Source organism: Saimiri boliviensis, chromosome 5 (assembly GCF_048565385.1).
Source record: "Saimiri boliviensis isolate mSaiBol1 chromosome 5, mSaiBol1.pri, whole genome shotgun sequence".
Lineage (NCBI taxonomy): Eukaryota > Metazoa > Chordata > Mammalia > Primates > Cebidae > Saimiri > Saimiri boliviensis.
In genome coordinates, this window is record NC_133453.1 from 46,363,673 (window position 1) to 46,507,851 (window position 144,179).

Consider the following 144,179-nt stretch of genomic DNA (forward strand, 5'->3'; position numbering starts at 1 on the left):
AAGTTCATTAGTGCTCTTTCTGAGATACTTGGCATTTGGGACGTTTTTAACTTATAAATGCTAAAATAGCAATTGTTTTAAAATTGTATTCTGATCATGTAAAATCAAAAGGAGAAAAAACAACAAATACTACAAAGTTCACCAATTTTGTAAACAACTGCAATTTCTTTAAGCTTGTGAGTTGTTTAAATTTTTAAGAAGTATTTACTAATGATCATGGCTTTATGAAGACTAATTCAAATAAAAATATAAATAAATGAAAATATAAAAGAGGTATAGCTCAAGGTAAAAACCTACAGCCTCAAAAAAAAAAATCCCAAAAATATACTTTTAGATAATTTGAATTTTAGTTATTTAGAGATTTAGAACTCAAACCACAAAGGTACCTGAGTAAAGATAATTTCAAAATTCTCCACAGACTATTAAAATGGAACTCCTTTAGAAAGTTTAAATCCATCATTTAGTTTCAAGGCTATGCATAATTTTTAAATAGAGTCATGTTTAACTAGAAAAGGATTTCTGAGCTCTAGCTATTGGTCCCTAGTCTCATTTAGGAGAGCTGAAATTGGAATCACAGAAGACACAGATTTGATGCTGTAAATGAGGCAGATTCACCTGAGAGTTAAATAGTAGTGACCATGCATATCTCTAGGATAAGTATTTCATTCCCTATAGCAACTCAGTATCTGGGCAGCTGCTTTGGAAGATTGTTCAAAGATAATAGGTACAAATAAATTACATGTTTAAGTGAAGCAATAGTTACAATTTCTACCTCCTAAATATTTCTCTACCACATTTTCTCTTTCAGTTACCAAATCCTATAATTCTACCCTTTATTATTTCTATTCTCAATTGATTCCCAAGTGTGTGTGTGTGTGTGTGTGTGTGTGTGTGTGTGTACATCTCCTATGTTAAAACCATCCTACATTGTTGTCTTTGTTGATGTCAATAGAATCTGGATTTATGTCTATTTACATCCACCTAGTAATATACATAGATATAGCTGGCAAGTAAGCAAGTTTCATCAGCATTTACAACTCCTCCCCATGGCTCACATTACCACCTGACCTCTGGCTCCTGTCAGATCCCTGGTGCCATTAGATTCTCATAGGAGCACAGACCCTGTTATGAACTATGCATGCAAGGGATCTAAGTTGTATATTCCTTATGAGAATCTAATGCCTGATGATCTGTCACTGTCCCCCATCACTCCCAAATCAATTGTTTAATTGAAGAAAATCAAGTTCAGGGCTCCCACTGATTCTACATTATGGTAAGTTGTATATTTATTTCATTTTATGTTATAATGTAGTAATAACAGAAATTAACTGTACAATAAATGTCATGTGCTTGAATCATCCTCAGACCATCCCTTGTGCCCCACCAGACCACGGAAAAAATGTCTTCCATAAAATTGATCCCTGGGGATCATTGCTTCAGTATACCCAGATAGATAGATAGGTGATTGATTGATTGATAGGTAGAATAGGTATTGCTTGTTATGTGTCCGGTATATCATCTATTTTCCCTAACTGAGTAAGAGAGCAAAAATGCATATACATTCTTCACTATTACATAAAACAGTCACACACAAGTAACTCGTACTGAATACATTGATGATTGCTGAATCCTGCCGAGTCCTGGAGATAAAAGAATAGCTATATCCATTGATACACTACTAAAGCATGTGAATTAGTACTTTACCCCTGAAAATCACTTAGCTCATATGTCTAAAATGGATTAGAAATGTGTACTCATTTTGGCCTAGTAATTACCGTTTGAGAGTCTATACAAACAACATCAACAACAACTACTACTACTGCTTCACACAGGTGAAGCTGTTGAAAATCCTTCATTTTCCTTTAAACTTATGAACTTAAGTGCAACCATACTTTCTTTTCATCTTTTCTAGCGTAATAACAAAGGCATCTCTGCTCATTTCTAAGCTTAATTATTTATTTTGTATAAAATTTTCTTCTGAAAAATGCACAATGAGGTCATTTCATTGTTCCATGGGTTTATTGGTTTTCCACCCTCTCTTCTACGCTCACTCACTTAAGTTAATGTCTAAATAAATAAAAACAAAAAACAGGAATAACAAAAAACCCTCCAAGATTTATGACAATTAATGATTATCTTTCTTCTACCTTTTGAAATCATTTTTTGGAAAAAAGTTTCGTATAATTGTTGTCTTTATTTCCCTCATCAGCTACTCTTTCCTCAGTCTATTTTCTAGAAAATCTGTGATTCCCTCAATCCACTGTACACAAGATTATTAATGTCCTGAATATTACCAAACAATACCAGCAATAATAAAATAGCTAGTGCTCATTCCTCTTAGGCTATATGATTATATACAAGATCTGCCTTAGTACACAGTCCATATCAACACTGTGTACTAGAAGTAGTAGGATAACTTCTAAGATAATTTTTGTGACTTATATTTAACTTTTGAATGTCATTTGTATTTTACTCATCTGGAAAGTCCAACAAAATTAGGCATTCTTCTTTATGAAATCCTAAAAGACAGTAAACAAGAATACTCTTATTAGTTGCAAAGACAAATATTCAAGGATTAAAATGGTAGTAAGCACTAGGAATTACCCATTCTAACTCCGTTCCCTCTTGCCCAGCCACATGATAGAAAGCTTAAGGCTCTGTGCATCTTGTTCCACTAGACAAATGCCCCGTTAGCTTTACTTTAGTTAAAATAAATAAGCAATCCAAGAATCTTTAAGGTCATAAATATTATAATATCTAATTTGAGAGACAGCGAGAGAGAGAGAGAGAGAGAGAGAGAGAGAGAGAGAGAGCGAGCGTGAGCACAAGAGCAAGGACAAGAGAGAGAGAAAAATAAGTTATCTTCTAGGATGTATAGTAGACCTCACTTTATGAGACATTTAAAGCACAACCTCCCCACTGCTTGTCTTGGGTCTCATCCCTCAGAATGGGGAGAAAGGAAATGTTCCATCTTTCATTACCTAGAAATGTAGACAGTCCAAGGATTAAGGGTTCAGCTGTTGCTCAGGGTGTCAAACTTAATAAATCTGTATATCCTTCTGGCTGAATTGTTGTAGGTGCTTATTTTCTCTCCCGAATGCATTTTGCTTGCTAATTCAAACTCTTCTTGCTTTGTGGAAAACCACAGTTGTAAGGCAAGGCAGTTTCAGAGGCAGGGCATTACTTTAAACTTGAAGCCGAAGATTTCCACGCTAAGAACTGCATGAAGATGTTAATTTAGATTAGCAAAAATCAGGAATTTTTGTGGCAGTGGATTCTAAAGGATCCCAATCTAGAAGAGAACCTAGTTTTTAATTCATTTTGCATTTGCCAGAAATCCTGAATTCAGTATTTGAGCAATGTTGATATTTCTGTCTACTAGTTGCCTAAAGGTTTTCAAATGTGTGAGAATCACAGTCAGGATTCTGGTAGAAACCAGATGAGTCTTTGAGTATTTTAACCCCATTTTGACCAATATTATTTTCTCCAACTATTTTTTACTTGTTTATAAATTTTACATGACATTTTAAATTTTAAGGTTGAGATTGAAGAATATCCTAGGCCTATTCTGTAATTCTCTCTAAAAGAATTATAAAGCTTTGCCTGTATAAATACGATTTTTTTTTCTTTTTAGTGAAAATGGCTAAAAATATTTTTAATTACCTAAAATACTGTTATTTAACTGATGTTTCTTCATTTTATTCTAAATGCCTTTATGTCATGTAAAATGTCATTGAGATTTATTAGGCCATAATTTAAAACTTTTTTATTTTATAATATCCTAATGAGTAAAATTTTGGACATTTGGTTGTTTTTAACTTATTTTCATTTGAAGTATCTCATAACATTAATATATTGCTGAGACTAAATTAGAAAATAAAATAAACATAATTTATCTTCAATAATGAAAGGATTATTATAACATTTATAAATTACTTTAAATACAGAAACTTGCTAAAAAGTGGAAATTTTAAAACTAACAACCTATGAAAATTCAATAACTGGAAATAATTTCTACCAGTTAGTCATATTTACCAAATTATCTTTGACCCAATTACTCATCATCAAATTGTTTTTGACCAGACTTCCTGCAGCTGTTCAAGTCAGTCTCTGCACCTGTGCTTTGAATTTTAGAATTTTTTGCTTACTCAGAAACTTCTATCATTATCTTCTTTCTCCATTAGGACTGAGGAAAACATCCCAATATTGAGAAAGAGGAGTAAAAAAAAATATATAGTGTACAACATATACGAGTTACACATATATTTAATGCTAACTTAGATGTTACATTCACTGATGGCCAAATCTCCCATGAGGGGATGAATGAAGGGAATCAAGTTCTAGAAAATTTTATATTTGTTTGTTTTATTATTTCTTAATTGTTTTCATATGTTTTTTTCTCTGCTGGTGGAATACTATTTTGTTCTGGTTTTTACTTTACTTAATTTGTTGTCTATGTTTATAAAGTTCATGCTTACCCTTTTGGGTTTCCACTGTGAAAAGTCTGTAAGACACTAGGGATGGATAAAGAAAACACCTTTACGAACTAATGTAAACAGATGTTAGGCCGGGCGCGGTGGCTCAAGCCTGTAATCCCAGCACTTTGGGAGGCCGAGGCGGGTGGATCACGAGGTCCAGAGATCGAGACCATCCTGGTCAACATAGTGAAACCCCGTCTCTACTAAAAATACAAAACATTAGCTGGGCATGGTGGCGCTTGCCTGTAATCCCAGCTACTCAGGAGGCTGAGGCAGGAGAATTGCTTGAACCCAGGAGGCAGAGGTTGTGGTGAGCCGAGATCGTGCCATTGCACTCCAGCCTGGGTAACAAGAGCGACACTCTGTTTCAAAAACAAAAAAAAACAGATGTTATCTTCCAATTCTGTGTCATTATTTTGAATTTGTATTTATACATATAAATGCCTGTTGAATATTATGATTTTAAATAATCTTCTCTGCCATGTGTTATATAAATGACTGTTGTACAGTACTTCTGCCAAATATTCAAATTTCAGATTTTGTTCTTACTTTTCTCTTCCAATTAATGTACAGTACATGCTACTGTTTTTCTAGCCCTTGATTTCATGACTCCCTAGCTGTAGCCTGATTCCCCTTTCTCTCATATGAAGTTCTCAAAAGGTATGCATATGTGTCCAAGTCTAAATTTTCAACTGTCAATCTATCCTTATCTGTTTGAAAGCTGGCTCCCATCTTTAATGCTTATTTAATATTCTAAACAAAAGGTAACTAATGCTTTTAAATTGCTAACATTTATGTATACTTCATTTTTTCCCCTCTCTGAACATTTTGCAAAGATTTTATTCTCATTAAAATTCTCTACTATGTCTTGTTTCATTTTTCTCTCTTTGTGAGTTTCTGGTCTCAGAAATCCACTTAGTATTGTTTCCGCTGTAGATCCTCCCTGACATTTTGCTTTTCTCAGGTACACTCACCTTTCCTTCTCTACTTACTTTAAAAAGTGTTTCTTTATCAGGGATCATTAACCTTTGAAGCATGACTCAAGGAATCTCAAAATCATTTGTAAAATACTTTTCATAAACATATTTCAAGAGAGATGATCAAAAATATAAAATTTTATGTGTATCTCACAAGGTCAATAATCATTGTCTTAAAAGCTCTTCTTGGAGATTAAAACTACCTTTTACAATTTAAATACTAACTATAAGATAGAAGAAGCTTATAATTTACATCTTTACTTTAGGGTATATAAAACTAAAGCTTGGATATGCCTTGAACATACGCAATTACTTAAATCTCACTAGACTTAAAACTGAATTCATCACCTCTTAACTAAGACTTTTGATAACTCCGACGTAACATTGTAAGAGTATCAGCTACACCAATGCTCAAATAAAAGATCAAGTGTTTCTCTACATTAATTTTTGCATTCCCAGCTTTGTATTACCAACGGGTGTGCCCTTTGTGCATACATATCAAAAAGCTCCTTTTGTACAAAAATTAGTGGTGTTTCAGCGCCCCAGCAATTAATCCAAAAAAGGAAATTAGGAAGACATGACTTACATGCAAAAACATACAGAAGAATTAATGCTTATAAATAAATTCAATCCTTTAGATATATACCCAGTCATGGGATAGTTGGGTCAAATATTTCTGGTTCTATCTCCTGGAGGAAATACCACACTGTCTTCCGCAATGATTGAACTAATTTAGACTTCCACAAACAGCATAAAAGCGTTCTTATTTCTCCACATTCTCTCCAGCATCTGTTGTTTTCTGACTTTTTAATGATTGCCATTCTAACTGGCATGTGATAGTATCTCATTGTGGATTTGATTTGCATTTCTCTAATGACCAGTGATGATGAGCTTTCTTTCATGTTTGTTGCCCAGATAAATGTCTTCTTTTTAAATATGTCTGTTCACATCCTCTGCCCACTTTTCGATTGCCTTTTTTTTTTTTGTAAATCTTTTTAAGTTCCTTATAAACTCTGGATATTATACCTTTGTCATATGGAAAGATTGCAAAATATTTCTCCCATTCTGCAGGTTGCCTGTTCACTCTGATGATAGTTTCTTTTGCTGTGCAGAAGCTCTTTGGTTTAATTAGATTCCATTTGCCAATTTTGCCTTTTGTTGCAATTGCTTTTGGTGTTTCAGTCATGAAGTCTTTGCCCATGCCTATGTCCTGAATGGCATTGACTAGGTTTTCTTCTAGGGTTTTTATGTTTTTAAGTTTTACATTTAAGTCTTTAATCTATCTTGAGTTAATTTTTGTATAAGGTTTAAGGAAGAGATCCAGTTTTAGCTTTCTGTATATGACTAGTCGGTTTTCCCAGCACTATTTATTAAATAGGGAATCCTTTCCCCATTGTTTTTTTTTTTTTTTTTTTTTTTTTTTTTCAGGTCTGTAGAAGATCAGATGGTTGTAGATATGTGGTGTTTTTCTGAGGCCTCTGTTCTGTTCTATTGGTCTATGTATCTGTTTTGGTACCAGTACCAAGGGTGTATACCTGATTATAAATGATTATATTATAAAGACACAGGCACATGTATGTTTACTGCAGCATTATATACAGTAGCAAAGACTTGGAACCAACCCAAATGCCCATCAATGATAGACTGGATAAAGAAAATGTGGCACATATGTACCATAGAATACTATGCAGGCATAAAAAAAGTATGAGTTCATGTCCTTTGCAGGGAGATGGATGAAGCTGGAAACCATCATCCTCAGAAAACTGACACAGGAACACAAAAGCAAATAACGCATATTCTCACTCATAAGTGACAGCTGAACATTGAGAACACATGGACACAGAGGAGAGCATCATACACTAGAGACTGTTGCAGGGTCGGGGGGAAGGGGAGGGAGAGCATTAGGACAAACACCTAACACATGCTGGACTTAAAACTTAGATGAAGGGTTGATGGGTGCAGCAGACCACCATGGCACATGTATACCAATGGAACAAGCCTGCACATTCGGCACATGTACACCAATGGAACAAACCTGGACATTCTGCACAGGTATCCCAAAACTTAAAGTATATTAAAAAAAATAAAATGAAATAAATTTAAACCAGGAGGTGAAAGACACAGAAAACTACAAAGCATTGCTGAAAGAAACTTAAGACCAAAATACATGGTAGGACAGCACATGTTTATGAATTTGAAGATCTAATAGCAAGGACTTGAAACCAACCCAAATGTCCATCACTGATATTAGAGCAAATATCAGTAAGATGGCTACACTTCCCAAAGAAATCTATAGATTCAATGGCACAACATTCAAGATCGAAAACTTAACCATATTCCAAGCCTTATTACTATTTCCATCTTTTACATTTATAATTCTTCAGTATCAAATAATTCCATATATTATATTCTTTGATGCCTCTGACCTTGGTGACAATGATTCTTTTTGAATTTTCTCCTTTTCCTTTGTTAATATCAATCAGTTCCACTTGTCCACTAAGAATCTGCTCCTTCCTCGTCTCCTGTCTCTCTGAAATGTTTGGGTCTTCCTTTTGTTATTCCTATAATCCTTATGTTAACTGTACTATTGCATTTTATACATTATGTTGAAATTATATTTTTATATTTTTTTCCCGGAGGCAATAAGATTCTAACTTGTAGAGTTTGTTTTAATCAATGCGATACTCCAAACATCTAGCCCTTATTTCCTCAAATTTATTTGTTGAAAGATCTTCTTTATTATCCTGAGTTTACATTTATTTTTCATGGTTTTATGTCTTATATACTTTTCTATCTTATATTGATTATTTATTGACTTTCACTTCATATTTTGTTTCCAGTGACTAAATTTATTTTTATTCTTCACGTTTTTGGACAATATATACTTATTTTATTGTACTTTAAGTTCTGGGGTACATGTGTAGAATGTGCAGGTTTGTTACATATGTATACACGTGCCATATTGGCTTACTGCATCCATTCCCCCTGTCATTTACATTAGATATTTTTCCTGTTATCCTGCTCCAATCCCCCCACCCCCCGCTATCCCTCCCATAGCCCAGAGAAAAGAGGAAGGATCTAAAATTGACACCCTAACATCACAATGAAAATAACTAGAGGAGCAAGATCAAACAAATTCAAAAGCTAGCAGAAGACAAGATATAATTAAGATCAGAGCAGAACTGAAGGAGATAGAGATATTAAAAAAAAAATTCAGAAAAATCAATGAAGCCAGAAGCTAGTTTTTTGAAAAGATCAATAAAATAGATAGACCACTAGCCAGACAAATAAGGAACAAAAGAAAAAAGGATTAAATAGATGCAATAGAAAAAGATAAAGGGAATATCACCACCCATCCCATGGAAATACAAACTACCATCAGAGAATGCTATAAACACCTCTATGCAAATACACCAGTAAAGCTAGAAGAAACGGGTAAATTTCTGGATACTTACACCCTCCCAAGACTAAACCAGGAAGAATTTGAGTCCCTGAATAGACCAATAACAAGGTCTGAACTAGAGGCAGCAATTAATAAAAAAAAAAAAAAAAGAAAAAAAAGAAAAAAAGTCCAGGACTAGACGGGTTCACAGTCGAATTCTACCAGAGGTACAAAGAGGAGCTGGTACCATTTAGCTTCTGAAATTGTTCCAAACAATACAAAAAGAGGTAATCCTCCCTAACTCATTTTATGAGACCAAAATCACCCTGATACCAAAACCTGGCAGAGACACACTAAAAAGGAAAATTCCAGGCCAATATCCATGATGAACATTGATGCAAAAATCCTCAATAAAATATTGGCAAACCGAATCCAACAGCACATCAAAAAGCTTATCTATGACAATCAAGTCGGCTTCATCCTGGGGATGCAAAGCTGGTTCAACATACACAAATCTATAAATGTAATCCATCACATAAACAAAACCAAAGACAAAAAACACATGATTATCTCAATAGATGAAGAGAAGGCCTTTGACAAAATCCAGCAGCCCTTTATGGTAAAAACTCTCAATAAACTAGATATTTATGGAATGTGTCTCAAAATAATAAAAGCTATATATGACAAACCCATAGCCAATTTTATACTGAATGGGCAAAAGCTGGCAGCATTCCCTTTGAAAACTGGCACAAGGATGCCCTCCCCCACCACTCCTATTCAACATAGATTGGAAGTTCTGTCCAGGGCAATCAGGTAAAACAAACAAACAAAAACTAAAGGATATTCAGTTAGAAAAAGAGGAAGTCAAATTGTCTGTATTTGCAGACAACATGATTGTATATTTAGAAGACCCCATTGACTCAGCCCAAAATCTCCTTAAGCTGATAAGCAGCTTCAGCAAAGTCTCAGGATACAAAATCAATGTGCAAAAAGTACAAGCATACCTATACACCTAAGACAAACAGAGAGCCAAATCATGAGTGAATTCCCATTCACAATTGGTACAAAGAGAATAAAATACCGAGGAACACAACTAACAAGGGATATGAAGGACCTCTTCAAGGAAAACTACAAATCACTGCTCAAGGAAATAAGAGAGGACACAAACAGATGAATAAATATTCCATACTCACGGTTAAGAAGAACCAGTGACTAATTGTTTTTTAATTTCAATATCCCAGAGTATACGTATTGTTTAAAATAGAAAATCACATTGAGATCACAAACTGAAACTTACCCAGCATTGCAAACCTGCCTATTTCTTTTCCCAGAGGAGAACAGGAGAGCTTCCTCTTTTATTAAACACAAGATTACGTCTCCTATTAGCATTATCAGGCTGCAAAAGCAGTAGTTCTTGGGCCTTATTATATTATCTATCTTTTTTTTTTTTTTAGTAAAATCAGGAAAATAGGACAAAAATTTCTGCTTCAGGTTTCCTAACAGTTGGTCTTAGCCCCAAAATTCCTCACAAGATACCACTTTTGCATCTATTATAATGACTTTCTCAGTTCTGACCGCATAGATGATGTATAATAAGACATTACAATAAAGCAATTGCTTTGTATTTTTTCAGCTAGTTTTAAAACCAACATGATATCCAAGTTATAAAATAGAAGTTATTTCATAAATATCAATGAGTCTTTATATAGTTATATATTCTTCTATTAAATCAAGTTATTTAATAGAAGAATATATCAGATAAAGTTATCATTATTAATAATAATATATAAAACAAGAGATGGTTATCTTTTGACCTAGCAAGGAATATATACACATTTTTATATACCCTATAATTATCAGGATGGATGAATAAAACAGCTGCTGTGAGCCTGAAAATGTCAAGACTCTTAGTACTTAAATCTGAAAACTCTACAGAACTGCTAGTGCCTCAGCTTTGACATTAAAAAAAAATCAATTTAGGATAATTTAGAACATTTTATGCTTTGTACACGATTTATAATTATATATTTACGTAATAAGTTTGTCAGATTCTCTAAGGAACAATCAGGTACTTCAGGTTACAGGCCAGGGAAAAGGTGTTAGAGAATAGAAAAGAGAATTTTAAAAAAATGTATTTTCTAAGCCATCAACCCTTCCTGACAAAAATAATACATTAAGCTGAATAGTTTTGAATATGAAACTACTAGTTTTGGTGTCATGCTAGAATTCATTCCCTCTGCACCACCCGCCCCCACCTCAGAGCGTATGTCAAGGTTTTTAAAAATACAGCATATGAACATATATTCAAATATATATATGTATGTGTGTGTGTGTGTGTATATATATATATGTGTGTGTGTGCATATAAGTTATAACATATATTTAGTTATATGATAACTAAAGTAAAGCCAATTAAGGATTAAGAGAAATGCTTGAATTTAAGATTTTGGTAATCATTCAAAAATAAAGCATTGTTCTTGGGAGACATGTTCCAGAATGTTTTGAACTAAGTATGGGTGTAGCATAAGGCACTAGTTGTAGCAGGACTGTGTCAAAGGAAGGTTTTTTTTTAACTTACCTTCTTTCATGCCACACCATTCTTGGGCTATTTTTTCATTTGTCACTCTCTTTTCCCTTGTACAGTACATACTCAGAGCAAGCATCTTAATTTCAAAGTGGGACATTCTTACTGCTGTGCCATATAAATCCTTTCCTTTTTATAGACACAGAACTATCCTGGAGAGGCCAGCAGTGACAGAATAGGAGTTCTATATTTCTGTTCAACTTCCATACTCTGTCTATCTCATAATATCCTTCTCTATATCATAGGCTTACCTCTTCAAAGACCTTTCAAAGTAACACAGTATTAAACTGATAGAACATTCTATGCTAATTCAGAAAGGATGACTAGATGTAGGTATTTCACTCTTGCATTCAGAAACATAATTAGCATGTTAACAGGACATTTGATTTTTTCCTAGCAGTTAATATATGGGTGATATACCTTGGCAGAATCAGCCAGGTTTGGGGGTTTGTCCTTAGGTATTCTGGTATATTTTTACAAATTTTGTTCTATTAACATAACTTGGGATAAGCTTGGTCTCAGACTATCTCAAACACACATTTATATTTACAACATAATTAAAATCCAATTTTAAATTGAAATATAAATAACTGACAAGTTGGCTACAGGGCAAATTTGCTTTATTAATACTTATTTTTCTTCTTATACTTTTTGTGATGTGTACTTAAAACATACAGAAAAGAAAAGAGAATAGTTTAATAAGTACCTGTATCCAACATCAACAAGATTGAGCAACTGTTAATATTTGGCTACATTCAATCCACCTATTCATGTTTTTACTGAAGTCTTTTAAAACAAATTACAATTACAAAACATATCAGACATAAAGAAATCAGTTGGCATGTGTACAAAATAAATTGTTAAACTAATGTAACCGTTAGGTCATTTTCAGACTTAACAAAATAAATAATTCCCTAATTATCTAAAACCTGTTTCTGGTCACATTTACCCAGTTATTCACCAAATGCCTTTTGTGCTGATTTCTATGAAATTTGTATTCATCAAGAACCATACATTACATTTGGTTATTTTGTCTCTTAAATAGCTTTAATCCAAAGCACAACACTCATACAAACAAAGACTTATAAGCCACACACATACCCTTTATTTTCTCTGTGGTATTGTCTTCTTGAAGAGCTCCTATAATGCTGCAACTTCTGAAATTGAGTGTTGTCACATTAATTGTTTATTCTTCCTCTGAATTACTGTAACAAGGACATTAGATCTAATAGATTAAATGGATTTAGGTCAAAGAATTTTTTGCAAAAGTACTTCACATGTGGTGCTATGAAATTCTTGTTGGAAAAGACTTGGATTAGGGTTGAGGGATAATAAGATTGAACACTGAGTAGGATGATGAAGGTTGGCTCCATCCATTGTAGACAACAAGAAATTCATAAAGTGATAGTTTAGTATAACATAAATAGGAGTTATCTTGACAATCTTTCAGCTAATTGTTTTATCATCAGTTATTGTCTGAATCAATGATTACAATTACAAAATTGTAATTTTCTAAATCTATTATTTTTTCTAACTTTAATTGCCGCTCTCTTGTTAAAATTATCTTTCTCTGACCAACTAGAATTATACATTTCTTACTCTAGAACTATGTCAATGCCTACGTTCTTCTCTTTAAGCAGTTTTAGAAAGTATTTGTTGTTATAGTTACTTAAAACTGTGGCACATAAAATTTTATTTACCTATTTGTTCTCTTGATTTTGCTTTTTTGAATATCATTCTGTATTAATGGACTTTTGCATGTGAAATGTGTTTTCATTAATAACAGTCTTTCTTTTATGTGCTATTCAACTTAACTTACCTTTTGTCAGTAGACGCAACTTCAAACTGGCTTCTTTGTCCTTTTGATACAGCTCAATTTTTTCCTGGTTTTCTGGTACAACAGAATGTTCAGACTTACATTGTAACCCCCTACTTTAAATTTGGAATCAAACATTCCCCCAAGTAGCTCTAATACCGTTAAGATGCAAATGATAATTGGAGGCCATATTCTAGCAAATAGAGGTACACATTGCTACTAAAGTGCATTGCTTCTGGCGTTCTTTAGGAACTGTGACCAGAAAAGAAAAAAATATATACACACACACACACACACACACACACATATATATATATATATATATATATATATATATATAAACATATATACATAAACATTTATATATTTGTATGTAATATTAATTCTTACACTAAAAATAACCATTCTCAATTATAATTTATTTTATATTAAATATAATTTCTTAGTACTTTTACACCTTTAGACACAGTCACTACTGACTTTTTAGGAGTTCATATTAAATAATCTCAGTGTCAATTATTAACTCTAGTATAACAATTGTTGATTAAGCATCTTTAAAACAAAAGCTTTAACTGTTAAGATTACTGACAAAGCCAGTTTTTGTATGTTAGTCCCTTAAGACACTTCTTAATAAAACTGTACAATTTGGTTTGCATTAATTCCCTCACTATTCTTTTCCTACTCAGTTTGAAAGGTGAATGATAAGGACAGAATTTTTTTGTTGTTGTTGTGGTTTCATTTTATTTTTGTTTTTGATATTTATTTATTTATTTATTTATTGCACTTTAGGTTCTGGGGTACATGTGCAGATCATGCACGATTGTTGCATAGGTACATACATGACAATGTGGTTTGCTCCCTCCATTCCTCATCACCTATATCTGGCATTTATCCCCATGTTATCCCTCCCCAACCTTCCCACCACCCACTGGCCCTCTCCTGCCCCACCCAACAGATCCCAGTGTGTGATGCTCCCCTCTGTGTGTCTATGTGTTCTCATTGTTCAACACCCACCTATGAGCAACAACATGCAGTGTTTGATTTTCTGTTCTTGTGTCAGTTTGCTGAGAATGATAACTTCCAGATTCATCCATGTCCCTACAAAGGACACATACATTGTTTTTTATGGCTGCATAGTATTAAATGGTGTATATGTGTCACATTTTCCTTGTCCAGTTTATCATTGATGGGCATTTGGGTGCCACAATGAACATACATGTGCATGTGTCTTTATAATAGAACAATTCATAATCCTTTGGGTATATACCCAGTAATGGGATTTCTGGGTCAAATAGAACTTCTATTGCTAGGTCCTTGAGGAAGCACCACACTGTCTTCCACAATGGTTGAACTAATTTACACTCCCAACAACAGTGTAAAAGTGTTCCTGTTTCTCCACATCTGCTCCAGCATCTGTTGTCTCCAGATTTTTTAATGAACATCATTCTAACTGGTGAGAGATGGTATCTCAATGTGGTTTTGTTTTGCATTTCTCTAATAACCAGTGTTGATGAGCATTTTTTCATATGTGTGTTGGCTTTATATCTGTCTTCTTTTGAAAACTGTCTGTTCTATCCTTCATCCACTTTTGAATAGGTTTGTTTGTTTGTTTTCTTATAAATCTGTATTAGTTCTTTGTAGATGCTGCATATTAGCCCTTTGTCAGATGGGTAGATTGCAAAAATTTTTTCCCATTCTCTTGGTTGCTAGTTGACTCTAATGATTGTTTCTTTTTTCTTTTGCTGTACAGAAGATCTGGAGTTGAACTAGATCTCATTTGTCCATTTCAGCTTTTGTTGCCAATGCCTTTGATGTTATTAGTCATGAAGTCCAGGCCTATGCCTATGTCCTGAATGGCTTTGCCTAGGTTTTCTTCTAGTGTTTTTTATGGTGCTAGGTCTTATGTTTAAGTCTTTAATCCATTTGGAGTTAATTTTATTGTAAGGTGTCAGGAAGGTATCACAATTGAGAGAGCTGAAAGAGCTAGAGAAGCAAGATTGAAAAAAACTCAAAAGCTAGCAGAAGACAAGAAATAACTAAGATCAGAGTTGAACTGAAGGAGATAGAGACACACAAAAAACCCTTCAAAAAAACCAATAAATCCAGGAGATTTTTTTTGAAAAGATCAACAAAACAGACAGACCACTAGCCCGATTAATAAAAAAGAAAAGGGAGAAGAATCAAATAGATGCAATAAAAAAAAAAAGGGATATCACCACAGATTCCACAGAAATATCAACTACGATCAGAGATTACTACAAACAGCTCGATGCACATAAACGAGTAGACCTGGAAGAAATGGATAAATTCCTGGACACTTACACCCTCCCAAACCTAAACCAGGAAGAAGTTGAAACCTTGTTCAGACCAGTAACAAGGGCTGAAGTTAAGGAAGGAATTAATAGCCTACCAACCAAGTAAAGTCCAGGTCTAGACAGGTTTACAGTTGAATTCTACCAGATGTACAAAGAAGAGCTGGTACCATTCCTTCTGATACTATTCCAAACAATCAAAAGAGAGGGAATTCTTTCCAAATCATTTTATGAGACAAACATCATTCTGATACCAAAACCTGGCAGAGACTCAACGAAAAAAGAAACATCAGGCCAATAACCATGATGAACATAGATGCAAAAATCCATAGATGCAAAAAAATAAAATACTGGCAAACTGATTGCAACAACACATCAAAAAGCTTATCTATCATGATCAAGTAGGCTTGATCCCAGGGACACAAGGCTAGTTCAACATACACAAGTCTATAAATGTAATCCACCACATAAACAGAACCAAAGACAAAAAACACAGGATTATCTCAATAGATGATGAGAAGGCCTTCAATAAAATTCAACAACTCTTTATGCTAAACACTCTCTATAAACTAGGTGTTGAAGGAACATATCTCAAAATAATAAAAGCTATTTATGACAAACCTACAGCCAGTGTCATACTGAATGGGCAAAAACTGGAAGCATTCCCTTTGAAATCTGGCACTAGACAAGGAGGCCCTCTCTCACCACTCCTATTCAATACAGTATTGGAAGTTCTAGCTAGAGCAATCAGGCAAGAAAAAGAAATAAAGGATATTCAATTAGGAAAGGAGGAAATCAAATTGGCTCTATTTGTAGACAACATGATTGTATATTTACAAGACCTCATCGTCTCAGACCAAATCTTTTTAAACTGATAAGCAACTTCAGCAAAGTCTCAGGATACAAAATCAAAGTGCAGAAATCACAAGCATTCCTATAAACCAGTAACAGACAGAGAGCCATATCAAGAGCAAACTCCCATTCACAATTGCTACAAATAAAACAAAATGCCTAGGGATAAAACTAACAAAGGATGTAAAGGACATCGTCAAGGAGAACTACAAACCACTGCTCAAGGAAATAAGAGAGGGCACAAACAGATGGAGAAACATTCCATGCTCATGATTAGGAAGAATGAATATGAAAATGGCCATACTGTCCAAAGTCATTCATAGATTCAATGCTATCCCCATCAAGCTACCAATATCCCTTTTCACAGAACTGAAAAAGCTACCTTAAACTTCATACAGAACCAAAAGGTTTCTACAGAACCAAAAGATTGCTGCATAGCCAAGAAAATTCTAAGCAAAAAGAATAAAGCCTGAGACGTCAAACTACCTGACTTCAAACTATACTACAAGCCTACAGTAATCAAAACAGCATGGTACTGGTATCAAAACAGAGATATAGACCAATGGAACAGAACAGAGACCTTGAAAGTAACGCCACACATCTACAGCCATCTGATCTTTGACAAGCCTGACAAAAAAAAGCAGTGGGGAAAGGGTTCCCTATTTAACAAATGGTGTTGGGAAAACTGGCTAGTCATGTCCAGAAAGCAGAAATTGGACCCCTTCCTGACAGCTTACACTAAATTTAGCTCCAGATGGAATAAAGACTTAAACATAAGACCTAACACCATAAAAACACTAGAAGAAAACCTTGGCAAAACCATTCAGGACATAGGCATAGGCAAGAACTTCATGACTAAAACACCAAAAGCATTGGCAACAAAAGCCAAAACAGAAAAATGAGACCTAATTAAACTCCAGAGCTTCTGTACAGCAAAATAAACAATCATTAGAGTAAACTAGCAACCAAGAGGATGGGAAAAAATTTTTACGATCTACTTATCTGACAAAGGGCTAATATCCAGAATCTACAAAGAACAAAAACAGATTTACAAGAAAAAAAACGAACAAACCCATTCAAAAGTGGGCAAAGGATATGAACAGACACTTTACAAAAGAAGACATATATGAGGCCAACAAACATATGAAAAAATGCTTGTCATCACTGGTCATTAAAGAAATGCAAAACAAAACCACATTGAGATACCATCTCACGCCAGTTAGAATGACATTCATTAAAAAATCTGGAGACAACAGATGCTGGAGAAGATGTGGAGAAACAGGAACTTTTTTTTTCTCTTCTTTTTTTTAATTGCATTTTAGGTTTGGGGGTACATGTGAAGAACATGCAAGATTGTTGCATAGGTACACACATGGCAGTGTGATTTGCTGCCTTCCTCCCCTTCACTTATATCTGACATTTCTCCCCATGCTATCTCGCCCCACCTCCCCACCCCCGTCCCTCCCCCATTTCCCCCCAACAGACCCCAGGGTGTAGTGCTCCTCTCCCTGTGTCCACATGTTCTCATTGTTCAACACCCACCTATGAGTGAGAACATGAGGTGTTTGATTTTCTGCTCTTGTGTCAGTTTGCTGAGAATGATAGTTTCCAGATTCCATGTCCCTACAAAGGACACGAACTCATCATTTTTGATGACTGCATAATATTCCATGGTGTATATGTACCACATTTTCCCTGTCCAGTCTATCATCGATGGGCATTTGGGTTGATTCTAGGTCTTTGCTAGTGTAAACTGTGCTGCAATGAACATTAGTGTGCACGTGTCCTTACAGTAGAATGATTTATAATCCTTTGGATATATACCCAGTAATGGGATTGCTGGGTCAAATGGAATTTCCATTTCTAGGTCCTTGAGGAAGTGCCACACTGTCTTCCACAATGGTTGAACTAATTTACACTCCCAACAACAGGTTGGGGATGGATAACATGGGGAGAAATGCCAGATATAGGTGATGGGGGGATGAAGGCAGCAAACCACCTTGCCATGTATGTATCTATGCAACAGTTCTGCATGATCTGCACATGTACCCCAGAACCTAAAGTACAATAAAAAAAGAGACAGAGAGACAGAGACAGAGACAGAGGCAGAGACAAGGAGAGAGAGAGAGAGAGAGAGAGATGGGATGGGAGAGATTGAAAGAGGGTGGAGGGAAGAATAGGAGTAAGGAATATATAGAAATTTGGGGTACTATTTCTACCAGTTTCTGGACATCTGAGATGCCCAAATTAAAAAATAAATGTTAAAAGTTAGTCACTGAGCCGATTTCATGCTGGGCAGTAAAAAGTGAACAGAGAACAAGTATTACTCTTACATTTGAAGAAGTGGAAAATAAGTGGTGAAAAATTGTGACATAAGGGGGATGAAGAAGAATTTCATTACCAGCTTAGGTGCAGAGACTTTGCAGGGATGAGAACACTAAGAAGAAACATCAGCAACAGAGGCAGTTGGGAAGTAATGCTTTTATGAAATTTTGTCAGTAGCAAACAATAAATATGAGGAGGTATGTGCAAAAAAGAAGATGACTATCCTGACAAGTACATGTAATGCAAAAATGCAGGCTGAGGAAAACGATAATTTTTCTCAGTGAGTTGAAGTCTTGTACTATGTACATATGGACATTAGCTGGTGATCTTTGCAGTATTATATTTATTATAAACATATTAGAATGCAGCAACTGGCAAGAGCTAGAGAAAAATGGGGTTATAGAAGTATATATGTTCCCAGAGGATCAACATATATCCTGGGCTTACACTAGGCTCCCTGGTGGTATTACTAATTGTTGCTCTGTTGTCTTAATAATAAAAGCTCTTGAATTTATTCTCCCTCATTGCTGTCACATAATGGAACCTTGTTAAATTTCTTCTGGTACCAAGCTTTCCAGATTTTCAAGTTGCTCCTCACATTTTGGAAATTGAACCTTTTTTCCCATCTCTATGACATTCCACGGTATAGAAACACTTTACAGGACTCATTTGTCAGGTTGTAAATTATCACTTTGACTATTAAGGCTTCAGTATCAAAACCTAAGTTACTAACTACAAATTGGATGGGCTCACTCTAGGGCCACATGTGAAAAATTACTAGCTTTGACTTAATTTTATTTTCTCTATTTCTATTACATTTTAGAGAATGCTAGCTACTCTCTCACAATATTTAGACAGCAAGGCTTCACAGAATATTTAAAGTATATAAAGACTTCATTAAAAGACTCATCTAGCAGTTGACATCATTACATTTTTTTTTTTTTTTTGCATTTCCTTTGTGTAAAACCCCAAATTTCCTACTTTTAAATCTCTTAGTTTATCAAGCACTTTATTTTGATTCTAATGCCTGGTATTGATGCTTGGTATTTTACATATCTGATAAAACAGACTTTAAACCAACAAAGATCAAAGGAGACAAGGAAAGGCATTACATAACAGTAAAGGGATCAACATAACAAGAAGAGCTAACCACCGTAAATGCATATTCACCCAATACAGGACCACCAAGATTCATAAAGCAAGTTCTTAGAGGCCTACAAAGAGACTTAGACTCCCACGCAATAATAGTGGGAGAATTTACCACCCCACTGTCAATATTACACAGATCAATGAGACAGAAAATTAACTAAGCTATTCATGACTTGAACTCCACTCTGGACCAAGCAGATCTAATACATGTTTACAGAACTCTCCGCCCCAAGTCAACAGAATATACATTTTCTAATGACCACATCACACTTATTCTAAAATTGACCACCTAACTGTAAGTGAAACACTCCTCCGCAAATGCAAAAGAACTAAATCATAACAAACAGTCTCTTAGACCACAGTGCAATCAAATTAGAACTCAGGATTAAGAAATTCACTCAAAACTGCACAACTACATGGAAAGGGAGCAACCTGCTACTAAATGACTACTGAGTAAATAATGAAATTAAGGCAGAAATAAATAAGTTCTTTGAAACTGATGAGAAAAAAGACATAGCATACCAGAATCTCTGGGACACAGCTAAAGCACTGTTGAGAGGGAAATTTACAGCACATAGGACAAAGTGGGAAAGATCTAAAATTGACACCCTAACATCACAATTAAAAGAACTAGAGAAGGCTGGGTGTGGTGGCTCATGCCCATAATCTCAGCACTTGGGGAGTCCGAGGTGGGTGAATCAGGAGGTCAGGAGATTGAGACCATCCTGGCCAACACGGTCAAACCCTATCTCTACTAAAAATACAGAAGTTAGCTGGATGTTGTGGCACACACTTGTAGTTCCAGCTACTCAGGAGGCTGAGACAGGAGAATCACTTGAACACGGGACTTGGAGTTTGCAGTGATCTGAGGTCACACCACTGCACTCCAGTTTAGGTGACAGAGCAAGACTCCATCTCAATAAAAAAAAAAAAAAAAAAAGAAAGAAAAACAAAAAAAATTAGAGAAGCAAGAGCAAACAAATTCAAAAGCTAACAGAAGACAAGAAATAACTAAGATCAGAACAGAACTGAAGAAGATAAGAGATGCTAAAAACCCTTCAAAAAAATCAATGAATCCAGGAGCTAGTTTTTTGAAAAGATTAACAAAATATATAGACGACTAGCCAGATTAATAAAGAAGAGAGAATAATCAAATAGACACAATAAAAAATGATAAAAGGGGTATCACCCTCTTCTTATCATGTCCTCATGGCCTTTTTTGTGTGCATGTACATCCCTGGTACCTCTTCCCCTTTATAAGGACACTGACCGTATTGGTCAGGATCTATGCCTTCTGACCTCATTAACCTTAATCACTTACTCAAAGAGCCTGTCACCAAATGCAGTCAAAATAAAGGTTAGGGGTTCAACATAAAAATTTTATGAGGTGGAAACACAATTCAGTCTATATAACAAGTATTAAATGTTACTAACGTTTGATATAGAACATTTTGTGCCAATGATTAACTGAAGTATAAAGGCCAAAGTGGAAAACTGATTTTATGTTCAAGTGAATAAAAGTTACATTTATTGTACATCTCTATAGGTCTGAGAATATATGCATTGTGGAACCATTTGTGTTTCCTCCGCCCAGAACCTAACTACAGCATGGAGATGGCCACTTCAAGCTATAACCAAAGCTTTGATAGATGGCCGCTATTGCCATCTAAACTATGCTGTTTTCCAAGATTTCATAATGCCTGAATTGTAAGCAATCAAATCACATAAATGTTAAGTCAGCCACTTTTTATCTGGCTCCAAAATATAACATTATGCCTAAAGTTACCTGCCAAGGTTGAATAAATGACTGAGCACTTGTTGGTCAGCCTACACTGTGCAGTCAAGGGTGACACTGGATAGGACTACGCTATCTAATTGCAATTGATCTCTTGAGGGAAATAAAGTATATGCATTAATATACTTTTAAAGGAGACCATATTTTACATTTTTTAATACTTTTTTTAAATAGATAATTTTGAAAGGAATTACATTAACAAAACCTTTCGTATGGCAGTGAATTTAAAAATCTATTATTTGATTAAAATTATCAGAAAATATTAAGAATCTCTGTTCTTCTAAGTAATATCAAGGATTTATAAAATGTAATTATCCAAGAATAGCATAGAATTTGGCTGTGCTAAGATGAATGTATGTGTACATATGCACATACATACACACACTATATAATCTTATGACAAAAAGAACAGTTAATTTTAAGATTCTTTATTTTTCTCAATTAAATAATGAAGTCCATGATTAAGTTTTCTGTACATCAGGTTTGACATGCTATAATCTGCTCAACTGTATCCTTAAGTAATTCTAAGGCAGTCTTCTTTATGCCTCACATATTAAAAGAGCTCGTTTACCTTCTTTGTTCTCCATGATTTTTTATTGTGCTTCCCATTTAGTCTTATCGGTTTTGAACACTTGGTTCATTTCCATCTCTATCTTTTTCTATTCCAATTATTTTAAACAAAACAGACATTGGTCTTTGTCTGCTTAGTTTGACCCTTGACATAGTTAAATATCATGTCTGAAAATTTCCGTTTGGCAGTTTGAGTGTTTCAAAGAACAGCCACTGCTCCATTGTGAAAAGCAGAGAAGCTAATGAGAGGCCAAATGCCGATAACTGTTAGCATGCAAAAGGCAATTCTTCTGGATGCAATGTTAATCTTCTAAATCTGTGTTTTGTCTTTAGTTCAATTTTTCATAATATGTTCATGCTAAGATGCTTTTGTCTTGACAAAGGTCTTCCTCTTGTCTCCTTTTCATTTCTGAAGAGTCACCTCAGATTTCAAGAGAGGTTACTTATTGATGCTCCACCATTGCTGACACATTTAGTTAAAAAGAGAATTTGATTTGCTATATTTCCTGTGTGTCTGGGGGACCTTTCTGGATTATTGTGCACATTACATGCCAGACAAAATCTTGTCAGAATGCCATAGACAATTTACTGATTAGTATACCAAAGCTATTATTTTCCAGAGCATGTTCTATTTACAGAAAGAGTGTTAAGAAAAACTCCCCGTAGGTACTTATTTGAAATATGTCTCTCTGACTTAATGTGTGTGCCTTCTTTAGAATATTTCATGGAAAAACAAAACATCTGTGATTAATATCTGTATCTCTTAAATGACGTTTCTAACATGTTATTTGAACTGTATATGTTCAGAAAATATTTGAGAATATTTTCTAGCGTAAACACAAATATAGCAATCGGATTATTATTCAGCTGAATTGAATAATATTATTGTATCTCAACATATTTTAATAATAAAAAGTACCTGAATTTTGAGTGATATTTTAATGTAGACAGTTTGGAAAATTCTATTTAAACAGGCAGTACTTCTGACCTGTTGTTTTCTTTCGTGCAGAAGAAGGCTATTAGTAAAACACTCTCAGCCTCAGTCTACATCTTTTCTTAAATCCATTTTAGGAAAGGTGCTGTGGCTTGTCTGTTTTGTAAATGTGGCTAGGGAAGGGCAAGCACACTAGGTCTGGCTCTGTCCTTATGGTTCTTAAATTCTGTCTATTCACAGAAAAGCACATTTGGCTCTGTTGTCCCAGGAATAAATAGGTCTGTACTTTGGTAGATGGGCATCTGCCCTAGCCTGGCATGCTGTTCCAGGCAGCTCTGTTAGCAGACTAACCTGGTTTTCTCATCAAGATCTACTTTCACCTTAGCCCTTTTATTTTATTATTTTATCAACAATAAAAGGGCTGTGTTAGCTTCATGTGGCTTGGTGCTTATTTCTCAATTGGTTAAGTATGAAGACTAATGATTTGGACTGTATTTGATGGAATTTGCTAAAAATAGACTACAATTATACATCTATATTTTAATATAGATCTACCAAATTTCAAAAAATATAAATATAGATAAATTTTATAATCCCGTCAGTAGATTTTTGGGGTGTTTGTTTTTGAGATAGTATTTTGCTCCGTTGCTGAGGCTGGAGTGTGGTAGTGCAATCAAGGCTCATGTATTCTTGACCTCCGGGGCTTGAGTGACCCTCTAATATCAGCCTCCTGAGTAGCTGGGACTAAAGGTGTGCACCAACAAACCCAGCTAATTTTTGTATTTTTTATATAAACAGGGTCTCATTGTGTTGCCCTGGCTGGTTTCAAACTGCAGGATTCAAGTGACCTACCTTCCTTGGCCTCTCAAAGTGCTGGGAATACGTGTATGAACCACCTCACCTGGCCCATTATTAGATCTTCCTAGATATTGTGTTGATACTTTTACTAACAAGTGGTATTCATTTTCTTAGGCCATGCTTAAAAGCATTTTTAAATGCTTTTTTTTAAAAAAAAAAACAGTGTGCTTGGTGATAGAAAGGAATATTGAAACCTCTGACTCAAGTTGTGGATTTCTCGATTTCTCCTTCCTGTTGTATCAGTTTTTGTTCACGTGTTGTGAATCTCTTCAATTTGGTGCATAAGCATTTAGAATTGTTATATGATCATAAAAATTGCCCCTAAGAATTTCCCTTTTAACATTAGATAATATGTTTTGGCTTTTCTGTCCCATACATTCTTGTGGGATTCTTTTTTCTTTAGGCTTGGGTAGTTTTCTTATACACTTGCACTGATGAATACTCAGGTAAAGACTCAAGAGATACCATCTGGAGATTTCTGGATCTTTCTCTCTATGACGATCTCTTCTCCCAATACTCTACACATTCTGGCCAATTTATTCTTTATAAACTCTCAAATCCATCTCGCTAACTTTGTGAGTTTTCCAAGCTCCACTTGGGTTTTCCCACCTTACTCTCCCGAGGAAGTAAGCTGGAGCAATCATATGGCTTACTTGATTTCTGTCTTTTAATTCAGTGATTATTGTCACATATTACCTAATCTAATTGCGAAAATCATTGCTTGGATAATGGGGAAAATAAGCACTTTCTAACTCAGAATTTGTGAGAAAGCAGACTAAGAACTATTATTAATAATACTTAATTTAGAAATAAAATGTATGTTTTTGGATAACAGAGTATATATAGTGTGCTTCTGGCAAATAATCTGGGAATTTTGTTCTGCATTAGGCAACATTTTCTGTTTGTGGTGTTTATAAATCAGCTGAATTACAGATGAAAACAATTATCAATATTGGTTAAGGTAACACTAGATGCTCTAACAGATAAAAATCCATCTCAAAGGCTTAATTAAAATGAATTCATTTCTTACCCACAACACAATTCAATGCAGCTCTATATAAGGTGAAATAGGAAGTCAGTCTTTTTCTGTCTTGGAGCTGTAATTTGAAGCTTTCAAGAAGAAGGAGTGAAAGGAGAAAGAAATGGTGAGCAATGCGCAGTAAGTGGCTCTTTAACCACAATAGTATAAAAGAAACAACACATTTACTCACAATCTATTGTTAAAAACATAGTTATATACAAAACACCCATAATAAAAAAAAAATGTAGCATGCTTTCAGAATTGGTGTTTATAAGTTACCAGACTACTTAACTAAAAGTCTTTGTGTATAGACATAGGTCTTCAGTTATCCATGCTATATACCTAAAAGTTAAATATCCAGGTCATCTGGAAGTTGTATGTTTAAATTAATAAGAAACTGCTGTTGGTGTACAGGAATGCTTGTGATTTCTGCATATTGATTTTGTATCCTGAGACTTTGCTGAAGTTGCTTATCAGTTTAAATAGAACAAAGATAGAAAATTAGAAAGTCATCTTTTTCTCTGTATTATCTTTCTGGATCACTACAGTCTCCTTTCAATCTTATATCACATGGACAGCTTGAATCAATAATCTGATTATCTTTGATAAATACTTGCCCTTCTGGCGTGGTAGCTCACACTTGTAATCCCAGCACTTTGGGAGGCTAAGATGGGCGGGTCATGGGGTCAGGAGTTTGAGATTAGCCTGGCCAATATGTTGAAACCCCGTCTCTAGTAAAAATACAAACAAAACGAAACAAAACAAACCTGGACACGTTGGTGTGCACCAGTAGTCCCAGCTACTCGGGAGGCTGAGGCAGAAGAATCTCTTGAATCCGCGAAGTGGAGGTTACAGTGAGCCAAGATCATGCTACTGTACTCCAGCTTGGGCAACAGAGAGAGACTCCATCTCAAATAATAATAATAATAATAATAATAATAATAATAATAATAAAAATAAATACTTTCTCTTTTACTTGGACCATCTCCCTATATTTCATTATTTAACCAATTCTGAATACATGTTGAGTCTTTTTCCCATTACATTTCCTTGTACTTCAAATGTGAGTATAACTATAATTTCATCAATCTGAGTTATAGTGTAAGCATATCTTAAATTTTTTGTAAATATATTTTGGAGAGACTGACCAATGCATGACTATCCAATATAAATTTTTGTGTTTCTAAAGTCTGTGCTTTTTAAAATTGAATAGTCGTTCTTAATTTGTTTCAATACTTTTCTGCACATGAATATGTTTCGTTAACAATGATGATGATATCTATAGCAGTTCCATTGATAAGGCCATCAACTTTTTGCTTTGCTGAATGTCCACTTACTTAAGGATAACTGGAAACCAGTTGACAGCATCTTTATGAACACCGTGACACTTCCTTCATGGTAATCTATCCTGAAACTCCAGTTGACTCAATCCTGCCTTTGTCTTCTCAGTTTAGCAAGACAACTATGTTCCCCTGGGATTCCCATTCCTTGTGACATGTGATAAATTATGTCTCTAAGAAGCAAAGGTGAACGTAGTTTCCTTCCACTCAGAATTGTAATGTGGTGCTGCCTTTAACCAATGTATAAAAGTAGTATTTCAAAATATATTTTTCAAGATCAAATACCTAAATATAAAATGACTCCTTTGTTTGACACTTAATTAGATTAAGAAACTCAAAGCAAATGAAAGGGTTAAAATGTCTAACTTCCACTTGATATTTATTTCAGTATTATTAACACAGGGCAAAGTTCTCTCCTATTTAAAATCTTTATGAACAGGAGGTCAAAAGTGCTTGGATATCAATAGGTAAAAAAAAAAAAAAAAAAAAAAAAAAAAAAAAAAACCTTTCCAAAGTGCTTTATAAATACCTTTTTTGGGGGGTGGGGAATACAAGGTGTTTTTTATGTTGCCACAACCTACTTGCAATATAGGTTGTAAATAAATTTAAATAGATTAATAAATAGATTATTTGTAGTAACATCTTTTGTTGCAGAGCCAAAAGTTTATGTATCTGGAAAAAATAAATTAGTAATGTTATTGCAAACTTTTCATTTAAAGCTAAGAACTGATTTTCCCATTGATAATAATATAGAAAAATAACAAAAGTTAATAAAAGGGCTCAAAGGAAAGAGAATGCATCAGAATTGCATTTTATGATTAAATCATACATGGATAATAGCAACTTACTTTTTTACAACAGAGAAAAGTCACCACTGAAAGGTATGTATTTTCCTTTCATGAGAATAGACCTTACTTTGCATAGTCCTATACATTTTATTTATTTTTTCTTCTGTTTTCTTCCACTGCATTCCTGATACTACCTTCAAGAACAATTCTTTACTGAAATAACAATCTACAATATTTTAATGTTTTTTGAAAGCTGGCACATGGAGTTATCCACTCATAACTAAATGCACATACTGTAGACAAAAAATCCATTAAGAAAATTTGGAACCAGTTTTTCTATTGAAATTCACAGCATGAGACAAAGCAGAGCTAAAAAAGAAAAAAAAAAATGTTACCACCATTATAGGATTGAACTTAATGGGAAGCTAGGGTATTGCCCTGACAATGACAACCACAGTAATCAATTCAGTTTGTGTTTTTGCCCAGAATAAATCATTATAATGTTACACTAAAACACATTTTGTGTTGTGTTTTAAGAATTCAGAGAATTTTATTTTCAGAGTAATATAAAATCATAGACTCTAAAGGAAGTTGACTGCTCCTAAAAAAAATATGCATATCAAGATGAAATCACAGACAGCTTTCTAAATTTCAAAAGAAAACATAAATAAATAAGACAAATCATTTGGAATGATAGCAGCAATGGAATAAATCGTGTGAATGATAAATTTCTGGAAAAATTGTCTAATTCTAACTAAATGTGTCTATACAGTAAGAGAGCCACTGAATATTAATTTAGAAATTCAGCATTTCAAAATTTCTGTTATCATTAATGTCATTGGTACATATTACTGATTCACAATCTTTAAACTAGGGTTACCTCTATACAAAATCTCTTAGATATTTAGACTCAGAATTTAAGTAAATTCAGCTATAACAACTATTTAGATAGATGAATAATAGTTTAAGAACTGCTATTTATTATGTACATATAATGTACCATTCAGTTATGTACTATTAAAATTGCTTGCTGAGCATGGTAGTGGTGATAGATATTGTTGATTTCTGTGCTGTGAATACTCTCCTATGATGTCTACTTTAAAGTTACCAATAAAATGTCACTGAACAGGAGCTGGAAAAATGCCTATGTTTGGCTTTTGAAAGCCACTGTGAACTGCTTCCTGAACAAAAATATATCTGTTGGGAAGATATTCTGTAACATTTTGAAATAATGGTTATCATTCTTTCTTACAAATATTGGAAATTGTGCTGTTAAGTATCAGTGCATTCACCAATTGCGTGCGTCTAGAAGAGAAAGGATTGAAACTACATTTATTTCTCCCTACAAACCTAAAATCTGCATATATACACACTCATACATGCCCACATATAATCTTAAGATTGTATTTTTACATAGATGGAGAAAGTCTCTGATAATATTCTAGCAGTTGTTATACGTATATTTATATTAGTCCTTTTCTTCTTCACTTATTTAATTATACGGACTCATTGAAAGCAAGCAAGAAACAACTACAATTCATTGATTCTTACTGACGTTTACACCAAATTTTTTAATTGTGCTATGTAAGTTTTTAAGCAATAGTTCCCAAACAGGAGTTTAAACTGAAAATTTTAAATTATTCAAGATATGTGATGCAGTGGTATATGGCTTTCTCTGTATTGCTCCATTTCTCAAATATTTGATTTTTGTGGATAATTATTAAGTCTCCTCTGTTATATAAATATGACTACTGCTTTTTATGAAACCAATTGAGCAAGTATAATTGCTTTCAAACCTCATTCACATTTAAATAGGAATAAATTTATATCTATTAGCCTATATTTTACTGTCATCACAGAATATCATTTATAACTCACCTATAAGACAACTTTGCTGAGTGCTGCTTCTATATACAATTCACTAATGCATAAGTTACAAATTAAAACTTACTAAAGTGTTTTGGAGTCCAGATTAAGACTCTGAAATCTGTAGAGCAGTGGGGAACAAAGGTTGATTCACCAAATCTGAATTTTCTTTGGTAATCCCTTTCATATATTTAAAAAATTATGTCTTTTAGGCTGGGTACAATGGCTCATGGCTGTAGTCCCAGAACTTTAAGAGGCCAAAGCAGGAGGATCACTTGAGGTTAGAAGTTCGAAACAATACTGGTCAACGTGGCAAAACCTGGTCTCTACTAAAAATACAAAAATTGGTTGGGCATGGTGCCAAGACTTCACCACTACACTCCAACCTGGGTGACAGAGCAAGACTCTGTCTCAAAAAAAAAAAAAAAAAAAAAAAAAAAAAAAAGAGTTTTGTTTTGACTACAAGGAAGATTTTCAGATTTTACAATTCTACCATTTATTTTGGCTTTAAAATTCTAATAGAAGAAAAGCAATCAATATATTTCAAATCTTTGTACTCTATAAGCAAGCTATTTAATGAAGTTACTTTGGTAACTGATTAATTGAAGAGGTTCAGTACTTACAATATTCCTGATAAATTTTATCTTTGGAAATGCTATGCCCAGTTTATTTAGGAGAATGCCTCTCTTAAAAAAGTGGTCGTTAGTTGAGAGAGACTAGCTTCTCGTAATTCTGGGTCTATGCTTCAGGAAAGAAGGAAAACATTGCTAGCCAGTCATATCCCATGCATGCCAAACTCACTCACAATGATGTTTACTCAAACGTGCTCCTAATAATATTATTCTCCTTACAACACACTGTTATTGCTCATCCCTTGAAAAGGAGTTATAATAGACCTGCAGCTTCTTGTTGGCTTAGTGTAATGTTTCCGAAAATGTGCTCCACAGAATTAACCTGAAACATTTAATAAGAATCACATAAAGTAAAACAATGATCAAATAAATTCTAGAAACATATAGTTGTATCAGTTTGTTTTCATACTGCTTATAAAGACATACCCAAGGGTAGATATTTTATAAAAGAGGTTTAATTAACACACAGTTCAGCATGGCTGGTAAGGCCTCAGTAAACTTACAATCATGGCAGATGGCACCTCTTCACAGGGAATCTGGAGAAAGAATGAGAGTAGACCAAAGGGGAAGGTCTGTTATAAAATTATCAGATCTCATGACAACTTACTCATCACAAGAAGAGCAGCATGGAGTCAACTGGCTCATGATTAAATTACCTCCCACCAGGGCCTTCCCAAGACATGTGGGGAGTATGGGAATTACAATTCAAGATGAGATTTGGATGGGGACAGAGACCAACCATATCATTCTGCCTCTGGCCTCTCCCAAATCTCATGTCCTCACATATCAATAATGTTGCCTTCTCAACAGCCCCCAAAGCCTTAACTTGTTCCCGTATTATCCAAAAGGGCAAGTCTAAAGTCTCATCTCAGACAAATCCCTTTCACCTATGAGCCTATAGAATCAAAAGCAAGTTAAGTACTTCCTAGATACAATGGGGGTACAAGCATTGGATATATACACATGATCTAAATGGGAGAAATTGGCCAAATGGGTTAAGGCCCCATGCAAATCCAAAATCCAACAAGGCAGTCAAATCTTGTGGCTTCAAAATGATCTCCTTTGACTCTATGTCTCACATCCAGGGCACGCTGATGCAAGAGGTAGGCCCCCACAATCTTGGGCACTTTTACCCCTGTGGCTTTGTGGGTACAGCTCCCCCTCCCAGCTTCCTTCGTGGTCTAGCATTGAGTGTCTGTGGCTTTTCCAGGTGCAAAGCACAATCTCTTGGTAGATCGACTGTTCAGGGGTCTGGAGGACAGTGGGCCTCTTCTAACACCACCACTAGACAGTGTCCCAGTGGGGACTCAGTATTGGGACTCCAACACCAAATTTCCTTTCCACACTGCTTTAGCAGAGCTTCTCCATGAGGGCACTGCTCCTACAGCACACTTCTGCCTGAGCATCCAGGCATTTCTAGACAGTTCTTGGCTTCTGTGCACCACAGGCTCAACACCATGTGGAAGTTGCCAAGGCTTCGGGCTTCACCCTCTGAAGCCACAACCTGAGCCATACCTTAGCCCCATTTAGCCATGGCTGGGATGCAGGCACCAGGTCTGAAGCCTGCACAAAGCAGAAAGGCCCTGGGCCTGAAGCATTTTTTTCTCCTAGGCCTCCTAGTTTGTGATAGAAATTATTTTCTATCAAATTGTCATACTGCAGATTTTTCAAATCTTTTATTCTCTGCTTCCTCTTCAATGTTTCATCACTTAGAAATTTCTTCCACCAGATACCATAAATCATCTCTCTCAAGTTCAACATTGTGCAGTTCTCTGGGCAAGGGCAAAATGCCACCAGTTTGCATAGCAAGGGTGACCTTTACTCCAGTTCTAATAAATTCCTCTTCTCCATCTGATACCACGTAAGCCTGGACTTCATTGTCTATATCACTATCAGTATTTTGGTCAAAGCCATTCGGCAAGTCTCTAGGAAGTAAGTTTCAAACTTCCCACATTTTCCTGGCTTCTTCTGAGCCCTCTAAACTGTTCCAACCTCTGTCTGTTACCCAATTTTAAAGTTGCTTCCACGTTTTCAGGTATCTTTATAGCATTACTCTACTCTCTGTGGTACTAATTCACCGTTATTAGTCTGTTGTCATGCTGCTAATACAGGCATACCTGAGACTGGGTAATTTATAAAGGAAAGGGGTTTAAGTGACTCACAGTTCAGTATGGCTGGAAACTTACAGTCATGGCAGAAGGCACCTCTTCACAGGGAGCAGGAGACAGAATAAGCTCTGAGTGAAGGAGGAAACCCCTTATAATCCATCAGATCTTATGAGAAAGGTCTCACTATCATGAAACCAGCATGAAGGTAAGCAGCCCCATGATTAATTTACCTCCAACTGGGCCCCTCTCATGTACCTGGGGATCATAGAAACTACGTACAATTCAAAATGAGATTTGGGTGGGGACCCAGCCAAACCAAATCGATTAGCTGAATAGAAGTTAAATGTTTTCTTAATTACATTTACTTCTCTATATAGAATATCTTCAAAAATATTGTGTTCTCTAGAAAACATACTAGGAAACTCTGCCATAGAAATGTTTGAAGGAGGTGAATGCAAAATCCTACTCCTAGGAATGGAACAAAAACACTTTGGGTCTCCTCTTTCCAGAAGAGAATGAATCAAAATAAACCTAGATGATATTGGAATGCAAATATACCACATTCTAATTATTCATTCTTTCATTCATGACAGCTCCATCCCTGAGCAAGCAAAGCCAAGCCCCTTTAACATATTTATTTACCCAGCTTATTGTTCACAGTTGAATCTAGGACACAGACTAATTTTCTGAGCTGAACTTTCACCTCCCTCTGCCTTGCTTTTCAAGGCTTTGCCTTATGTGCTGCTTTCTCTGCCTCTTGAAAATGCCACTGGTTAGAAACCTCACTATTTGATGTTTCTTATACATGAAATATTGTGTATACCGGGGTTAGATAACACAGAAAATATACTGTAAGTAGTAAGAAGCAGGTTTTCAGATAAGAAAAAGAAGTTACAACTAAGTAAAGATAGAAGATTAGAATGAATACTGCTGTGTTGCATTAGAATTGTGGAGGTATTGGTTGGGGAGAAAAAGAAAACGGTTAATAAAAATCCACCCACTCCCATTAAAAACAAATACAAAGCAAACACAGCACTCCAAATGTCTAGCAATATGAACTAGACATCCTATGTAATCATTTTCAATTATTATAAAATTAACTTTAAATATCTTTAATATTTTTTCTTGGCTTGTTTTTTTCTTTCTTTTTTCTGATATTTTGTTCTCGTGGTCCTCTCTTTATTACAGACACACACACACACACACACACACACACACGTTCACATACATACACAAACACATGAACACACATTTATGCCTATCTTTGGACTCCATCAAAAACAAAATAAAACAATTGAACAGGATATTATGTAAACTATAATTTAAGAACACATACTAGAAATCAAAATATTCTTGAATTTGTATACTTAAAAAGTTTGTGCATCTGTGAATATTGACCTAGACACATTAACTGCAAGATGGGTTCTATCAAAATTGCCAGAAAGTAAAGATAAAGTAGTGTTTAGGGCTTTCAGACTAAAGTACCATGTTTACTAAGAAAAAAACAAAAGAAATTTTTTCAGACTTCTTTATTCAAAAAGGAACTAAAATAATTTGTGAGCCAAGGACTTTATATCTTCACTGTCCTCTAAGAAATAGGTCTATAGAAAGCTTTTAATTCTTGCAAAAATATAAAAAAAAAATTCTTGCACTCTGAATTCTCCTGAGAAATTTACTAGAAAATGAACTTCTTCAAACTAATTGATGACCCTAGGAATGTTAGCAAAATGTTTAAAAATTTAATTTTTACTAAAATATAATTATTTTTATATATATGTATTCACAAGCATTTATCTATATATTTTTACATAAACCAATATTTATATATTTAATTATATATCAAAGTTTAAAAATGAAGAAAAAGGTGATCATCAATTTGTAATTGATATACACATTGACAAGGTATAAATAATATAACTAAACATGTGGAAGAAGAAGAGTGGGGAAAGTGAAAAGTAAAACGAAAGTATAAATTTTCTAACTTCTAATCTAGAACAATAAAAGCACTACACAAAGATAACAAACCACATGAAGGAAAACAATGACTATAACAGAAGGATTGAAATTATAACAAAAAATGGCATGACAGAATTAAAATCAAACATATGTAAATAAATGTGGATGAGATTGCCACATATTAACATAAAACACCACAAATTGGCTCACAAAGCAAAATTTATTTCCATAAGGTATTCAACATGCATATCTAAAGCAAAGTGAGTCTGAAATACTAAAATAAAAGGGATAAAAAATATAGACTATCAAAGATAAATAATACAAGTAAGAATGCTTTACTGTTCTTTTTCCAAAGAAGGCAGAATTTGGCCAGGTGCGGTGGCTCATGCCTGTAATCCCAGCATTTTGGGAGGCCAAGGTGGGTGGATCATTTGAGATCAAGAGTTCTAGACTAGCCTGGCCAACATAGTGAAACCCCTTCTCTACTAAAAATACAAAAATTAGCCTGGTGTGATGGCACATGCCTGTAATCCCATCTATTCTGGAGGCTGAGACAGGACTATTAGTTAAGCCTGGTAGGCAGAGGTTTCAGTGAGCCGAGATTGTGCCACTGTACTCCAGTCTGGGTGACAGAGTGAGACCCTGCCTTAAATAAATAAATAAATAAATTAATTAATTAATTAATTCCGAATTCAGTCCCAAAATATTAATGATGGCAATAAAGAACTTTAAATACTTAAAATCAGGTTCACAGAAAACATGTAACACTTAGGACTATCTATACAATATATCAAAAACTAAATCAACTTTATAAACCAAAATTTTGGGATTGGTGCCAAAATAAATGTGATTTTGGCCATTAAGAGTAATGACCAAAACCTGTATATATGAGAAGCAAGGAGAAGTAGAATGATATCTACTTGTAGAGAAGACATTAACATGCCAATATCAGTCCAAGAAAATAGGGGGTAAAAAGCAAGAAAATATTAATGAAAAGATCTAAACAGTATTATAAGAAGATCATGTATTTTAAAGGTATGCTAGCATTTAAGAAGAAATATTGGATAAGCTAATATTATCTCAGCTGCATGTTTCACAGAAATTGACAATATATGAGAACATAAAGAAAACAGTAAATTCCATGAAGTATGAATAATGCAACCAATATTTAGAGCACAATGCAGTAAATTTTTAATGAGATAAATAGTAATAAATTAAACTACTTAAATAAAATGAATACATTTCCCTAAAAATCCAATTTATCAAAATCAACACAGGAAGAAATAGAAGACAGCCTATATCTAATTAAAAAAAACCGTTAATTCTTTATCAAATTCCCCCCCCTCCAAAAAAGAAAAAAACAGCTTCAAATGATTTGGCAAATTCCATCAAATTTGAGAAAAAAAGGCAGCTTCAATTTATACAAAATATTTTAGGATACAAAGTCACATAATTGCCTAACATGTATTATAAAGATAATATAACCTTAAAAAATCTAGCAGTCACTGCAAAAATAAATAAATAAATAAATAAAATAAGAACTCTAAACCAATGTCTCTTATGAATATAGACAGTACAATCCTTGTAATAATAGCAAATATATTCAATAATACATAAAAGTATATGTTATGACTGAAAGGGTTTTTTTTCCAGTGGTAAATGGTTGAATTAATATTTAAAAATAAACCAAAACAATTCACAGTACTGATAGGATAGCTGAGGGGCCATGTTATTGTTTCCGTAAATGCAGAGAAAGCATTTGAAAACACTTAAAAACATTTACCACCTATTAATGATTAAAATTGTCAGGATAGTAGGAATGGTGGGAATCATCCTCAACTAGTAAAGAGCATCTATGAAAATTCCAGGAACAATAACACACTTAATGGTGAAGGACTAAATTATTTTTCCCTGAGTTTACATACAAGCCAGTGATGCCCATTTTCACTACTACTCTGCAATATTGTACTAAATAACAGAATACAATAGAACTTTATAGTTCTATTGCATGGAGTGCAAAAGAAACTGCCTTTCTTTATAGCTTCAGTTTTCTCAATAAAGTAGAAATCCAGATATCGCTTGAAAAAGTGTGAATTCAGTGTATTAGAGGTTTGAAAAAAAAAAGGAAAAAGTACAAAATGTAATCTATCCATATGAATAAATGAATAAATAGGGGAAGTACCATAGCATAGCATGCCTGGTTGCTTAAGAGCCCAGTGTTAATCGTGGTAATGGTATGACATTGCCCAATAGTGTGGCTGAGAATTTTTCTCCAGATGCACAGTGATCAGAAATAGTTTCTACTTCAAAGGTATGTTCTCTTTAATACCTTATTTAAATATATTTGTCATGCTATCTTTGAAACTGAAATTATTTTTGAAATGGTTATTAGTTTTACGCTGCTTTAAAATACCTCCAGTCAAAATTAATGGGAAGATAATGCACAACTGATTGTCTTTTAAGAAGCAGACACCCAGCTGGGCGCGGTGACTCAGGTCTGTAATCCCAACACTTTGGGAGACCAAGGCAGGTGGATCACTTGAGTTCAGGAGTTCAAGACCAGCCTGGTCAACACAGTGAAACACCGTCTCTACTAAAAATACAAAAAAGTAGCTGGGCGCAGTGGCGGGCACCTGTAATTCCAGCTTATTGGGAGGCTGAGGCAGGAGAATTGCTTGAACCCAGGAGGCAGTGGTGGCAATGAGCTGAGATTGGGCAACTGCACTCCAGTTTGGGCAACAAAGTGAGACTCTGACTCAAAATCAAACAAAGAAAAAAAGAAGTAGATACCAAAATTTAGCAACATCCATAGAATTAAGCATAAATTCTAACTTTAACCAAGCAGGGAACCACTAAACAGAATTGATTTTCTGTGAATTGTATGGATAAAGTGTTTTCATATATTTCTCTTTAAATCATTTATCTGAAATATAAATACAAATTGTCATGAAAGAGATTACATATTGTATAGGAATACTATATTAGCATATAAATAATTTATATTTAGTATTTTAAATATCAGGAATGAATCATTCTGGCTAGTCCAAAGATATACTTAGGAATCTTTATGACTTGAACACAAATGGAGATGCTTTCATTATTCTGGCAACATTGTCAGCATATTGCTTTAAAACAGGTTAATGTTATGGAAAAAAAAAAAACGCATTAAAAGACCTTTTTAATTCAGGCCTGTTTCCGAGAAGTAGTGGTAATGTTATTTATGGTTTAATAATTATAAATAAATTCATATTAATTTAATTTTTGCATGTGAAATCATGTTTTACTGGAAAGTTAGGAAGTTACAGCATGAACCACCATCTATAAAATATACAGATTGAAAGTCCATGCCACAGAATATCAAATAAAAATAACAATATCAGAAGATAGTATAGTCTAAAAAAATCATCTAATACATTTTGCTTCCTATAAACTAATGTCTTCAAATTCTTGGCAACGTAAATTGATTTAGAAAATTGTGCTTCATACTGTATAGAATGACCTAGATCATAAAGTAGAGAAACAGAGTGAGATCACACTTCAGTAGACTCATTAAAATCAAAATAATGATAAATTGTACATGCCTTTCAAGTAAGTGCTGCTCAGCAAAATCAGCCATAATTTGTTAATTACAGCTAATTTTTAAATTAAATTTGTAATTTAAGCCTCTTCTAAATAAATATTCTAGGTGGAATTGTCTTTCTCTGTTACTCCTTTTTCTTTATATCAAGTACTAGAATTTTTTATTTAATCTTGAAGCAGAAGTACCCCCACAAATGACACTGAGTATGTCCAGACACAGAGTACAAAGCAAAGTTCTTTGTTTTCATTGAGTGGATTTTAACCTATCTGGCGTATTTTATTACACAATAATCTAGAGTTTCAATGAGGTCTCTTTGAAACAGATTTGGATTATAAAGCATGTGAGACATGTCAAACTTCTTTCAAAAGTGGAAACCCAGTCTTGTCAACTATCGAGGACCTTGCTAAACAAAAGAAAACATAAATAGGCATGAATATGATAAAATAGGATAAAGTAATGAAAAGGAAATGGGAATAAGGAAGCCAAGGTTCAGGCAAGCAAAATAAGACTGGAGCCTTCATTAACAGGTGAATGCAGTTTCCATGCTTGTCTAAGAATTGACCCCAAGGCATAGTGTGATTATTCCCCTATCTGCAAAGGTGATGACCACCACTGTTCATGAAAATAATGTCTCCTTGAAAAGGTATCTTATACTGTCAAGAGACTTGGAAGTGTCCTTATAGACTGTTCCAGCAGTTTGCAGTCAGTAATGACAGCTTATTTTCTCAATTGTTTCTGTAGGCTTTTAAAAAAATCCTACTTAACATTTCTGAGGAAAGGGTATAAAAATAATACTTCTGGGCTTCTCACAAAATATGTTTCATAATAATTGACTAATTTGAAATACAGGAATGCATTTTCTAAAAGTTTGCCCTGTTGCAATCTTTAGCTGGTATTTTTATCTGTTGGTAATGTATAAATTTGCAAAAATTATACAAATCGCTCAATTATTGGATATAATCTCCTTGTGGCTAAAATATTAGACTGTACTTTTGATTTTTTTTTTGCCTGATTAGTAATTAGTAGAAATAGCAAAAAGAATAAAACATTTTCAGACAGTACATAGAACTTTAATTTTGTTCTGTATATGTCTAGAAATTGGTTGGTATAATTTTCATCTCAAGTTTTACCTTGGAGTTATTAATGTTGGGTTTTAGGGAAAAAATTAAGAAAAAAAGGGATAGGAGTTCAGCACTCTCATTTGGAAGTCCATTCTATCAGTCAGTAAACCTTGGTGATGAAAACACAAACACAACAATTGATCAATAAAAATGTCTGTTTGAAACAGGTCATTGAAGTGACAGACATTTGTACTAAGGACATACTAAGCATAGATTTATTCTACTAATAAAAGACTAATCTCAATGTTGGTAGGATAAATGTTTATTAACATTAAAGCAACTATTATTTTGAAACAACTTTACAAAAATAACTGCATTCAGAAAACAATGGGATAATTTAAACAAATTTTCTATTACTTTGGAGGGCATTTTTTGTAATTTTAATAATATATGTACACATATATAGATGTACATAATATGTGTACATGCATAGTATATATTACGTTATTATTAACTATTAAAATATAATTATTTATATTATTTATTATAATATAGTGTTATAGAATGTATATGATATATTTTATTATTTATTATAACTAATAAATATCATTTAATATATACAGTTACTTTATTAGCATATGAGACTTAAAATTAAAATAATCTGTACTTGTGTATCAATATTCAAAAGAAACATACATTTCTGGCCGGGTGCGGTGGCTCAAGCCTGTAATCCCAGCACTTTGGGAGGCCGAGGCGGGTGGATCATGAGGTCAAGAGATCGAGACCATCCTGGTCAGCATGGTGAAACCCCATCTCTACTAAAAATATAAAAAATTAGCTGGGCGTGGTGGCGCATGCCTGTAATCCCAGCTACTCAGGAGGCTGAGGCAGGAGAATTGCCTGAACCCAGGAGGCGGAGGTTGCGGCGAGCCGAGATCGCGCCATTGCACTCCAGCCTGGGTAACAAGAGCGAAACTCCGTCTCAAAAAAAAAAAAAAAAAAAAAAAAAAAGAAAGAAAAAAAAAAGAAACATACATTTCTGCCTTTATGCTAAAAAATACTGTAATGATACATCTGACTTGTTTTGTGCTAAACCGTACCAGGGCCACACAAAAATAAACTCAGCTGCTTACACTAGGAAATACCTCCTCTTAGAAGAGAGGACTGAAAAGTACCTAGAGAGTTAAATTATAAAGACTAAAAGCTTAATCATTGAGACTCACTTCAAACCCTCACCTTGCTTTGCCCACCATTTGAAGCCATTATATTTTAACCAACTGAACCTGATCATGTCCTATCTTGCAAAGCCCATATTAAAGTCACCCAGCCTCGGCCCTCAATCTAGTTTGTAATTTTTGATGTTTATATATTTTCACCAGAAGTACGTTGGTTACTCTTGGAAGTTTGATTTTCCATATGAATTTTAAAATTCGAATGAGAAGTTCTATGAAAAGATAAAATTAATAAAATTTTGATTGAAATAGAATGTAGTGATTAATTAGGGACATATATAATATGAATCTTCTCATTTATACTTACAGGATTTAGAGGGTCTAGCAATTTATTTTAGATTTCTTGAACACTTTTCTACAAAATTATTTTTAAGTACTATATATTTTTATGGTACTATAAATGTATGTTTAAAATATTTCCTCTGTTGTTTTTATACAATTGTCCATTGGTATTTTGATATTGGTTTTACAGTAAAACATCTGGATCAGTTATAATAAAATGGAATATTTGTCTTTTAGAGGATTATCTTATAAGTAGCTTACAACTGAATTTTTGTCAGTTTGAAAATGTGTTGTCTTTTACTTAAGAGATTTATATTTTAATATTCACTGTTATTGAAATATTTGGACATGTTTATACATTTAATTTTGTGTTATTAGTCCTGATTTGCTAGGCTTATTGATTGATCACATTATTTTCTCACTCGATTGTTTTCCTGTGCTATAATTGAAAATATGTTTTTCATTTTTCATTTCAGACTTAACATTTATAACTAAATAAATTTCTTAAAATCAAAAATCTTTATAATTGTTTTAAATATTATAATTTCAGTTGACCCTGAACAACATGGGTTTAAACTTCACTGGTCCACTTACACATGTATTTACTTCTACCTCTGCCACCCTGAGAAAATAAAAGCAACCTTTCTCTTCCTTATCCTCCTCCTCAGACTATGCAAAGATGGTAAGGATGAAAAGCTTTATGATGAACTAGTTCTAATTAATATCTATTTTTTTCTTATAATTTTCTTAATGTCATTTTCTTTTCTTTAGCTTTACTTTATTGTAAGAATACGGTATGTCATTCATATGACATACAAAATGTCTGTTAATTGACTGTTTATGTAATCAGCAAGGCTCTGATCAACAGTAGGCTATTAATAGTTAAGTTTTTATGGAGTCAAAAGTTAGACATGGATTTTTGACATTGTAGGAGTTGAGCTTCCCTAACCTGTGAATTGTTCAAATGTCAAGTGTAACTTAGTATGCTCTAAATCCAGCTATCTTTTCTCATCTCAGTGAGTATGCTGAATTTGTCAAGCTATATGCTGCTATTTTACTTAATTTACTAAATCTACATTATTTTAGTAACCTGATAGAATTTGTTTTAGATTCTAGCACATTTATATTATTTCTTTGTTCATCTTTTCTTCTCACATCTTACACTTTCTTTTGTTTCCCTTTCCTTAAGTATAAAACATAATATTTTTAGCAAAAATAATTTTAAATAGTCTCAGTCTTTTGTTCCTGAAAATATTTTAATTCCATTTAACATTTGAAATCTATTTTCATGGGCTTACATTTTCAAAGTTTTAGACAATTTTTATGACATTCTGATTGTATTATTTCATAGTCTTAGAGCTTTCATTGTAGCTATTGAGGAGGTAAAAAGCTATTTGATGTTTCTTTTATGTAATCAGTTTTATTCTTTCTGGTCCTTTAAAATGTATCTAGGCACATATTTTTAAAACCTTACTCTGTCGAGATTAATTTGGCTCTGCATAATTTGTAATTCATATTTCATATAAATTCTGGAAATATCATCCTTTCTCATCTTGTCTGTATCTTAATTTTTTCTGAAGTCTCCCTCTGAAAATTCAATTAGCAGATAAACCTTTTGTCTTTATCATCATCTTTTAACTTTTCTTTTACCAACTTAATTGCAGTGCAAGCTGAGATATGTATTATTTGTTTGTTCCAAGAAGAAAAATAGAATTCATAGGCATCTACTAATACATGACACAATTTTCTATCTTGGTCTAGGTAAAACTGAAATTGTAGGTCATTATTGAAGATCAGGTATTCCGCAACTATTGATGTTCAGTCCCTCCTAACCTCTATAAATTTGGGCTTTCTAAGGATTTTTAGCCTCTGAGAATTTCATTTACTTTATTGTCTTCTGAGCTATAGCAAAAGATACTAAAATGTATTTTTTCAGTTTTCTGATTTCTAGTATGTTTAAATTTAAAAAAAATTAAATTTAGTAAAGGATAAGTTTTAAAATACACATAATTGTCTGAATTCCTTAAGGAGAATTCCTGAGAAGGTTTTTAGACATTATTGAATCTTGGGAAGATAAGTTGGCTGTGTGACCAACAAAGACTATTAGATTGCTACAATAGATTTTATACAAAAATCATAAAATGACCATGAATTTAATTAAAATATTTTCATTCATTATTTTGGCTTTTATTAAGTCATATTTTCTCATACAAATGAAAAAAATATTTTTATCTTTTATCTTCATCAAACTGTTATTGAAAAGCTTTCAGCTTACTTTGTCTAGGATATGATTTTCTAAGACACAGTTCAGTTTTCAAAATTATCTATGATGTTTATATTACAAATGTATTAGTCTGTTCTCACCCTGCTAATAAAGACATACCTGAGACTGCATAATTTATAGAGGAAAGAAGTTGAATTGACTCACAGTTCAGCATTACTTGGGGGGGGGGCCTCAGAAAACTTATCATGGTGAAAGGTAAAGCAAAGATGCCCTTCATCACATGGTGGCGGTAGAGAAAAGAATGAGAACTAAGCAAAGGGGGAAGCACCTCATGAAACCATCAGATCTTGTAAGAACTTACTATCATGAGGGCAGCATGGGGGAAACCACCCCTATAATTCAATTACCTCCCAGTGGGCTCCTTCCACCATGCATGGGGATTACAAGAACTACAATTCAAGATGAGATTTGAGTGGAGATATAGTGAAACCATATCAACTATTAAGCCTGGAGATAACATTAATTCAACTATCATTAAAAATAACTGTGTATTGAATAAAACAGAGAAAGATATTTTCAAAATAAGCACAAATTGATTAATGGCCAATAAAATTGTAGAAGAATGCACAGAAACAAGCATGAAAAGAAAAATTACTATCTGCCACAATGTGTTTATTGTTTACATATTCAATAAAATATTTAAAAATTATTAACACATACTATTTAATTATTTATCTGAGAAATGGTCCCACTGTTGCCCAGACTAGAGTGCAGTGGCACAATCTCAGCTCACTGCAACTTATGTTTTCTGGGCTCAAGTGATCCTCCCACTTCAGCCTCCAGAGTAGTAGAGACCACAGGCACACACCACCATGCCTGGCTAATTTTTGTTTTGCATTTTTGGTACAGAGGGTTTTTGGCATGTTGCCCAGGCTGGTCTAAAACTCCTGAGTTCAAGCAGTCCACCTATGTTGGTCTCCCAAATTGCAACACATTCTTTGTAATAAGAGAAACACATATTTTGGTAGCGAATAAAGGAAGAATACATAATCATTGCAGAGTAAAACACTGGCTAGCAAGGCAAAAAAAAAAAAAAAAGTAGAAGAGCTTGAAAATAAGTTAGTTGTACTGATTTTCCTTAGGCTTATAAAAGACTTTAAATAAGATTAATAAAGTAAAACCCACAAGACGGTTTCCTGAGTGTCTTTTGGTCCTCAGCCTTTCATAGTCACGTTTCTTTTCTTTTTAAGGAAAATTGTTCAAAATTCAGCATGCTCCCTTGATTCTTAAGACATTTTTTTCAACTATTTTTCTGTGGGCTGAATGCCATCCCTATTCCTTAACTGCCCCAAAGTATTACAACACAAGGCTACTATATATGGAAAAACAAAAGGGTTTTATACAATATAGAACATTGGCAGTACATTCTAAAGACCACCCTTTTCTTTTTTCACTATGGCTGCTAGAATCCAAAATCCTAAAACATTATTATTGTGTATAAAGAAATTGAGTCTCCATGCCTATCTACGATCTCCTTAAAGTGTCCTGCTTAACCAAAGGCCATCTTATAGATGTATGCCTTTTGGTAGAGAAGAAAGCACAGTAGTTTCACCTTCGTTTGACTGTTTATTTTGAGGAAGGCTTCCTCTTATATATAGTATATAAATATGCACTATTTTCTAGTCCTTTTTATGATTACAGGAATTATATGGTGTGTGAGTGTATGTGTATGTATGTTATATCTTTTATCCTCTTCGAATTATGTGAAGCTAATTCAACATGTGGAAATTCCTCAATACATGATTTTCTACCTATTATTATGATGAGGATTATTATTTTTCTTTTGAGACAAGGTCTCACTCTTATTGCCCAGGCTGGAGTGCAGTGGCGCAATCTCAGCTCACTGCAACCTCTCCCTCTTGGGTTCAAGCGATTCACCTGCTTCAGCCTCCTGAGTAGCTGGAATTACAGGCATACACCACCACGCCTGGCTAATTTTTGTATTTTTAGTAGAGATGGGGTTTCACCATGTTGCTGTCTACTTATTATTTATATAGAACATAATATAATTGTAAGAAGAATCTGGTGTTTTAACCTATTTATTTAAATACTCAATAATCTATGCTAATATGTAATCAACAAAGTCTTTGTTAACATCCTAGGTATTTGTAAATCTTCTATGTCATGACTCATGGTCAGTTTTTATAATAAAAAAGACTAGTCCATTGTGGATTATTTAACAGATTACTGACTTATTATGTTCATAACATAGACTTCTATAATTGCATATAATACCAAACCATCAGATTTAAATGTGCACAAAATATAAACAAAATATTTTATAAAATTATTTTATAAGCATAGACAATATTGGTTTTATTACAATTACATGTTTATATTATTAATAATTATTTAAGTAACTATACTGTGTAGTCAACAAAATTTCATGTTTATGAGAATGTATAGTTTCATTCTACATTAATTAATGACCACATTTCAGGGCAGTGGACCAAGAGTTGGTTGATATCTACAGTTAAATCAGACATGCATCTTAGTTTTTCAAGATAATTATAATTTATTAGAGTGATAAACTATACATGCACCTAAATAACTATTGTCCAATATGTAAGGTACATAGAAAAATGTTTGTAGGGTAAGGACACACAAGAGCACAAGTCTAAAGTATAACAAACAGGCTATCTAATCTAAATCCCCAAAATATTCATGGAAGACAAAAGGGTTGTAACAGTATTTTCCTACTGAGACGAAAAATGCCTTATATAATTCTATATTTGTATATACATGTAAAACATTTTACTACTTCCTAGGACAATATTTGAGTTATAATTTAGTTAACAATTATTCTGATATGTTTGCAAATAACTAGGACAAATAATTGCTGAAAACATATTCCTTCCTGTAACAGCAGTATAAAATATCTATTTTAATCATCTGCAGATTTAGGAAACTACTCCAGACAAGAATTTGAAATACAAATCTCTCACACCACTGGCAGTTATGGCACCTTATCTCCCTAATGCAGTGCCATCAGAGGTAAATGAAGAAAATGTGCTTTTTTTATATTTTAGATTAACCATGAGAGGGAACTCATAGAGGCCTGTTAATGTAAGTGAAACATATTAACAATGATAAAAAATGTTAGTCTGCAGAGTTCAAACCAAGTTCAGTCTCTGTTATTATGTTTTAGTCCTATGATGCTTGAAAGTAAGTTTTGAAGAAAACCAATTACTTTCCTTACAATTCTTGAACTCATTTCATAACTATTAAGGATTTTTGTGTGCCTCTTTATAATTTTGGTTATATAATTAATTGCGCTTTTTTAATAAGACCAAGAATGGAGGTCTGGTAATAGACAAAGTCTTGAGCTAAGAACTTTTTACACTGCAGCATCACTCTGGGATCTGGGACACCATTTAACTCCTGTGTACAGGATTCTTTCTTCACGAATATCACAGGAATGACAACAAATATATTCACATGTTAATGTTCACAATACTTTTCAGAAAATGCTTCAGTGTCTGTAAATAATGTATGATACATCCAGAAAGAAATAGTAAGAGTATTTTAATGTTGGCGCTTTAAGTTTTACAGAAAATTTGGCCCTGGGAAGACATTAGAAGGGCTATTTCACCCTCCAAATGTAGTTAGAACAATAATCAAGATTGAATCTGAAGGTGTCTTACATTTTGACATTTCTTTACTCTGGGACAAGCATTATTTCAAATGAAAAGGGGGAATTAATGTTGCAAATGAAATAAAGGTTGCTAATCAACTTATTATAAAATAAGGAGATTATTAAAGACTATTTATAGGATCCCAATATAATCACAGATTTCCTTAAACTGTTAACTAGAAGAAAGAAAAAGAGAAAAAAGGAGATTTTTGCCATGGTCACAGAAATTCAATATCTTCTGGCTTTCAAGATGGAGAAAGAGGCTTAAAGTGAATGCAGGATGCAGGTAGACTCTAGAAAATGGACAAGACAAGGAACATTCAAAAGGGAATGCAGTTTTTCTGACAGTTTGAATTTGTTCCAGGAGAACCACATCAGACTTCTAACCTATGGAACTATGAAATATTATATTTATGTTGTTCTAAGCCACTAAGTTTGTGGCAATTTGCGACAACAGCTATAGAAAACTACTAAAGATCTTGGTACCCCAAAGTGGAATGTCACCATAATAAATACCTAAAAAATATAGAAGTGCCATTAGAATTGGACAGTGTAAAGAAGCTGGAAGTATTTTGAGGAGCATGATAGAAAAGGCCTAAACTGCTTTGAGCACATTTTTAGTAGTAAAATGGATATTAAAAACTCTGCTAAGGAAGACTTAGAAGAAAATGAGTGTCATGGCAGAGCAAATATACACTGCTTTAAATAATACCTAAATAGTAATTAACTGACTGTAGAAATTTGGACATTAAGGGAACTGCTGGTGAAAGTTTAGAAGAAAATGCAGAATGTGTTCATGGAAATATGAGTTAAAGGGATCATTGTTATGTACCGATAGCAAGCTTAGTAGATTTTTTTTCTCTGAGACGGAGTCTCCCTCTGTCGCTGAGGCTGGAATACACTGGCACAATCTAGGCTCACTGCAACCTGTGCCTCCCAGGTTCAAGCAATTCTCCTGCCTCAGCCTCCTGAGTAGCTGGGATTACAGGTGTGTACCACCATGCATGACTTTTTTTTTTTTTTTTTTTTTTGGTATTTTTAGTAGAGACAAAGTTTCACTCTGTTAGCCAGGATGGTCTTTATCTCCTGACCTCTGATCTGCCTGCCTTAGCCTCCCAAAGTAGAATTATTTATCACAGTTATATGAAAATTATGATGTGTATGAGGAAAACTGACTTTTAGCTGAAAAGATTACAAGCAAAATATGAAAGGTAGAGCCTGGTTTCTTCTTACTGCTCATAATGAAATGATGGAGGGAACATATAGATAAACAGAAGTACTGTTAAACAAAAAGGGATTAAACTTGATGCTTTGGTAAATTCTCAGCTTTCCCTGATGACGAAAGACAAAATCTGGATTTACTCTTTGAAAATAAATGCTCAGGATGTGATGGTACAACCTATTGAGCAATCAATAGTTACGATGGTCAATGAGAACCCCCAAGTCAAACTGAAAGTAGCAATCAGATCTTTACATAATGTTAGGCTGAAAATAAGAGCGACAACGTAGGCACTAGCTTGCTAATACTCAATTTTTCCCATGAAACAACACTCGAGAGTTCAGTGAATACAGAATAGGCAAGGAAAATCACCTCACTATCAAAAAGCCCGGAAAAAGGGGGTTCTTGCCTATTTTTGAAATGCTGGGCTTGGATATGGGAAAAAAGGCAAAGTTAGGAGAGAAACTGTATTGAGTCAAAGCTGAGAAAAGTGCCTCAGTGAAAGCCTCCGTTAGTGAAATATCAACAGCGTTCAGGAATTTCCTCAGCCGAGGCTCCTCCTGCTAAGGAGGGTTCTGAATAAGGGCAGCTGTTTTGGAATGCAGATACGCATATGAGCATGGTTTACTTGAGGAAAAGGGGTTCACAGTTGAGTATATGACTTCGACTCCCCAGAAAAATGGAATGCATTGATTGTTCACAAAGTCTGATGTGAGAGGACAACCTACCCTCATGAGACCTGCAAGACAAAGCCCTGTAACTGCCTGTAGTTGGACCCAAAAGATCCCATGTAGGATATTGGGCTGTAATCAGCCCCACAGGACTAAAGCATCCCATTTAGGACTCATAACAGCAGGGACATGCCTTGTGAGATTCAGGCCAGACGACTGCCCCTAGTTCAGAAAGTGTGAGGACGATAGGAATATATCTGGCCTGACTGCTGTCTTTTGAAAGGCCTGATTTCAAGATTGGCCCTTGGTTGGCATCTGGAAATTTGGATTTTAGGAGAATTCTCACCACCCCAACTGATAAAGAGTGGCTCACTGTCCCTAAACCATGCAAACAATATGGTTTCTTCTCAACACTTGCTTTCCTTCCGGGAATCTGGAATTTTGGTACATTCTAAGCACGGAATGCCTAAGTGACTAGTTCTCAATACAACCCCGAGGCGCTGGGTCTTAATTCATTAGAAAGATTAAAAATTCAGAATATTTAGTCATAGAAAAGACAATATGAAGAGATTGTGTGATTCATGGATCCTCTAAATCATCTCAGCTGAAGCCACAAGTAGCTATGGGGTTATCTAACAAAGATCTGTCTTGTCTGATAGAGTAAATTCCCCTGACATACAGGAGAGCCACAAAAATCTTGAGAATTTTTTTTTCTTCTTCTTTTTTTTAATTGCATTTTAGGTTTTGGGGTACATGTGAAGAACATGCAAGATTGTTGCATAGGTACACACATGGCAGTGTGGTTTGCTGCCTTCCTTCCCCTCACCCGTATCTGTCATTTTTCCCCATGCTCTTCCCACCTCCCCACTGCCCCCATCCCTCCCCCATTTCCCCCCAACAGACCCCAGTGTGTAGTGGAAGTCTTGAGAATTTTATACCAACAGAAATGCTGTCATTACGGACCTCAGTGGACTGAAAGAATATAAAATGAAAAAGGTTGTCACACTCCCAAAAGGGTAAAGGCAGGAAAGTCTGGTAATAATACTCAGCTGCAAACATGGGCTACCTTTCAGAAAAAATGTAAAAATGGCCCACAGAGTGGAGTCACGGATCCCCAAGGGCCGAGCAGCAATATTTTATTCCCAGGCCTTGAAACCAAAGGGCATTTGCCCAGCTAGATTTCGATAATGCTTGGGACTAGCGATTTCTTTCTTTCTTTCTTTTTTTTTTCTTCTTTCTTTTTTTTTTTTTTTTTTTTTTTTCTGTTTTCTCAAGTTCTAATAGGAAATATCTATCCTATTCCTTTCTCACCATTGTATTTTTGGAGCAGATAGTTGATTTTTTTTTTTTTTTTTTTTTTTTTAGTTTTCCAGATTGATAAGTAAAAAAGAATTTTGCTTTAGGATGATTTATATCCAAAGCCTCACCCAAACCCAATTTAGATGATTTAGATGAAGAAATTCAGGACTTTTTAACTGTTGAAAAGAAAGACTAGAGTTTGGACTTTGAGTGTATACTCTAGTGAGTAAAGATGTTTTGGAGACCTTGGTGAAGATGAATACATTATGTATGTGACATGGACGTGAATCTTTGGAGTCTAGAGGGCATATTGTGATAGGGACCGTAGTGCTTCTCCCCATGCCCCACAGAAAGATGTTAACATCCTAATCCTTGGAACATGTAAATATGATAAATTTTATGGTGAAGATGGAATTAAGGTTGTAAATAAGCTGATATTAATTAAGGAGATTTTTCTACATTAGGAGGGCCCAATATAATCACCAGGTATTTACAAATGGAAGAGGGAGGCAGAAGAGGAGAGGCAAAGAAAACTGTGATTGTATGAGAATAATCAGAAAGATGCAAAGTTGATGGCATTGAAGATAGGGGAAGGAGACTATGAATGCAGGTAGGCTCTAGAAGACAGAAAAAGCAAGAAAACGGATTCTTTTTTTTAGAACCTCCAAAATCGAATGCATCTCTGAGTATGTGTTGATTTTAGGTTAGTGAGGTCTATGTGAAACTTCTAACCCACAGATCTGTAAAATAATGAATTTCTGTTGTTTTAAGCCACTGTTTGTGGTAATTATAACTTTAATGATAGAAATAGAAAAGTAATATATCTGGGATGCTAAAGGGTGAGATTTATTATTCTTAATCAAATTGTGTTTACAGTTTAGTCAAAAATGCTACTACCCCATTGAATTAACCAAACAATGTGTGACTCTTATTTCTTACGCATTAATTATCCAATTATCCCCACAAGGTCTACCTATCTCTAATATGAAAATCTTTTGAATGAAAGACTAATCAAATTGAAATCACTACTTGTACCTTTAGAATACCAAATCATTTAAGATATCCACGTAGATGTCATTTTGCTCTACATTGCACTATAAAATTGCACAGAAGGAAAAAAATAATATAGACTTTTTGAATATCAGAATTGAAGAAGCCTCTAAAGGCCAAGATATCTACCAACCTCTTTCATGGTTTATCCTTTCCTTAGTATCTCTTTCAATTTGTTCCTAGTATCTTTTGTAACACTCTGCATTCTGAAGCATCTTATTCCACTCCTGGATTATTCAAATCAATGCAATTTTTAAATTGTTGTTAACTGTAGCTGCCATAATGTTAAAAGTATGATTAACTCATTACTGTAAGTACAAAAAAGCTTAACTGAGAAGCAATTCCTTATATATTTAATAGCAGAATAGATGAATTTCAGAACGTTTTTGTTCTCTTGGCCTTCTACTCAAGCCTTTTGTAAATGATTCTACCACACTGAGAATTGGCACTTTCTGCTTCTGTCCATCTGTTATAATGGAATTTTGCCGGGTTTTGAAATGTGATAAGACAACTACACTTGAACATAAGTGCCAGCAAAACATAGACACAATTTTTAACTCCACATAGCATTTCTAACACTACCCTTTGGGCAATATGCCATAAATTCTGTGGCAGATTTGAGAGTCAATGGGGGGAAAAATCTGTTTCAAATTCCATGTTCTAATGAATTACATGTTTTGTTCATATCAGATTTTATTTTGATCTTAAGCCACGTTCAGCAAAAGGAAAAAATGAATCACTGTTGGCATTGTTAGAGATCCATATTCTAGGTAAAGATGCAGAAGTCAAATCAAATGTTACATATGAAAGTATAAAGCACCACTCAGATCTGAGGCATTGTTATTTTATAACTAACACATGTGATTGTGCTTCCTACAGTAAAATGAGTAAATAAATTATTGTAAAATAAGTAAATAAGTTATTGTAACAATTTTCAGTTGAGTATGGTTTTCAGTTGAGTGTGTGTTTTCATTTTGAATAATTGTTTTTGAATTTTTTGACATAGGAAGTAATATTCTAAAGAATAGAATATCTTCTTTAACATTCAAAGGTTGACTTAAGTACTTAGCAATTCTGCATTTCCAAAGCAAAGTGACTACTACCCGCATAAGAAGTTTAACATGCACAGAACAGTGGGCAGTTGCTAGAGAATAAACTAGAACATGCTTAATATTTGTTTTTCATCATTTCATAAACTGTTAGAAAAACATTGAGCACTGAATGTTTAGGTTAATGATAAAATAAAATAGCTTAAAAATTATACATGAAGAACAAAGCATGTATTTATAATATTTATATGATAAACATTTTATATAGTACATGTACTTTATTCCCATATTTTTAGTTTTTTAGGTAGGCTAATGTGTGCTAAAGATGAAACAGACAATTTTCAGTTGAGTATGGTTTTCAGCAATGATTAACGTGATGCTTTAATCCTAAACTAAAATCAACAGGAACTAAATAGGAGAGATAAAAGAATATTTTTATAATCTAAAGTGATCAGCTTTATTCAACACATATTTATAAAATAATCCATCTTAACTGCTGAGACTTTTAAATTTGTACATTAAATTTCCGTTATTTAGGACCTTTTAAAGAGTCAAGAAGAAAAGCGGAACAGGTACTTTATTTAGTTTTCAACATCATTTATTCATCTTTGTATTGGTAATAGATTCTGATAGCTCATAATCTAAAAGGACACCCAAATGAAATTCTTTTTCTCACATTTGACAGAACAGGTACTTTATTTAGTTTACAACATTATTTATTCATCTTTGTATTGGTAATACATTCCCATAGCTCATAATCTAAAAGGACACCCAAATGAAATTATTTTTCTCACATTTGACAAATTCACTCAGTTCTTTCCAGAGGTAACTAGCAATATCAGTTTCTTATGTATCTTTCCCAGGGCTAATTTTGATTTTGCACTTGTTTTATATATAAGTATGTGAATGTGTGTTTGTGTGTGTGTGTGTGTGTGTGTGTGTGTAATGTGTGTGTGCATATGTATCTTATATATCTTATGACTTTTCAAACAAATAAGAGCATAAAATGTATTCAATTCTTGTGTTGACCATCTAACAGTATATCAGTTCATGAGAAGCTTCCATATCCATTATAGTGGTTACAAGATATTTAGTTATATATAAATATAACAGTCTATTTTGTTTATAATTAAACAGTATTTGATAAATATGTGGTTTTCAATAAATTATCTCATAAAATTATTTAAATAATTCTATGAAAGAATAATCATTTCATTTTACACATAAGTAGTTCACAAATCAGAATTAAATAATACCTGGTTATGGGACTGGGATTCTCCAGGCCCAAATCCCAAGATATGACAAATATTCCAATCCATTTTTGTCTAAGTTCAATTTCATGCCATTATCTGATTCAACTTGATAAAGCTGTGCCCTATCCTTTCAAATTTTCATCAGTGTTTCAATAATTATTTATATTGTAAGTAAGTTTTTAGTAAAAGTAGAAGTTGAACAAAACAGTAAAACTGAACTGGTTGAGCTATAGTAAAAATTCAAAGTATTTTTTTTCTTTTGTCTGTTAAATGATCCATGCTAGAGAAAATATAGAGAAAATACTCTTAAACATTCATGTCAAGACTATGTTTGTGGAAGACAATGTGCTGATTCCTCAAAGATCTAAAGACAGAAATACCATTCAACCCAGCAGTCCCATCGCTGGGAATATGCACAAAGAAAAAATAAGTCATTCTATCATAAAGACACATGCACACATATGTTCATTGCAGCACTATTCACAGTAGCAAGGACATGGAATCAACCTAAATGCTATCAATGACAGACTGAATAAAGAAAATGAGGTGCATATAAACCATGGAATACTACGCAGCCATAGAAAAGAACTATGTCCTTTGTTGAGACACAGATAGAATTGGAGGCCATTGTCCTTAGCAAACTAACACAGAAACAGAAAACCAAATACTGCAATTATCACTTATAAGTAGGAGCTAAATGATGATAACATATAGACACATAGAACGGAACAACACTTACTGGGGCCTTTCAGAGAGTGGAGGGTGGAAGGTGGGAGAGGATCAGAAAAAATAATCAGTTGGTAGTAGGCTTAATATCTGGGTGATGAAATAATCCGTACAACTACCCCCCATGACACAAGTTTACCTATGTAACAAAGCTACTCTTGTTTTCCTGAATTTAAAACGGAAGATTAAAAAAAAAAGAGTATGTGAATGATTTCAGTTAAATAACATTCAAAAATGTGAAAAACCCCACAGAAACATAACCTTCATATGCCTCTTCTGTCTTATAAAGAACATTATTTGATGTTGAATTTCTTACATTGCCCTCTATTTTCTAAAGCTGCTTTTCTCTTCTCTCTTTTGTAAGTATCAAAAAGTAATAAAATATATGCTTAGCTCTCTTTCAACAGTATTCAATTCCCTTGAAATCTTTAAATAAAATAGTTTAACTGAATTGTGACTAAAGAATAAATGACTGGCATCCAAATCTTCTAGAACAAAGATAAAATAATAAAGAATCAAGAATTACTATAAGTAGAGGCATTTCAAGAGTCCATTTATTTCTTACATTTGTGGTAGTCTTCCTTTTGCTTATTGACTGAGCTCACAGCTTTCTCTCTTCCCTAAGGATGACAAAAAATATATATGCCTTTAGTGATGATGCTTATATTGTGTTACTCTGCCACCATGGCCAGAGTGGTTTGATCTACTCATAGTTACCTCATGTAAGTTTGAGTCAATCCGCTTCTTTATAAGAGGAAATTAAAATCAATCTCTAATTGGAAGAAAAAAAGCCATCTTGTGGTTCCACGAAAACAGCAGGATATGGAAGTCTATGGACATCTGCTGAGCTTCCAGTCTTTTATTTCCTATGTTTTTATTGTTTGACTTTCTTTTCTCTATCTTTCCAATAATTATCCTCCCAATTTCTTGGTATTATTGTTTCCTTTAAGCATTGATGTATCATTTTTAAAAATTTATTCAACAAATATTTAATATGAACTTTGAAATTCAGTATGTTTCATCCTATTTTAGGCACTGGGGATATTGCAACAAATCCAACATGATTCTACTATTGTTCAATTTGCATTTTAGAAAGGCTGAGAGCAACAAGAAAACAAACATATTATAATTTCATGTAATGACAAGTGCTGTGGAGAAAGAAATCTAAATAATATGGAACTAGAGGAAGTTGCGATAAAAGGCTATTTTGGATAGAAAACAGAAAGAACCCTGTTCATGGAGAAGCCATTGCTCAGACTTAAATGATAGAAGAAATGAGATTGTAAACCTTAGGAAGTTCTGGGGAAAGAATATTCTAATGGGGAAGACAGGAGTGTTCAATGATACTCATAAAGAACTACACATTCACGTGTTTTAAAAAAAATGTAGTGAAGAAGGAGGAATATGATAGTGTAGTAACTGAGCAAGTTAGAAGGAATGCACCACACACTGAGTTCCAAATTAAGAGTCCTTTTATTAGAGGCGACCGAGAGACAGCCTATGCTCAAAGTTCTCTCAACCCTGAGGAAGGGGCTGGATTATCTTTTATATCTTAATTTAGGTGGGGGTAGTACCTGGCTGAAGAGGAATTTTACAGAAGCAGAAAAGCAGGATAGAGGAAGGGGCTGTGGGCACAGGTGTTTTCCATACAATCACCAAGAAGGGGGGTGATCAGGCTCCTGTGACACAATGATCAAAGGGAAAAATTTTTTTTTTCTTACAATAGCAAGAGGGGTATGCCAAGCAGGATGCGGTTACAATGGTTACAAGTGTTAGGAACAGTACACTTCAATGCTTCTAAATGCAGCATAATCCAGTTATGCACTCAGAGGAGCTGTGATAGGGAGGGGGAATCTAGGCTAGAGTTTACAGCTAAGATGGAGTCAGTGATGCTAGCTCAGGGTAGGTTATTACAATAGGATAGGAGAAAAAGTCGTCAGGCAACAATATTTGAAATGGTAAGAGTAAATTTTTACAAATTAATTTACTTTTGGTAATTTACTTTCTTGATTTAAAAATAAAGATTCAGTGACTTTGTGGGTGTATTGATGTGAGATAACATATTAAAATCACATAACACATTGTTCCATATATAATATTTGCTTTCCTTCCCTTTGTTTATTATGTTATTGTTTAAATGTGAAGGTTGAGAGAAACACCTACACTATCATTATTATGGATTTAAGAATATATTTGATGAGGCTCTTCAAAATGATAGACAAAAACTATGAGTAATTACAGTTAAGTTGTTAGAAAGTGTTTGATTTTCCTTGTGTTGATAGTATAATGTTGTCTTCTATACACAAATATAAGCAATGCACCTGATCTGACATTAACAGACAATATAGTTTTAGTGATATAGTTTGAATTTAATAGAATTTATGTTTTCTTTTTCACTTCTCTTTTATTGACCATGTACTGAGAGTTCTTAATATGCTAGAACTTTTCTTTCAATAATGTCTAACTAAACCACCATTTACAATTCCAAAGAGGCAGAGAGGTCAAATTCTGCCCCCATCACCCTAAATTTAAATCTGGTTATTTCTGATTCTAAGCTCATTTTATTTGTACTACACTGTCCTGTCAGCAATAATTACAAAGAACAACTTTTGAATATTAACTGCATGGGTTAGCAGATGTTGCTTCTGAGAAGGAGAGGGTTTTTCTATTTAACATAGCTTTCCTATGCATAGACAATAACTTACTTCCCCTCAAATTGGTAATATAGAAGCTTGAATGAAAAACGGATGAATTAATAAAACTAATAGACATCAACTGCCCAAAATATTTCTGGGATTACAAAGGGCAGAAACAAATATTTTTCAACCCTGGTTTAAGAAGACATAAAATGTCAACACAAATATTAGTGCACAACATTCTAATTAATTGTAGTATTGAGTTCAAACATTTGGACAGGTTTGCCTTTTAAGAGAATTATTTATAAATATTACTGTTTTGCCATCTGGTGACATCTTGTAATGCTTATTTATATAAGGAGATGTTAAAGGAAAGTAATGACATGTTAAAGGATGATGTTTAGGCTTCAATATTGCAGTTAGGAGATGGCATTTATAAATTTGGATTATTTGTAAATAGATATATTTCATGTTTTATTCCTCACTTGATATGTCAAAAAATAATAAGAAGAATATGTATTCATCTCCTTTTACTTTCCTGTCTTGCATAGCTTTATGGAAAATGAATTATTTTATGCCTGGTTAGAGATCATTGCAGTGCCTTCTCTCCGTGGTTCTGCTGTAATTGTCAAATTAAATTAAAGTAATCTGCAGTAGAACATGTTCATTTATATAAGGATGAAGCAAGGCTATTTTCAGTGACGTTACCTGAGGTTCTCTGGATATTCTATCACAGCACAGGGCTCCTTCTTCTCAAAAGATGGTGTATTCTCTGAGTTCCAGTTTGACATCTGGCAAGTATACAGTAGATGCATTTGCTGGTCACTGTAATCCTGTCAAGAATAATTAATTTTGTACTTTTTTGGTCCTCTACTGCAATAAAATAGTGAAAGTTTTTCACTAATAACCCAGAAAAAATACTAAAAGTTGAAAACAGTGATATAATGCATAGTATTTCTCAAAGCCCATTGCCCAGTTAATATACAATGTTCTTTATTCTTAGAACCATGATTTTAACAAAAGAAGAAAGCAGTGCTAGGTCTACATGTATTCCATGTGTGTATGTATGCTTATGTGTGTGTTAAGGCAAATGTTACTTGAAGAACAGTAATGAGCAATAACTTAATTCATTTCTTCAGTTGTTTAAATATAAAATATTCTTCTTCATTTGTTCCAATACTTCAATTAAATGTTACCTCCCCTTGCTGTAAAAAAGTATTTTAAATCTTTGGACTTGCTTTGCCTTTATGAAATGTTTTAACACTTTAGGGGCCAGAATCAACTACAATTGACAGCTAGCTTTTTAAGGAAGACATTATTGAAAGGATATATAAATATACATATATATATATATATATATATATATGTATGTATATTTCCACGCAAAAGGGGCTCCTTTATATATATATATATATATCCAGAATAGGAGTCATATCTTATAGCTTTATGAGAAATGGTCTCATTATATTAGATTAATAAAACATGTAAAGTTCCCTGGATGTTACTCAATTTTTTGCTTACACATTTTTTTTTTGTTTACACATTTCCTTTTAAATTTTTTGAAATAAATGAAATGAGTGGCAGAATAGAATGGCTTGAGAAAGCAAAAATAATTTTATATCTCATTCTTCCAAAATTTGTTCAAAGATTTCCTTGAGAAAATAAATGTTGATTAAAGTAAAAAGGGAGGAAGTAAAATGGGGAAAGAAAAAGGAAGGAAGTAAGAATTACATCTAGTAATTGTGTTTCTCAATTAGCTCAGTCACAATTATGTCTTTGCCAATCCCAATGAATAGTTTTCAAACAAAAATAAAGATATAACATAAAGTAGTGGGTGAGGAATTGAATGGTTATCTTTTCCTAGCCCTTCATGATTGACCTGGACCAATTTTCAATTTTTTAAGTGTTACCTTTAGTCGCTATATTTTATTTTCAAAGCCAGAAATAAAATAACATACAGATGTTATGTTTGACTTCAGTACACATACACACACACACACACACACACACACACACACACACACACACATAATTCACTGGTGACAGTGTGTCATTACTTAAAAATATCACATTTTTAACAGTTGTGAAAATTAAGTGAAATAATTAATATAATACACCTTGTAAAACATACAGTAGCCATTCAATAAGTGTAATCTATCCCTTTTATCTATAGTAGCCATTCAATAAGTGTAATCTATCCCTTTTATCTATCTGGCATCCTTTTAGTAGGAAAAAATATCATCAGCTTTGTAATAAGAACCATTTCAAATTAAAATTGTTTAATAAAAATAAAATAATTCAGTTGCTTTAATAAAAATATCAACTTTTATGGAGTTGAAAGAGACTGCACATATATAAAATGTATACAGTCTATATCCCATTTAAATATATATATCCTATATAGAATATATATATCCTATATAGAATATATATATTTAAATGAGACTAAATATATAGAATTATTAAAATTCTAAATATTCTATATTCTACACATATAGAATATATATTAATCTATATAGTCTATTCTATATATTCTATATATAGAATATAATTCTATATATTATACATATATACATAATATATAATACAATTCTATATATTCTATATATATAATACAATTCTATATATTCTATATAGATAGAATTCTATATATATAGAATATATAGAATTGTATTAATTTAACATAGTTTAATTACATAATTTATTGTATTCATATATTCTCTATGAGCTTATAAACTATTATTATCATCATTATTTTACAAAGGTCGAGCTACCATAGAGTGAGATATCCTTTGATCACACAAGCAGTAAGTGGTAAAACTGGGGTTTGAACCCAAGCTGTGTCTCACTTCTAACCACTTTACTATTATTTTCCTGAAACCAAATATAATCTTTGTTTAGAAAAAATTCCTAATAACCTTATTTAAAGAAAAATTTATACCTCAGAAGGACCAGTAGATTACAGAACTTCATGGTTTAAGATAAAAAGGAGAAGTACCATGGTTTTTTGTGGAAAAAGATGACAGAGAAAAGAGAAGAAAGCTGGGTAGCTGGTGTGTCGGAAGGAGCAAGGCTTTACTATATTCTGATGCTTCCACACCTCCAATTCTTTTAACAAAAATGCATTGCAATCATAAGTGTCTTGATGAAAAAGAATTCTTGAAGAAATCACTAGAGGTTAAAGAGCTTTTGGCAGTTAGATTTCTGTTGATTAGGTATTTGTCTGCCTTCTCCAGGTCAGCTTCTTAAGGCTAAGAGTTGGTCTATGCTCAGGAGATAGTAGGAATTTTGAAGATGCTCCAGGGTCTTCCCCAGCTCTGCCATTAGCTATGGGAACATGTGTGAGTTTCATAATTTATTTTTGTCTGAATTCTAATCCTTCTGGCACTTTGAGTTTATCATCGTAAAACTAAAACTATTCTTTAAACTTTTCTTCAAGTGCATAATATATTGTTATGTCTCTAATGATAAATTCTCTACCACATGATTAAGGAAATTATGAGCTAAACAAAAAATGCAAAAATAATATAATATTATATTCATGTAAATTCAGAGTTATATATTACCAATGTATAAATATTTTGGAATCACTTTCCTGGTTTTTTAACCTTTTTAGAAGTTATTTCCTGCAGTTTGCATACTGTTTGGTTTAAGAATCCCCATCAATAGCACACATTTGTTTAAACGAGCATATCCAACTACACAATAGGTAAAAACAGTCTAAATCTTATTAACTCTAGTGATTGCTTTCATAATCATTTCAATGGAAAAGGCATGTTGCTGCCAAATTTTATCCAATATATTAAGTCTCTTTGGTTGCATAAAAAAGACAAAGTAACTCTGAACTATAACATATTCCAAAAATCTGGTGGTTCATGAAGTGAGAAATTATGGGCTTGGGTTTTTATAAAATCTGAAAGGTCAAAAGGGTAAGCAGATGGCTAGCTGTAGAATTTATTGCACATTAAGCAATTGTGTTGATTTGCCAGGCAAAGTCCTGGAAGCTTATGAGACTGTAAAATCCAATGACCCTGTATTAAACTGAGGGTTCAGTTCATGATACACATGCAGTTTTAGAGATCACATCTATCACTTGTTTATTATCTGTCAGAAACTCACACCATTCAACACAATTAATATCCTGCACTGTAGTTTTTACTATTGCTCTTTTTTTAAACTCTTTTTTTTCCATCTTGAAACTTTATGCTTCTTTTACAATATTACTAAGTTCAGGATAATCAAGTGACAGCTCAGCAATGCTAAATGATTTTCCAGTAACTTTTCAGTACTCAAAAGTAATAAAATTTTATAAGGGATATAAAGAATTTAGATACTCAATCCCACATGCTTTCTTCAGTGTACATCAGTAATATTATTGTCATTAGTTGGAGCTGTGGAATACAGAGAGAAGCAATATATTTTTCATAACTACATAAAAAACTTGGATTTCCTTTCTTAAAAAAAACAGTTAATACCAAGGAGATGACCTAAGGTATTATAGTTGCAGACTCTAATCAAGCAAAAACAAAATTGTCAAAGACAAATCTTGCACACTTGAGAAAGTGTTTTCTGAAGACTTGCTTTTAGTGTTATCCTAATAAAAATTTACCAGTGTACTATGACATAGCATACCGTAGTGTTCCTTTTCAGGTATTTTTAGTGGATGATGATAATAACTTAATATTTACTCAATGCCAGATATGGAAGAGGAATTATTCCAGCCTTAAATGTTTTATAAAACTTTACCCTCTTTTCTGAGTTTCCGAAATTATAGGATTTATAATTTTTAAGAATATGATATGAATGACCATAATTCTATTAAGCATACACTCAAAAATTCAAATTGTTCATAATTCTAAACGACAACCTGACTAAACCATAGATCACCATTATGTTAATTTAATTAAAATATACTAATTTTAATGCATTTGATTTTGTTTGATTGTACTTCCAACTTTTTGGCATACTTAGCTAGGCCATCCTTCCTGTTTCCAAAACAATCAAAGGATAACATTCCTACTCCACATGTTTTAGAGAAACCACACAAACATCAAAACATCATACTCAAGAGAACTTTTCCCCATATGTACTTTTCAATCAGTAATCTCATTGTAGAGTTTATTTAGGGTAAAAGACTCTGTTAAAGTCATGTTTACTCCTCCTCAGTTCCATGGGACATTAATACAAGACAGGATATTTGCTTCAGGACATATGTTTGCCTGTACATTAAACTAATTTCAGACATAGTTTATTTTATATTATGGAGAAAACTACCGTTTTTTAATAACAGGCTGTCTTGTCTCATAAGATGGCTCACTGAAGGAGAGATCCTTTGACATTTTAATTTATATATTTATTTAATTGATATGTTGTAATTGCACATATTTATGGTATTTCGGCTACATCAAAACATCAGTGATCAAGTTGTATAATGATCCGATCAGGGTAGAGTATCCAAAACCTCATGCGCTTTATCATTTATTTGTGTTAAGAGCATTTAAATGCCTCTTTTGCAGCTATTTTGCAATATACAATAGTTTATGCTCTACTCTATAACAGAACACCAGAATGTAGTCTTATTATCTAGTTAGAACTTTTTACCCATTTACCAGGCCCTCCTCCCCCAGTCTTTTCTTCAGTCCCTGGTAATCATTTTGTACTCTTAGTTTCTCTGATATCAACTTTTATTTATTTATTTTTTTAAGATTCTGCATATGAATGAGATTGTGTGATATTCGTCTTTCCGTGTCTGGTTTGTTTCACTTAACATGAAGTCCTCCAGGTTCATCCATGTTGTCACAAATGACAGGATTTCATTTGTTTTTTTTCTGGATAGTATTCCCTCATGTATATATATATTACAATTTTTTTACATGCTAAATTATTTATTTGGTTGATGCAGTAGTAATTGTAGCTTTTCCATTATGTTCAATTGCAGAACGTAATGGCAAATCCTAATATCAAGGTGTGAAATCCTAATTTGTAAACTTTTCTTAAATTTAATACGAAAACCAATTTTTTTAATATATAAAAGGGTTAGCGTGATAGAAGGTAAAAAGTAAGGAACACCAGGGTGTATTCCTCACTTAAAAACACTTTACTATCCAAAGCTAAGTTGGACCTTCTCTATATATAAAAATATGGGGACTATAGGTTATTTTCAAATAGTTTTCTAGTTGATAGACTCCTGTGAGAAGTACTTTTGTTTGGAGACAAATCTGAATTTCAAATCTAGCTTTATTTATTTATCTATATCATTCATAATGTAACATCTTCCATGAAGCATTGCTATGAGATAAATTTATCAGTAATCTAGCTTAGTATATGACATATAGATGATGCTATTGCAAAATGTCCATTTCTTCAACTGTTCTTTCCTCTGGCTCTTCCTTCTTATTCTAAGTTTCAATCATTTATCTTAAGAAATTTTATACTCAGATCTACAAAAGTTCTTGCAGTTAGAAAACTATCATAGTACATTTGTGAAGCACATATATAGTGTTAAAACAGTTCAATATGAGGCCGAGTGCGGTGGCTCACTCCTGTAATCTCAGCACTTTGGGAGGCTGAGGCGGGTGGATCATGAGGTCAAGAGATCGAGACCATCCTGGTCAACATGGTGAAACCCCGTCTCTACTAAAAATACAAAAATTAGCTGGGCGTGGTGGCGCGTGCCTGTAATCCCAGCTACTCAGGAGGCTGAGGCGGGAGAATTGCCTGAACCCAGGAGGCGGAGGTTGCGGTGAGCCGAGATCGCGCCATTGCACTCCAGCCTGGGTAACAAGAGCGAAACTCCGTCTCAAACAAAAAACAAAAAACAAAAAAAAAACAAACAACAACAACAACAACAACAAAAAACAGTTTAATATGGAGAATTCTACTAAGTTGTAAGTTTTGAAGAGAATACATACGACCTTCAAACAGACTAAAAAGTAATGCCTAGAGATAGACACAGCCTTAAATACAAGAAATCATGTTTTCACATCAAGCGGTATTCTGCCAGTCAGTGGAAATTTTAAATTGTCTAATAAGCAATGGAAATGTATGCCTTCTGCAAAAATGCCAATAGCATTAACTTTGTAAACTGGGCCATCGTTTGAAGAAGTCATGTAAGCTAGCCAAAATTCAAACTGATTTATGTTTTCAATATCTGTAAGAGTTGTGTGTAATAAACATGAAAGGAGGAGGAGTCCATAAAGTTCCAAGTCTTTATCATGCACGTAAAATATATTTACATATTTTAGAGTTATATCAAGGTTAAATGCCTTTGAAATTTGAAGGAAAAAAGAAATTTTACTCACACACACACACACACACACACACACACACACACACATATACACATATATCTCAACCAGAAAAGGCAAATTCCAATTTAATGTTCAAATTTGGTAGGAGTGGCAGACTCTAAAAGTAGAAAAGAATGAGATAATACATAAATCTGGATTCTTAGGAGTTGAACTCCGTGAATCTCTCATCTGTTTTATGAACTAATTTACAAGAAACTCTATAAATAGGATTTTATGTGAACACTAATGTCACATATGCAAATCTGGTAAGCATCCCAGTCAACAGCCTTTATCTGTATTAACTTCAAGCATACTGAAAAATGCACTCACAAAATTACTTGGGAAGGTATAATGTCTTTCTTGATTGTCAGTAGGAAAAGTTTATCTAGATGTCTGCAGGTTCCAGTTTCACACAAGGCCAAAAATATCGAGTCTTCTGTAATCTCAAGCAATGAGGCTAGAAACCTTTTCTTTGTGACTAAATGTCTTTCAGTTCAGGAAAGTTTAGAATTAAGTCTAGAGTCTAGTTTAAAAAAAAAATCATAATATTAGTAGCTTGTAAAAAGAAGCAAATATCAAATTGAAATTCCACAAATGTTATGTACTATTAGAGCGTTTAAGAAAATTTTAATTTATCTATATTTATATATTTAATTTATTAAACATTAATGAATATTTTAATTCAGAAAAGTATTATTTACTAAGTCAGGCAGTTAAAGTACTTATAAAATAAATCAAATATATTAAATTTTTAAATGCAGTTAAAATATTTGATGATGATTAATTAATTAAGCTTGTAAATGGGATCAAACATTACTCAAAGCCAACAAAAAGTGATTGTTAATACTAAATGTTAATGCTAAATGTATAAATAGGATAATAAAATCTGTCTGCTGAACTTAAGGCTTAAACATTTCTCTTATAACTTTTAATGTTTTAAATCTTAATATTGAATTAAAGTACACTTCTCAAGAGTATTTTAGGTAGACAAAAACCACTGCTGAAAAATCCAAAAACCTTACAGCAATGAAAAGACCTATTTTATCACTTCCCATCTTAGCATCTTGAGAAAGTCATTTGATTTCACTCTATCTCAGACATCAGATCTATGAAATAGGGATAAAAATTACTACTATTTAATAAGATTGAAAGAAACTGAGTATGGAGTATTTATAGAGCACTTGGAACATAGTGAACAGTAATAGGTATTGTTATTATTAAAACTCTTACTGACCTTTTAAAATACAATTATTCTGATTTCAGTACTTAAAATGTTCTTTTAAAATACAAATCTGGTAATCTCAATGCCAACATATGGAACTGAACTTAATAAAATCTCTGCTACTGAATGCCTTCTTGGTAATTTGCCTGTGGAAATATTAGAAACATTTTGTAAATTAAACAATCAAAGAATTTTCAAATATATCAGTAAGAAATGTATTTTTTCATATTGTTCCAAAATTTTAAAACATAAAATTGTACTTATAAAAATTTTAATTGCAGTAATAAACCCTCAGTAAATAGGAAACTCAAGTTTGCCAAGGGGCTTCTTTCTTCTTCTTTTTTTCTTTTCAGTTTATTGGAATATTTCTCAGGAGATAAGAGTTTGTCTTTGGTTTATACAAAACAAAACAAACAAAAGCCCTTTACTACTAATAAAAGCAGTAACAATAAAACTTGGGTCGGGCGGGCGCGGTGGCTCAAGCCTGTAATCCCAGCACTTTGGGAGGCCGAGGCGGGTGGATCACGAGGTCAAGAGATCGAGACCATCCTGGTCAACATGGTGAAACCCCGTCTCTACTAAAAATACAAAAACTTAGCTGGGCATGATGGCGCGTGCCTGTAATCCCAGCTACTCAGGAGGCTGAGGCAGGAGAATTGCCTGAACCCAGGAGGTGGAGGTTGCGGTGAGCCGAGATCGCGCCATTGCACTCCAGCCTGGGTAACAAGAGCGAAACTCCGTCTCAAAAAAAAAAAAAAAAAAAAAAAAAAAAAAAAAAAAAAAAAAAACCTTGGGCTATATAAGATAATATAAGATAATAAGTATGCCATCTTAATGCAGCATAAACCTATACTTCCTAGATGTAATCAATTTCCTAGATAAAGATTTAAAGATAGTTAACTACTTTAGAAATGTGAAATTGAGAATCAGTGGTTAGAGAATATTAATATTAGATATATATATTTTTATTTATTTATTTTTGAGAGGGGGTCTTGCATTGTTGCCTGAGCTGGAGTGCAGTGACACAATTTCGGCTCACCTCAACCTCTGCCTCCTAGGTTCAGGCGATTCTCCTTCCTCAGCCTCCCAAGTAGCTGGGATAACAGGCGGCCCCCACCACCCCCAGCTAATTTTCTGTATTTTTAGTAGAGACGGGGTTTTACTATGTTGGCCAGGCTGGTTTCAAACTCCTGACCTTGTGATCTGCCTGCCTTGGCCTCTCAAAATACTGGAATTACAGGTATGAGCCACCTCACCTGGTCAATATATACACTTTTAAGCCTAGAAATTTTCTACAAATGTCAAATTCTAGCAAACTGCAAATATACATTATAAAATATCAAATGTGATTTAAAATTGAACATGAATAAATTATATTAGCTTCTCCTATGTTCAAAGAAAAAGACCCACTGATTTAAATATAACATTTTTAAGTACAACACAAACCAATGAAATAGAAATTAAGATTCATGAAATTATTGTGTTCCTGAATATCCAGGTATTGGGCATACTTTAAAATACAGAAGAATATGTCTCTCATAGATTTTTTTCACAATTAAGTAACAGGAGTAGAAATATGGGCTAAGAAAGAAAACATCCAATCAATTTTGATTTGGGTTCATTATAGTGAAATATCTTTTTCATGTGTAAATAAAATCTCATGGTTGTCTTCACTATCGGATCACTTTAAGGAAATCTGATAAAGTCATTCATTTATCAAGTATTTATTGAGCAATTACTGACACCATGCAGATGCTGTTAATACATCAAAGAAAAAAATTCCTAAGGTTCTCCTCTGAAATTTACAATCCAGTAGTAAAAGTATAAGACCACCTTTCTCCTACTTTGCTATTTTCTGTTAAAGCGAAATCGTTAGCGACATACCGAGATCACTTCTCTAAAACACTAAAAATTAGCCAGTCCTGGTGCTGTGTGCCTGTTTGCCCAGCTAGTTGGGAGGCTGAGGTGGGAGGATCCTTTGAGTCCAGGAGGTCCAGGCTGTAGTGGGTGATGGAACCAGACCCTGTCTCAAAGAAAAGAAAAGAAAAATGAAGAGAGAGAGGAGGGGAGGGGAGGGGAGGGGAGGGGTTATTTTTATTTAATGTTAACTTTAGCAAAATATTAATTAAATATTTGGCAACATTAGTCTAAATAGAAAGGAAAAGACAAAATAGGTGAGAAAACCTTTCTTTTAATTGCAACTATTTTGATTTGTTCCACTTCTTCTAAGTGGTATATATTTTTATGGACAAATGCCATAATCAGACTTCTCAGGTCTTCAATGATAAAAGTTAATAATTCTGTTAACTGTATGCTCTTAAACTGTGGAGGGAGCAAAGAAACGTTTTCAAATCTGATTGGGATCAGCAATGTACTCTGATTAGTATAGATTTTGTTTCTCCATTTTTAAAGGACTAGAACCCCAGGCTAACCTAAACGGATGCACTGAAATCATCTCCTTTCTTATTTTTTCTGGCAATGTTACCATACTGACAGATTTCAGTAAATTGATAAGTAAAGGGGAAAAATAAAGCATACATCATGTCTTTCTTTTCCTGATGATATTCCAGTATAATCACATAGTTGAAAAAGAAAGTTATTTGCAGAATAATTCTAGTCAATAACTACAAAAGAGATGTTAGAATTAGAAAGTAATTTTTATAAGTGTAATTCAATAATAGGTCTGTTCAATATCATTAATAGATGTTGAAACTATATGTGTAAATCACAAAAGTAATACTGGCCTCTAATGAATGTACTGATTAATTTTATCATTACTAAAAATGGAATTAAGCACAAAGCATGCCTCATGCTAAATGCAGTAGAATAGGAAATGCACAAAACACTAAATTCATACCTTTTACTGATTCATCCCTGACTACAGGAATATCAAGAGTAGGGAATAAGAAACTGCTAGAGATAGGTCAGATGCTCATAAACAGTGTATTTTGCATTGGAAAAGGTTTTCCCTCTGTTGTAAAAAGGAATTGAGCTAATGAGAGTTGAAAGTTTTCATTATTCCTTCTTATTTGTCTTACTTACATAAGGAAAAATTGGAACATTCATTTTGTGTCATCAACTGGATTTTATATATTATTTGGCCCTGTGGTTACTAAATGTAAAAGTGAATTAATTTATATAAGTCACCAGTGTGGTGAGTGTATATGTTTTATTTTAAAGTTATCAACTTAATATTTATTTCTGCAATGCTTTGTTAAATTAGAGTTAGTCTTACACTAGATACTCGCTTAACACTTATTAAATATAAGTGAGATCAGGAGTGGTTGCTCACACCCATAATCTCAGCATTTTGGGAGGCAAAGGCAGGTGGATCACCTGAGGTCAAGAGTTCAAGACCAACCTGGCCAACATGTTGAAACCCTGTCTCTACAAAAAATACAAAAATTAGCCACATGTGGTGGTGAACACTGTAGTCTGAGCCACTTGGAAGGCTGAGATGAGAGAATTGCCTGAACCCAGGAAGCAGAGGTTGTAGTGGGCCAAGGTCATGCCACTGCACTTCAGCCTGGGTGACAGAGTAAGACTCTGTTTCAAAATAATAATAAAATTATATATATATATATATATATATTAGAATAAGAAAGTTATTTAAAATAAAGAATACAACCAGTGTGTTGAATACAGTGATATAATATGTATGTTATATGCAGATTATTTGAATATGTACCATCAAAATGAAAATATACATTAATTCAATAAAAACATACATTTCAGACTTTGATTGGTACTAGACAGTGCTTGGGAATATGTATGTAAAGGAAGGTAAGGTAAAGACATGTTGCTTAATTTCATTTTTTACTGGTCTTTTTGTTTTTTTTTAAATGCTACAGTTGTAATTTTATTTGAATCATTTTTTTTTGCATTAAAAATTACCCACATGCATTTATTTTACTAAATATTATTCTTTAAAAATATTGCAGATCAATAGTGTTCTGGACCACATGGATATGAATTAGATTTTTTTGAACACATTGTTTTTAGACCTGTAAATAAATAATGGCCTTTTGTTTCCTCTCTATATTACCTTTCAGGATGTGTTTACCATTAAGCTTTTCCCAACTAATGCTCCATACTAATTACTCCGACATTCATGAACAGAGAATTATAAGGTCTAATTCTCTTGAAAGTCAAAGTTGAACAATGAGTCATTGGGGATTGTAAGAACTTTTATTTGATTTTTCTCTAAACATTAAATAGGTTTCAAAGAAAGCATTGATGATAAGATAACAGGTAATATAAAAAGTTAGCCCTTTAATACAAAAGTTTAAAGAATAACCAGAAAAAATATATAATGAAGAACAATGGCAAGTAGAAATTGCTGCCTATTGGATTGCTTTAAGCAACCACATAATTTATCATCGAAACTGATCATTTGAAAATGCACTATTAATAATTACATTGAAACAGTGTGTGACCTGTGTCTGTATCACCTAAAGTAGAATGTATGATCACTCTAGAACTGCCTACTAAGAAATTTTCAGTATACATTAATATAAAGGTAACAACTCAATTCTTATCTCTTTTCCTCAACAAGAAGAAACAATAAGGGTATGAGGCTTAGTCTTCACATTCAAAACACTTTTTTTAAAGTTGAATTCAGATTGTAAATAATAATTTAAAAAAACAGATGCTTTGAAAATCATTGGATAATTTAAACAATGGTCATTTTGTTATATCTTTTTTAAGGTCAGAAATGAAATCTAAGAAATAAAACAAGCAGAGATAATGTCTTTCAGAGTAAGAAAAAGTATAAAAATATTTTACTTGTAAAACAGAAATAAAGTTTATTAAAATATTCTCTACATTATAAAAGTGGTTTCATGATTTTTAATCTATTAAGCTAGTTTTAAAAATAAAACATAGGAAATAACCTTAATTATAATTTTACATGTGACATAAAATAATGTATTTTGTAATTTTTGTTTTAAAATTCTGCTAGAAATATCATTTATTGATAAAAGTATAATTTTGAAATTTAAATACATTCCAAGTAGCTTTATTATGTTAACCAACTTTTTGTCACATTGTTGCTCTTTAAATAAGCAAAATAGATGGGACTCAGTGGCTCACACCTGTAATCTCAGCACTTTGGGAGGCCGAGGTGGGCGGATCACCTGAGGTCAGGAGTTCAAGACCAGCCTGACCAACATGAAGAAACCCTGCCTGTGCTAAAAATACAAAAAAAAAAAAAAAAAAAAAAAAAAAAAGAAAGAAAGAAGAAGAAAGAAAAGAAAAGAAAAAAATAGCCAGGCATGGTGTTGCATGCCTGTAATCCCAGCTACTCAGAAAGCTGAGGCAGGAGAATCCCTTGAACCCGGGAGACGGAGGTTGTGGTGAGCCCAGATCATGCCATTGCACTCCAGCCTGGGCAACAAGAGCAAAACTCCATCTCAAAATAAATAGATAAATAAAAATTAAAAATAAATAAATAAGCAAAATAATGCCCCTAAATAATGATTCTGCACTATGCATTCGCCCTTGAATTTGATGAAATTCCATATCAGTTACAATTTTAGTATAAAACTGCTCAAAATATTGATGGTGATTTAATTAAGGGGCTATTTACAAAGATGTGGTCAAGTGCCAGCAAGAGTAGAAAACTTACCTCCTCTATGCATAAGAGGACAAGGGGAGGAAGTGACTTCAGGCACCAATGGGTAATGGTTTTACCTCTGGGTAAGAGGCCTTTGATAGAAGGATGCAACAGATCCTCATTATGATGTCTCTGAGAGGCAATGTGGAATAAATTCCTACAAGTGATTCACATTAGGCAACTTCTATTATAAGCCAGGCATCAGGGTAACCCAGTTGATAGAGTCCACAAGGGTCAAAAAGCATAGTAGAGGAGAGTGGCAAGTATATTTGGAAAGGCAAATGAGAATATCCAGAACTCTCTACACTTTTTGTTTCTCGTCATCCGTTACTCTGTTTTGTATATAAAACGTTTAGTCATCAGTACTATGTTGAATAGAAGTGTGAGAATGGCCATCCTTCTATTGTTCCAGTTCTCAAGGGGAATGCTTTTGAATTTTCTCCATTCAGTATTAAGGTGTCTGTGCATTTGTCACAGATGGCTTCTGTTACATTGAGGTATGTCCCCTCTGTGCTAATTTTACTGAGGGTTTCAATTGTAAGGGGATGCTGCTGAAGTCTGTCAAATGCTTTTTCTGCCTCTATTGAGATGATCATGTGATTTGCATTTTGAATTCTGTTTATGTGGTGTATCACATTTATTGACTTTGCATATGTTAAACCATCTCTGCTTACCTGGTATGAAACACACTTGATCATGGTAGATTATCTTTTTGATATGCTGTTGGATTCAGTTAGCTAATATTTTCTTAAGAAATTTTGCATTTGTATTCATCAGGGATTTTGGTCTGTAGTTTCCTTTTATTGTCATGTCCTGTTCTGATTTTGGTATTAGAGTGATACTGTCTTCATAGAATGATTTAGGAAGGATTCCTTCTTTCTCTACCTTGTGGAATAGCATCAATAGGATCCCTACCAATTCTTCCCTGAATGTCTGATAGAACTCAGCTGAGAATCCCTCTGGTCCTGGACTTTTTTGTTGTTGTTGGCAATGTTTCTTATTACCATTTCAATTTCATGGCTTGTTATTGGTCTGTTCAGAATCTCTGTTTCTTCCTGGTTTAATCTAAGGGGTTGTATATTTCCAAGAATTGATCCATCTCCTCCAGGTTTTCTAGTTTATACAAGTAATAGTCGCCTTGAAAGATTTTGTATTTCTGTGTTATTGGTTGTAATATCTCCCATTTTGTATCTAATTCAGTTTACTTGGATCTTATCTCTTCATTTCTTGGTCCTAGCCAGAGCAATCCAACAAGACAAAGAAATAAAAGGCATTCAAATCAGTAAAGAGAAAGTCAAACTGTCTCTGTTTGCTGATGATATGATCGTATACCTAGAAAACCCCAAAGACTGCTCCAAAAACCTTCTAAAACTGTTAAATGAATTCAGCAAAGTTTAAGGACACAAAATTAATGTACACTGCTATAAACCACCAGCAACCAAGCTCAGAATCAAATCAACAATTCAATGCCTTTTATAAGAGCTGCAAAAATAAAATACAATACTTAGGAATATACCTAACCAAGGAAATGAAAGACCTCTACAAAGAAAAGTACAAAACACTGGCGAAAGAAATAATAGATTACACAAATAAATGGAAATACATCTCATGCTCATGGATGGGTAGAATCAATATTGCCAAAATAACCATACTGCAAAAAGCAATCTGCAAATTCAATGCAATTCCTATCAAATTACTGCCATCATTGTTTATAGAACTAGAAAAAAAATCCTAAAATTCATATGGAACTAAAAAAGAGGCAACAAAGCCAAAGCAAGTCTAAGCAAAAAGATCAAATATGTAGGTATCACATTACCTGACTTCAAACTATATTATAAGGCCATAGTCATCAAAACAGCATGGTACTGTTGTAAAAATAGGCATATAGACCAATGGAAAAGAATAGGGAACCCAGAAATAAAGCCAAATACTTACAGCCAACTGATCTTCAACAAAGCAAATAAATCAAAAACATGAAGTAGGGAAATGATACCCTGTTCATAAAATGGTTCTGGAATAATTGGTAAGCCACATTTAGGAGAATGAAACTGGGTCTTCATTTCTCACCTTACACAAAAATAAACTCAAGATGGAATAAGGACTTAAATCTAAGACCTGAAACCCTACAAATTCTAGAAGATGGCATCAGAAAAACCATTCTAGATATTAGCTTAGTCAAAGACTTCATAACCAAGTGCCCAAAAGCAAATGAAACAAAACAAAGGTAAATAGATGGAACTTAATTAAACTAAAAAGCGTCTGCACAGCAAAATAATCAGTAGAGTAAACAGATAAAGAGTGGGAGAAAATCTTCACAATCTATAAATCCAACAAAGGACTAATATTCTGAATATACAAGGAACTCAAAAAATCAGGAAGAATAAATAAACAATCCTATCCAAAAGTGGGTTATGGACATGAATAGACAACTCTCTAAAAAGATCCAAAAATGGCCAACAAACATGTGAAAAAATGCTCAACATTACTAATGATCAGGGAAATACAAATCAAAACTACAATGTGATACCACCTGACTCCTGCAAGCATGGCCATAAAAAAAAAAATATATTAGATCTTGGCATGAATGTGGTGAAAAGGGAACACTTTTGCACTGCTGCAGAAAATGTAAACTAGTACAGCCACTATGGAAAACAATGTCGAGATTCCTTAAAGGGCTAAAAGTAGAACTACCATTTGATCCCATAACCCCATTACTGGTTATCTACCTGGAGGATAAGAAGTCATTATATGAAAAAGATGCTGCAAATACATGTTTATAGCAGCACATTCACAACTGCAAAAAGAAGGAATCAGTCCAAATGTCCATCAGTCCACAAATGGATAAATTGTGGAATATACATATACCATGGAATACTACTCAGCCATAAAAAGGAACAAAATAATGACATTTACAGCAACCTGGATGGAATTGGAGACAATTATTCTGAGTGAAGAAACTCAAAAATGGAAATCCAAACATCCCATCTCTCATTCATAAGTAGAAGCTAAGCTATGAGGATACAAAGGGATGAGAATAATACAATGGACTTTGAAGACTCAAATAAAACTTTCATTTTTATGTGATCTGAATTCTTGGCAATTTTCATTTTAATGAATTGCTACAGTGCCCTGGTGACCAGGACTATTAGAAAATGAAGAACTAAGTGGTGTCCCAGTGAATCATCCTGAATTCCTTATACAAAATGCCTTGAGTTATTGTGTAGCAATAGTTAGGATCAATTACCTTGTCCTGTAAAGTAATCATCTTTTCTTTCTAAGGGTTCAATGGCATGAGAAACATGAAATGGCCATGGAATGGTATAACATATTCTAATTTAATATAACCATTCCTTCATTTACTAAGTTAAGCATTTCTCCTTTGGGCACTAGGATCACTAAAATTAGCAGAAGCAGAGAATTAAAATTATTTAAATATGATACTTGTTATAACTATAGCACTTTTATGAACCCAGAGATTTTGGCTATGGAAAAGATGACACTCATATACTGGCCATTTCTTTGAGATTTATATTGCATTCTGCATACAAACCATTCAATTTCAAGTAGTTTTTTTCTCCCCACGTGGCACCATGTTTTATCAGGCTAGCTTATAGTTTTATCACGACAGCTACTTGGGGTTGATTGTATATTTTATAAGATTACTGAATTTTCTATTGCTATTGCTGTGATATGAATGTCTTAATTAGAGAAAATACTATGTAAATTACATGTTAATAAGTTAATACCTTTCCAGTGATTCACTTTTTTAGGTATTTATTTTTAACTTTGTTTTTATTTTAACTTTTATTTTAGAGACAAGGAGTGGTATATGTGTAAGTTTGTTACACAGGACTATTACATGATTCTGAGGTGTGGAGTATGGATCTTGTCACCCAAGTAGTGAGCCTAGTACCTGATAGGTAGTTTTTTAACCCATTCTTCTACATCTTCTCACCCTTCCCCCCCCACCCCCACCGCCCACCACTCATACACTTTGCAGCAGCATGTATGGAGCTAGAGGTCATAATCTTTAGTGAATTAACACAGGAACAGAAAACCAAATACTTTGAGTTTAGCTTGTATTTAGCATATTATGTCCATGTGTGCTCAATGTTTAGCTCCCACATACCTCAATGTTAAGTGGGAGCCAAACACTGAGCACACGTACACATAATATGAGAATAATAGACACTGTGGGCTACTAAAGGAATGATTTATTTTCTAAGTCAACAAATGATACTCACAGAAGAACTGTGGAAGAAGAAAATTTATATCTTTAAAATGTACCTTTTTCTTGGACAATAAATTGCTTCATCCCAATCACATTGGAAGAGATCCAGTGTAATCTACTTACCACCAAATGTCTTTTAGATCCTTCCAGGGGAAGTTTGCCTCTGCTCTGGGCTTAGATTTGATATCTTCTGTTGGTAACCTCAAGATTTATTAGAAAATAATCCAATCAAGTTTAGTGAAAAAGAGTCATTTTTTTCTGATTCACTGTATGATATCAAGACAATAAATTCTCTCTAGAACACACTATGAAAGAAATCAGAATTGCCTTGCTCTGTGAGAAACTTAAACCATGTACATATATGCAGAAATTGCATGTCTATGCAAAAACAAACTACTTCTGCTTTTGTTTGTTTTGATTGAAAGTATATGTTGTATTAATAATGCATGTCAGGTGTTAGGTACCGAATCATTCTGCTCTAACAATAGTATCATGCATAGAACTGCCTCAGCAATTGGTATCTTATCTGAAAAAGTTTACACCAAACCATGTTCAGACTGACTTTGACACTGGCCAAACTAATGAGTTTAAGAAAGAGTATTTTAAGAACCACCAACCTACATCTTCACATATTTTATGCTCCAATTCCTGTAGTTCTCTGAGGAATATAATAGTGTTTTTGGTTTACTATCTTGGGGGAAGGGCAATACAGCAGCTCTGATGGTTGGTGTGTGTGTGTGTGTGTGTGTGTGTGTGTGTGTGTGTATTTTGCTTTGAGATACATGTTGCAGAACGTGGAGGTTTGTTACATAGGTATATGTCTTTCATCATGGTTTGTTGCACCTGTCAACTCATCACCTAGGTTTTAAGCCCTGTAGGCACCACATACATTAGCTATTTGTCCTGATACTCTCTCTCTCCTTGCACAGTCCACCAACGCAGGCCCCAGTGTGTGTTGTTCCCCTCCATGTGTTCTCACTGTTCAACTCCCACTTAGGAGTGAGAATATGTGCTATTTGGTTTTTTGTTCCTGTGTTAGTTTTCTGAGGATGATGGATTCCAGCTTCATTTATGTCCCTGCAAAGGACATGATCTCATTCCTCTTTATGGCTGCATAGTATCACATGGTGTATATGTACCACATTTTTTTTTTATCCAGTCTGTCAGTGATGGACATTTGGGTTGGTTCCATGTCTTTGCTATTGTGAATAGTGTTTTATTCTCTATTCACAATAGAGCTCTATCTCAAACCAGGCCACAATCCTTATTTTTATCAACTTTAGATTTCCAGATTCAAAATATAAGAAGGATAAAATAGCTTCATTTACTATATATATAGTATCTAATAGCTTCTGAAACATTAAGGCATTTCCTACACATTAGTACACAGATACTGTAGTAACCAAACATCACTTGAAAAGGCTTGGAAAAAAGGAACAGCTTTGTGGACATGTGACCTGTACGGTAAGACAAGGCCCTGAGTTCAGAAGCATTATGTAACTAAGGCTCTGCTATTGCCATCTTCAAATGTTAGCAATTTTATCATAGCACTTGTGTTTTGTGTGTTACCTCTGATAAAACAATAGAGTATGCATGCGAAGGGAAGTTTTGCCTAATAGGCATGCCCATCACTGACCCATCTTCACGTAGTTTTTGCAATATCAGTAAGCACAGAACTCTGCATGAGCATTTAATGAGACTTAAAGTCACTACCAAGTGAGTCTGCTATGGATGCAATGGACAAAGTGGGCTCATTAACAACCCACTATGATCTCCTTTGAAAGAGGACTTGCTTCAAATGCAGAGGTTTAAAAAAACAAAACAAACAAACAAACAAAAAAACAATGGCGGTATGAGAAAAAAAATAACCAGGAAATCCTATCATTCTTTTTCACTCAAGTTACTATTCTGTATTAACCAACCATTCGTGCTGAAAATATTGATACAGAAGGAGAACAATAAGGCAATCATATTTTCTTTTTCTTTCAGAGCTTTTCTACTCATCAGTAAGCCAAAGGTAGAGAGTGCTGCTAAATTGTGCACCTGTCAGGAAGTGAAATGAAAACAATTAGTTTTATGCTACTCCTGTGGTCATAACACAAAACACATTCACATACAAGATTTAAAAAATTTACTCTAAATTTTGTGATTCTGTAAATAAGTTCAACATCTTCTATTTGTATTTAAATTTAGCTTTGAAAAATATGAAGACCAGCATTAAAATTTGCATGCTAATACTTTATTTTATCTTATTATTTTAAAATCTAGAATGACATTAATTACATGGCAAATAAAAACCCCATGAAAAGTTGAGAGAGATACTGTGTAAGAAAATACGTTATACTTTAGTACATTTAAAGGCACTTTTTTTCCTGCTTTTTGAACAAGAGGGTCCACATTTTATTTTGCTCTGGGGCCTAAAGAGAAATTCTATCTTTCTTATTGAAACCAGAAAACCCAATTCTATTGCAGCATTCCCCTGCCATTATCATCTCTAGCCTGCTGAAGAGCTTTGGAAGAATACAGTGCTCTCTCTTTTCGTAATGTGTCTTTATGGGCTGTGAGAAGAATATGTAGTGATGCATGGCTAAATGACAGAACACTTTCTGAGAAATACAGTGTAAAGTGATTTGATTGTTGTATAAACATCATAGAGTGTACTTTACACAAAACTATTTGGTATAACCCCTTTCTCCTAGGTTATAAATCTGTATAGCATGCTATTGTACTGTAGGCAATTGTAGCAGAATGATACGCATTTGTATACCTAAATACAGAAGAGGTACAGTAAAAATATGGTATAATCTTCTGTGGCCACTGTCATATATGTAATCCATCCTTGACTGAAATGTTATGTGCCACATGATTGTAGTTGGGAATTATATGATTAGATTACACATAATAATAAATTCCATTATTCCCAACTCCCTACTCTTTGGATTGCTTCAGTGACATGCTAAAAAAATTTAGAGATCAAAACCTCATTGACTGTATGTCATCATGTCATGTGTAAGTCAGGGCTTCCATTAACACTATTATCAAAACAACATGTTCAAACATGAACTCTGACATTCATATTAATAAATTTAGCCTAACCAAGTTAATATTTCAGATATTCTTGTTCTGTAACGTTTGAAATCCACACATATGCTCTTCATATTGCTGTTAATACCAAGTAAAAACCCGTTCTTGTCTAAGCTAACTTGTTCTCAAGTGGAGTTGTCTTAGAGCCACTATTTCAAGATCTCTCTCTTCCAGTAGAATTCAGGAGAATGGTGGTGGGAATCAGAGAGGGGAACCCCAAGGAAAATTGTGTCTCACTGAGAGGCAAAGGGTAGTTATTAAAACACTTTTGTGCAGAGAAAGACTGACTAACCTTTTTATTGGGAAGGGAGGCTGATACTGCCAGCAAAAAGCCTCCAGGAGGATTCATGGCTCAATTATATATCTTGCTTCAGTTTGCCCAAATGTACTCACCCCATGTCTCAGGCTTTGACCTCTTCCCCAGGTCTTTTCATAACTTACAATAAATCTAGCCATAATATAGATTTCCTTAGTGTGCCACTACTCAACCTTTAGAATCAGAATCTTGGTAGGCTTGATTCTGAATTTTCACCCTTTCAACCATAGAAAAGAGATTCTATCAAAGTTGATACAGAGGCTTTCTGATTTTACACCAGCATGAATTTTGCCTTTAAGGTCTATATTTTGACCTTTTACTTTCAAGAACTCTCAAAATTAGACTCACAAGTCACTATCTTTATAATCAACTATGATGCCATCTTACATCATAGATGACCAGTTCTCATCTCTCTTTACAAGTAACGCAACTATTAACTCCACAAATATGTTAAAAATTAAATCTCAGAATTTCATTTGGAAAGTCTGGCAACTCCTAGTACCAGTAAAATTTTGAACATGAAAGAGATAGTACACTGTATAAATTATACACATACTGTGTAAATTAAAGACTGGTAAAAAAGACAAATAGACTAAAAATATTTGATTATTTCAAAAGACAAATGAAAAAGGAAAATAAATGTACAAGAACAGAAGGAACATTAGAAAACAATTATTAAAAATGATAAAATTAAAGTACACATTTCATGTGTACTTTAGATAAGGGATACACAATTACAGGTTGCATATCTCTTATCTAAAATGAGTAATTTAGATTTTGATTTTTTAAAATTGCATTTTAGGTTTTGGGGTACATGTGAAGAACATGCAAGATTGTTGCATAGGTACACACATGGCAGTGTGGTTTGCTGCCTTCCTTCCCCTCACCTGTATCTGTCATTTCTCCCCATGCTATCTCTTCCCACCTCCCCACCCCCCATCCCTCCCCCATTTCCCCCCAACGGACCCCAGTGTGTAGTGCTCCCCTCCCTGTGTCCATGTGTTCTCATTGTTCAACACCCGCCTATGAGTGAGAACATGTGGTGTTTGATTTTCTGCTCTTGTGTCAGTTTGCTGAGAATGATGGTTTCCAGGTTCATCCATGTCCATCAAGCTACCAATGACCTTCTTCACAGAACTGGAAAAGAACACCTTAAACTTCATATGGAACCAAAAGAGAGCCCACATAGCCAACTCAATTCTAAGCAAAAAGAACAAAGCAGGAGGCATCACACTACCGGACTTTAAATTATACTACAAGGCTACAGTAATCAAAACATCATGGTACTGGTACCAAAACAGAGAGATAGACCAATGGAACAGAACAGAGGCCTCAGAGGAAATACAACTTATCTACAACCATCCGATCTTCAACAAACCTGACAAAAACAAGCAATGGGGAAAGGATTCCCTGTTTAATAAATGGTGTTGGGAAAACTGGCTAGCCATGTGCAGAAAGTAGAAACAGGACCCCTTCCTGACACCTTACACTAAAATTAACTCCAGATGGATTAAAGACTTAAACATCAGACCTAACACCATAAAAACCCTAGAAGAAAATCTAGGCAAAACCATTCAGGACATAGGCGTAGGCAAGGACTTCATGACCAAAACACCAAAAGCAATGGCAACAAAAGCCAAAATAGACAAATGGGACCTAATCAAACTCCACAGCTTCTGCACGGCAATAAATTTTGATTTTTTTTTAAATTTTAGAGTATTTGCATTATATATTTATCATTTGAGCATCTATAATCTGAAAACTTGAAATAAATCCAAATGCTCATTGGTGCATTATGTCATGTTGGTGCTCCAAAAAGATTTGGATTTTGGAATATTTTGAATTTCAGAATTTTTGATTAGGGATGCTCATCCTGTATATAACAGAAAGTGGATAGTCCAAGTAAAAGTCAAAATTGCCTGCTGATGTCTCTGTCTACTTTTAAATGAGGTTATTTGTTTTTTCTTGTTTTATTGTTTAAATTTTTTACAGATTCTGGATATTAGAACTTTGTTGGTTGTATAGTTTGCACATATTTTCTTCATTTCTGTAGGTTGTCTGTTTTTTTCTCTTGGTAGTTTCTTTTGCTGTACAAAAGCTCTTTCACTTAATTATGTGTCACTTGTCAATTTTTATTTTCCTTGCAATTGCTTTTGAGGACTTGGTCATAAATTCTTTCCCAAGGCTGATTTCCAGAATGGTGATTACTAAATTTTCTGAGGTCTTACTTTTAAATGTTTAATTCATCTTGAGTTAATTTGGGTATTTAGTGAAAGATATGAGTTCAGTTTTACTCTTCTGCCTATGGCTAGCCAGCTATCCTAGCAACATTTACTGAATAAAGAGTCTTTTTCCACTGCTTATTTTGGTCAACTTCATAGAAGATCATATATTTGTAGAAGTGTGACTTTATATCTGAATTCTCTATTGTGTTCCATCAGTCTGTGTGTATTTTTTTGTACCAGAACCATGCTGTTTTGATTATTGTATCGTTAAAGTATAGTTTGATGTCACTTAATATGATACCTCCAGTTTTGTTCTTTTTGCTTAGAATTACTTTGGCAATTTGGGCTCTTTTTTGGTTGCATGTGAATTTTAGAATAGTTTTTTTTTTTAATCTGTGAAAAATGAGAGTGGTGATTTGATAGGAATAGTACTCTGAAAATAAGACATACAAGTGGCCAACAATCATAAGAAAAAACACTAAACATAACCAATCATCAGAGAAACACAAACCAAAACCACAATGAGGTACCATCATTCAGAATGGTTATTAGTAAAATGTCAAAAAATAACAGATGCCGGTAAAGCTGCAGAGAGAAGGGAATTCTTATATACTGTTGGTAGGAAGTAAATTAGGTCAGCCACTGTGGAAAGCAATTTGGATATTTCTCAAAGAACTTAAAACAGAGCTACCATTTGACCCAGCAATTGTGTTACTGGATGTATCTCCTAAAGAAGATAAATGGTTCTACAAAAAGGACACATGCATTTGTATATCTATCATAGCGCTATTCACAATAACAAAGAGATGGAAGCAACCTAGGTGCTCATCAACAGTGTATTGGATAATGAACATGTGGTACATATATGCAATGGAATACTATGCAGCTGTAAAAATTGAAATCATGGACTTTGCAGCAACATGGAGGTGGCTGCAGGCCATTATCTTAAGAGAACACAGGAAAGGAAAACAAATACAATCAGATTTTCACTAATAAGTTGAGGCCAAACACTGTGTACTCATGAGCATAAAAATGAGCACAATAGACAATGGGGACTATTAGGGGAGGAAAGTGGGGACCAAGGGTATTATGCTTACTATCTTGGTGACAGAATCATCTCTATTCCAAAACTCAGCATTATAAAAGATACCCATGTAACAAATCTGCACATGTAACTGTTGAATCTAAAAGTTGAAAGTATTTTTAAAAGTCAAAATTGTACAAAATGAACAACAAAAAAGGATTTCAAATTTTGAACTATAATAGTTAACTTTATACTCTCTTCTTTTCAAAATTATATTTGCTAAAATATTTTATATTGACACATTTAAATTCTGTTCAGATATTCATAAGATTCATGAATTCCAAAGTATATTTCTAAGTATACATTAAAAAATTTTAAATTATCATGCTTTATTATAAAACACTTTGAAATAATTAAATTTTTACTTTTCTCTAAGTATATATGTAAGTTGGTAATTTACCATGTAACTATGTAGCAAAATATGTCAAGAAAACCTTTATCAAGGTGGACAAGGAAGTCAGTTTACATTATGGAAATTTTTTTTAATTGCACTTCAAGCTCTATGGTACATGTACACATCCTGCAGGATTGTTGCATAGGTACACACATGCCATGGTGATTTGCTGTCTCCAACCCCCTGTTGCCTACACAGGCATTTCTCCCAGTGTTATCCCTCTCCAACCTCCCCATACCCTGCTGTCCCTCCCCTCTCCTGCCCCCTGCTCGCCTACCCCCGTGTGTGATGTTCCCCTCCCTGTGCCCATGTGTTCTCATTGTTCATTACCTACTTATGAGTGAAAACATACGGTGTTTGGTTTTCTGTTCTTGTGTCAGTTTACTGAGAATGACGGTTTCCTGATTAATCCACATCCCTACAAAGGACGTGAACTCATCCATCATTATGGCTGCATACTATTCCAAGGTGTATATGTACCACATATTTTTTTGTCCAGTCTATCACTGATGGACATTTGTGTTGGTTCCAAGTCTTTGGTATTGTAAACAATGCCACAATGAGCATATCTGTGCATGTTTCTTTATAATAGAATGATTTATAATCCATTGGGTATATACCCAGTACTGGGATTGCTGGGTCAAATGGTATTTCTATTTCTAGATCCTTGAGGAATCGCCACACTGTCTTCCACAATGATTGAATTAATTTACACTCCCACCAACAGTGTAAAAGTGTTCCTATTTCTCCACATCCTCTCCAGCATCTGTTGTCTCCAGATTTTTTAATGGTTGCCACTCTAACTGGCATGAGATGGTATCTCGGTGTGGTTTTGATTTGCATTTCTCTAATAGTGATGATAAGCATCTTTTCATATGTTTTTGGCCTCATAAATGTCTTCTTTTGAAAAGTGTCTGTTCATATTCTTTGCCTGCTTTTGAATAGATTTATTTTCTTCTTGTAGATCTACTTTAGATTTTGTAGATTCTGGATATTAGCCCTTTGTCAGATAGGTAGTTTGCAAATTTTTTTTCTGATTCTGTTGGTTGCTGGTTCACTCTAGTGATTGCTCTTCTGCTGTGCAGAAACTCTTGAGTTTAATTAGGTTCTATTTTTATTTCGGCTTTCGTTACCATTGCTTTTGGTGTTTTAGTCATGAAGTCCTTGCCTATGCCTGTGTCCTGAATGGTATTGCCTAGATTTTCTTCTAGAGTTTTTATGGTGTTAGTTCTTATATTTAAATCTTTGATCCATTTGGTGTTAATTTTAGTATAAGATGGAAGGAAGGGATCCAGTTTCAGCTTTCTGCTCATGGATACCCAGTTTTCTCAAAACCATTTATTAAACAAAGAATAGTTTTCCCATTGCTTGTTTTTGTCAGGTTTGTCAAAGATCAGATGGTTGTAGATGTGTGGCATTACTTCTGAGGTCTCTGTTCTGTTCCATTGGTCTATATCTCTGTTTTGATACCAGTACCATACTGTTTTGATTAGTGTAGCCTTGTAGTATAGTTTAAAGTTACATAGTATAATGCCTTCAGTTTTGTTCTTTTTACTCAGAATTGTCTTGGCTATGGGGATTGTTTCCACATAAAGTTAAAGGTTTTTTTCCAGTTCTGTGAAAAAGGTCAATGATAGCTCATGACATTGATTCTTTCTAACCATAAGCATGACATGTTTTTCCATCTCTTTGTGTCCTCTCCTATTTCCTTGAGCAGTGGTTTTTAATTATCCTTGAAAAGATCCTTCACATCCTTTATTAGTTGTATTCCTAGGTATTTCATTCTCTTTGTAGCAATTGTAAATGCAAGTTTGCTCTTGATTTGGCTCTCTCTTTGTCTGTTATTGGTTTATAGGAATGCTTGTCATTTTTTCACATTGCTTTTGTATCCTGAGACTTTACTGAAGTTGCTTATCAGTTTCAGGAGATTTTGTTCTGAGATGATGGGGTCTTCTAAACATATAATCATGTTGTCTGAAAATAGAGACAATTTGACTTCCTCCTTTCCTAGTTGAGTTTCCTCCTTTATTTCTTTTTCTTGCCTGATTGCTCTGGCTAGAACTTCCAATACTATATTGAATAAGAGTGGTGAGAGAGAGCATCCTTGTCTAGTGCCAGATTTCAAAGGAATGCTTCCAGTTTTTTACTGTGGCTTTGTTATAAATAGTTTTTATTATTTTAAGATACATTCCATCAATATCTAGTTTATCAAGAAATTTTTTTTTTTGCATAAAGAGCTGTTGAATTTTGTCAAATGCCTTCTCTGCATCTATTGAGATGATCATTTGGTTTTTGTCTTCAGTTCTGTTTATGTGATGGATTATGTTTATAGACTTGCATATTTTGAACCAGCCTTGTATCCCTGGGATGAAGCCTACTTGATCATGATGGATAAGCTTTTTGATGTGCTGTTGCAATTGGTTTGCCAGCATTTCATTGAAGATTTTTGCATTGATATTCATCATGGAGATTGGCCTGAAGTTTTTTTTCAGTTTTGTCTCTACCAGATTTTGGTATCAGGATGATGTTGGTCTCATAAAATGTGTTAGGATGGATTCCCTCTTTTTGTATTGTTTGGAATAGTTTCAGAAGAAATGGTACCAGCTCCTCTTTGTATGTCTGGTAGAATTCAGCTGTGAACCCATCTGGACCTGGACTTTTTTTCGTTGGTAGGCTATTAATTGCTGCCTCAACTTTACACCTTGTTATTGATCTATTGAGGGTTTCAAAATCTTCCTGGTTTAGACTTAGAAGGGTGCAAGTGTCCAGGAATTTATCTGATTCTTCCAGTTTACTGGTTTTTGTGCATAGAGTTGTTTGTAGTAATCTCTGATGATAATTTGTATTTCTGTGGAATTGGTGGTGATATCCTCTTTATGGTTTTTTATTGCATCTATTTGATTCTTCTCTCTTTTCTTTTTTATTAATCTGGCTAGCAGTCTATTTTGTTGATCTTTTCAAAAAATCAGGTTCTGTATTTATTGTATTTTTAAAGGGTTTTTGTGTTTCTATCTCCTTCAGTTCTGCTCTGATCTTAGTTATTTCTTGTCTTCTGCTAGCTTTTGAGTTTTTTTTTTTTTTTTTTTTTTTTATCTTGCTCCTCCTGCTCTTCCAAGTTTGATGATAGGGTGTTGATTTTAGATTTGTCCTTGCTACTCATGTGGGCATTTATTGGTTTAAATTTTGCTCTAGACACTGCTTTAAATGTATCCCAGAGATTCTGGTATATTGAATCTTTGTTCTTGTTGGTTTCAAAGAATGTCTTTATGTCTGCCTTCATTTCATTCTTTATCCAGTCAACATTCAGGAGCCAGTTCAATTTCCATAAAGCTGTGCAGTTGTGAGTTAATTTCTCAATCCTGAGTTCTAATTTGATTGCACTGTGATCTGAGAGACTGTTTGTTATGATTTCTGTCCTTTTGCATTTGCTGAGGAGTGTTTTACCTCCAATTATATGGTCAATTTTAGAGTAAGTACAATGTGGTGCTGAAAAGAATATATATTTTGTGGATTTGGGGTGGAGAGTTCTGTAAAAGTCTGTTAGTTCCACTTGGTCCAGATCTGAGTTCAACTCCTGGATATCCTTGATAATTTTCTGTCTCATTGATCTGTCTAATATTGACAGCAGACTGTTAGAGTCTCCCACTATTATCATGTGGGAGTCTGTCTGTAGGTCATCAATAACTTGCTTTATGTATCTGGGTGCTCCTATATTGGGTGCATATGTATTTAGGATCATTATCTCTTCTTGTTGCATTGATATTTTTTACCATTTTGTAATACCCTTCTTTGTCTCTTTTGATCTCTGTTGGTTTAAAGTCCATTTTATCAGAGACTAGGACTGCAATTACTGCTTTTTTGGCTCTCCATTTGCTTGGTAAATCTTCCTCCACCACTTTATTTTGAGCCTATGTGTGTCCTTGCATGTGAGATGGGTTTCCTGAATACAACACACAGATGCATTTTGACTTTTTATCCAATTTGCCAGTCTGTGTCTTTTGATTGGGGCATTTAGGCCATATACATTTCAGGCTAATATTGTTATAAGTGAATTTGATCCTGCTATTTTGATGCAATTACTTGTTCATAAATGATTTTATTTTTCCTTTGCTTATGAAACTTAGTTTTGCTGGATATGAAATTCTATGTTCAAATTTCTTTTCTTTAAGGATGTTGAATATTGGCCCCATTCTCTTCTGGCTTGTAGGGTTTCTGCTGAGAGATCCTCTGTGAGTCTGATGGGCTTCCCTTTGTGGGTAACCTGACCTTTCTCTCTGGCTGCCCTTAGCACTTTTTCCTTCATTTCAACCCTGCTGAATCTGATGATTATGTGCCTTGGAGTCTATCTTCTTAAGGAATATCTTTGTGGTGTTCTCTGTGTTTCCTGGACTAGAATGTTGGCCTGCCTTGCTGGATTGGGGAAGTTTTCCTGGATAATATCCTGAAGAGTGTTTTCCAACTTGGATTCATTCTCTCTGTCACACTCAGGAACACCTATCAAAGGTAGATTAGGTCTTTTCACATAATCCCATATTTCTTGGAGGCTTTGTTCATTTCTTATCACTCTTTTTTCTCTAATATTGCCTTATCCTTTTATTTCATTGAGTTGATCTTTAATCTCTTATATCCTTTCTTCTGCTTTGTTGATTCAGCTATTCAAACTTGTGTACGCTTCATGAAGTTCTTGTGTTGTATTTTTCAGCTACATCAAGTTGTTTATATTCTTCTCTAAGCTGTTTATTGTAGTCAGCATTTCATCTAACCTTTTTTTCAAGGTTCTTAGTTTCTTTGCATTGGGTTAGCACATGTTGTTTTATTTAGGAGAAGTTTGTTATTACCCACCTTCTGAATTTTTTTCCTGTCAATTCAACAGACTCATTCTCCATCCCGCTTTATTCCCTTGCTGGTGAGGAGTTGTGATCCCTTGAGAAGGAGAGGCCTTCTGGTTTTTGGTGTTTTCATCCTTTTTGCACTAGTTTCTTCCCATCTTTGTGGAGTTACATAACTGTGGTCTTTGTAATTGGTTATTTTGGATGGGGTCTCTGAGTGGACATACTTTTTGTTGATGCTGAAGATATTTCTTTCTGTTTTATAGTTTTCCTTCTAACAGTTAGGTCCCTCTGCTATAGGATTGCTGGAGGTCCACTCCAGACCCTGCTTGCGTGGGGATCACCCGTGGTGGCTGCAGAACACTAAGGGTTGCTGCCAGTTTCTTCTTCTATTATCTTCGTCCCAGAAGGGTACCCACCAGATGTCAGCCTCAACTTTCCTTTATGAGGTGTCTCTTTGGAGACACAGGGGTCAGGGAGCTGCTTGAGGAGTCAGTCCCTTACAGGACCTCAAGTGCTGTGCTGGGAGTTCTGTTGTTCTGTTCAGAGCAGCTGAGACATACATTATAGTCTGCTGCACTGGACCCGATAATTGCCTCTTTCTTCAGGTGCTCTGTCTTGGGAAGGGTGGGGCTTTATTTATTAGTTCCTGATGTGCTGCTACTTTTTTTCAGAGATGCCCTTCCCAGTAAGGAAGTAGTTTAATCACAGTTTACCAGCAGAGGCATTGCTGAGCTGCCGTAGGCTCTGCCCAGCTGCTGTGTATACTTCCTTGCAGTTTTTTCACTGAGGTACAGTTAAAACTGCCTCTGTAATGGCGGGCTGCCTGAGTAATTGTGGACTTCCTTGGTAATGGCGGATTGCCTTGGTAGTGGTGGACTGCCTCAGTAATAATGGATGCCCTTCCCTTCACAGAGCTGGACTGTCCTGGGTCCAGACGCACTTGCTGCAAAACTCTCAATCCAGAGCATTTAGATTGCTACTCTTTGTGGGGGTGGTGACCAGCTAAGCCAAATCACCTGGTTCTGTGCTTTTAGCCCCCTCTTTTTCTGTTGAATGAGTGACTCTGTCTCCCAGGCGTTCCAGGCACCAGTGTGTAAATGGCTGCACAGATTTGTATGAGTTTTTGTGTGGAAATCCAGGGTGCTGACTGAAACAGCTGTGCTATAAACTTGTGGCACTTTTCAGCCTGGGAATCTGCTGGTCTGTGGGAGGTAAAATCCAATTTGGAAATGCAGTGATTGCTCACCCTCTGTACTGCTCTCACTGGTTACTGCACTCCAGAGCTGTTCCTATTCGGCCATTTTGCCAATGCCCATCTCTCTCTTTTTTCCCTCTCTCTCTTATTTGAAAGTTCCTGATATTATGCCTTCTTCCTCTGTAATATGCTATTGAGTATAACACACTTAATAAAATCAGGAAATTAACATTTGTATGGTATTATTGTCTAATCTAAAGGCATTTTTCAAGATTTGGCAATTGTCCCAATAATGCAATTTATAGAAAGAAAATTTTGGATTATGCATTGCATTCAGTTTTTATATCTCTTTAGTCTCTTTACTTTAAGATATTACCTTTTGCTTTGGGGGAACAGTTCAATGACTGTGAATAAAATGTGGTTCAATTTGAGTTGTCTAATGTTTCCAAATTCAGATTGTGAATATTTTGTCAGGAACACCACAGAAGTGATGTGTTATTTTCAGTGCCTCATGTCAGTTAGCATAATATTTCAAGATGTTTCATTATTGTTTATGTTAACATAAGCACATTGTACAGTTGCTCCTGTCTGGGTTTTCCATTGTCTTTTGAGAAGTTACATTGAGACAATGTAAATAGTTTTGAATCTTCAAAATTTTACCTACTACTTTCAGTATGTATTATGAGTTTTGCTTGCATTACTTTTGCTACTGATATTGCCAATGGTTATTTTTTCTCTGTATTTATTTCTTGGCCCTCTATAAGAAAGAGCTTTACAAACAACACACACACACACACACACACACACACACACACACTCATAGGCGCACAAAAAATATATTTGAATATATAAATTATATATTATGTGAAATATATTTAAATTATAATTTATTCAAACTGGTATGAGAGGTTAATTAATTCAAGAGGTTATAGTACTTTACTACCCTTATTTAATTTGAGGGTGAATTGCACCATGTTTGCAATTGAGCTCCTTCACATTGGTTTCTATGTCCTTTTTGAGTCTCACTATTTTTTAGTATTTAATATGTTTTTACATTCAGAAACAACAATATTTTTCAGGTACTACTTATAATTTTCCTGCCCCAGCCTGAAATCAGGCATTTCTCAAAGACTCCTAAGTCGTAGAGAAATCATATTTAGAAGCCCTGATCTGGCTCTGAGACAGATCATACTTAGAGCCCTGATCTGGCTCTAATTATGTCACTGCTATTTGATTGTCATTGCTTCTGTGACCCCTCAGATGACACAACCAGGACTTAAGATCTCATGGACTGTTTTTTTGGTTTTAACCTTTATTTTAGGTTTGGGAGAACATATGAGAATTTTTTACATAAATAAACACATCACAGGAATTTGTTGTACATATTATTTCATCACCCAGGTATTAAGCCCACTACCCAATTGTTATCTTTTCTACTCCTCTCCCTCCTCCCATCCTCAATTCTCAAGTAGACCCCAGTGTTTCCCTGTTTTCATAAGTTCTTATCATTTAGCTCACACTTGTAAGTGAGAACAGGTGGTATTTGGTATTTTGTCCCTGTGTTAGTTTGTTAAGGATAATAGCCTCCAGCTCCATCTATATTCCTACAAAAGACATCACCTCATTTTTATGACTGCATAATATTTCATAGCGTGTACAGAACCACATTTTCTTTATCCAATCTGTCATTGATGGGCATTAAAAATTGATGACATAATTTGACTTTTTAAAAATCTTCAATTAAAAAATCGATTTTCTTTATGGTGTTTTCATTTCCACCACTTTCTCTAGAGACCTTTTACTTTTTTTATTTCATTTCAATTTTTTGTCAATATTTCTGCTTTTCTTGAAGGCTCTTTTATAAATTATCATTTCAACCTTTTCTTTGAATACCTCATCTTTATTTCTGATGTACATTAGATACAGTGGAGCTGGAAGGTATATTTCCAAAGGCTTAGAACAGGCATCCCTAAACTATGGCCCGCGGGCCACATGTGGCCCCCTGAGGCCATTTATCCAGCCCCCGCCGCACTTCAGGAAGGGGCACCTCTTTCATTGGTGGTCAGTGAGAGGAGCACAGTATGTGGCGGCGCTCCAATGGTCTGAGGGACAGTGAACTGGTCCCCTGTGTAAAAAGTCTGGGGATGCCTGGCTTAGAACATGATTTTTTCAAGAATGATGAAGGATGAATTCTTTAAACCTAGGTGTTGCCACACATAATTAAACATTTACACAGTCTACTTAAAGAAAAGCATTTTGAAAATTAGCCACTCTTATAGATTTAATAATAAAAACATATTGAGGTCCCCCCACCCCTGTGAATGTGGCTTTTTTTTGTTTGGAAATAAGTGCTTTGTAGATGATCAAGCTGAAATTAGTTCATTATGATAGTTCCTAATCTAATGTAATTTGAATCCTTATAAAAATGGGACATTTCAGCATAAAAACGGACACACATACACACTCCACTATGTGAAAGTAAAGGCAACAATCAAAATGGTATATCTACATATAAGTCCAGGAACATGAAAGAGTACCTGAAAACCACTAGAAGCTAGGAAAGAAGTGTGGAGCAGATTCTCTCACATGGCACTTGGACTCAACCCTGCTGGCTACCAAGATCTCAGACTTCTAGCTTCCAGACTGAAACAACCACTTTCTGTTGTTTTAAACACTGAATTTTTGATACTTCATTACATATGCCTAGTAAATTAATGTACCCAAATAAGTAGGATGTTATCAAATTTCCACATTCTATTCCATATTTACATAAGTCATAAATATTGTTAACTTTTCTCTTTCTATTTAATTTGTTTGAGAGGATGGAGAAAATGTGATATAATTCATTACGTATTAAATAATCCAGATATGTAAAATATCAAGCATCAATACCAGGCATTAGCATCAAAACAGAGTGCATGATAAACTAACAGATTAAAAAGTAGGACATCACAGGACAATAGAATATATTGTACTTAGATAAAACTATCCATCTCAGAATTGAGCAATTTTTATTAAGTAAAGAAGAAATGTTTTAATGACATAATGTAAATGCTGATCTAACTAATGAGAAAAGCTTGACAAGCAAATGGTTTAGAGAGAAGTACACAATTTCATTATTTTAAAGGTAAGTGCTTCTACATTTATTTTGGAATTTAATTTGGTTTAATTAAACAAAAGTACTCTCTTGGCTTTTTGAGTATACAGGTGGGAATCAATGAAAGTTGTTTATCATTGGATTCAACTTATAAAATTTCTGTAGTGAGGTTGTTTCTATATTTTAAAAATGAACACTAAAAGTAGAAATCACTGTAGAGTAAATAAAGGAAATAAAATGCACTTTAATTCCCAGAGAATTTTATTCCTATTATAGTATTTTTCTCATTTTTATTAAAATGTAATACCTTGCATAATTTAAATAAAAAGTTTTATGTTGAAAATAATATATCTCAAATTCACATATAAAAACTCACTTTTTAAAATTTGTTGATATATCAGAAATCTTAAAGCACCAATACATTTTCTGAAAGACTACCAAATAATGGATTTTGAAAAAGAGCTAATAAATATGTTTGCCGAATTTTCTCAGCATGAATGTTAGTTATTTCACCCTCGTGAAAATAATGCTAAGAAGGTACTAATATTTTTATAAGAAAGTTAATCTAAAACTATTAAGCCATTTTATACCACCTTTATAGGAATATTATAGTAGTGTATAAAGTGGCATATATAAATTATTTCTTTAACTGTCAAGTGGTAAATGAAAATGAGCCATAATATTATTGTAGTTAAACCAAATGACTTCATTAAAGCTGTCTCTAAAATGTAATCTATGAACAAGTTTTTTGTTACTTTCTGGGAACTAAATGATTTCCACAGTATCAAATATAAGTGTTTCTCAACTTGTAATGTGGTTACATCCTGATAAACCCATAATAAGCTGAAAACACCGTAAGTCAAAAGTGCGTTTAACGCTGGCAACGCAGCAGACAGTCCTGGACTTACAATGATTTGACTTATAATTTACTGGCTTTAGGTCATGAAAAAGCAGGAGGCAATTAGTAGAAATTGAGACCCCATTGTAACTCGTAAGAAGCTTAGGGACTTACAGTAAGGGTTACATCCCAATAAGCACACTGTCAAGTAAAAAACTGTACGTTGAAACATGGTAATTTGAGGACCAGCTATACACCATATTCTTGGGCCTTGCTGTGGTCTGAATGTCTCCTCCAAACATTATGTTGAAATTTATTTTCCATTTTAACAAAATTAAGAGTTGGGACCATTAAGAGGTTGTTAGGCCATAAGGGCTCCACTGTCCTAAATGGATTAATGCCATTATTATGGGGGCGGGCTTCTTTTTGTGGTGGTGAATTAGTTTTAAAAGGGCCAGTTTGGTCCTTATTCTATCTCTCTCTCTCTCTCACCATCTCACCTTCTGCCACAAATGGTGCAACAAGAAGACCCTCGGCAGATACCAGCCCCTTGATCTTGGATTTCTCATCTCCTATAACCATGAGCCAATGTATTTCTTTTCATTAAAAATAACCCAGTCTCAGGTATTGCGTTATAGTAATACAAAACTGACTACGAAGGAAATTTGTACTGAGAAGTAAGGCTGCTGCTGTAACAGATACTTGAAGATGTGAAAGGAACTTTGGAACTGAGGGATAGGCAAAGGCTGGAAGAATTTGGAGTAGCAGGCCAGCAAAAGGCTGGATTGCCAGAAACAAAACATTGAGGAGATTTTAGTGACAGCTCAGAAGAAGAAAGCTGCAGAGAAAGTCTCAAACTTCTTAGAGATGACTTAAGTGGTCATGATTAGAATGTTGGTAGATACGTGGGCAGGAAGAGTCATTCTGATGAGGTATCAGATGGAAAAGAAAAATAACTTATTGGAAACTAGAGGGAAAGTCATCTGATTATCACGTGGCAAGGAATTTGGCTAAATTGTGCCCATACCCTAGGGTTTTATGGAAAATAGGATTTGAAAGCCATGAGCTAGTATATCTGGCAAAAGAAAAATCTAAGCAACAAAGTATTCAGGGTGCAGCCGTGGCTTCTTTTAGCCAATTACAGTAAAATGCAAGAGAAATAAAGAATAAATTTATAATTAGAAGGCAAACAGAATGGAAAGATTTAGAAATGTCTCAGCCTGACCATGTAAAGAATGAGAAAGCATGTTTGGGAGAAAATGCTTAGAGTGTAGCCAAGTGATCAGTTGCTAGAGTATAGTATGAATAATATGAGGCCATATTTAATTCATCAGGACAATGGAAGAATGACCTGAAAGTCATTTTAGGATCTTCAAGGTAAGCTAAGGCCTGTAGGGTAAGGTTGCTAGAGAGGTGCTTGTGAGATCTCAGCCTTCACTGCTACACCACTTCTCTGCCCTCTGCCTCCTGGTGCAGTGCTCCTCTGCCACTCCAACCTCAGCTTGAACCAGCCAAGGTGCAGTTCAGGCTGCCACTCCAGTAAGTACAATTTAGAGATCTTGGAAGCATCTGCATAGTGATAATTCTGCAGACTTACAGTGTGCAAGAGCTATGGAGGCATGGCTTTCTCTACCCAGATTTCAAAGGATGTTGTGGATGGCATTGGGGCTCAGCAGAAACTTATTGGAGGGGTAGAGGAGCCACAGAGTTCACAGGAGGGTAATGCCTAATGGAGCTATGGAAGCAGGCCTGCCTCCAAGACTCCACAACCATAGAGCTACCAGTGTGCAACTCCAGTTTGTGAGAACCATGGGCTGAAACTCCTATCCATGACAGCTGCTGCATTAGCTAAGCTCAGCAAAGGAATGGGGCTGCCTGAAGGCTGCGGGCCCACACACCCCACCCGTACCCCAATACCTGGAAGGCAGAACATCAAGTCTAGGAAGATTATTCAGGAACTTTAATATTTGCTGTTGTTTTCTCTGTTGGATTTGGATTTTGGACTTGGTCGTGATTTTTTTCCCCTCTGGCTCTTGTTGGAATGAGAATATCTATCCTGTGTCTGTACGAACATTGTATTTTTGAAGTAAATAGCTTGTTTAATTTTACAGACCCGTCGCTGAAGGGAGAGTTGCCTCAGGATGTACTGTGCTTTGAGTTCATCTATATCTGATTTAGATGATACTCTGGACTTTGAAGTTTTCAGTTAATGCTAGAATGAACTAAGGCTTTTGGGGCTATTGCAATGGAATGAAAGTATATTGTATTTGAGAAGGACATAAGTTTTGGAGGGGCAGGACAAAATAATACGGTTTGAATGTCGCCTTCAAAATTTATGTCAAAATTTAATTCCCATTGTAACAGTTTAAGAGATAAGACTGTTAAGATGTGATTAGGCATGAGAGCTCTGTCTTCATAATGAATTAATATTGTTATGACAGGAGTGAGTTCACTTTATGAAAGAGTGATTTCAGCCCTCACTCTCTTTTGCCTTCTCTCATCCTCTACCATAAGATGACTTAGCAGGAAGGCCCTCTTTCTTGATGCCAACATTTGATGTTAAACTGTCCAGCCTCCAGAACTATGAGAAAACAAGTATATGTTCTTTATAAATTATTTAGTCTCTGATATTCTGTTATAGCAGCACAAAACAGATGAGACAGGCCTTATGCTTCTATGTTTTCTATTCTCTTACTCTTGAATAAGCTCCCCCTTTTCTAGATACTTGTCAGATATCTCTTATTTAATTGGTTGATGCTTAACTTTTACTTTTTAAAACACTTTTCTTATTTCCTCCACTCCTATATACACAAGCAGAGCCAACTACTCAATATTCTGAGTACCTGTTATATTTTGCTTATATCTTGTGTGTAATATTTATATTATAACCATCCACAAACATATCTTCTTCCATCATAAATGTATTTTCAGCATAAGGAATTTTATCCAGTTTATCTTCTTATTCTTAAAATGTATCATAGTGCTTGGTGCATGAGTCTGTAGAAGGATGTTTACTAATAAAATAATAAAGTCATGTTTTTGTTACATATTAGCCAAAAGTCACCGGTTATTATATGTACCTTACTCATCCTCATCACCCAACTATCAGTGTTATAATTCTTCATAGATAGATCATTTGTTTGTCTTGGGTTTCCCAAAACAGTCATGGTTTATATTTATTGTTCTGGAATTCTGTTTGGCTGTGGTTTTCCCAGATGTATCATTTTTATAATAAATAATATCATTAACAGTTATGTTAATATAAGTTAAATAAGTTGACTTAAACTAGAAATGCATGTTTAAATTTATGTGGTTTTGTATTTCTAGTTTAAGTCATGGTCTCATTTAGTAGTACATGAGATACAGTGCAGTGAATAGTTTCTCAGTTTAACCAGTTGTTACATCTGAAAGTTGAGCAACAAAAGTGTATTTCTCCTTCTATCTTCTAGGAAAAGCAATGAACACCTCAATTTTAGGAACAACATGCCGTTAAAATGAAATGTGCTCTGGCAAAGATCAGTTAAGACTTTTTCTAGTGTGTGGGATTGGGAAGTATTGGATGGTGTTGCTTCTGCTGGCAACTTGATTTACTATTCTGTTGCAGTCAGTTGTACCATGACCTTTCATGGCCAGTGCTTGGTGCTTAGTTGAAAAGATCTTTTATATATATTTCCACAACATCTGAGATTTATTCCAAATAGGCTCTAGAAATGCACCTTTTAATGTGCTGTTTGGTTGGGGTCATGCCTTCCTCTGGAAGAATTTGGGGCCAAATTTCTATTGAGACCCCATGAACTGACCTTAAATAGTATGTGAAGGAAGAACACATACAAGGTAGCAATAAAAAATATATATATATATATATATATATATATCTCAACTACTCGGAGATCCTGAAGTGTCCTTGATGTTCTATAAATTTCTATAAATATTAGTTTTCTTTTCCTTGTTTTGGTGTGCTCTCAAAATCATTTCCAGTTTTTCTCACTGAGATAGTCACACAGGTCAAATTTTCAGAAGAGTTCAATTCAAGATCTAATTCCACCCTTTTCTTATTAATGTTTCAATAACAAAACACCTCTTAACAGTCTCAATAGCTGTTCTCATTCAGGGTTCCACAGGCATTATTATCATTGTGGACATTTGGAAAAGGAAAGTATACTTTAATCATGTTCTCTGAAAGTTTATAAATGTAACACTTTGGGATATTACATCATTTATTGTATTGAATGAATATTACATACTAATAAATGAGAACGGGCCGGGCGCGGTGGCTCAAGCCTGTAATCCCAGCACTTTGGGAGGCCGAGGCGGGTGGATCACGAGGTCGAGAGATCGAGACCATCCTGGTCAACATGGTGAAACCCCGTCTCTACTAAAAATACAAAAAATTAGCCGGGCATGGTGGCACGTACCTGTAATTCCAGCTACTCAGGAGGCTGAGGCAGGAGAATTGCCTGAACCCAGGAGGCGGAGGTTGCGGTGAGCCGAGATCGCGCCATTGCACTCCAGCCTGGGTAACAAGAGCGAAACTCCGTCTCAAAAATAAATAAATAAATAAATAAATAAATGAGAACTTATTAAAAGATTAAATAAGAGTAATTTGCTGGAAAAGGAGGAATAAAAATACTAAATTATTAATAATATTTTATTTTCACCTGAGAGTGGCTGTTTAATACCTGAAAAAACTAGAGGATGCTTATTATTTATAGTGTCTTTGCTATTCTTGAGAAAAGTTTGATTGAGAATGATAAACTCAGGAGGATGCTCTACTGACCCCTAACTCAGTGCCAAACTTCAAGTTACAAAAAATCAGAGGGTTTGCTAAGAAACAACGAGGAAATGCTGCTACTTTTCTTCACATAGTTTCCTTTTTATATACTTTTTTTTTAATCTTTGGAGAAGCATTTGTAGTCCTGCTGCCTATAAAAGCGATGTTCGAATGTATTCTGCAAACTTGCAATGCTAGTAACTCATAAAATATTCCTAAAGTTGGCAAGTTTTATAAGATGAAAGGTTCACACAGCTCTAACAAGTAACTCAAAAGGAGACTGGCATAGTAGGCACTGATACAGCAGTTTCAACCTCATTCTGCATATGGAGCTGCAGTTTGAATTCTTATTATGAACCAGGGAAGATAACACAGCTACCAGGTTGATCCTTCATTGGTGTCTTTAATAGTAATAAACCTTTCTGCAAAATAATTAAAAATATGAACAAAACACAGCTCTAGCCTTTCCTTTTTATTTTTTTCCTTAAAGGAAGATTAAAATTTTTTCTTTAAAGAGAACTTTCACTTTTATATTTAGCTCTTTTTGCTCTAGCTTGAAAAATGGATCTCTAGCTTCTGCCAGCACTTGTAACCAAGGAGAATGATTACAGCAGGCAAGCGTCACTGACTGGTTGGAATTCAAAGCTCCATAGATTGACCTAAAGGCCTGAATCCATCTCTCTATCTTCTAGTCCCAGTTGTTTCTGTCAAATGCCAGTAGAGAACAATCATATCTGTTTTGACTGACAGTGCAGCTAACAAGGAAGATAATTGTCATATCATTGGTATTTAGAAAAAGCTATGAATATACAGTCATGTGTCACTTAACAATTGATATATGCAATCTGAGAAATGGTTTGTTAGGCAATTTTGTTGTTGTGCAAACATTATAGAGCGTGTATACAGAAACCTAGATGGTACAGCCCAGTACAACAAAGCGATCTGACATAGTCTGTTGCTTCTGGGCTACAAACTTGTACAACGGTAGGCAGCTGTAACACAATGGTAAGTATTGATGCATATAAACATATCTAAACATAGAAAAGGTACAGTAAAAATACACTGTTATAATCTTATGGGTCCACTGTCATATATGCAATCCATCACAGACTGAAAAGCTTTTATGTAGTGCATGAGTATAACATTTAATTTCTATGGGCATATGTATTTTTAAAACTAGTTATAAACACATTTTAGCAAATTAAATAGATCTGTTAAGAATTTATTTTTATTCATAATTTCCCAAACTACTTTGAAGTGGTATCCTAAATAAGGAGAGGAAGTAAATGAATAAAATCTCATATCTAATGAATACACATTAAGATTTATGGCATAAGACTTTTAAAATACTTAAAAATAATTATAATCCCTTGTAGATAGTATATAACAGTCTAATACGGTAGACTGTCTTCATACATTGAATATGTAGAAGCTCTGTTAATATATATTTACATAAGCAATCTAAAATTTTCCATTTCACTTTCAAAATGTACCAGCTGGACTACCATGGCTAGTATCCATCTCTATCTTCTGCTCTACACCTTCTGGACTTCTCACTTCACTTAATGGAAACAAGGCAAGCTATTGTAGTTAAAGCCTTAAGATGAGTTTTATGTAAAAAATATGGAACGCAAATCAGCCAATAAAGTCTCAGAGTAAAGATGTTAGCTTTACATCATATAATGTCTGTATAGATTTTAAGTTATAAAGCAACTTTTAATGAATGTCTACATTGTTTGCTGTTTTATGGTTTATTTAACCTAGTTTTTCAGTTGACTAATCAAATAATTATCCCAATCACATAAGATATAAAGCCTTCTTGTATAGAAGTATTATATATTCAGCATAAAATATAGATATTTTTGATTATAGCATAGTAATATCATTGACAATTATGTTTTGATCTTAGAATATTTTAAACATGGATCTTTAGTTTCTTTAATTTAGAAATGCTCCAACTTAGAAACAAAACACACGGAAAATTACAAGTGCAAATAGAAAGAGGGCGAAAAAGACTGACCTTGTATTTGCCAAGTTTTTAGAGGTATATTAAAATCTCTACCTGACATTGCCCACCGATTGGTACTCTCCTCCCCAGAATTTGATGTGGAAAAAACATTCTACAATTAAAGATGGATGTTGTTGTTTTGCAAGTATTTCTTTAATAAATAATCAATCTATCAATACCTCTGAGGAATTACCTTAGTTTCATACTATCTCCTTTTTATATTTTATGCTTTACTGTGCAACATTTTATTAATATTTGTTAATATATACAACTGAGAAAGTAAAAATGGAGGCCCTGAGGTTCAGGACCTGGACTGGGCCTGTCAGCTAGGTGTTTCAATCTCCTGTTGAACATAAACTATTTCACAGAACCCTAAAATAAAATTAGACCACTCAGTGACCATGATGGACAATGACAAAAACAAAAACAATTCTTAATTTCATCTGAGCATAAACAAAATAGGAATGTTGTCCAAGTCACAACATACCAGATACACTCCCATACCAGATACAAGTGACTGTTGTATCTTTAGCAGTTACCTTATCCTCAATTACATTAGCCTCACTCTAGTGTATCATCCATATAGATAAGATTTGGTGACATACCCAATCATAAAGTTGCTTCCACTTCCTCTAACAGACAATCCAGGGTAGTCTCGCTTCCTTAATTTATTCCCCAAATAACTTAACTAAATCCCAAATTATACAATAGGTTCTCTTAATACCCTGTTACTGAGGTAACATCACATTTCCCCATTGTGTGATGTATTTCTTGCTACAAACAAGAATGAACTCAGGTGTGTTCCTGGTGGCCTTTGGCTGTAGGATATGGGCACAAGAAACAGAAAACAGATTATAAATGTTTAAAGATTTTTGTGTGTGTGTGTGATAGGGGAAGGTATTAGCTAAAGTCCTGGAAGAATATAATGCAGGAATATAAAGATAATAGGAATCAAAGATCAAGTTTTCTCTGCTCCTAGAATTTTACGTAGCATCACACTGGAGAGTGTTGTAACTTATTGATTAAATTATCCAATTCAGTAAAAGTATGCTGAATAGAAGCAGGAAAGCTGTTTCTGTATGCTCAGTTTAAATTACAATTATGTTTCCAGCTGGAGATCTACAAAATATAGTAGAACCCTCACAGGGATGGTATTTGCCTTATTCTATTTTAGGATTCCATAGCAATATCACCTTATAGTAACAGCTGTTTGTAGCACTGGGATTGGTATGAATTTTTCTTCTACTGCCTGGCAAGTTGAAAAGTTATAAAATATTTTCAGTTCATTTCAGGTTCAGGTATCCCTAGGAGCAATTGTCTTCCTGCAATCAGAAGGGAAGATAGTAAGATTGCAAAACAGAGATTAACTAATTTAATGCAAACTGCTGTTGGTTGAAAACTCCAACTGGGACTTTATTGCCAGACACAAGACATTAGAAGATCAAGAGCTAAATTAACCAGAGTAAACATCCTGAGGTACAAAACTAGTGCCAGCGCTTAGTGCTATCAATAAGACAAGTGAGTTGACAGAGGGGCTGGAGAAAGACATCAGTAAATATGGATAAATGCTATACCTGTTTACATGTTGATGAACATGATTTGAAAAAAAAAGAATCATAAATTCAGTCATAAATATGGAGAATAAAATTTTTGGAAGGTTTATGCTCTTATTAGAAAATAAATAGCCATATTAGCATTAATATTACATATTTGAGTCCCAATATAAGAACCCCATGAAAGGAGTTGAAATAATGAAACTAATGCTGATTTAATAATCAGATATTGAAAACTTAGATCCTCAGTGGCATTATTTATTAAAACAAACACATAAAAACACACATTTTCCTTCTGTTTCCCTTACTGTACTTTTTAAATATTAAATTCTCAGTTAAAAATATGTTGTTATAATATACATTTCAAAACATTAAAAATTATAATTTTATACTTAATGACTTTTTTTTCAAACAGAGCTGACCTATATAGACAGCACTTAGATCAAAAGGCAATGTTACCATTATCCTAGTTCCTGTCTAGAAACTATGTTAATATCTATAATCAAATTACATTCTTTACAGAAATGGTATCCTCTGCCAAAACTGAGATAGGTAACTGTAATTGTTGGTGTTATTATTATTATTATTATTACTTGTAGTAGTAGTAGTAGTAGTGTAGTATGCAATGTCTTAGCTCCTTGGCATGTTTAAGTAGAAATATCATAGAATAATAAAATTTCAAGCATTTGAATTTTAGTCTTTCAAAAGCTCTTTTTAGGTGAGTTTTCCCCCCAAATTGTAGTCTGTCATAGTAAGTTTGAACTTTATTTATAGCAATAGAAAGCCATTGAAGCAATTTCTGCCCAGAAGGGCATGAGGGCACTTTCGTTTTGAAAACATAAGACATTGGTGGATGTAGATGATTAGATGATGAGTTATTAAGAAGAAAATAGGCTCCTGAGTAGCTGGGCCATTGCACTCCAGCCTGGGTAACAAGAGAGAAACTCTGTCTCAAAAAAAAAAAAAAAAAAAAAAAAAGAAGAAGAAAATAGGATGTAGTAGTTTAGAAGCTAAGGAATTGATCTATCAAATAAATTACAAAATTTAAAGATGTCTGAATAAGTTTGAATGTAATGGAAATTATTTAGCAATAAATGAAAAGAATCATATTTAAATGACTAATAATGAAGATGTGGTAGAGAAAACAGTTATAGTCTCAGGTTCTTGTTTGGTGGATGTTCATATTATTAATGGCAAAAAATAGAAGGAATATGGAAGAGCTAAAGGCTCATATATTTGATTTGTTCCCAGTCAGACTGATTTTATACCAAAATAACTTCATGAAGAAGAGAAAGTACTAACAATAGTATAGATTAATTATTTAATCTCTTGCCAAATAAATATTGAAAATTGACAAATACTATTTTTCATTTGGTTGTTAAATAGGCATATCCAACTTAATATTTCCAACCTGAGATTCTGATTCTCCCTCAAAATATCGCCTGTTTTATATCCCTACTCAGTTATTGCTGATGTGTACTGATGGGGTAGAATTTACCATAACACTTCTAGTTGTTCAGATCAAAAATACTGAAATAATCTTTAACTTGACTCCTTCTCACTACCTGTATCTGTTTCATCTATAAATCCTTTTTTACTGAACCTTTAATATATACCCAGGATTCCACATTGTCACCCAACCGATTGCTACCATACTGCTTTAAGTCACCATCCTAGCTCCTCTGGATTATTGAAATAACCTCATAACGTGCCTTCCTGTTTCTGCCCTTGATGTACTTTCATTTTATTTGTCACATGGTAACAAAGGTGATTCTGTTAAAACATATCATATTATGTAACTTCTCAGTTTGGAACCTTCTATTTTCTTCCTATCACATTTAGAATTGAAGCCAAATTTCTTGCTTAAAGTGAAAATGGGCCTACATTCCATTCTTCTGTGTGAATTTCTCTTTTCTTCTTTCATCACAGTCACACAGGCATGATTGCTGCCTCTCAAACAAAGCTGGGATGCCCTCACTGCAGGACCTTTGAACTTGATTTTTTTCCTGCATGGAAGTTTTTTTTTTTTTCTTCCTTTATAGAAAAATAGAAACATATTTCTCACAGTTTTGGAGGCTGGGAATTCCAAGATCTAGGTGCTGGCAATTGGTATCTGATGAGGGCTTTCTTCCTGTGTCCTCATGCAGTGGAAGGCAGAGCAGCAAAAGCAGAGTGAATTCCTGCCAGCAGCCTCCTTTATAAGTCTGACTGGAGTATTTAAAAACAAACAAATGAACAAACAATAAAAACCACTGTTAATTCTCTTAGTTCTTTCAGGTCTTTACAGAGTTATTTTCTATGTAAAGCTTTCCTTGCTCACTTATTGAACATTGCACCATTCTTTAACCACTTCACTTCCTCCTTCCTCACTTTGTTTGTTCCCCATAGGATTTAATAATAACTGACCCATTTTTTATACATTATTTTTATTTTCACACACACACACAAATATTTGGAAGCAAGGATTATTGTCTCGTCACAACTGCATCTGGAACATCTAAATATATTTAGTGTATATATGTTTAATATATAGATATAAATATATTTGGTGTATATACATTTAATGTTAGATATTTAAAATTAAGCAAACAATAAAATATGGCACTTTTGTTAAAAATTTATGCCTGTACTTAGTGAATATTAATCACTAAACAGATTTGGAGCTATATTTAGTAAATCTTAAGAATGTGATATCTTCAATATTAATATCATTGAATCTTAAGTAATTGCTGTAAGGACCTACAAGCATACACCCATGCAGTGTACAAATATTAAGTCCCTGGTTTTGATATTGTACTATAGTTATAAAAAAAATCTAGTCATTGGAGAAAATTAGGTGAAGAGAATGCAGGTTGAATCCATACTTTTTTCAAAGTGAAAAGTTTAAAAAGTATATTAGGCAGCTCTAACTTTTACTTGATAGGTTGTGCTTAGTTTGTACTTATCAGAGAAATGTCATCTTTTTCTGGTTTGCTTAATTCTTACTTGAAGAATAACAAACAATTTTATTGCAGAGGAAAATTCCTAATGCATTCTTTCACTCTCCTTTGATTTTTTTAAACCTAAAACTATCATAACAATCACATTGAAAAATTCTTCATAACAAAAATCTCTTATCAGGAAAATATATTTGAGACACATCACATTGACCCTGTCATCATCAAGCTAATAAAGAGGCTGCTTATCATAAAACATGCACTTTTTGCTTAAGCACTCCAAAAGTATTTATGTTTGTACACTTTAAACATTTTGATTGCTAAGTTCTTTAAATCTTTCAAAATTTAAGTACTGATTTCAAATATTTTTATATAGGCTGAAACTGATTATGTTTTATATCATTAAAGAATAAATTAGTTGTTTATTGGGTACCTAGGACTAAATAATTTTAGATGACTTTTAATTCCTTGGCCACACATTCGAATATTTCTTCTTTTAATTGCTCTAATTTTTTTCTATTGTACTCACATTCTCTCTTCTTTTTCCCCTACTGTTTCTGATGATCATTGACCACAGAAGGAATACTTTGTAACTTTCCTTATTAAATAATGTCTGTTATTGTTTTCTCTTTAAGAAGGTAAATGCTTAGTTTATCTTCATCAAAATTATATGAACTGGAATGACATTTATTTGTCATGTGTCTCTGTAACCTAAAATGGTTCCCCAATTTTTCTTTCTCTTTCCTTATTTTGAAATTATTTTTGAGAATTTAAGGTCAGTTTTTGTAGACGGTCCCTCAATCTGAATTTATATGATTTTTTTTTTCATGATTAGATTTACTTTATTTCTAGTGAGAATGATCTGGAAGTGATTTTTTTCTTTTGTTTTCAGTAAATGAAATCAAGAGGAATATAATACTGATTTTTATCAGTATGAATGATGCTAAATATCATGTTTGTAAGGTGATGTCCATAGGTTTCTCCATTATAAAGCTATGACTTTTAACTTTTGGATTTCTAAGAAAAAAATAGGGATGTAATTTGAAACAGCTAGAAAAGCTTGATACTCATCAAATATTCACCAATAATTATTATTAGCAACGATTTGGAATTTTCTGATTCCACTTGTATCTATTCACCTCTCTCTCTCTCTCTCTCTCTCTCTCTCTATATATATATATATATATATATATATATATATACATAATATATGTAAAAATATACATTATATATATATATAATTGCATTTTAGGTTTTGGGGTACATGTGAAGAACATGCAGGATTGTTGCATAGGAACATACATGGCAATGTGGTTCTCTGCCTTCCTCTCAATCACTATATCTAGCATTTCTCCCCATGTTATCCCTCCCCAACTCCCCACCTCCCATTGTCCCTCCCCTAGTTCACCCCAACAAACTTCAGTGTGTGATGCTTTCCTCCCTGTGTCCATGTGTTCTCATTGTTCAACATCCACCTATGAGTGAGAACATGCAGTGTTTGATTTTCTGTTCTTTTGTCAGTTTGCTAAGAATGATGGTTTCCAGGTTCATCCATGTCCCTACAAAGAACATGAACTCATCATTTTTTATGGCTGCATAATATTCCATGGTGTATATGTGCCACATTTTCCCTGTCCAATCTATCATCGATGGCCATTTTGGTTGGTTCCAGGTCTTTGCTATTGTAAACAGTGCTGCAATGAACATTCGCATGCATGTGTCCTTATAGTAGAACGATTTATAATCCTTCAAATATATACCCATTAATGGGATTGTTGGGTCAAATGGAATTTCTATTTCTAGGTCCTTCAGGAATTGCCACATTCTCTTCCACAATAGTTGAACTAATTTACACTCCCACCAACAGTGTAAAACTGTTCCTATTTCTCCACATCCTCTCCAGCATCTGTTGTCTCCAGATTTTTTAATGATAACCACTCTAACTGGCATGAGATGGTATCTCAATGTAGTTTTGATTTGCATTTCTCTAATGACCAGTGACGATGAGCATTTTTTCATGTTTGTTGGCCTCATCAATGTCTTCTTTTGAAAAGTGTCTGTTCATGTCCTTTGCCCACTTTTGAATGGGTTTGTTTGTTTGTTTTCTTGTAAATCTGTTTTAGTTCTTTGTAGATTCTGGATATTAGCCCTTTGTCAGATGGGTATATTGCAAAAAGTTTTTTTCCATTCTCTTGGTTGCCAATTCACTTTAATGATTGTTTCTTTTGCCGTCAAAAGCTCCGGAGTTTAATTAGGTCCCATTTGTCTATTTTGTCTTTTGTTGCCAATGCTTCTGGTGTTTTAGTCATGAAGTCCTTGCCTATGCCTATGTCCTGAATGGTTTTGCCTAGATTTTCTTCTAGGGTTTTGATGGTGTTAGGTCTTATCTTTAAGTCTTTAATCCATCTGGAGTTAATTTTAGTGTAAGGTGTCAGGAAGAGGTCCAGTTTCTGCTTTCTGCACATGGCTAGCCAGTTTTCCCAATACCATTTATTAAACAGGGAATCCTTTCCCCATTGCTTGTTCTTGTCAGATTTTTCAAAGACCAGATGGCTGTAGACGTGTGGCATTACTTCCCAGGTCTCTGTTCTGTTCCATTGTTCTATATCGCTGTTTTAGTACCAGTACCATGATGTTTTGATTACTGTAGCCTTGTGTTATAGTGTGAAATCAGGTAGTGTGATGCCTCCAGATTTGTTCTTTTTGCTTATAATTGACTTCACTATGCGGGCTCTCTTTGGGTTCCATATGAAGTTTAAGGTAGTTTTTTCCAGTTCTGTGAAGAAGGTCATTGGTAGCTTGATGGGGACAGCATTGAATCTATAAATTACTTTGGGCAGTGTGACCATTTTCACAATATTGATTCTTCCTAACCATGAGCATGGAATGTTTCTCCATCTGTTTGTTTCCTCTCTTATTTCGTTGAGCAGTGGTTTGTAATTCTCCTTCAAGAAGTCCTTTACATCCTTTGTTAGTTGTATTCCTAGGTATTTTATTCTCTTTGTAGCAATTGTGAATGGCAGTTTGTTCTTGATTTGGCTCTCTTTAAGTCTGCTATTGGTGTATTATGTTGAAAACTCTCAATAAACTAGGTATTGATGGAATGTATCTCAAAATAATAAAAGCTATTTAAGGCAAACCCATAGCCAATATCATACTGAATGGGCAAAAACTGGAAGCATTCCTTCTGAAATCTGGCACTAGACAAGGATGTCCTCTCTCACCACTCCTATTCAATCTAGTACTGGAAGTTCTAGCCAGAGCAATCAGGCAAGAAAAAGAAATTAAAGATATTCAATTAGGAAAGGAGGAAGTCAAATTGTCTCTATTTGCAGATGACATGATTGTATATTTAGAAGACCCCATTGTCTCAGGCCTAAATCTCCTGTAACTGATAAGCAACTTCAGCAAAGTCTCAGGATACAAAATCAATGTGCAAAAATCATGTCTATATTTCTATAGCTATGTGGATATAAACATAGCTATCTTCCTATCATAAGGAAGAGCAATTTTTCTTTACCTCTTTATTTGTGTATTAGTTTGAATTCATGAATTCTTTTATTCGGTATGTTAAAAGCAATTAGTCCATTTCAATATGGAAATTTTCTATTGGTGTATCTGTCTGTCGATAGTGATATGCCTATTCATGTCTACTGAACCTTAGGAACAAAAATCAGAAGTTTTGGTATTTCAGGAGAGTAATGTTTCATATGTTATATATTCCTTGAAACATGTGAGTGACCACATATTTTGACAGTGGAATATATGAATATTCAAACTAAATATGATTATAAAGGCTATAGATGGCATCCTACTCAAGACATATCAGATTTATCATTAAATAAATTACATTTTGGTTTTCAAAGATAGTAATTTAGAATTTCAAATAAAGCATTATGAACCTCTGCCTGGTTCTCCTTCTATTTTAAATAGTGCATTATTTTATATTTATAAAATGCATACTATGTTTATATTGTATACTGTTCAGGCTAACTATAAAATCTAGAGCTTACATATGATTTTGAAGTTGTCTTAGGAGTTAGATAAATTATGTTAATCTTGAAATATATATTAATTAAAAATGCATTCTGTTAAAAAGCATTCAGGAAAATTTTAAAGTAAATTTTAGAGACTAAGTTAACATCTATGGAAATGAAAGAAAATTATTCTTATACTTATGAATGTTTGCTTCATATATACATATAAAAGTTTTATTTAGATTTTCATGCCATCTAATAAATTGTGCCATGGTACAGTATGAATACCATCCTGGAGATTTTGTTTTTTATATAAGATGATACAAACTTGTAAAAATCATCATTAACTGACTAAAAATTTTATGCAAGGTGGTTCAGGCAAATCTGATAATTTTATATTAAAAATTTATTCGAAGAAATTATCTTTCTCAAGAAAATTTTATAGCCATAAAAGTAATCATAAAGCAAGGGGTACTAGGGCATATGCTAGGTCACCTGAAATTAATTGCAGGACCAGTAGGTAGGTTACTCTCTAGTTTAAAGATAAAACTTGATAGTCTTTCTCTCCATTGCCCTGCTTTTGAGTGAGGTGATAGGCTACTGTATGAAAACACTGCAACCAGATGAATGGAAAAGTTGAGTTGCCCGAGAAACCTCTTCCAGGAGTTGTGTGGTCCTCCTGTAATGCTCCTTTTCTTCTTAGAATGGTACTTCCTTGATGGTACAAGAAAAAGATCAAAACTAACATGTGAACATGAAATAGGAATGTATTTTATATAAAATATCAGTACCCTACATCAATCTATTGCTACTTTATGGTCACTAATAATATGTAAAATAACTTATTAAAAGGCAAAATTAGATCCTTCATCTTTGTGTATATGATTTAATTTCATTGTTGCCCTCAAGGCCTCCATTAAATGTGTCATGTGTTAGATATATGAAGTTTAAATTCATATAGAGCTATTATGATTTCTACCTTTTCTGTTTTTAGTGGCCTACTGTGCCAATGTATTATCTATAATAGTTCCTCATACGTTCATTTTAATTTATTCCTGGAAAAAAGAACACCTATATGGTTTGTCTAAAAGCATTTTTTTCCCCCTCTGGGATTAAAAGGACTGCCATTTTTAGATGCCCAGCTGAAATGAAAATGAATAAAAATGAGAGCTATTTTCATTTTCCAAACATGGCCTTTGAAGTTTTCAAAGTGAACCTTGATAGAGAATAAGGCCAGATAAAAATGTTACTACAGCTCTGGCTTCAGGAAGAGAAAAATCAAAACAGAAATTTCCCATGGTGATTCCCTTTCCAGAGAACTGATCATTAAATCATCATGCTGTTTGACATTCTTTACAGAAGTATGGCATTGCTTTGACTGGAGTTTAATTTGAGGAATTACCTTTTCTTATTTTTTAATATTGTGACTTTAAAAGGAATAAAATAAGCACATTCTACCCATCATGATGGGTGCCCTCTGTACACAGGAAAATACCATTTCCTCTTAAATCTCAAAGGAATAAATCTAGATTTGAAACCGCCAGGGAGCTATATACTTGAATGGCAATGTCTCAGCCCTTACAGAGTTGTTTTTTCTAAATTTCAGTTGAGCATTTTACCACCAGTTTACCTTCTGGACATTAAAAAAAAAAATCATAAGAACCTCACTACTTTCCTTTTGTGTAGATGTTATTGAGAACATCAGTCAGTGTGTGGAATAGCTTCCTCTTTACAGTATCCCCAAGGAGAAATTCCTTGGAAGCCTCAGTATCAGCAGAAAGTATGTATCTTTTAAACAACTGGCTCCTATCCCACCTCACTTCCCTAATGTTTTAGATACTGTGTTTCTAAATTTCATTCTGATTGCTTTGACCATTAGGAAATTTAGAGATAACATTTTCCTACATCTCTGGAACTTTATGGTAGGTATTTCTATGAAGTAATCTTAACTCTTACTTTCTTATTTCCCTTTCCATGATTTACCTTCTTCTATTGTGCAAGTGTTTTTTTTTTTAATATTATAGTCATTTTAAATATAAAATACATAAAATAATTAGGTAGGTATATAAAAAATGATGTTTTGGGTTTTGTATGTAACCAAAACTCACAATGCTTTCTTTATAATTAATGACTGCTTGGTATAATACTAATGGGATTAAATATATTTTTCTATTACAGGTAGACAGTGTGTGGTAGTGATGGGAACTATTCAATTCCTGACTCTAGACTCTTGTTTAGCTTTGTCTACTTCTTGATCTTCTTACTATTTAATGAGTGTCTTAATCTCAGTAGTTACACATTCTTCTCAAGCTATGCAGTCAATGTTTCTACAATTGCTTTTAAATTTCTTACTGTATAGATTTAACTTGAAATTTCAAATAGTAAACTGCCAAATTTTCAATTAAAGTATTCAAACTAATTGGATATGGTAATCAACGATTCTCTGAGAGGTGTTTCATCTTGGTGTCAAGGGGCATAAGCAGTTATACTATTGGCATTAACATAGAACCATTTCTGGAATGCATTTCTATCAAATGTCATTCCAGTACTTACAGAGAGCTTCATAGAATCTCCAAATAGTAGTTTGATTAGTTTCAGATATAAAATAAGAACAAGTGAAGAAAATTGAGGCATTGAGAAGAGGCTGACATTTATTGAATATGTACCAGCCACTAGGTTTTCACATTTGAATTAAAAATAAAAATAAAAAAACTTTTCTTCGCTTTGGAAGGGCAATGATATATTGACATATCTCTGTAATATGCCCTCCTTCAACAGACATATAAATTATCTATGAGATAATAATAAGATAGGTAGCTATAAAGTGGCACTTTTAGAAAAGACCTAAAGCTAAGAGCAGGAAATGCACTTATTTATTTTTATGATTTTTTTGATAATATTAGAACCCAAAACTTTCCTTTTCAGACTTCTGGAAATCTCAAAGTTTTGCTTTATGTCCAATTCAATTATTTTACCTCAGTTTCCTGTTATTATTCATAACCACCACCATTTTATTTTACTATTCTTTCCATTTTTGAAAGTTGGATCTGTATTAGTCATTGAGCCTAGGCGAAAGATAAAATAGCAATGTTTGTGGGTAAGGAATAACTCTTAGCAAATAGGAAGAGGATATTCTGTTTGCAAATCTAGTTTCTTTCTTTTTTTACTACAAAGGTTAAGGCTATTCCTTCCTTCCTATACATTTGTCTCTGTCTTCTATATTCCAAGAGAGTTTCTAATATTTGTGAATAAATCTATGGCTGAATATTGTACATTCCTCTTCAGAATGGAAGAGGTCTAATAGATTTAAAACTAGCCAATTTGATAAGAGATAAATGGTATGCTGAACAGTGAAAAGCAACTTCATATGAAATCTTTATTGCCAAAAGATAAATAAAGAAAATAATTTGATGTTAACATTGTGAAATATTGATTAAATAACTGAAAAGTAACAATATATTATTTATTTATCTTTTGTTTAATTTCATTTTGGAGAGGGCTTAATCTGACCCATGAGTATGTACATGAAGAACTTATGTAAATACAAATCTAAGTCTCTGAAATATTTTATTAACATTGTTAACTTTTAATTGGCTATGCCATTACATTTGTTGTAAAGCATTATAGTACTTCACTGGCCAGCCATGCTATGTATAATGGGGTCCTCCTCCACATTTATGTAGATTGTTATACATTTCATGGTCAAAGTTTTAGCCATATAACTAAAATATATATGTTTACTTGTAGAACTGATTATCTTTATGATCTTTTCTGTCTGTAATTTTAATATTCCCCATTTGGCCTAGCCCAGAAGTATATGTGTGCCAGTAATAAATACTTAGGTGAATAGACACATGATTAAAAGTCAAGATTGAAAACTAGACTTTTTGAAAATAAGATTATCATTTTTTTTCCTAAAAACTAAACTTCTTTACAGCATAAATCTTACAAATGAATTTTGGGGAAGATATTATATCAGTTATCATCTTAATGCTATTAGAAGATAATCATACACAATAACTGGTGATGAGGATTTTTTATTATCTCTTTGAGTCAGACTATAAATTATAGTATTAGAATCCAAAACATTCTCTTGGGTTTTATGAATGTAATAACTTTGAGAAGCTATTTCTAAATACAGGATATTTCAAATTATGTGGAAAAATTCTCAAAGGATTAAAATTTCCTAATAATATGTGTTATCTGACATATTCTGGGAAATTTCAAGCTCCTGTAGAATTTTGCCAAATGCATTTTATATAAATATGTGAAACCCTTACTTTCTGCTAAAATTCTCTTGACTTATTACTGGAGAATATACCAGCAACCGCATTCCAATACCATAACAGAAGAAGGCAGGCTATCTAGGCAGTTTGTGCCTCTGGTGCTGTAAAACACTGCAGGTTGACATACCAATGAAAGTCTGTATTCTTACTCCCTCTTGTTCACAGTGGGATTAAGTGCATGATATATCATATATACTGTGGGGTGCTTAAAGTTGTGAAGCAGATAATATTCTCATAGCTTAATTTTCTTCAATGTGACTCTCGTTGCATGAATCACTGTTAGTGAGACTATACATTTACTGAATTTTTTAAAAAAAAACTATAAAGGTAAAATATTCTGTCAAATACCACAAAGAAGAAAGTGGGAGGGAACTGATATTTGCTGCTTGTCTATTGTGTACAAACACATTAATAGAAAATGTATATGCATTTGAAACATGTATCATACCTGACATATTTGATATATTTTCAAATTCTAAAACTAAGAAAACTAAAACTCAGAAAGAATAGCTCTCAATTGGATATATGGCTATAAAATGGCAGATTCAACATTAAAAGAAACAGTATTAAAGCCCCAAATCCCATTTCTTTATACTGCACCCAGACTTGTCTGCTGAAGTGCTATCACTGGAATCAATATCCCAGGCCCTCCTCTGTGAGATGATATTATGGTTCCCCAGGTACTCTCAGGGAATCTGGATTGCAGCAAGGACCACATATAATTCTTACAGTCAAGTATTTTTGAAAACACAGCTTCATAGCTTACTACTTTCTCTGCAGTTGAAATAATGTATCTAAGAAACCATTCTAAGTGACTCTTTGAACCTATAGCTTTGTTATAATTACGCTATTTTTATACTATATGTTCTTCTAAATCCTTTTTAACTTTTTAAAGAATTCAAAGAAATTACCAGATAATGTGACAGAAGGCTAGGGCTGTAATAACAATACCGAACAGAATGTTTAGACAGCTTTAACTTTTAAAATGTTTTTCCTAAGCCACAATCCTTACTAGATCCAAGCCACTCTATGCAAATGGGCACATTTTCTTATACCTGGATTGGTCCCAAAACTTTGTCTGTTGGAAGACCTTATTATTTTAATTGCAAACTTATATTTGGCTGTGTGGAATCCAGGCAGCCGTGTTAAATTACATTTTTCAGTAGCTTCAAGGCTCTCTATCTGTAATTAGTGGCTTCTGTTCTTTATTACAGTGATCAGTAATGCAGCTCTATTCATCACTGCAGCCTCAGTTAATTATCCTTGCTAATGATTTTCATGGTGTGAAGAATCTTCAGGACCCATTTGTAAAGATATTTTTGCATTGAAATTATTGGATAGTATGACGACACCATAGTGAGCTGATAAACTGTTGGAGGGATGTTACCATGGGGGATGGTTACTTTCATTCTAGTTTATCTGCTTTGATTGGGGAGAAGTTACAGAAGAGAGAATACGATGTCATTTTGCATTTACAAGTTTATAATACCCCAGGTGTGCAAAGAGGTGGGAAGTGGTCAACCAGAACACAAAGAGAAAATCTTCCTCTGCATGCCTGAGACATTGGTAATACAAAGATAGCAGCTGGTCCATCTAGTATTGAAATTGAAAAAGATTAAATAAAACTGCTACTTCATCATGTGTTTAATTTTAAAATAGCTTATGTGGAGGAAATAATTTGAATTTGTGACAAATTGTGTGACACAGTGATTTATGTATTCCTTTTGGATTGTTAGTAGGAATTTTAGGGAAGTTACAGATCTCTGATAGGTATGATAAGTTAATTTAGATTACTTTTCAAAACTCACATTATTGTAAACTTTATATTAAAAATACATAATTTTAAAACATTCAAAGTTTTTAGCTTTATAAAACATGTCTAAATCAGTGTTAATTAAAAAAAATTTCATAAGATAATTTATATGACTTACAGAAAATAAGTCTTCAAATTATTTCTGATTTTTTATGCAAATCATTTCAGACATATATCAAACCATCATCCACCTCCTTTAAAAAATACCACATAATGAGAAATGAGTTTTTGAAAATAAGGAAATTAAATATTATAATACATGATTGAATAAGAAAAGTCACTGAGAGAATTACATCCATAAAATTTAGATAAAATTTTATTAAGATTATTTTGGTGACAAAAATACCTTGCAAACATTTTTTAAGCTTTTTGTTTTCATAGTTTTATTCTTACTTTTCACTCAAGTTGTTTTATTTATTTATTTAAATTTTACTTTAAGTTCCGGGGTACATGTGCAGAACATGCAGTTCTGCTACATAGATATACACTTGCCATGGTGGTTGGCTGCATCCATCACCCTGTCATCTACATTAGGTATTTCTCCTAATGTTCTCCCTCTCCCAGACCCCATAATCTATACTAATGATACAATTGCATTCAGCATATAAGTGATAGACAGTAAAGCCTCTGAAATAAAATGTTAGTATTGATATTTGTTGCCAGATTCCAAACTAAAATAAACAATTACAATGCATTTTGTGCCCATGAGAAAGGAAATTATATTTAATTGTGAACTAGGCAAAATTATGTATTTATATGGATTAATAATGTCTATGAGAGTCAATACACAATAATTAAAACTTTTTAAAATTAGAAATTAGTGTCAGCTGGTAAAATTTATGGCAGTATCAAAAGTAAATACAAAACAAAAAAACAATTTAAAAATGTATTGACTGCAAAATCATCTTGACCAATTTTAACGTATTTATTTATTTCCCTTTTTTTTTTTGGACCTGGAAACAGTATCCTGAATCACTGTGAGAAAAATACTTAATACATAATGATTCAGTAAGGGCCAAATTTTAACTGATCATTAAATTTCTGAGTGCTAGAAATTCCCAAAGCACAGGGACTGGCTTCTCAAAATTGTAAGAGGCATTTTGATCCATAGGAATAAGAAGTCATCATTCAACTTTTCAATAATACCCAGCTAAGAGAATTACCCCATCAAATGTATAAGATGTTTTCCATTAAACAATCTGTCTCTGTATCTTTCTGTCTACCTATCATCTATTATCTGTCTCTGTCATCTCTCTAATATCTCTTTCACAGCTATCATCTATACGTTGACATTAGCAGTCTTTCTGTGGCTTCTGGTTAAGAATAGCAACAAAATTTTATGTCATACCATCTGGAAACAAGAGGGTAGAAGGAGACAGGTGTCAGTTCCAGAAGTAAGCTCCCTCTACCCAGTTCTACCCTGCTCTCCAACAAAACCTTTTGGACAATGAACTTTGAGAATTAGTGTCATAACAAGTATCACTGATGTTTCTACAATATCTCAGGCTTACTGACCACTTCTAACATAAGGATGTCCTATGTTAGAAGTGGTCATATAGAACAATGTCTATATAGGAATGTCCTGAACAAGACATTTATATACACATGAATTTTCCAGAACATGATGACTTTGGACAAATTACTCAAACTCAGAGTCTCATTGTCATCAAATATAAATTGGGCAGAATAACACACACCTTATAAGGTTTTATATAGATCAGGCATCCCCAAACTATGGCCCGCGGGCTGCATGCGTCCCCCTGAGGCCGTTTATCCAGCCCCCACCGCACTTCAGGAAGGGGCACTTCTTTCACTGGTGATCAGTGAGAGGAGCACAGTATGAGGCGGCCCTCCAACGATCTGAGGGACAGTGAACTGGCCCCCTGTGTAAAAAGTTTGGGGACACCTGATCTAGATGAACTGAATACAACCAGATAAACATTGTATGACAAGGAAATGGCAAAAGGATTGTTAATTGATATCTCCATGTTTTTAACACCTGGTCAACATATTTTTCTCATTTTTTCTTACCACATCTTTTTTTTTTCTTTCACTGAATTCTTCGTAAATTAAGGACATCAATCATATACTAAATACGATGCATTTTTAAAAAATTATATCATTCGTCTTTGGCTTTTGTTTATTATGGAGTATTCCTTAGAGGATTTTAAGATGTGTAACTAAACATATAAAGTTACATATATTTTTTTTGGTGTTGGTTATGCTTCATAAAAGCTCCTGTTTAATCTAATATTATAATTTGGAATGCTGAAGAGGAAGAGACAGGTTATAGCCTCAACAATTTTTATACCCATGAGTCAGTACAACTTGGGGTGGAATCATTTGTTAAGACAAAATTGCTTTTGGCTTCTCATGAGAAGATTAGGTCTGGGCCAGGCACAGTGGCTCAAGCCTGTAATCCCAGCACTTTGGGAGATCAAGGCCGGTGGATCACTTGAGGTCAGGAGTTCAAGACCAGCCTGGCAAACATGGTGAAATCCCATCTCTATTAAAAATACAAAAATTAGCCAGGTGTGTTGGTACACACCTGTAGTCCCTGCTGCTTGGGAGACTGAGGCAGGAGAATCGCTCGAACCTGTGAGGTGGAGGTTGCAGTGAGCCAAGATCTTGCTACTGCACTCAAGCCTGGGCAACACAGTGAGACTCCATTTCAAAAAAAAAAAAAAAAAAATTAGGCCTAATGTGAGGCAATAATGATGAGGAGGAGGAGGAGAGCAAAGCCTAAAAAATATATATTCAGGCAAAACTGGCACATCTGTATGCTTAGGATGTAGACCAGAAAAAAAGTGAACAGTCCAACTTAATAACTAATGGCTTTGTGACATCAATAAATATTTTACCTCTCTGGACTTCAGTTTTTCATCTATAATAAAAATATTGAATTCAATTGTCGTTAAAAGTCATGCCATATCTGATATTCTATTTTTTGAAAAAAAGTCTCTGGAAACTCAAAGGCATGAATGCTATCTCTGTTTGTTAAGAGAAAAAAAAAATATGAACAAATGAGTGGACAAGTACAAAACAGGCACAAGTAAGTAAAATGGAAAAGTACTTAATTGAAAATTCAGTTCTGCAGAATATATAGGTAAAGTTTAATGAAAAGAAAATAAGCCTGAGAAGCCAAATTATACATTATAATGTATACTGCGTATCAGCCCAGTAGATAATAAATAATTGTTGGGTAAAATAAAGCATTTCTTGAAAGTAAAAAACTTTTCATCTCAGCTACATCTGTGAACAAATTGATATGAAAAATAGTGTTTGAGTTTTCTAAGTGGTGAAAGTATCCTCATCATATGCTGCTCAGGAGCCAGTTTCTCCAGGAAAATATAAGTATTCCGAAAGTTTGAAAATTAGGGCTTCCAAGTAAATGAGAGAGCCATCTTTCTTTCAGCAAACAGTGAAGACAGTATTTCAAGGAGATTCAGATTTATTCCCTTTCTAAATACTCAGATTTATTCATCTATCCATAATCCATTATTCTATACTCTAAAGACTTTTTCTTTTCAATAGTTATATGAGAATGAGATGCTAAATTAACCCAGCTCTTTTATCTGCTGTACCTTAGCATTCAGATCATGCATATATGAATGATTTAGAAAAGTTTCTTCATAGATATGCATAAAAGAGGAAATGAGATATTTTCTAAAAATAAAATTAGCCTATCAAGGCCTTCATAAAATTAGAAAGACTTCCTTGTGTTTCATACTGTGATTAAGAATACAGATAACAAGCTGGAAAAGTGAAAGCTAAAATTTATTCTGTGCTTCTTATGTGCTAGACATTATGCTGAGTATTTTGCAAACATTTTCCTATTTAACTCTCACATCAACTCAACAAAATATTAATAAGATTGTTAGCACCATTTTACCGATGGGGGAGTTATGGGTATTATGGAGCAAATAATTGAACTCCAGAGTAATGACCTATATAAATTCATAGATGAAAGACAACTTTCAAGAATATGACTAGGAATAAAGCAAAACCAAAAAACTTTCCAGAGTGGTGATACTTTTATTTTTTCCAAAATGGTTCTTCTTAGTGCAACTCTATAAACTTATATTAATCTTGAAGTAAACCTGGTGAAAAACAAGAAGAATCTATGTTAATATCTGATACTCAAATTGCTCCACTTTTGAAACATCCATTTGATTGTGATTGAATATGTATTTTCTTCAGGGGAAAATTTTTTATATCAACTCATTGTTGGTGAAAGTAACTTTTATTGTCACACTTCTCTTCAAAATTACTCTCATAAATATTTGTCTTCATTTTTGATATTTAAAGATTTTTCAAGCACTTTATTAAGTTTTATGAAGAAATAGAATTGATAGTTACTAATACATATTTAATTAAAGTATTTTTATAAAATAATAAAATCTGAAAGAAAATTAGTAAAAATTCACATGTATGATAACTTTAAAGGATGTTTGCTAAGCTGTGAGTAATGGAAGGTACTAAATGGAATTGACAGAATTAAATATTTTATCCTCAGTACCAACAGTATAATTTTTATATAAAATAAAATATATTTGTTATAAATTACTTCTTTTTATTGGTTTTAATTATTTCATATATATATTCTATTTTTCCTAAATGTTATACTATCCCATTTTATAGTACCGTAACTTATTGAAATTCCATGGGTTGCAGAAACCTACATGGAAGTATAAGTAACAATTATTCTTTAAAAATTTACAATTCTAAATTATGTTAATTTATTCTGTATTATGAAAATAATAGCCTTGGGATTTGTTTGTATCAGGAAGTATATACCAATATAGTCTCTTAAAACTTTGTGTCAACTTATGTATTCAGTGCTATAAGAAGACATTAATAAGTATTTTAGTTGAAAACAAAATTCTAAGTATTTTGATGACCTTTAATACATCTCTAACTATTCAAATTACTGCAACAAAAACATCCTATTTAATCATCATCTCAATAATTTCAACATAAATAGAATGTGAATCATATCACTAAATTTATTATTAACCACATTAGAACAGTATATGAAATTAACTAATAATACATTTTATTGTAACCCAGTATATTCAACATATTATAATTTTGATATGTACTCAGTATAAAATATTAAAGATTTTTCTTATTAGTAGGGAGAGTACCGTGTCTTTAAATCCAGTGAACATTTATTACTTACAGTTTACACTGGACTGTTCACGTTTGAGGAGCTCAATAGTCACAGGTGAGTAGTGGCTACCATAATGAACAGTGAAGTTTTAGAAAATAATCTGCAGGACTGAAACACCCTTATTTACTTTTATTTTTGGTAATAACACTTTTAGTACTAACTTTTAAACTTGAAATTCTGATTTATTTATTTTTACCATTAAATTTTATTTTAGAAACTTAATGTTAAAAAAATAGAGTGACAGCAAAATGAATAAGGTGTTTATTCTCTTAGGGAAGTGATGGGGTGAGAAAAAGTGGAGATTTTGAAATAGTAAGGTTTCTTCTGTCACGAGAACAGAAAACCAAACAACACAAAAAAGTACAGAAAACCAAACAACACATGTCACTCATAAGTGGGTATTGAACAATGAGAACACATGGACACAAGGAAGGGAACATCACACAGGAGGGCCTGTGGGGGGTGGGGGATGCTAGGGGAGAGACAGTAGGGAGTTGGGGGGATTGGGGAAGGATAACATTAGGAGAAATACCTAATGTAGATAATGTGGGGATGGATGCAGCAAACCACCATGGCACATGTATACCTATGTAGCAAACCTACACGTTCTGCATATGTACCCCAGAACTTAAAGTATAAAAATAATTTAAAAAATAAAGTGCTAAAAGAAGAAGAAGAAGAAAAAAAAGAAATAGTAGGATTGGCTGGCATGATAGTTGATGCCTATAATCTCAGCACTTTGGGAGGCCAAAGCAGGAGGACTGTTTGAGTCCAGGAGTTCAAGATCAGCCTGGGCAACATACAGAGACCTCATCTCTATTTGTGAAATAAATGAAAAATAAAAAAAAAAATTAAAAATGAAATAGTAGGGTTTTATGTTGGAGTGGGAGGGCAATAAAAAATTCTCAATTTATGCTTTCAATATTATTCAATATGACTTTTTACATTATGGAGGAAGGGGCTTCATAGGAATATAATCCATGTATTTTCTGTCCAAGGAGGTTTTAATTCAGAGTATCAGTTCTTAACAATTTCATTAAAATATCATTTATTAGAAGTTAAATTTATATTTTCTTTTTCTGTTATTAATTGTTACTACATCACAGAACTTTAAATTACGCTGATACTCATATAGCCTAGTTGGTTTTTAGTCAGTATGTCTAATCAATTGTTCAGACTTTTCAAATCAATTTATTCAGATTTTTAGTTTTACTAAGGTCCAAAGTTAACAGAATCAATTTGATAAATTTATATTTCCCTTTTAATAGACAAGGATAGTATTTATGACTTTGAGTTCCTAGAGACCTTTTTCTCCCAAATTCTTATAGAATCTCAGACATGGAATGGATTTTAGAGATAATTGAATCCAACATTTTCATATTACAGAAAAGAAAACTGAGATCCAGAAAGGTTAAATGATTTGCAACAGGTCACAAAACTAATTAGTGACTCAGTTTGAACTGGTCACTATTTTCTGATTTAAAGATTAATGCAGTATTTTGCTCCTTATGTTCTCTGCAATGCAATAAACCACAATGATTTTTTTTTTTGCTATCTTTTAAATGCCTTATTCCTGTATATGTTTTATAAAGAAGAAATTTTCTAATATACAGATTAATATTTTTCTGGGTTACTATATTTTTCCCTTTTATTTACATCTTCTTGATTAAAATGTGACCTGTTCAGGTAGCTGGTGTAATTTATCTTTAAATAAGAACAGAAGTGATAGGTTAAAAAAAAATATTTTTTTTTTTAATTAGGAACTTGAGAATAAGATACTTTAAAATGAAGTAACTTTATTGAGATAATATATATTTGCTTATATGCTAATAATATTTTCTCTTTCACTTATTATCATTGACACTATTCTAGAATTACCTCTGTAATTCATCAAGTTATACATATGTGAATTATTTAATGTCGAGGCATCAGTACTTACTCTTGTGAAGCAACACAGACATCACATATTGAACGTAAATGTGCTGTTTTCTGGAATATCTATGATAAGGAATTTAACCATTTGTGCTTAGTTTTCGGTTAAGATTTGTATCTTTTGAGTCATTAATTCTTATATTCCTTTACTCATGTAACAAATAATTACTATTTACTATGTGCAAAGGCAAACTTGCTTTGTCCTGAAGTTGACATTCTACTTACAGAAATGGAAAGGAAATTAATAAATATAAAATTATGTGTGCTACAAAAAGAGAAAAAGTCAAAATGCCTATTAAATAGTTTGATGAGGGTATACTTCTATAGAAGATGCACAAAAGAAGTAAGTGAGCTTGTCACGTGTTGTGTAAGAGATGACCAGTCCAGGATGGGGGAACAGAAAGAGAAAAAGTTATATCCTGGGCAGGGAACATGCATTCCATGCTTAAGAATGGACAGGAAGCTCAGTGAAGCAAGAATATATTGAGTGTACAGGACTAGCAGGAAGTTAGGTCATAGTTATTCACATTTTTGAAAGCATACATGCCATATGATATTATTGATCTTATAAAATAACTATTCCAGGGCTGTAGCAAGCTTTAGCTAGGAGAAGGCAAGAAAGAAAGCAGAAAGATCAAATTAGCATGCTCCTGATCTAGTCCAGACTCAAGATTAAGGTGACTTGGATATGGTGGTATCAGTGGTGGAGGTGAGAAATTAGGTCTGTCTGGTGTATATCGTATATTCAAGATGATAATGATAACTCTAAAGTTATGGGCAGAGAAATAGAAAAATAATAATACTTTTTATTGAGGATGAAAACCCTTTTTTATGTCCTGTCTGGGAATGAAAACAGTTTATAATTAAACCTGAAGTGTGACAACCTTTTAACGTTTAGATTTATAAGTAGAGATGAAATGTAGGTAGTTCGGTTTACGAATCTGCAACTCAAAGGAGAAATTAGAGATTCAAATTTTTAGGTCTTAATAAAATAATTTCAGAGTAATGAATGAAATTACATAGCTTAACAAGAGGACATGTATAGAGAGAGATAAAAAAGGGTAAAAAATAAACAATAGCTTACTTCAATATTTAGATATCAGGAAGATAATAAGCAACCAGCAATAGAGACTGAGAAGAACTGGCACTTGGGGTGGACAGCAAACCAAGAGATAGTTCTGCCTCAAAGACAAAGTGAAAAAGGTGAATGTAATCAATCCTGTCAAGTAATACTCTTAGACTTAGTATGATGAGGTCTATTGACTATTCTATTTGGCTACACAGGGGTCCATGCTCAAAACATGATTAAATATGTTAAAAAGTGTGGATTATTAGTAAAAACAGACAATGAAATATACAATTCAGAAATGAGGCAGTAGTTAGGGTGATATCAGATTAAAGGTATATTATTGTTAAGTTGGATAATATATGGTATGTTTTATTGCTAATAAGAGAGATTCAGACAAACGTTTGTTACACAAACAGTATGTGGCATCTGTTATTTTTTCAGGCACTTAGGATAAATGAGGTACAAGAAAGAGATCTTTCTCCTATAGGACCTCATGTCTTAGTCTCATATGGCACATAATAGTTAGACCTATATAAAATATTATATATATATATATATATATATATATATATATAAAATCTTTTAGTGTTTATATGTATAACTGGAGATGAAAGGTAGGAAGTTAGTGTTATAAATCTGCAATTCAAAGGAAAAATTAGGGATCTAAATTTTAGAGTCCTAATAAAATAATTTCAGAGAGATGGATGATATTTTATGGCTCAATAAGGGGATATGTATATATAGACAGAAATAGATATGTACACGTGTGTGTGTATATATATATATACACACACATAATGTTCCTCAGTATTTGTGGAGAATTGCTTCCAGGACATCTACAGATACCAAAATTCAGAGATGATCAAGTGTCTGATATAAAATGGCAAAGTATTTGCATATAACCTATGCATATACTCTCATTTATTTAAATCTTCTCTAGATTACTTACAATGTCTAATACAATTCCTACAGAAAATTTCATTCCCATGAATTCAACACAGTAGTCAGAGCACAGCAGATTGAAGCTTTTGTCTTTGAAACATTGTGAATTGTTTTTCAAAATATTTCAATCCATGTTTGGTCGAATCCATGGATGCGGAACACAGACTATGGAGGGCCGACTGTGTGTGTGTGTGTGTGTGTGTGTGTGTGTGTATGTATATGTATATATGTATACATATTTACGTATATACATTCATGTATAATGTCAAGTTACATACTATTTTAGGGGATGATGAGTGCTATGCTGTAAAATAAAGGAAGGTTCATACATGCTGAGAATGATGGAAGGTATGAGGAAGTATTTTATAGACGACAATAAATAAAGGCAAAGAACCAAATAACTTGGAGAAAATAGCATCTACAATGGCCTGAGGATGGAAGAAAACATTTGCTTCATGTGTTCAAAGAGTAGTAAGGGGATGAATCAATGACTCTAACTCAGAGCAAGAATAAAGACTGCCAGGAGTTGAGGAACAGAAGTTGCAGTGTACATTGCCTTTGCCAGAACTTCCAATTCTATGCCAAATAGGAGTGGTGAGGGAGGGCATCCTTGTCTTGTGCTGGTTTTCAAAGGGAATGCTTCTAGCTTTTGCCCATTCATTATGATATTGGCAGTGGGTTTGTCATAAATAACTCTTATTATTTTGAGGTACCTTCCATCAATACCTAATTTATTGAGAGTTTTTGGCATGAAGCGGTGTTGAATTTTATTGAAGGACTTCTCTGCATGTAATGAGATAATCATGGTTTTTGCCGTCGGTTCTTTTTATGTAATGGATTACGTTTATTGATTTATATATGTTGAACCACCCTTGCATCCTAGGGATGTAGCTGACTTGATCATGGCAGATAAGCTTTTTGATGTGCTGTTGGATTCGGTTTGCCTGTAATTTATTGAGGATTTTTGCATCAATGTTCATCATGGATATTGGCCTGAAATTTTATTTTTCAGTTGTGTCTCTGCTAGGTTTTGGTATCAGGATGATGTTAGCCTCATAAAATGAGTTAGGGAGGAATCCCTCTTTTTCTGTTGTTTGGAATAGTATCAGAAGGAATGGTATCAGCTCTTCTTTGTACCTCTGATAGAATTCAGCTGAGAATCCATCTGGTCCTGGGCTTTTTTTGCTTGGTAAGCTGATATTTACTGCCTCAATTTCAGAACTTAGTATTGGTCTATTCAAGGATTCAAATTGTTACTGGTTTAGTCTTGGGAGGCTGTATGTGTCCAGGAATATATCCATTTCCTCTAGATTTTCTGGTTTGTTTGCATAGAGGTGCTTATAGTATTATCTGATAGCAGTATTTATTTCTATGGAATCACTGGTGATATTCCATTTATCATTTTTATGGTGTCTATTAGATTATTCTCTTTTTTCTTTTTTATTAGTTTGCTAGTGGTCTATTTTATTTATATTTTCAAAAAACAGTTCATGTATTCACTGATTTTTTGAAGCTTTTTCTTTTTGTCTCTATCTGCTTCAGTTCTGCTCTGTTATTAATTATTTCTTCTTCTGGCTTTTAATTTGTTTGCTCTTGCTTCTCTAGTTCTTTAATTGTGATGTTAGGATGTTGATTTTAGATCTTTCCTGCTTTCTCCTGTGGGCATTTAGTGCTATAAATTTTCCTCTAAAAACTGCTTTAATTGTGTCCCAGAGATTCTGTTATATCGTGTCTTCATTCTCATTGGTTTCAAAGAACTTATTTATTTCTGTCTTAATTTCATTATTTACCCAAGAGTCATTCAGGAGCAGGTCGTTCAGTTTCCATGTAGCTGTATGGTTTTGAGTTTCTTAATCCTGAATTCTAATTTGATTGCACTGTGGTCTGAGGGACTGTTTGTTATGATTTCTGTTCTTTTGCATTTGCTGAGGAGTGTTTTACTTCCAATTATGTGGTCAATTTTAGAATAATGTAATGTGGTGCCGAGAAGAATGTATATTCTGTTGATTTGGGGTGAGAGTTCTGTAGAGGTCTATTAGGTCCATTTGATCCAGATCTGAGTTCAAGTCCTGAACATGCTTTTTAATTTTCTCTCTTGTTGATCTAACATTGACATTGGGGTGCTAACGTCTGCCACCATTATTGTTTGAGAGTCTAAGTCTCTTTGTAGGCCTATAAGAACTTGCTTAACTAATCTGGGTGGTCCTGTATCAGGTGCATATATATTTAGGATAGCTCTTCTTATTGTGTTGATCCCATTACCATTATGTAATGCCCTTCTTTGTCTTTTTTGATCTTTGTAGATTTAAAGTCTGTTTCATTAGAGACTAGGATTGCAGCTCCGGCTTCTTTTTGCTTTCCATTTTCTTGGTCAATATTCATTTTGAGTCTATGTGTGTCTTTGCATGTGAGATGGGTCTCTTGATTACAACACATCAGTGGGTCTTGATGCTTTATCTAATTTGCCAGTCATTGAGGAATTTAGCCCAGTTACATTTAAGGTTAATATTGTTATATGTGAAATTGATTCTATCATTATGATGCTAACTGGTTATTTTGCCCATCAGTTGATGCAGTTTCTTGACAGTGTCAATAGTCTTTACAATTTGGCATGTTTTTGTAGTGGCTGGTACCTGTTTTTCCTGTCCATATTTAGTGCTTCTTTCAGAATTAGAAAAAAAGCTACTGTAAATTTAATATGGAACCAAAAATGAGCCTGTATAGCCAAGACAGTTCACAGAAAAAAGAGCAAAGCTGGAGGCATCATGCTACTTGACTTCAAACTATATTGCAAAGTCACAGTAACCAAAACAGCTTGGTACTGGTACCAAAGCAGATATATAGACCAATAAAACAGAACAAAGGCCTCAAAAATAACACCACACATCTACAATCATCTGATCTTTGACAAACCTGACAAAAATAAGCAATGGGAAAAGGATTCCCTATTTAATAAACAGTGTTGGGAAAACTGACTAGCCATCTGCAGAAAACTGAAACTGGACCCCTTCTTTACACCTTATACAAAAATTAACTCTAGATGAATTAAAGACTTAAACCTAAGACCTAAAACCATAAAAACCCTAGAAGAAAACCTAGGCAATACTATTCAGGACATAGGCATAGGCAAAGACTTCTTGACTAAAACACCAAAAGCAATGACAACATAAGCCAAAATTGACAAATGGGATATAATTAAAATAAAGAGTTTCTGTATAGCAAAGAAACTGTCATCAGAGTGAACAGGTAACCTAAAGAATGGTAGAAAATTTTTGCAATCTATGCATCTGACAAAGGGCTAATATTCAGAATCTACAAAGAACTTTAACAAATTTACAAGAAAAAATACCCATCAAAACATGGGCAAAGGATATGAACAGACACTTCTCAAAAGAAGACATTTAGGCATCCAACAAACATGAATAAAACTCATCATTCCAGGTCATTAGAGAAATGCAAATCAAAACTACAATGAGATACTATCTCACACCAGTTAGAATGGTGATCATTAAAAAGTCAGGAAACAACAGATGCTAGAGAAAATGTGGAGAAACAGATACACTTTTACACTGTTGGTGGGAGTGTAAATTAGTTCAATGATTGTGGAAGACATTGTGGTGATTCCTCAAGGATTTAGAACTAGAAATTCCATTTGACTCAGTAATTTCATTATTGGGTATATACCCAAAGGACTTTAAATCATTCTACTATAAAGACACATACATAGATATGCTTATCACAGCACTGTTCACAATAGCAAAGACTTGGAACCAATGCAAATGTGCATCATTGATAGACTGGATAAAGAAAATGTGGCACATATATATGGAATGCTATGTAGCCATAAAAAAAGGATGAGTTCATGTTATTTGCAAGGACTTGGATGAAGCTGGAACCCATCATTCTTAGCAAACCAGCACAGGGACAGAAAATCAAACACTATATGCTCTCACTCATAAGTGGGAGTTGAACAACAAGAATACATGGACCCAAGGAGGGTAACATCACATACCAGGGCCTTTTATGGGGTTGGGGGCTAGGAGATGGATAGCATTATGAGAAATACCTAATGTAAATGATGGGTTGATGGGTGCAGCAAACCACCATGACACATGTATACCTGCATATTCTGCATGTGTATCCCAGAATTTAAAGTATAATAAAAAACAACAACAAAAAAGAAACAGTATTATGTCCGTTGCAGGGACATGGATGAATCTGGAGCCCATCATACTTAGCAAACTAGGGTAGGAGCAGAAAATCATGCACTGCACGTTCTCACTTCTAAGTGGAAGCTAAATGATTGGAACACATGAACACATAGAGGGGAACAACACACACTATCAGAGGGTGGGGAAGAAAAAAAAAGTAGCAGGGCACAGATCACAGAAATCCTGTAAGACAAGTTCAAAGTTGTATCCAACAAAATGAAAATCCTATTGGCTATTTCGAGTAGAGCTAAGGTGACATAATCTAGTCTGTATTTAAAGGGATCATTCTGATTGTTGTATTTTGAAGCAACTAGGGATGTACAAAAATGGAAGCATTTAGATCAGTTAGAGATGAAAAGGTGAAGTAAAATATGATGGCTGCCTGGATAGAATGCCAGCAGTAAAGGAGGCTAGTCATATATTTGACATATTTCAGAGGAAAAGAGCCTGCATGACTCACTAGGACATTGTGTGAGGAGTGTGATAGTTGAGTGGAGAAGACTAGGAGAGGATTATGTTCTGTAGGTGAAATAAGATTTTGATTTTGGGGCATATTAAATTGCATCATTATTAAAATGTAGCTAGTTATATTGAGTAAGCAATTAGATATTATAGGGAAAAAAGTGCTAGAATTAAAAATATGGGTGTCATTGATTTATACATGGAATTAGAATGACTTAATAACCTGCATACTTACTATCCAACAGATTTGAATTGCAGAAAGATAAAGTTGAATAACAAAGGGATTCAATCCGCATACAATTTCACCTCATTTATGTTTTGTTATTATGTAAATTCTTGAAGCACAATGAAACATTGTATTTTAAGGTATATTGAAATATTATAAGACAACACAGTTTTACTAATTTTTGTTTGCCTTGATCATTAGAAGATACACAATTAACCAAAATGATCTCTAAGGTAAGCATTTCAAATATAATAGAGTTCCCATTAAAATAGATTCTTTTTTATTTTAATTTCAATGTCTAGGATATGTTAACTGAACACTATAGACCTGCCTCATACGACAATGTGATCTCACTAGTAGGTAGATATGAATTACTTGATCTTGCTTCATGAGTCACAGCAAAATGAATTAGGTAAATGCTTGATCTTAGATAAAACAGCCTATATTTTAGACTGATAAAATCATATCATTTCACATGAAAACCTGAGCTAAGTTTCAGAAATTGTGTGGGATTGGGAATGGATAGTATTAAATCTTTTTAGAGAACAAGAAAACCCATGCATCTCTTTTGCTGAGGTGTCAGAGCATTCCTTCCAGAGGTGTAGGTATTTATTGTTTTCTTTAAGTGTTACTAGATTCTATTAACAAATTCCTTTTTGCTTACGATATAATTAGTATATCTCAGATTCTTGCATAAGATACAATGAGTTTCAGAATAAATACCATTTTAAAAGGTCAAATTATCTTCTTTTTGACAAGTAACTATATAACTACTATTGGGAAAAAGATGGAACTAAAAACGACTTGTTTCAGATGTTAATATTTAAACTTTAAATTTAAAAGTAGAAAGCAATACCAATATAAAATGAGTAAAGTATTCAAACTTTATTAGATAATTATACCAACTGATTTGTTTAGAACAGTGATTTTTTAAGTTATTACTTTAAAAATTAGTTTATATAAAGCAGATCTAGAACTCAAGGGTTCTTGGCAACAATTTACATTTCATATCTTTTTGCTGACTTGGGCTTAGAAACAGAAATGGCACAGCTCACTGGAGAATTACATGTATTTAGGTAACAAATAAACTTTTCCTTAGATAGTATATCTACTTTTATGAAAAAACTCTCAGGTGGCTTTATTTTTATACCATGGCTATGAGATAAAACTGTAAATTATTGTAATTTGGGGACGGGCTTTCTCATGAGCTATATTCTAGGCCAGGTGTTGCAAACTAATTTGGTGTACACTGTCTCAACATGTTAAGATGAAAAGAAGCCAACTTCATAAATAGAAAATTGGCAAACAGTTGAGAGAGGTTAGGATTATCAGAGCCAGAAAAAAATAATGCACACAATATTTTAGAACCTGGTGATATCTGAAGAATAAAACAAAAGATTTTTATGTTATACCATTTTATGTTATACCATCTGAGCTCAGATGAATACAGTGTTTGAAAGTAATAGGCAAATGTTTGAAAAATTTTGTTTGTTAGTTACATACAGTGGTTTTTATTGATAAAAGCAGTTTTAATTATGCAGATTAATTTCTATAATATATATAATAAGTCTAATAACACTGATTATTTTTATGTATAAAAAGTCCTAAAATTCTTGCTGTAGTAATATCTGTACCCTTCATGTAATGTTGAATTACCTTTCTAGGAGAATTCCATTTTTTATCAAGTTGAAATTAGTATAATTTCTCCTATAATATCTCCTATATTAAATCACAGTTTTTAATAAATTGGAGTTTATTTAGCTAGCCTAAAATTTTAAAAAGTGCTTACCACCAGTATGTCATAAATGATTTTCATAAATATTCTATTTGATGATTTAATCAGTTTTATGTTAATTGAACTTTTGCCTGCTTAAAAAAGCAAATCTTGATTTTCATTTAAAATATAATCTATTAGAAAAATTTAATCAGTTTCCTCTTGAGAACATTTCTTTGATTTAATTTTTATTAAATTGACGTACTTTCTTGAGTTATTTTCTCAAAAATTATATATGTTTTCTAAAACACTGCATTAAAATAATCTTTTGTTTGTCTTTATACTGACATCTCGATGACAAACAAAATTCTTGGTCTCAGGCCTCTTATTTCAAAGCTGTTTGAGATGTTTCTACTTCTTCTGATATTCAGTTTTATAGGTTAAGAACTATGATTTTACAAAATAGGGAATAACGGTCTTACTCGGGTTCTCATTACTTTTTAAGCAACTGATTCCCCCATGGACATGCCAGTAGCATATTTTTGTTTTCAACTTCAGCAATTTTCTTAAGACATTTGCATATTTTGTTCTTTTTCACTCATTCTCACTCTAACTCTCACTCCAACTCTTCTAGCTCTTCCTCGATTATTAGTAAACTAAACCTACCTGGAGCTTTCATGCACTGCACATTAGTATTGGTGGAATGTGTCCCATGAGCTATCACCATTCTAACTAGGAGATAATGTAGCTAGCCTGAAATTTAAAAAAAAAAAAAAATTACTTAGTACTCTAATTTATATAAGGTTATTACTTCCAGTATTTACATTACTGTATATTTTCACTGTCTGCCCCATTTTCTCTTTTTTGTCTCCTGTAATTTGTGTATGATGCACTCTGCTCTAGTCTTTGTGGCATTCTTTTTTACACTTACAAGTGAAAGTATTTTGTACTTTTTAGGGATTAAAAAAAAATTATTTTATTGTGCTGAAAACACAATGTGAGATCTGCACTTTTTGCAAATTAGGTATACAACACAGTTTTTTTTTGTTTGTTTTGTTTTGTTTTGTTTTGTTTTTAAGTAGGTACAATGTTGTACAGCACATCTCTAGAGCTTCTAAATCTTGCATAATTGAAACTTTATGCCTGTTGATTAGCAATTTCCCATTTTTCTTTTCCTACACTTGGTCACTGACCCAATATATGTATATATCACATTTTTAAATCCATTGGACTTAAAAGTCATTGGACATTTCGATTATTTTGCCACATCTTGGCTATTGTAAATAGTGCTACAATAAACATAGCAATGCTGGTATCTTTTGAGATTCTTGTTTCAGTTTTTGTGATATAGTAGTTCTGTTTTTACATTTTGGATAAATTGCCATGCTCTCTTTTATAAACGCTGCTCCATTTGCATTTCCTCTAACAGTATGCAAATAAACTCAAAATGAATTAAAGACTTAAATATAAAACCTGAAACTATAAAACTACTGTGGAAAAAAAAAAAGAGAGAAATGCTTCAGGACATTGATCTGGGCAAAGATTTTACTTATGGGTAAGACTCTGAAGGTACAGGCAACAAATGCAAAAATAGACAAATGGAATTTTTGTTAAGACAAAAAGCTTCTGTACAGCAAAAAAAAAATCAACAGAATGAAGAGATAACTGAATAAATATGAGAACATATTTGAAAATGATTCATACAACAAAGGACTAATGTCCAGAATATATGAGGAACTTAATTCCATAGCAAAAAATAAAATAAAATAAAATATGGGCAAAGGATCTGAATAGACAGTTCTTAAAAGACATACAAGTGGACAACAATTATATGAAAAAATGTTCAGCATCTCTAATCATCAAGAAAATGCAAATCAAAAAGACAAGATCTTATCTTACCTTGGTTAGAATGGCTATTATCAAAAAGAAAAAAATGTATATCAAATGTTAGTGAAGAGAAAAATGAACTTTTTGCACTATTTTATTCTTTTCATGCTATTTTAAGTGAGATTTTTTTTCTTAATTTTTTTTCAAATATTTGTGTGGAGAAATGGTACTAATTTTTGTATGTTACTTTTTTAATCTGGCATTTTGCTGTATTTCTTTTATTAGTTCTAACAATTTTTTATTAATCTTAAGGGCCAGCAACATAGAAGATTATTTCATCTACAAACAGAGATAAATTTAATTCTCTTTGTCAAATTCAAATCCTGTTGTTGCTTTTAGTACAACATTGAATAGAAATGGAGATAGTGGCTGAGTGTGGTGGCTGATGCCTGTAATCCCAGCACTTTGGGAGGCTGATGCAGGAGGATTGCTTGAGCCCAGGAGTTTGAGACCAGCCTGAGCAACATAGTGAGATCCTGTTTTTACAAACAATTTTAAACATTAGCTGGACATTGAGCACATGCCTATAGTACCTGCTACTTGGCAGGCTTATATTGGAAGATTGTCTGAGGCAAGGAGGTCAAGGCTGCAGTTAACTGTGATTGTGCCATTACACACCAGCTTGCATGACAGAATAAGACCCTGTCTCAAAATTCTACTACTACTACTACTGCCACTACTATTACTGCTACTACTACTACTACTACTACTACTACTACTACTAATAATAATAATAATAATAACAATGTGGAGATCATGGGTATCCTCCTCTTGTTTCTGATCTTAGAGGAAAAAAATTCAGTTTTGGTATTGACTATGATGATAGCTGTGAACTTCTCATAAATGAGCTTTATAATTTTGAGGAACTTATTCTACACCTAAGTCAGGAGTTTTAGCACGAAAAAGTGTAGAAATTAAAATGCATCTGTTGGGAATTTCATGTGATTTTTTTTTCTTGACTCTGTTAAGGTGGGGTATTACATAAATTGATTTGCATATGTTGAAAAAAATCCCACATGGTCATTGTGTATTATTCTTTTTTAATTTACTACTATTTTGTGGAGGATTGTTGCATATATTTTTCAGAGATATTGGCCTGTAGGTTTCTTTTCTTTTCTTTATTTCAGTATCTTTATCTGGTTTTGGTATCACAATAATGTTGACTATAAAAAGAGTTCAAAAGGTTACCATTCTTGTTAACATTAGAAGAAGGATTTACATAAATTTATTTCAAATTTTTTGGTAAATTTACCAGTAAAGTCATCTGGTTCTGGGCTTTTCTTTGGGAGGTTTTTGGTCTTGTTTCAATCTTTTTTCTAGTTATAGGTGTGTTCAGACTTTCTTGTTCTTTACATTGCAGTGTTAGCAGCTTGTAGGTTTCTAGGAATTTATTCATTTCTTCACAGTTATTCAGTTTATTGGTGAATAATTACTCATAGGAATCTATTATGATCTTTTTTATTTCTATAGCATCAATTATAATGATGCTACTGCTTTCATTTCTGAATTACCACTGCTATCATTTCTGAATTATTTCTTTGAATGTACTTTTTTTAAGAGTCTACACCTGGCATGATGGCTCACACCTGTAATCCCAGCACTTTGGGATGCCAAGGTGGGTGGATCAATAGAGGTGAGGAGTTCTAGACCAGCCTGGCCAACATGGTGAAACCCCATGTCTACTAAAAATATAAAAATTAGCTGGGTGTGGTGGTATACACCTGTAATACCAGCTACTCTGGTGACTGAGACAGGAGAATCACTTGAATCCAGGAAGCGGAGGATGCAGTGAGCTGAGATTGTGCCACAGCACTCCAGCTTGGGCAATGGAGCTAGAATCTGTCAAAAAAAAAAAAAAAAAAAAAAGAAAAGAAAAAAAAGAAAGAAAGAAAGAAAAGAAAAAGAAGGAAAGAAGAAGGAAGGGAGGGAGGAAGGAAGGAAGAAAGGAAGGAAGAAAGGAAGGAAGGAAGAAAATAATAAAAAACAAAATATATTCTATTGAGTCTATTGTTTATCAACTTTGTTTACCTTTTCAAACAACCAAAGCTTATTTCACTGATTTTTTTCTATTGTTTTCCTAATCTCGATTTCATTAATTTTTGCTGTAATTTTGATTATATCCTTCTTTCTGCTAACTTTGGGCTTAATTTTTTCTTCTTTTTCTAGTTTCTTAATGTGTATTGTTAGATTGTTTACTTGAGATCTTTTCCTTTTCCTTACAAGTTTTCTTGCCATAAGCTTCACTCTTAGTACTGCTTACCACTGCTTTTGCTGCATCCCATAAGTTTTGCTGTCTTGTATATTCATTTCACTTTTACATTTCAAGATGCTTTCTAATTTCCCTTTTAAATTTTCCTTTGACCCATCGGTTGACAAAAAATAATTTAAATTTCACATATTTGTGAATTTACCTGTTTCCTTCTGCAACTGGTTTCCAGTTTCATTACACTGTGGTTGATCTATTGTTCAGGTCCACCGTTTATTGATTTTCTGTCATGTTGATCGGCTTAATATTAAAAGTGGAGGATTTAAATATCCTGCTACTATTGTATTGCTATTTCTCCCTTCAGTTCGTCAATGTTTGCTTTATTTATGTTTGTCTTCTGAGATAGATAGATAGATAGATAGATAGAGCGAGCATCACCCCTCCAGACTTCTGAGATTACTGCTACTTCTTCCTATTCTATCTTCATCCTTAGTGTTTTAATACATGACACACTGCTGCTACTCTCCACCAGGCAGTCCATCTGTTACAGGCTTTGTTCTTTAATTTAGAAAAATCATAACTTTCTTCTTTTAATTAAAAATAAGTTTAAAATAATTTAAAAATAATTAAAAATTATTCTCTTATTGAAAAACATCAGGCAAGATAAAAGCCCAAAATATTACATTTTTAAAAATACCTCTTTATTTAGAAATATTTATTAGCATTTGATGACTATCATTGCATAAAGGCCTTGTTTTGTGTTTGTTTATGATATACTTGTATGTGTGTATGTGTGTATATATATATGCACACATATGTTCGTGCATTTGTACACATGAGCACACATGAAGAGAGAGAGAAAAAGAATAGGAAATGTTTGTTCAAATTTCTGACATTGCTGCAATCACGATCTTGAAAGGAGATTAGAAAAAGAGAGTGCTGAGTCACACATTGTCTCTTTATGTTTCTACAATTATATATGTTTATCTATCTATGTATCCGTCTATGTATCTATCTAGCTATCTATAATAATGTAATTATAGAGACTAAGAAGCCCCATAGTGTGCCCTCTGCAAGCTGGAAGCAAAGCTTGGGAATGTCTGTAATTCCTACTCAAATTCAGAGGCCTGACAACCAGCAAAGCCAATGGTCTAAGTTTAATTCTAAGTCCAAAGGCCCGGGGAACAAGGAGCACCAGTGTCTGAGGGTAGGAAAAAATGGATATCCCTGATCAAGCAGGGAGCAAATTCACCCTTCCGCCACTTTTCTCTTCTAAATTCAGACCTTCAAGTAATTAGATGTTATTCACCTATATTGGTGAGAGAGATCTTTTCTCACTCTGCTAATTCAAATGCTAATCTCTTCTGGAAACACTCTCACAGACACACCCAAAAGTAATATTTTAGCAGCCTTCATATTAGAACAATGACTCTGGTGGACTTTTTCTTTTACAGAAGATTATTTATACCAGAGTATTCAACCTACTTTATTACATATGATATTATAATATAAAAATAATTAGACACCTTAATTCATAGTATGATCTTTTTTGATTTATATGGTTTGAGACTGTTCAAAGAGAACCCTTTACGGTTGGTAAAAACAAGTTTCCAAAATTGCAAAGCTAGAGCCTGAACAAATTGTCCAAATGGACCACTGAATATTTACCTTCTTTGATACATTTCCCTTAAATTCCTGACAATGAAAATTAGATACTTTAAAGTTTTATAAAAATTATGTTTCAAAATGTTATGTGCATTTAATTATATATGTATATAAAATAATATACATATGTGTATATATACACATTTGTATACATGTTTATATATGTATACATATATATGCATACATATGTTTATATGTATGCATATATACACTGATGAATTAAGATAGTAATAAGGAAACTACATTCAAAACATGGATTGGGAATTTTTTTATAACACGCATTATTCTTCATTGTTCTTGAATGTAGAAGAAAAATGACTAATGTTTTGTTTATGGAAATGTCATAAACTTAAATGTATTACAACTAATAAGATGGCAAATTAATTGTAATGCTATATCCTAAATTTTCAAATACAAATTGATTGATGATGAAAAAAGAAGGCCATTTACAAATCAATTGCACATACTACTGCTAATGTCAATATTTTAACAAATGGTATTTTATTAGGCTTCTGAAAAGTTTTACCTAACAAAACCATGCAGATCATTAATTATTTCATGTTTTCTGCCCCAAAATATTCTGTAATATTAGTAAGAATCAGTGTCATTTTCAGAAAAGGAATATTGTTCAGAAAACATTTAGGTCATGTTGTTTGGTCAGAACTTTTGCTCTTTGGCATATAGTTACATGCTTTTTAACCTGGAGCATTAGAACTCTCAATCTGATCTTACACCATTTGGTATTTTTGTATGAATTAACACATTAATTAATAAATATAATATCTCATGATAGGAAATCTAAATTGCTCCTCTACCTCATAAAGATATCTCCCACTACTTTTTTCCATAACTTTTGTTGAAAATAATTGTAAAAAATCTCTTGCAAAATAGGACATTTTACAAGGTATAATGATTTTGGTACTCTTGTAAAAACTTGTTGGCATGGCATGGTGGCTCACACCTGTAATCCCAACACTTTGGGAGGCTGAGGTGGGCAGATCACGAGGTTAGGATATCTAGACCATCTTGGCTAACACAGTGAAAACCTGACTCTACTAAAAATATTAAAAAATTAGCAGGGAGTGGTGGCATGTGCCTGTAGTCCCAGCTCCTTAGGAGGCTGAAGCAGGAGAATCACCTGAACCCTGGAGGCACAGGTTTCAGTGAGCCAAGACTGTGCCACTGCACTCCAGCCTGGGTGACAAAGCAACACTCTCAAAAGAAAAAAAAGAAAAGAAAAACTCTTGTTAAATCTGTGTTCAATAACTAAAACCAGAATTTAACAAGAATGACTTTTCTCTTTATGACCTCAATTTTAAACCCATACATTTTATTGTGTGTGGAAATAATTTTAACAGCCATTAGCCACCTGCCCATCATTTTACAGCAAGCAAGGCTCACAAAACCTGGAATTACCCAATTACACCAACTATTATATTGCTTGCAATTGTTAAGAGAAAAATGAATTCCAGCAGATTCCTCTATATCGCAGGAGTGCTATGTAAATAGCTTGTTTATAGTCTGGCATATAGTATGCTTTTTTTGTTTTCAGTAATGACTGTAAAATAATTATCATTTTTTTTGTCACCCTAGTTTTCTCTTTAGTTGCATATGGTGATCTTCAGTGTTCCTCTCCCCTCTATTGTTTCCTTTCAAAGTGAAATTTTGCTGTTTTTCATCATACTCCAACTTTGTTGAATAAGGATGTGATTTTTAAAAGTATTTCATTTGTTTAGTTGATTAATAAGTACATCATAACAATTTCTTGATGACTTTTAAAATGGATATTTATATTTAAAATATACATTTTCTTATTTATTTCTTACTGAATGCATTATATAGGAATAACACACTTATCTTAATCCTACTTTTACCAAAGACTCAATCCATTGACATTTTAAATATTGTCTAACTGTCTCTTCTTTCCCTGGCCCACTGACTCATTCATTTTTTTCCCCCGGCCCCTTCCAATGCACAGACAGAAAGTATGTGTACAGTTTTAACAGGATCACACATTTTGACAGACAGCATTCATAATTTTGTATATATCCAATGTCTTTTAAAAATCTGCTGGAGATTACAACTTTGGTTCTATCCAAACATGTCTTATTTTTCAAAATCAAAAAATATTTTTAAATATTTTAAACTTCAAGTAAAATATTTCTAATATTTCAGCTCTATCTGTATTATGCACAATAAGATGGCTCAGTTCCTTACTGCCTTGAGTAGTTTGCTATCTTTCATAGGAATTAAAACAATTTTAATAAAGGAATAGCTGGCATTATGCAAATCCATTGATATGAAAATAATAAGAAGAGCAAGTTGCACATTTATGACACACATTTCTCTGGAGAAAGCTTCGAACATGTATTATACTATTAAAAGTAAAAGCAAATGAAAATGAAATTTAAAACTCTTGATTTTAGTATCATTTTTCATTTATATTATAACCTCTGACATCTAATAACAGAATCAACTTTAAATATTTCTCCAAAGTTTCTGTATAAATTCTTAACATGAAAATTAAAATATAGTATGTATTTGTACTCAGCATTTTATACAAATCTCTCTGTCTTTTAATACTAAAATAAGCAATTAATAGAATTATAGCACTCTTTAAAAATGTTCTACATAAATTGCAAAATTTGAAAAACTTTAACTTGCCTTTTTCAATCCATACTCCTAATTCCACAGAACAGTACATGTCTAGATTTTGAGGCAAGATTTAATGTAAAATTTTTACTGAAGTCTTATCACCATTTTCTTATCCTATACTTTTGTGGGTTCAACTTGTCCAGAGTTATCATCTTGGCATCACTTGAAGAGTTTCAGCCCTGTCTGGGAAGCCACAGCAGATTGACTCCCTGAACTTAAGATATAACCTTTTTCTCTGACCCAATTTATGACCATTTGTCTAGATCTCTTTATCTCTTATTTTCACTAAAGATGGTATTTGTAATGATAATAGAAAAATGAAATGACTACTTCCTTTTAAGTATAACTTGCTCTGGATATTAAAATACAATCTATTGAAATGCAAATAATAATGGACCCAAAATAACTGCTTTGCCCAAAGAACCATCTATTGTACATAAATATTGAGATGATTTTGAGCTATGCTAAACCCAGCTTATTTTCCTCTTAAGTTTTTTCTTATTACAAATTCAAAATATACTAAATGTGGGGAAGTCATTTCACTCTGTGTTCTACTACAAATATTTAACATGTGAATTTTTATAAGGCTTGCTTTCTCTGATTGGCTAGTATCTTAAAATGCCTAAGATACTTATTTAAAATTTTCATTAAAAATGTAATATTTAAATCAAATAAACAGAATGCATTCCTTTGCAACATGTCTCTTACAAAGGAAACTTTGGAAATGTAAATTGAATGATTAATATAAATTATTCTGTTATATTGATAACTGATAAATATGTAATTCATAATATTAAGTTATTGCTTTCGTTTTTGTTCCAGTAAGAAAAAAAAGATATTTTAATTATATTAGGTGAACACTTTAGGGAGAGAAGAATCAGAAAAGTAAAGCAATTTTCTACAGACATACTAATTTATCCTGGTAGCAGATTTTCACAACAACATAAAAGGTTAATTGTTTAAACTATACATTAAGAATAGACAATAAGGTTGAAATTATATTTGGCATCATTGGCTCTGCTTCACAGCATACAAAATCTAGTTGAGTTTCATTTCATGGAATATAATTAAGAAAAGAAATTGAAGAGGAACAGAGAAAATGAGAATGAATGAATAAAAAATCATTCACTAAAGTGAGCCAATTCACATGCAATTAAAACTTCAAAAAATGCATTAAACGAAATATAGAAATCCCAGAAACATAAGGCAATTGTATCAAATTGCTTTTTTCTAATTATAGTAAATTGGTTTTGACATGTGTAATCTCTGATACTTATTGGCACTTCTTTGTTAAGTTACAAATCACAACTCTTAGAAGTGAAGAATAAACTATTTTAATAAAATAATTTATTTGGACAAAACAGTTAACTTATCAGTTATCAGTACCTGCTTATTTTTTAAATGCATTGTACTCAGTTTTTCACTTATAATCACTGATCCTTGACATTCTTTTAAATATTTATTTTATTCATGTGAGTAAACCTATTTTGTTCATAGTTTTAATTTATTTCAAGTAATTTTCTAATGTATTTAGGTTTGAAATCTTTCTTTTGAAAAATATTCATAAATGTTAAACATTTAATTAGCTATTAAAGAAGGTGTTCCTAATCTAAGTAGGTTACAGCTGAGAACTCCACCCACCAAGCTCTCTCTCATTTAATGATGATCCTAAGGCATATTTAAAGGGTTAATAAAAACTGAATATGGCTGACAAAGATTTCATAGTTCTGTGTTTTCGTCCTTGTGAATGAACTATATCCTAACTTAATAGGTAGATATGATTGAGAACCTAACTTAGGAGTATGCACCTGTAACAACAGCTGAGTGTTGGCCAATCCACGCAGCCATACGTCAATCACTCATACACTGCTGAGTGTTTAAACTGGGTTCAAATAAGGCAAACGCGAACCTGTAACTGAAGCAGGCTTTCTCTTACCCCTTCCTGGGACTTGCGGCAGGGGTGCCTCCTTGCCTCCTTTACTCAGCCTGCCCCTCTCAATTCTTCGCAGGAGGAAATGTGAGAGCAAATGAGGCGGGATTGGAGTGCACAGCACTGGAACCAGTTGGCAGCTTCCGTGCCTGCAGGAACAAACTCCACTCACTGGGACCCGCTGTTCCACCCTTCACAGGAGGGTGGCATGCAGGTGAGTGGGGGCAGGAGCCACAGCAAGTGCTTTCAGGTGCTGGCAGGAGCAAACTCCATCTGGGCCCTGTGATATCATCTAGTGGGGGTGCCTGTGACTCCTTAACCCCTAGAAGGCACCTCACAGTGCTCTTTTCGCTCTGCTGTTCCCAAATGGCTTAAGTGTTAATAGCTCAGTGGGTCCTCTACTTTTATGCTTGAGGCAGCCGTCTTCTGCCAGTGAGGGCAAAGGGCTAGTATGAGAGCCTTTGTATCCCTACTTGTGGCCCCTGGGTTCTTGTCTGATGTCCAGGAAAAAATGAGGTCACATGAACAAATTGAAGGATGGTAAATGCAGGGGAATTTATTGCTGATGAAAGTGGCTCTCAGCAGGAAAGGGACTTGAAAAGGGTATGGGGTAAGAAGGTCATCTTCACCTTCAGATTCTTCTCTGAAGTTACACCATCAAGCTGTCCCTCAGAAGTCAAGCTGTTTCTCTCTGATATCCAGCCTTAGTCCTTAATATCCAGCTGCTTCTCCTCTCTGCTAGCTGAGTCTGGGGTCTTTATAGGCACAGCATGTGAGGTGGGGCAGGCCATGGGTAGTTTAGGAAAATGCAACATTTTCTCACTTTGGGGCATGGTTTTAGGTTTTTTGACTTGAGGGTGGGGTTTTGTTGGGGACTTGCACATTTCTGGCTAGAATTTTTCTGCCTCCATTCCTGTGAAGACCTAATGCAGGTGAGAAACTTTAATGGTATGTATTTTTCTCCATAATCAGTCAGAAACAGAGCATTGATTCGCTACTCTTACCCACATCACGGGTTAAAGAAAACATTGCCAGAAGGCCTTTTCTCTTGTAGAAGGGCATCATTTGTCAGGTCCTTTTTCTATGGTTTGAAATAATAGAGGCAATGATCAGAAATGTATTCCTCATAATAGGCTCTGTAGCAGATTCTACTGTACAGGCTATGGCCACACAACAGACTTTAAATTCTTTTGTGAAAGTTATGCTAAATAATAGAATTGGCTGAACAGAAAATTAGCTGTGCAGCTAATGGCACTTGTGGCCTATTGGGAACTACTTCAAATGAACATTGAACAGAGACAGCTGCAGGAGATTAACAAAAAGATCACCCAGTTAAGCAAGTAGACTCCCTATTTAACTCATTCTTTCATCTTTTTGATTTTTGGTGATTTAGTTTATGGGGATCCTGAGTAAGGAACATACTCCAAACCTGTGGTTTTATTCTCCTGATAGTAATAAGTTTCCATGGTGTACTGTATTCTCTCAAAGGTTTTAGATGTTTGCATGCAGTCCCCTGTAGAATTTCAAATGGTCTTTCTTTAACTGGAATGACAAAAGTTGAAAGAAATTGAAAGAAATGTACAACCATGAGAACACTGTAACCAATGAATGAAGTGCTGAGACTGGAAACCCAAAATGATGGTAACTGAGAATGATGCTAAGGCCCTAAGTTGTGGTCACACTTTCACCTAGGTGAGAATCTGACCAAAAAGGGGGATTCTTTTTTAAAACAAAATTATGAGAAGCCATTGTTTTGGACTAAGTTCATGCACTAGGCCCCAACAGAACAAACCAAACTAAAATGAAGTTGGTCATGCTAACTCTGCCTAGAACAGATCAGGTTTTGTTTTTCTCCTGTAAACAGAACACTCCAACATAAGGAGGTACCCTCTATTCAAGTCCTTGTTCCTACGTTTGCAAAAATCACTGCTCTAGTATTTCCCAGTGGGTTTCAAGACCAAATAAGTAAATATACAGTTGTGATAATGGCATCAATAACTTAAGTTTTGGTCACTTCCAATTTCTGTATGTCTTTGTGCTTTTTCTATCTATAAATTTGTTCTGATCATGATGCATCCCCAGAGTCTCTGAATCTGCTGTGATTCTGGGGGATGTCTTATTCACGAATCATTCATTGATCAGTAAAACTCTTAACTTCAATTTGGCTGAAATTTTTCTTTTAACGAAAAAAAATTAAAACATGAAAATTGGTGATATACTATAAACACACTCATTTCAACATGTTTTCTTTCTTGTTAACAAGTTGATATGGCTCATTATCAGAGCCTATGGTACTCAACAGTAGAAAAACTTCCTGGAGAAATGAGAGTCTGATAAAAAGGATATCAGTAAGAACTCCTTGTTCAAGAAAAATAGGGTATCCATTACTCAGTCTTCAAAGTAGAATACTTCTTTGGTTGTATGAATACTACATTTATTATGCAAAATGCAAACTGAAAGAGTTGGTACTTTTAGGCATATGGATAATTCTTTTATTTGTCTTTTTTGTTTTGCTTTTTTTCTTACCATTGACTTTGGACTCAGTCTGTGATCTAGTTTTTTGATACATGGTGACATGTCAAAAAGATACCAAGACTTTTTGGGAAACTTTGGCTATGAGAACCATTGTTATGTTCAGTTCAAATTGGGGTCCCACTGCTGAGCCTCTTATCAATCACATCCCAGGCAGTACACCTTCAGCTTTTCTCTCCCAGGCTGCCCTTGTCCCTATAGGCAGTCTTTGTTGACTCAAATTTTCGACAGCAGCTAAAGTCTGATTTCCTTTGGCAATATCCATTTTTATCCAGGGGAAATTCAGGCCTTCTCTCTAGCACATAAAAAGAGTCATTGCCAAACTGCCACTAGAATTTCCTGAAAAACTAATTGGCAATGTATATGACTTTTTTCTTTTCACCATCCGTGCTGAAATACAACCAACAGGAACTGGGAAGGTGATAATATAAAATACATGTGTTTGATCATATTTTTCAGCATTTTTTCAGCATTATTTATTGCCACTTGTTGCCTTATGCTTTTATACCTCAATCTTTATATATCAAAACTTCTTAAAAAACAAATGCTATAGAAAATATTTTATTATTAATATTGTATAAGTTACATATGAGCCAATACTTCTTTCTCTTTTCATATATTAATTATGATATGTAAAATCTCTGTAAATAGTACAGGACCAATAGAAATTAGCATATAAAGCCTGGAATCCCTAAGCCAGAAGAGCAAGTTTCAAAATTAAAACTTTTGAGGATTTCATAACTACACTAATATTCATGAAAACTTTATATTTTATGAAAACTTGGCATTATATTAGTGATTATTATTAACACTAGTGACACATCTACTATACATAGAAATGTAAGATAACATGTATTTGAGTAACTTGGTTTATAAATACCTTTTAAAAATGAATGTCTCAAGACAGCTTAACACTATTAAAATGAAGAGACATAGTTTTATAATATATGAATTATTCAGCCACCAGTTCTGTTGGCAGTCTTTCTCAAGTAATAGTACAGCTTAATATTTAGAGAAAGATTAATGACTGAAATATATTAAAAACTATACAAGTGTCTTTAAATAATTGTCCATTTGGAGATACCACCATGATATTTCCAAAATGATTGAGTTTACAAGTTGGGTTTACAATACAATACTTCTTATTTAAAACAAGTATGTAATCTTATATTACAAAGTAATTATTTTCTAATTTTAAAATATAAGGTAATTTCATTAGGGTAGAAGAACAGAATGAGAAGAACATACAAATATGTTCGAATGAATATATAGATGAACAGAGATTCAAAGCTTTCTGAGGAATATAGTTAGACTTTAAAAAATAGAAAATGTGCATATTTTCTGGAATTGAATTACAGCAAATGAATCATATAAAGAGGATCACACTCTAGTCAAAATAGCAATGTATCCAGTTGGTGACAAAGTAATTGATCTTTTTGCCATTAAAAGTAATGGCAAAAACCATTTACTTTTGCACCAAACTAATAGCTACTGGTACTTTTACCATTAATTTTAATTATTTATATTTTCCTTTTGATTTTTCTTAATGCTAGTTATATCACTTACTACATACATGTACTAGTTCAGTTAATGTTTCTATAGGGGTTAAAAACATAGAAAGTAGATTTTACAGTCAAGTATCTGAACAAAATTAGCATTTTTTCAAGACTCTTTCAGATAGTTACATGGATTTAAGCAAGATTATATATGAATGTAGGACATCCATAAATCAGTAAAAAAACATTTTTCTTACCTGCTTTCTTTGTCAGTCACTACATTTTTATTTTTCAAGTGTAGATCATTGCAGATGAAACATCACATCATTGACAAGAGTTTCAAGCTTTAACATTGTACCAAGAAAGAAAAATAGCATTTCATTCCTGGAAATGAAATAGTTCAATAATTCATAAAGTACTAAAAATTTCTATTATCAAGTCAGTAAGTAAAAATGTAAGTATAGTCCTCTACTTAAAATACTCATGAATATGACTTGTAGCACACCTTTTAAATCGACTCTTTTTAATGTAATATTAAAAAATAAGTCAATTTAATAACAAATTACAAAAAACATTTTATTCATACTTTAAAAAATGTTTTATCTAAAAACTGTATCATCTCAAACTTTCCATACTTTGACAACTAGCATAATCTTTCTTTTATTATACATTTTTTTGCCACTTTGACTGGAGTTTACATTCTTTTATAAGGAATTTCTTTTATAATGTACATTTTCTAAAAACAATTAATGGAAAAAATATATAAAACAATTAAAATAAAAATAATATTGTGAGTAAACAAATGTAATGATCAGTTTTCCTTTATGCATCAGGTGTGGAAACACTATTTTCAGTCTGAATAACATTAAAATTCTTATCATTAATTAATTTTTGTACATATAAGTAAAGAAAACAAGTTAGCAAAATTAAGCTTACTTTTATTAGGAAAATAAAGAAAAACATATGACTAACAATCACTGAGCCACTTTCTCTGCCATTACACATATATAAATTTATCAATTTGAAAACATATAACATTGACATCTAGGATTTGCAATATCACAGTCAAAACCAAATATTTACTAAACAGAACCCATTTAAAAAGCCAGGCCCAAATACTCAATAAGCCCATTAACAGAGAAATCATAAGCACTGGAACAGATACAAAGCTAAAATTAAAAGGCTTGTCAATTGAAAGGTAATTTAACCTTTAGGCACTCTTTGCTCTGAGTCTTAGCAGTGCAAGGCCTGTGCTATAGGTAAAACTAGAGAGTAAAATTTCTACTGTTTTGGCTTTTCGTGGTGCTAGGTGTGGTACCAGCCTTCAAATGGATCAATATCTCTAACCATATATAAAAGTTAACTCAAGATGGACTGAAGACTTAAATTTAAGACCTGAAACTTTTATACAAAGCCCAGAAAAAAAAAAAAAAATGAAAGAAAGAAAGAAAGAAAAAGAAAAAGAAAATTTCTGGATGTTGGCCTGCACAAAAAATATTTGACTAAGTCCTCAATAGCAAAGTCAAGAAAACCAAAAATATGCAAATAGCACTTAATTAAACTAAAAACCTTCTGCATAGCAAAATAAATAATTA

General features: G+C 33.6%; 2 long non-coding RNA genes across 5 annotated transcripts; both read right to left on the reverse strand.

Moving 5' to 3' along the window:
* Positions 1-336: 336 nt before the first annotated feature.
* Positions 337-66,251, reverse strand: LOC141584566 (uncharacterized). 4 transcript variants are annotated; one of them, XR_012517668.1, is made up of 6 exons: positions 66,115-66,251; positions 64,243-64,376; positions 63,339-63,531; positions 56,428-56,552; positions 2,982-3,219; positions 337-2,519 (listed from the first exon to the last, which is right to left on the reverse strand). It is a non-coding gene; the product is annotated as an uncharacterized LOC141584566 (long non-coding RNA). The 4 variants fall into 4 exon arrangements; XR_012517669.1 differs by lacking the exons at positions 337-2,519; positions 2,982-3,219 and adding an exon at positions 26,029-30,215; XR_012517670.1 differs by lacking the exons at positions 337-2,519; positions 2,982-3,219 and adding an exon at positions 51,393-53,703.
* LOC141584568 (uncharacterized) lies at positions 12,159-25,935 on the reverse strand. The gene is made up of 3 exons (XR_012517671.1): positions 25,821-25,935; positions 25,063-25,142; positions 12,159-13,312 (listed from the first exon to the last, which is right to left on the reverse strand). It is a non-coding gene; the product is annotated as an uncharacterized LOC141584568 (long non-coding RNA).
* Positions 66,252-144,179: the final 77,928 nt, after the last annotated feature.